This window comes from Hippopotamus amphibius, chromosome 15, assembly GCF_030028045.1.
Source record: "Hippopotamus amphibius kiboko isolate mHipAmp2 chromosome 15, mHipAmp2.hap2, whole genome shotgun sequence".
In the NCBI taxonomy this organism is placed as follows: domain Eukaryota; kingdom Metazoa; phylum Chordata; class Mammalia; order Artiodactyla; family Hippopotamidae; genus Hippopotamus; species Hippopotamus amphibius.
Genome location: NC_080200.1, coordinates 6,536,873 through 6,667,862, shown reverse-complemented (window position 1 = coordinate 6,667,862; position 130,990 = coordinate 6,536,873). Strand labels below are relative to the sequence as shown.

General features: G+C 51.0%; 2 protein-coding genes across 2 annotated transcripts; one reads left to right on the top strand and one right to left on the bottom strand.

Moving 5' to 3' along the window:
- The first annotated feature begins 48,774 nt into the window (after positions 1-48,774).
- Positions 48,775-111,965, top strand: FBN3 (fibrillin 3). Its single transcript, XM_057708789.1, is given in 64 exon segments — positions 48,775-48,920; positions 49,055-49,137; positions 49,714-49,812; positions 50,140-50,223; positions 50,462-50,557; positions 52,342-52,539; positions 52,653-52,778; positions 52,913-53,038; positions 56,174-56,326; positions 56,438-56,623; positions 57,029-57,172; positions 57,243-57,362; positions 57,490-57,615; positions 61,318-61,440; positions 61,562-61,837; positions 62,120-62,173; positions 63,712-63,837; positions 63,926-64,051; positions 65,214-65,333; positions 65,458-65,595; positions 65,710-65,760; positions 66,039-66,164; positions 67,967-68,191; positions 68,373-68,498; positions 68,841-68,969; positions 70,032-70,157; positions 70,819-70,944; positions 71,253-71,375; positions 71,543-71,668; positions 72,652-72,777; positions 74,106-74,228; positions 74,424-74,546; positions 75,037-75,162; positions 75,283-75,405; positions 76,109-76,231; positions 76,492-76,653; positions 77,603-77,671; positions 78,883-79,008; positions 83,856-83,981; positions 84,367-84,516; positions 87,565-87,636; positions 89,522-89,647; positions 89,934-90,059; positions 90,505-90,630; positions 90,988-91,104; positions 92,780-92,908; positions 93,428-93,547; positions 94,340-94,465; positions 95,135-95,287; positions 95,447-95,512; positions 95,717-95,842; positions 96,186-96,305; positions 96,428-96,550; positions 97,360-97,494; positions 97,655-97,780; positions 98,746-98,952; positions 99,793-99,918; positions 100,470-100,592; positions 100,770-100,886; positions 105,814-105,942; positions 106,033-106,152; positions 107,639-107,873; positions 108,476-108,626; positions 111,633-111,965. Coding segments are annotated over 64 exon segments (8,517 nt in total).
- A 3,615-nt stretch (positions 111,966-115,580) lies between these two features.
- On the bottom strand, positions 115,581-118,020 carry CCL25 (C-C motif chemokine ligand 25). The gene is made up of 4 exons (XM_057710164.1): positions 117,948-118,020; positions 116,268-116,385; positions 116,048-116,184; positions 115,581-115,714 (listed from the first exon to the last, which is right to left on the bottom strand). Exons 1-4 carry the CDS (start codon positions 118,018-118,020, stop codon positions 115,581-115,583), a joined length of 462 nt encoding a protein of 153 aa, XP_057566147.1.
- Positions 118,021-130,990: the final 12,970 nt, after the last annotated feature.

Below are 130,990 nucleotides of genomic sequence, written 5' to 3'. Positions count from 1 at the left end.
AGAGGTAGTCCGTGAGCACCCGAGCCCGTAAGGGAAGGGGAGTCCAGAGCCGCTGGCCAACCCCACGTCGCCTGGGCAAGAGGCTTCACCTTTGAACAATAAGTCTCTCCCTGAAGCAGACCCAGGGCGAGGCGGGGGAAGCCCGGGCTTTTTTGACCGCGGGGCCTGGGGCAGGTTGCTTCACATCTCTCAGATTTGATTTCTACACAAAGAAAGGGGGAGGGCGGCAGAGACCTCTGTTGCAAGTGTGTCCGAAGCTGTCCGTCTTGATCCAGTTTCCCAGGCTCTGCACTTGCTGTCCCCTCCGCTGGGCTATTCTTTCCAAGTGTGTGTGTCCGTCCCCCTCAGCTCTGGGTCTGGTCCTCAGAGCCCCTTCCCCTCCCCCACTGCCCCTCCGTCAGCGTTCACCCTTTTATCCTCTCTCCGGCCCTCCAAGAGCTCCTTTGCACATCGGAGGGGGAAAAAGGCAAACGATAAAGCCTCTTTTCTGAGTGTTGTGACTAGGACTGTGTTATGCGGCACCTTGCACCTGGGGGTGCTCAGAACGAGGCAGCCATTTGGATTAATGGTGACACCAGAGACATGGTGGAATGGGGTGGTCCAGGCCCCAGAGGAGAAGCAGCAGATTCCTGGAAGTCTGGAGAGGAAGCCCTCAAAAGAGGATTTGGGTGGGCCAGGTGGGGGAGAGATTTTGGGTGGGAGGTGCTGCATGGGCAGTTGTGGGGAGGCTGAAGGGCTCAGCCTGGCAGGAAGAGATGGAAGGCTGGACCTTCTGCAGATGGGCTGCCTCTTGGCTACTCCATGCCCTTCCGTCCCCACCCCCCACCCCACTCTGTCTGTGAGCATGGAGTGTTCAGGACAGGCTTCCTGGAGGAGATGACATCTGTAACCTGAGGGATGAGTGGGTGGGGGATTCAGCTGAGTTAGGGTCCAATGGTGAATGGGGAGAGGACAGTAGGGGCAGGACCGGTCACTAAAGGCCCTCCAAGGGTCCTCTGGGGAGAGGCGTAATCAGATTTAAAGTTAGACACAATAAGATTTAAGACGAGATGGGAGTAGGAGCGGCTGGGGTCTGCTCTGGGAGTTGCAGACAGGAGTGAGGGGAGGAACTCTGGATTTAGTGGTAAAATCGCCAGGGTTTGGGGGAATCAGCAGAGGCCAGGGCCTGGTTGGTGGGAGTGGGGAGATGGAACCATTTCTAAGCTGGCAAGTCCAATGTAGAGTGTCTGGGTGGTGGGAAGGGAGACCCTAGGGAGGCGGGGGAGCTCCTTGTCTCCTCCTCCCCTCCACACCCTCTGTGCTTGAGTGCAGGACAGGAAAGTAGAATCGGAGGCTGATAAACCCTGATCTAGGTAACAAACTGAGAGCGTCTTTGTGCCTTCTGCACCCCACCTTATCAGATGGCTGGTCCCAAACACGTTGGCCTTTTCCAAACCCTGGAGCCACCATGGCCAGGCCTAGAGGCTGTGTCCTGGACAGTGGGTCCTGTGCTTGGTGAAATAATGCCCACACATCCTAACCCCTGGAACCTGTGAATAGGTGACCTTACAAGGCAAAATGGACTCTGCACATGTGATTAAGGTAAGGATCTGGAGATGGAGGGATTATCCAATGTCATCACAAGAGTCCTCAGAAGCGGGAGAGAGGAGAGTCAGAGAGAGAGAGAGATTGGAAGATGCTACACTGTTTTTTTGCTTTTGTTTTTGTTTTTTAAGAACTTTTATTGAGATAAAATTGACATGCAATAAACTGCATATATTTAAGTGTACAATTTGATATTTTTTTCGTATTAGTAATGTATATATGGCAATCCCCATCTCCCAATTCATCCCCTCGACCCCGTTTTCCCCACTTGGTGTCCATATGTTTGTTCTCTACATCTGTGTCTCTATTCCTGCCTTGCAAACCGGGCTGATTTGTACCATTTTTCTATATTCTGCATATATGTGTTAATATATATTTGTTTTTTCTCTTTCTGACTCACCTCACTCTGTATGACAGTGTCCAGGTCTATCCATGTCTCTACAAATGTCCCAACTTCGTTCCTTTTCACAGCTGAGTAACGTTCCATTGTATATATGTACCACATTGAAGATGTTATACTCTTGATTTTGGACATGGAGGAAGGCGCCATGAGCAAAGGGATGCAGGCAGCCTCTAGAAGCTGGAAATGGCCAGGAGGCATATTCTCCCCGAGAGCTGCCAAAAGGAATCTAGCCCTGCTGACACCTTGATTTTAGCCCAGTGAGATCCATTTTGGGTCTGACCTCCAGAACTATCAGGTAATAAATGTGTATTGTTTTAAGCCACCCAGTTTGTGACGATTTGTTACTGTAATGATAGGGGACTCACACAGAGCCCCAACCTCCCACCCAGAGGGCTGCGTGCACTGTCAGACCCCCTCCTATCTTTTTTTTTTTTTTGGCACATGGGCTTAGCTGCTCCGTGTCATGTGGGATCTTCCTGGAGCAGGGATCGAACCTGTGTCCCCTGCCCCACTCCTATCTTGACGCAGTTTCCAAATCAGCATCCTGAGGACCTATTCAGGTCAGACCCAAAACCCATTCCTTGGGACCCTTTGCCCCCTCTGGTGGTCTCAGGGGCTGCTGCTCCCCTGTTCTGGTGGGACAGGGATTGAAGTCCCAGATGTCTGTCTTTCTGTCTGTCACTGTCTCTCTGTGCCCTGGAGTGTCCACCTCAGTGACTCTTGCTCCAGCTCCTCACACTGGGCAGGTATCTGCTGTCCCAGGCCCATGACTGACTGTCTTCCCTGGTCCAGCCTTTGCCCATCAAAGTTCCTGCCCTCAATGGAGGGCTTCTCTCCCTCAGGATAGAGGCCCTCAATTCAGGTCGATCTGAGGCCACATCTGTGCTGTGTGACCTTGGATGTATGACACAGCCTCTCTGAGCCCCGTGGCATCCTCTTCTATGGAATGGAAGTTAACCAGGCCAGCTAGGGTGGGGGGACCCTAGGGGGCCCACTCTCCCCATGTTGCCTTCCATTCAAAATGGCTTGAGTCAGGGCTGGGGGAGGGGATGAGATGGGGGAGGATGGGGAAGAGGCCTTTGCACTGGCAGTTTCCTCTCCTGAAATACTCTTCCTGCTTGTCTATGTGGCACCTGTGATTCTTTAATCAAACCCACCCTGTGCCACCTAGCACAGACCCCTGCATACAGTGGAGCTTCATAAATGTTCTTTAAAGGCAGCGAGGATAGAGAGAGACAAGGCAAGAAGTGGAGTTTACACGAGAAAGACTTAGAAAGAGCGCTTGCTGGGTGTGTCTGTCGGGGTGTGTGTGTGTGTCTTAATGTCCATCTGAGTCTCTGTGTGTTTCTCTGTGCTTCTTAGTGTGTCTGGGAGTGTGTGTGTGTGCGCGCGCATCTCTGTGTAATTGTCTGGGCGTGTCTCCAGGTGTGTGTGTGTCTGTCCGTAGGTATATCTGTTTTTGTGCATCTGAGCACGAACGGACTGAACCCTTGGCTTCTCCTGCTCGGCAGGGGCTGGATCTCACGTTCTCCCTGCCCCCGGCAGCATCCAGCTCCTCTCTAACCCTGCTGCTTCCCCCTACCCCCACCTCAGCACCCTCCTGGCTCCATGACTATCACCTGCCCAGAGTAGATACTCAGAGCACCCAGCTTCCCTCTGCCTCCAGTCTGGCCCTTCCAGCTCCCAGGAGCCCGGGCTAACACGTTTGAGTTGAATCACCAGGCTTGATGCCAGGTGCTGTGCTGAGCGGTTTAACAGATGAACCAACACAGCCCTGTCTGTGAAGCAGGGATTCCCATTTCACAGATGAGGACTCAAGCCCAGAGGAGCGCAGGAAGCTGCTGAAAGCCACACATGGGGAGAAGTCATCTCAGAAGCCAGCTCCTTCTGACCTTTTCTTCTTCTTTTTTTTAATACTTTATTTATTTATTTATTTATTGGCTGTGTTGGGGCTTTGTTGCTGTGCACAGGCTTTCTCTAGTTGTGGAGAGTGGGGGCTACTCTTCGTTGTGGTACGTGGGCTTCTCTTGTTGTGGAGCACGGGCTCTAGGCGTGTGAGCTTCAGTAGTTGTGGCACGTGGGCTCAGTAGTTGTGGTGCACAGGCTTAGTTGCTTCGAGGCATGTGGGATCTTCCCAGACCAGGGCTCGAACGCGTGTCCCCTGCATTGGCAGGTGGATTCTTAACCACTGCGCCACCAGGGAAGCCCCCAACCTCTAATTCTCTATCAGCTTTCTTTCCCTTTGCTGGGTGCGTGGGGGCACAGAGGACCCTCACCTTCCTTCACTCAGAGTCCCCATTCACTCATCCCCCAGGGCTGCTTCTCTCCTTTTCCCTTCATCTCTGTCCCCTGGGAAGTCAGGGGGCTGGGCTGGCCCACTGTGGATGAGACAAGGGAAAGAACCCCCATCCCTGTTGTGCACCCACCACTCACCACCCACCCTTACCTTGCCACTCACAGGAAGCCCTGGACACTGACCCCTGCCTGGCGCCCCATCACGCCACAAGCCTCTGAGAAGCTCGCCATTTCCCCTCATCCTCACCTTCACACCCACAAGGTCTGTGCCATTCAGCAAATAAAACCCCCTGAGCCCCGAGATACTGGGATTGCTAGGGGAAACACTGACTGAAACCGCCTGCCCTGGCAGGCAAAAACAGTAACAATTTGCACAAGTTGTTTTACTACAAGGAGACTCTGGTAAGGAACACAGAACCAACAAGCGCCACCAACCAGAAGAATATGGGAAAGGTCAAAAGAGAGAGGAGACACCAGTCCACACGTCCTACCAATCTCTCAGAATCCTCCTCGCTGGAATCCACCTGGGCTGAGTGGTTGTGCGGGCCACCAAAAAGGACCCTGAGTCAGAATGATTGGCCAGAGACAACCCGGAAACCCACCCCATCACCATAAAACCCGAGACTGTGAGCCACGTGGCAGAGCAGTCCCCCTGGGCTCCCTTATCCTCCTGCTCTCAGCCCGGGCGCCCCTTCCCAATAAAGGCTCTTGCTTTGTCAGCACCTGTGTGTCCTCAGACAATTCATTTCCGAGTGTTAGACAAGAGCCCACTCGCGGGCCCTGGAAGGGGTCCCCCTTCCTACAACAGGACCAACAACCTGTCACCTGGGCTCAAACCAGGACGGTCCTGAGCAAAACGTGATGATTGGCGCTGATTAAAGACACCGTCTCCTCTCCTAGATTTGATTAGGAGGAATTTGGGGATCCTATTTTATTGCATTTATTTCTTTATTTTGGCCACACTGTGCAGCTTGCAGGATCTTAGTTCCCCGACCGGGGATCGAAGCCGGGCCCTCGGCAGTGAAAGCGTGAGTCCTAACCACTGGACCATCAGGGGATTTCCCAGGAGCCCTATTTTAAAAGGGTCTTTCGAATAGGAGATGACAACCTCTGATTAAAATGTTTTCCCCTTGGAATAGTTAATACCTACCATTCAAAATCTGCACAAGGCTTTCCTACGGCAGTCAAATTCCTCCCATCATGTCTATCCCAGGCCCCCAGCTCTGTCCCCAGGGGCTCAATGTATGGGGTTCAGCTTCCTGAAATAGTCTTTGTGTAGAAATGAGCACCTTCTTTTCTTTTCTTTCCTTATTTTGAAACAATAACTTGCGCTGCACTCATTGTCTGCATCTTGATTTTTTTCTAATTGAGGTTAAAATAGAGATAACATAAAGTTTACCATTTTAACCACTTTGAGTGTTTAGTTCAGCGGCATTAAACACACTCACGCTGTTGTGCAACCATCCCCACCGTCTATCTCCAGAACTTTTCATCTTCCCAAACTGAAACTCTGTTCCCATGAAACATTCTCTGCAGCCCCTCCCCCAGCCCCTTGCCCCTACCATCTACTTCTGTCTCTATGGATCTAACTCCTCTGGGGACCTCCTATAAGTGGGAACATACAGTATGTGTCCTTATGTGTCTGGCTTTCTTCACTGAGCATCATGTCCTCAAGGTTCATCAGGGCTGTTCCATGGTGTGGATGGACCACATTTTGTTTATCCATTCATCTATTGATGGACACTTGGGTTGCTTACACCTTCTGGCTAAACCATGCTGCTATGAACATGGGTGTACAACTATCTCACTGAGTTTCCTGCTTTCAATTCCAGGGATGGAACCCTGCATGGTCAGGCAAAGTCTTAACCACTGCACCACCAGGGAAGTCCCTGCAGGGGCTTCTCTTTGTTGTGGTGCACGGGCTTCTCATTGAGGTGGCTTCTCTTATTGCAGAGCACGGGCTCTGGGCGCTCGGGCTTCATGGTTGTGGCATGAGGGCTCAGTAGTTGCAGCTTTTGAATGGTAGGTATTAACTATTCCAAAGGGAAGCCTGCACACTGCAACCTCAAGTAGCCCCTGCTCGCCACAACTAGAGAAAGCCTGCTCGCAGACCCAACACAGCCAAAAATAAATAAATATAAATAAATAAATAAAAAAAAAATCTTGTAGTTCTAATCTGCATTTTTATTATTTTGGGTGAGGTTGAGCATCTTCTCAGAGAGCCCTTAAAAATTATGATAAAATACACCTAGAAACTCTTTTTAATATTAAGGAAATTACTTATTCTCTGACATGAGCTATAATTTCCACACCCACCCCAGCTGCATTTTTTGAAATTTATTTTATTGAAATGTAGTTGATTTACAATGCTGTGTTAATTTCTGCTGTGCAGCAAAGCGATTCAGTTATACATACATATATATATACACATTCTTTTTTATGATTTTTTCCACTATGGTTGGTCACAGGAATTTGAATCTAGTTCCCTGTGCTCTAAAGTAGGACCTTGTTGTTTATCCATTCTCTACATATTAGTTTGCATCTGGTAATCCCAAACTCCCAATTCATCCCTCCCCCAACCTCTTGGCAACCACAAGTCTGTTCTCTAAGTCTGTGAGTCTTTCTATTTCGTAGATAAATTTATTTGTGTCATATATTAGATTCCACATATAAGTGATATATAATATTTGTCTTGTCTGTCTGACTTACTTCACTTAGTAGGATAATCTCTAGGTCCATCCATGTTGCTGCAAATGCCATTATTTCACTCATTTTTATGGCTGAGTAGTATTTCATTGTAAATATATATATATACCCCCTCAGTTGTATTTTTGCCTTGTTTATAATGTTTTCTCCCCACAAGTCTATTTGGATTTTAGGAAGCTGGACTTATCCACCATTTTCTTTTGTGGTTTTTATGTTTAATTTATTTTTCTTAGAAAGCCCTTACAAGGAATTCCCTGGTGGTCCAGTGGTTAGGACTATGCACTTTCACTGCCAAGGGCCCAGGTTCAGTTCCTGGTCAGGGAACTAAGATCCCACATGCTGCGTGGTATGTGTGTGTGTTGGTGGGGGGGGGGAAGCAAAAAAAAAAATCCTTACCTACTCTCAAATTATTATTTTTAATAAGTCCCCATGTATTTTTTTTCATAGTGCTTTTATGATCTTATTTTCCCCACGTAAAATTTTGGTCCATCAGGAATTTATGCTGAGGTGTGGTGTGAGGTAGGGATCCCAGTTTGTGTTCCCAGTTGGCCCAAGACCATCATCTTCCATCATCCATCATGATCCTGCATCATCCATCTTTTTAGATGCAGGTTTGGGGAGATCCCTAGAGCTGTCACATCTGCAAGGAGGGTAGTTTTGAAATGTGGAGACATTAGAATTGTCACAATATGAAAACTGTTTCCTACTAAACTGACAATTTAGGAATCAGTTCCCACCCAAACCTCCAGGTTTTTGCCCAGCAGTGAGCCACACCCATGGAACGTGACTTTTTTGGGGGTAGAGTGGGAATCAGTCATTCTCTGGTTGTGGGATATTATAAACATTCCACAAAAACACAGTGCTAACACAATGCAAGTTGATTGCAAAATGATATGACAAATCTTGCAGCCTGGTGAGATTCTAAGCAGTAGAAGGAAGAGGCTGTGGAAAGGGACCAAAAACACTGATACGTCATTGAAAAAGAAAGACATGGAGGTCAGTCCAAGAAATAATTTAACATGGAGAAGGGGGCCGTTGGCGAAGGCAGAGTTGGCTGCTACAGGGAGTGACTCAAACAGCAAATGAATCAGACCCAGAGTCCTGTGTGTGGTTTTCCTGGGGCTGCGGTAGCAAAGTATCACGAACTGTATGGCTTAAAGACACAAACGTATTCTCTCACAGTTCTTTTTTTTTTTATTAATAAATGTATTCATTGATTGATTGATTGGCTGCGTTGGGTCTTCGTTGCTGTGCACAGGTTCTCTCTAGTTGTGGTGAGCAGGGACTACTCTTTGTTGCAGTGCACAGACCTCTCAGTGCCATGGCTTCTCTTGTCGCAGAGCACAGGCTCTAGGCGCTCGGGGTTCACTAGTTGTGGTGCATGGGCTCAGTAGTTGTGGCACACGGCTTAGTTGCTCCATGGCAGGTGGGATCTTCCAGGAGCAGGGTTCGAACCCGTGTCCCCTGCATTGGCAGGTGGATTCTTAACCACTGCGCCACCTACGAAGTCCTCTCTCACAGTTCTGAAAGTTCAAAATCCAAAAATCAAGGGACTTCCCTGGTGGTCCAGTGGTCAGGACTCTGCGATTCCACTGCAGGAGGCAACGGTTCAATCCCTGGTTGAGGAACTAAGATCACACATGCATGCTGCAACTAAAAGTTTGCATGCCACAACTAAGGAGCCCTTGAGCTGCAACTAAGGAGCCCACCTGCTACAACTAAGACCCAGCACACTAATTAACTAACTATATATATATATACACGTATGACCATATTTCCAAATAAGGCCACATTCACAGGTACTGGAGGTTAGGATTTCAACCTATCTTTGGGGGAGGAGGAGACACAATTCTACTCACCATACCCTCCAAGTATTATTTTGTTTTGTTTTCTTTGTGTGTGTGTGTCTGTTTTCCCCCAATGTGACTCTTTCCAGAATGCTATTGGAACATTACATGTGAATTATTAAATACAAATTCATGACGGCGGGGGCGGGGGGGGGAAGGCCCCTCCCCCCCAAAAAGCACCCAATGAATTTGTTTCAAGAATTAGCTGTAGTTTCAATTATAACCCACATCTTGCTTACTATAAAGTAGAATGAATTCCTTGTCATACTTTGGACTCTGTTTTCAAAGGTTGAGGTTCCTTCCTAAATTAGCCCTTTTATTGCCTCGCTCTGGGGTTTTGGTGCCAGTGTTAATTGGAGGGGCTCTTCTTTGGGACCTGTGAGCGGAAACTAATGAGGAGGCCCCTTGGTAATTCCAGGTCCATGTGGTGGGTGTGTGTCGGGGGGTGTGGGTGAGAACAGGATGTCCAGGACGTGGGTAGGAGGTCAGGATAACCTTCCCAAGGACTGAATGTCTCTCAGCTGAAGGGGCAGGTGGGCAGGGATGCAGGGGACTGGTCAAGAGGGGGGTTCCACTGAAACAAAAGCCCAATGTGACCCAAGGGGACAGCCTGAGGGAGGCTGTCCATTCAGGCCTGGGGGCCCTGGGGCTCAGACATCCTGCAGCCACAATTGGCTTTTATAGGAGAGCATCACGCTCTGGTTAGCAATCTAGAGGGTCACGGGGCTTAGCATGGGCGGTGCATGGGGAGAACAGAGTGAAAAGGGCCTGTTTTCTGAGATGAGGGTGTCTGTCTGGAGGCTGGAGGGACCGGGAAAAGGAAGGAGAGGGGGGTGGGAGGGAGATTGCAGGGCAGGCCTTGACTGTGCATCTAGCACGATGTCCTCTCTGGCCTGGTACCCAGGTGGGTATCCCTGAGTGGGGAGCGCAGGGCACCAGCAGGTTGGGAAGGAAGGGGCTGCTTTGGACGGGAGATGTCCAGGTGTCTGTGGGAGGCACGCACTGGAGAGTCAGTGTGTCTGTCTGAGCTGTAGGTTCGGTGTCCCTGAGGTCAGCCCAGGGGACAGGCATGGGGTGGTAGGAGGACCCTTGGCTGCCAGCCTCTGTGGATGAGGGCAAGCAGAGGGGAATAAGCCCCCCGAACAGCAGGGGTCACCCTCAGCACCCAGGCAGAGGAGGCCGCTGAGCCGCTTTGCTGGACAGATGGGGCTGAAGGTCAGCAGTTGAAGGATCAATTCAGACCTTGAACTTGGCCTCCAGACCTTTCTGGGGCAGGAGCAGCAAGAGGAAAGAGAGGAGGAGTGGGGAGGGGAAGCTGGCATTTACTGACCATTTCTCAAATGCAGGGCCTGTCTTCTGTTTCTTGCCTATTAAAAATATTAACATCAGCCAGAGACTGTCACGGGCGTTTATGTGCCAGACATCGTTTTCAACGAACTCATCTGATCCCTCAACAGCCCTGTGAGGTGGGTACTCTTAGGCTTTTGCAAGTGAGGAAACTGAGGCACAGAGAGGTTAGGGCACTGGCCCAAGGTCACACAGCCTGTAAATAGCTGAGCTGGGGCTGGAATCTAGGTGGTGTTTTCTGCTCTGCTGGCAGTGAGCCAGTGGCAGTCAGTGTCTGTGCAAAGCTAGTGGCTCCTAATGGAGCCTGTCTGGTGTCTGTTCCGGTGAGGATGTGGGCTGAGGGGCAGTGGTAGCAGGAGGTAAGCTTGGTTGAGCCTCCCAGGGGTCTGCGGGGGCTCTGGGTGTGTGACCTGACGGTGGGACTGACCTAAACTCACCTCCCCGTAAACTTCCCCGCCTCACGCACTTCCCCTTTTGTTACCGCTACAGAGTGGGGGTGGGGAATCCTCCGGAAGTGGGTGATGGGAGGTGGGGGCCGACAGAGCTGGATTGGCAGAGCTGGGGAGGGGACTGAGGCTGCAGGGAAAGAAGAGGGGCAGGTTTCAAGCTCAGGACCTTTGGGGTCCCTGCTTCGCCCTCCCCCACTGGGGGAGGGGCAGTCTTTATTTGAAGCTGGGGATTTCTCAGTCCTTCCCAGCCCAGGAGTCCCCTGGGGTGTCCCAGAGGGTGGGGGCTTTCCTGTGGTGTGCGGCTAGGCTAAGCTTTTGCATAGTACTCAATGCCTTCTCTTGTATGTTACAAATTGTGTGTGTGTGCGCGCGCGCGCGCGCTTTTCTACCAGAAGAAAATCATCTCTGGGGACTTCCCTGGCGATCCTAGTGGTTAGGACTCCTGGCTTCCACTGCAGGGGGTATGGGTTTGATCCCTGGTCTGGGAAGTAGGATCTCACAACCCTCCTGGCGCGGCCAAAATACCTAAACAAACAGAAATGAAAATCATCTCTGTTCCGAAAGTCTCCCGGCCCCTAGTTATGAACAGGGAGAGGCTCTGCAGCCGGGGCATCAGAGCGGAACCTCGGAGGGCAAAAGTGTGTCAGGGCAGTCAGGCAGAGGACAGTGGGTGCAAAGACCTGGAGTTTTGAAGCAACATGTTCTGAGTTGCTGGTTAACTTAATGTTGCAAGGAGCAGAGAGGGTAGGTACATATGAGACTGCAAAGGAAGCAGGGTTGGTGCCAAGAAAGTCCTTAATGGCTTGGATCTAATCTTGGAGGCAATAGGGGGCCATGGAAGGGTTTAGAGCAGGGAAGGACATGGCCTTATAAGTGTGTCCTAGGAACTCCCCTGGCTTCTGTCTGGAGGATGGGCTGAGGAGAGGGGAGAGGTAGGGGCAATTGCCCAGTGCAAAGTTGATAAGGCCTGAATAGGGTAGAGGGGTGGAAGGAAGGGTGAGGACTTTTCACTGTTAGAACCTTTTATTCAAATATACACACATGCCAAAAAAAAAATGCACAGGTCACAAATGTACGTCGCAAAGTTTTCATGACATGAACATGCTTGTATAGCACTCCCATTGAGGACAGAACATCCCCCCTGCCCCGCCCCCCCATAACCCCTAACTTGACTTTTTTTAATAAACATCTTTTTAATATAAATTTATTTATTTATTGGGTTTATTTCTTTATTGGCTGTGTTGGGTCTTCATTGCTGCACAGGGGCTTTCTCTAGTTGCTGAGAGCGGGGGCTATTCTTCATTGTGGTGCATGGGCTCCTCATTGTGGTGGCTTCTCTTGTGGTGGAGCAGGCTCTAGGCGAGTGGCCTTCAGTAGTTGCGGCACATGGGCTCAATAGTTGTGGCGCACGGGCTCCAAAGCGCAGGCTCAATACCTGTGGCACACGGGCTTAGTTGCTCCGTTGCATGTGGGATCTTCCTGGAGCAGGGACCAAACCCGTGTCCCCTGCATTGGCAGGCAGGTTCTTAACCACTGCACCACCTAGGAAGTCCCCGCTAGCTGGACTTCAAATAGCATAGAATCCCTTTGCCTCTCACTTGGACTTCACATAAATGGAAGCAGGAGGGTTGTTCTCTCTACGTCTGGTTTCTTTCAGAGGGCACTGGGTTGGTGAGTTTTCTCCCCCTTGTTCTGGGTTATAACCCTCACTCATTGTACTGCTGTAGAGTTTCTCAACCACTACTAACATTTGAGGCTGAATACGTCTCTCAGTGTGTCCCATGCATGTAGATATTAAGCAGTATCCCTGGCTTCTATGCAGGAGATGACTGTAGCACATGCCTCTCCCCCCAAGCTCTGCCAACTAAAAATGTCTCTAGATGTGGCCTGAATGTCCCCTTGGGGGTAAAAATCACCCCTGGTTGAGAATCGCCGCGATATAGTATTCCATTCTGTGAAATCATCACAATGTATTGACACATCCTTTTATTGGGCATTTAGATGGTTTCTAGTTTGGGGTTATTACAAGCAGAGGTGTTAGGAACATTCTCATAGGTTTTTCGGTGAATGTAAGTCCACATTTCCTTTGACTTTATTCCTAGGAGCTATAGTGTAGGTGTTGATTCAGCTTTGTGGATCCTGCCAAACAGTTTTCCAAAGTGGCTGTATCATTTTACGCTCCCACCAGCAGTGTAGAAGTGTCACTTGGTATGGTCTTTCTCACATTAGCCATTCTAGTAGGTGTCATGACAGTTTGGTTTTAACTTGCATTTCCTGATGACTCATGATGTCAAACATTTTTTCATTTATTGGCCATTTGGAGAATACCTTTTATGAAAGGCCCGTTTTTCCTGTGACATTTCTACCTTTTTCTTGTTGATTTGTAAGAGATCTTTATATATGCTGGATATATAATGGCATCAGGGCCATTTTCACTGTAGTCCCACTGGTCCCTTGGCCATCTCCATCACACTGATATGCCCGGCTGCACTGACCATCAGGTTACATCCCACTCTGGATCTGCAGTGACCTGATCTTTCTGACCACTTTGGGGAGACACACTTGAAAGACACGGGTACCTAGAATAAAATCACTGCACTCCCAGCAGGGGCAACCACTTCCATAATCTGTATTTACTTCCACAAAAAGAGATATATCTGGAAACAACACACTAGTGTGTTTAATTTATATAAATAGTATCACACTGTACTATCATCACACAGCTTATTTTTTCTTTTTCACTCAGAGGTATCTTTTTGAGATCCATGTATGTAGAGAGAGATGAGGGGAGATATTTTCCACATTTCACTTGTGTATAATATTCCATCATAGGACTGTTATCCTCTATTTCTCTACTCCCCCACTGATGGACATTCCAGTGGCTTCTAACTTTTCACTCTTACGAAACTTCAACAAAGTCCTTATAGCTGGTTCCTTGGTACTTCTCAGAAAGTTATTTCCTTTTAAAACCCACTCTCCACTTTTCCTGCTGCCTCCATAAGAAATGGTTCCATTGATTGGCCATTTGAAGATGACCTTTTGTGAGGGACCCTTTTTCCCCTTGGGGTTTCTGCCTTTTTCTTGTTGATTTGTAAGAGCTCTTTATATATGCTGGACCACAGATCCTTTGTCAGCTATATTTCTGTGGCAGTTATTTTGGAAGAAGCTTTGGGAGGCATTCAGGGGGTAAGGTCAACAGATTTAGGTGACCAACTGGAGGAAGGGAAAAGAAGGAGTGGAGAAAGATGTACCAATTTCTGGCTAAGTGTCAGGGTGACCGAGGGGGCCATTGCTGAGGTAGGATCATGGAAAGAGCCACGGTTGAAAAAGGTGCTGGTGGATCTAAAGAGTCACTAGATTTTGACCTGGGGTTCTATGGACAAAGTGGGGCTCCACAAGGAAGGACCCCTGGGTGGGCTGAAAACCTCAGAAATCATTTGCAAGATATGCAGTCTTGTGCATTTTTCTGAGAATCTCTAGCTTGGAGCAGGTCCAGACATAACACCTTGATTCAGAGCCCCAAACACAACAGGGTCTTTTGGGCCAACTGAGGACAGCTGGGGATCTGGGAACAGGATTTTCTCTGCGTTAAAATTTTTTGTAATTATTGTAAAGTATAATTGACTTTTTTCCTTTGTTATGTAGCTCTGTGCATATTAACGTGTATATAACCATCCCCAAGGTCAGGATATAGAACAGTTCCATCACTCAGTAAAATTCCCTTGCACCTCCCCTTTGTAACCTCACCCTTCCTCTCTCTCCTGCTCCCCTGGTAACCTCTGACCTGTTCTCTGACACTAGAGTTTTGTCTTTCTGAGACTGTCATATAAATGGAATTGCACAGTGCGTAGCCTTACAAGACTGGCATAAGGGCAACAGGATTTTTTAAAATTTTATTTATATATATTTTATTGAAGTATAGTTTTTTAAATAAATTTATTTACTTATTTATTGGCTGCTGTTGGGTCTTCGTTGCTGCACACCGGCTTTCTCTAGTTGCAGAGATCGGGGGCTACTCTTCATGGCGGTGCACAGGCTCCTCACTGCGGTGGCTTCTCTTGTTGCAGAGTACAGGCTCAATAGTTGTGGCGCATGGGCTTAGTTGCTCCCCGGCATGTGAGATCTTCCTGCAGCAGTCCCCTGTACTGGCAGGTGGATTCTTTTTTTTTTAATTAATTAATTAATTTACTTATTGGCTGTGTTGGGTCTTCATTGCTGCACACGGGCTTTCTCTAGTTGCGGTGAGTGGGGGCTACTCTTTATTGTGGTGCATGGGCTTCTTATTGCTGTGGCCTCTCTTGTTGTGCAGCATGGGCTCCAGGCGCATGGGCTTCAGTAGTTGCGGCACATGGGCTCAATAGCTGCGGCTCACGGGCTTAGTTGCTCTGTGGCCTGTGGTATCTTCCTGGGGCAGGGCTCGAACCCGTGTCCCCGGCATTGGCAGGCGGATTCTTAACCACTGCGCCACCAGGTAAGTCCGTGAACTATAATTGATTTACAATGTCGTGTTAATTTCAGGTATACAGAAAAGTGATTCAGTTATACATATGTATATATATATATATATACACATTCTTTTTCAGATTATTTTCCCCTATAGGTTATTACAAGATATTAAGTATAGTTCCCAGGATTTTATTTTTTTAATAGACTTTATATATTAGAGCAGCCGTAGGTGCACAGCAAAATTGAGTAGAAAGTGCAGGTAGTTCCCGTATACTCCCTGCCCACCCCCACACCCAGCCTCCCCTGCTATCAACAAGGCACCCAAGCAGCGCTTTTGTTATAATCCATGAACCTACACTGACACATCAAAACCACCCCAAGTCTGTAGTTGACTTTAGGGTTCACTCTTGAGGTTGTTCATTCTATGGGTACAAATGTATAATGACATGTGTCTACCATCATAGCATCATACGGAATAGTTCCGCTGCCCTAAAAATCTCTTGCCCTAAAAATCTCTTGCTCTCTGTTTATTTATCCCTCCCTACCCTCAACCCGGTAACCACTCACCTTTTCACTGTTTCTATAGTTTTGCCTTTTCCATGTCATACAGTTGGAATCGTGCAGAATGTAGACTTTTCAGATTGGCTTCTTTTAAGGTTCTTCCATGTCTTTTCATAGCTTGGTGGTTCATTTCTTTTTCACGAGGAATAATATTTCCTTGTCTGGATATACCACGGTTTATCTTTCCACTCACCTGCTGAAGGACATCTTGGTTGCTTCTGCGTTTTGGCAATTATGAACCTGCAAACATCCGTGTGCAGGTTTTGTGTGGACAGAGCTGGCAACTCACTTGGGTAAATGTCAAGGGTGGTGACTGTCGGATCATGTGGTAAGAGTATGCTTAGTTTTATAAAAACCTGCCAAAACCATCTTCCAAAGTGGCTGGACCATTGTGCCTTCCCACCAGCACTGAGTGAGAGTTCCTGTTGCTTCACAGGCAATGGCATTTTTTTTTTTTTCCTCTTTGGCTGCACCGTGCATCACATGGGATCTTAGTTCCCCAACCAGGGATCGAATCCCTGCCCCCTGCAGTGGAAGCACGCAGTCTTAACCACTGGACTACCAGGGAAGTTCAGGCAATGGGATTTTTAATCAAAGGAAAATCTAGAAAAAAAATTGGGTTCCACCTGCATGCATTGTTTTTTCTTAGAATACTGTATGAAAACACTTTCCATGTTGTTAAAAAAATCTTTCTGTTTGATTAGAAAAATCTTTCCATATACTTAAAAGTATTAAACACATTTTTAATAACTGCCTAGCCGATTTGATCATGTGATTATACTGCAGTTTACTTAACTGTGCACTATAAGCTTTGTGTTAAGTGAATATTAAAATAATGCTACCAGGGGGTGGGGGAGAAATGGACTGGGATTTTGGGATTAGCAGAGAAACTAATACCTACAAAGTGGATAAACAAGAAGGTCCTACTGTACAGCACAGGGAACTATATTCAATATCCTGTGGTAAACCATAATGGAAAAGTATATGAAAAAGAGTGTATATATTTATATATATCTGAATCACTTTGCTGTACAGCAGAAATTAACACAACATTGTAAATCAACTTTTTTAAAATAAAATAAGTTTAAAAAAAAACACTATCATGAGTATAGTTATGTGTAAATATTTGCATACATATATTTCTTCAGGATGAATTCTGAGAAGTGGAAATACTGGCTTGAAAGAGACAAACATTTTATGATTCTTGGTTCATGTCGCCAAATGCTCTCCAGAAGGCTGTCATTTATACTGAAAGCTGCAAGCCAAAGCCATATTCTATAATTTTTTCAAAAGTCATAGTTTTTGGTTTTTTGGTTTTTTTTTTTTGGAGGGGTGGTGGTTTGGCCATGCCACATGGCTTCTGAGCTCTTAGTTCCCAGACCAGGGATTGAACTCGTACCCTCAGCAGTGAAAGGGCAGAGTCCTGACTACTGGACGGCCAGGGAATTCCCTAAAAAGTCACAGTTTAGGTAGACAAAAAGATGTCGCATTTTAATTTTTAATTAATTAACTAATTAATTAATTTAAAAAGTTTTGTCCACACCTTGTGGCATGTGGGATCCTAGCTCCCCAACCAGGGATCGAACCTGTGCCTCCTGCAGTAGAAGCGATAAGTCCCAACCACTGGACCGTCAGGGAAGTCCCAGATGTCGCATTTTAATCAACCAAGAGTATCTTTGAGAATTTACGAAGTTGACTGTCTTTTCCCTGGTGTCTCAGCACTGCTGGTTGGCTTGTTTCACCAGGATACTTGGATTTCTCTGTTCATCTTCCTCATCTTGATTGGACTGCTCATCAAAATTGATTCATAGGGCTTTCCTGGTGGTGTAGTGGTTAAGAACCTGCCTGCCAATGCAGGGGACATGGGTTCGAGCCCTGGGCCGGGAAGATCCCACACGCTGCAGAGCAACTAAACCCGTGCGCTACAACTACTGAGCCCATGTGCTGCAACTACTGAAGCCCATGCACCTAGAGCCCGTGCTCCGCAACAAGAGAAGCCACCGCAATGAGAAGCCTATGCACCACAACAAAGAGTAGCCCCCGCTCTCCACAACCAGAGAAAAAGCCCATGCGCAGCAACAAAGACCCAAAGCAGCCAATAAATAAACAAATAAATAATAAAATCGATTCATATAAGCTTGTAACGTTTTAAAGAGAGACAACCCAGTACATTCCTTTCTCATCTCTCCCACTGGCCTTATGCTTAGAAAGAGCTTTGAAACCTCAGAGATTTGAAATCCATTTCCTTTTATGCCCTTCTGTTTCCTTTTAGTCCCATGATAATGTATAGTTTGATTGGATATTTAACTCTTCAGATCACTTTGTATTCATTAGCACCTGCTGTGTAACAAATTACCCCCAAAAAACATAGTGGCTGAAAGCAGCAATAAATATTTATCTTTCCAATTTTCTGTGGATCAGGAATCTGGGAGTTACCTGATCCGATTTAGCTTGGAGGGTCTGGTCAGGAGGTTCTCAGGAGGTTGTAGTGATTTGGCTTGGAGGATCTGGCCAGGGGCTTCTCAGGAGGTTGTAGTCAGAGTTGTTGTCATCTGAAAGCTTGACTGGTTTCACGTTGAAGGTGGCTCACTCACGTGCCTGGAGGGTTGGTGCTGGCTTTTGGTGGGAGGCCTCAGCTCCTCACCACCTGGGCCTCTCTACAAGGCTGCTTGAACAGCCTCACAACATGGTGGCTGGCTTCCACCAGACCAAGCAATCCAAAAGACCAGGGGTGGTTCCTTGACAGTCTGTGGGTCAAATCTGGTCCACTACCTGTTGTTTTCTTGTTTGTTTTTGGTTTTTGGCTGCATTGGGTCTTCACTGTTGTGTGCACACTGGGGCTTTCTCTAGTTGTGGCAGCAAGGAGGGGAGGGGGACTACTTTTTGTTGCAGTGTGCAGGCTTCTTATTGCAGTGGCTTCTCTTGCTGCGGAGCATGGGCTCTAGGCCCATGGTCTTCAGTAGATGTGGTGCATGGGCTTCAGTAGTTGTGGCTCTCAGGTTCTAGAGCACAGTCAGTAGTTGTGGTGCACAGGCTTGGTTGCTCTGCAGACTGTGGGATCTTCCCAGACCAGGGATGGAACCTGTGTCCCCTGCATTGGCAGATTCTTAACCATTGCACCACGAGGGAAGTCCCTTCCCACAAGTCTTAAATCAGAGTCTGGTATTTAAGGTCAGCTTTTTATGTTTGGTGCAGGTTAGCTGTTGCTTTCTTTTCTTTTCTAAGATTTGTTTTATTATTTATTTATTTTATTTTTGGCTGCACTGGATCTTCGTTGCTGTGTGCATGCTTTCTCTAGTTGCCGTGAGCGGGGGCTAGTCTTTGTTGGGTGCACTGGCTTCTCCTTACGGTGGCTTCTCTTGTTGCAGAGCATGGGCTTTAGGTGCTTGGGCTTCAGTAGTTGTGGCACGTGGGCTCAGTCGTTGTGGCGCAAGGGCTAGTTGTGGCTCGCGGGCTCTAGAGCACAGGCTCAGTAGTTGTGGCGCACAGGCTTAGTCTCTCTGCAGTATGTGGGATCTTCCCAGACCAGAGATCAAACCCGTGACCCTTCTATTGGCAGGTGGATTCTTAACCACTGCACTACCTGGGAAGTCCCCTATCCCATCTCTTTCAAAGCCATCTCTCTAGCTGCTGGTGGCAGGTGGGCATGAGGCTGGGCTAAGTCAGGAGCACCAGGCAGGAAGCTGGTTTAAAACTAGAAACAAATATCAAGTGTCTGGAATCCTGGGGACCATGAGTTCCCTGGGGCTGAACTTTTGCAAACTGGACTTGCTGGCCTTCAGTGTGCTTCCATGGTAGTCATGAAGAAAGAAGTGTATTCTCACAGATCCCCAGAAGCAGAAAGCAGGGCACGCCACGCAGGGCCACCCGGAGAAGCAGGGTTGGTCAAGGGGCAGAGAGAGGGAGGGGAAAATGTGGGACAGAGCCTTCATTTTGGTTTCCAAGGGAAAGGCAAGACAGAGCAGGGTAAGATTTACGTTTGACTTGTTTGAAGAATTTCAGCCAACTCTGGGGAGTAGGGGCTGTTCCTAGTTGCCTGATACTTAGCTCTGAGGTGACTGGAGCAGAGGAATATTGGCTCAGAGTGGAGAGCTCATTAAAGAGGTGGTTGTGTGGGCTTCCTAGGTGGCGCAGTGGTTAAGAATCCGCCTGCCAATGCAGGGGACACAGGTTCGATCCCTGCTCCAGGAAGATCCCACGTGCCATGGAGCAACTAAGCCTGTGTGCCAAAAAAACAAACAAAAATAAATAAATAAAGAGGTGGTTGTGGGTGTGAGTTTGGCATTGGCTGCTTTGCATGTGAAAGAAAGGTGTCCTCCCCGAGGCAGCTGTTAACAGGCAGCTGTTAACGATCTCTAGGAATTAGCTAATCTTGGGAGAAGCATGTCTAAAGGATCAGCAGGGTCCCGGGGTGTCGAGCATCCGAAAGTAGAGAACATACAAGGCATGATTAATATGCTCTTCCACATTGTGACTCCACTCACCTTTACCCCTTTATCTCTACACCTGTCCCCAGTCCTGGGCCTTCTGTTTCCCTCCTGTCTCCATCAGCAGCACAGGCGTCTCAGGGAGCCTGAGACTCTTCTGCTTCCCAGACATGACCCCAGAACCCATCAAAACATTGCCCATCCACCCAGGTAAGAACCCAAACATCATCCTGGATGGCAACTTCTCCCTCATCCCCTGCTGCCGGTTGACCATCCAGCTCTACTGGAGATGCCCCCTCTTCATCCCACCAGTGTCACATGCCTTCATTCATTCCATCAACAAATGCTCATCAGCCACTCCAGGCACCAGGCCCTAGGTTCCTGGAGCCACTGAAATGGCCAGAGCAGACAGGGTCCCTGCCCCCAGGTAGCTCATGGTCCCCGGGGATCCAGACACTTGACATCTGTTTCTGGTTTTGAACCAGCTTCCTGCATGGTGCTCCTGACTCAGCCCAGCCCCATGCCCACCTGCCACCGGCAGCTAGAGAGATGGCTTTGAAAGAACCAGGAAGGCATCCCTCATCCCTGCTTAGAATCCCCCAAGCCCTGGAAAGAGCTCGTGCTTCTTAGCTGGAGACACAGAGCCCTCTGCAAGCTGAACTTGCTGGCCTTCAGGGTGATTCACTCACTTCTTCCTTGTGATCTTAGGCACTGGTCATCATACACACACACACACACACACACACACACACACACACACACCCCTCCTGCTACCCCAGGACATCAGTCTTGCCTGTTCCTGGGTCAGTGCCTCCTCCTCTGTGTGCCTCCAAGTCACGTCCCCCTTAGGCCTCTCTGGTATCAGATGATCAAAGAGCAAAGTTTGAGAAGATACAGTGTGGGCTGCGCTGTGGGGACCCAGCCCGTCAGTGATTGTAGGTGTGACCCAGCCCTGGGCACAGCCTCAGAGGTGGGCAATTAGACTCCAGCTATAAAACTGTGACACGCATGTGCCCTTTAGCTCAGCCATCCCATTTCTGGGAATGCATCCTGCAAATAAACTTGCACACGCAAGGAAGTTCACGAAGAGTTTCCCTGCTACATAATTCTTGGTAGGAAAACATGAATGTCTGTCCATTGTGGTCCAGTTAAAGAAAAACAGTGGCCCCTCCACGAAATGGGACCCTGTGTGGCTGCCGTATGGGAGCAGGCTGGGCAGGACATTCTAATAGAAGCTGCTTAGGGACTTCCCTGGTGGCGCAGTTGTTGGAATTGGTAGAGGTAGGCAGGACACAGAGGCTTATAATGCACGAAGCAATGTTTATTGTACTGGTACAAGCCCTGTGGATTCACTTCCAAAGACTGAGCCCCGAACCAAAGGAGAGCTTCTCCTTTTATAGACCAGTTCCCAAGCTTTTGGGAGCCTATAGCTATGTTTATCTATGCAGAAGCAATGTACAGAAACCAGAGTGCATACGTTAGTTTTTCCTTATCTCCTCGACCCAGATGTTTGCGCGTTGCCCCTGGCAGGGTCTTGTGAAAGAGGCCATAAATTATTTATTCCCTGGAGCTTGCATTTTCCTGTTTGCCTTGTCCTTCCCTGTTTTTGTTATTAACCTGCCTCACGGTGGTTAAGAATCCGCCTGCCAGTGCAGGGGATACAGGTTCGATCCCTGGTCTGGGAAGATCCTGCACGCCAAGGAGCAACGAAGCCCGTGTGCAAAACTACTGAGCCTGCGCTCTAGAGCCTGAGAGCCACAACTATTGAGCCCGCGTGCCACAACTACTGAAGCCCACGTGCCTAGAGCCTGTGCCAGCAAGAGAAGACACCACAACGAGAGGCCCTCACACCGCAACAAAGAGCAGCCCTCGCTCACTGCAACTAGAGAAAACCCGTGGGCAGCAACAAAGACCCAATGCAACCGAAAAAATAATCAGTTAATTTAAAAACACCGCTTAGATGCATGCAATGTGATGGGTGCTTTACCTGGGTTTATGTTTCTTTTTTGTGTGTGTTGAAACACTCACCACAGTTAGATCTGGAAAATAGGTGTTGTAATTCTCCCCCATATTATGGATCAGGAGAGAAACTGAGGTGGCATTGAAGGGTTAAGTGACAGAACCAGGTGCTGAATCTGGGCAGTCCACGATGCTAACCTCTGAGTTAGCACACCTTGGTGAATTTGTAAAGGTGTCCAACATCCATTGTTCATTTCAAAACCAAGGACCAGTTTTATAAAATGTTAGTATTTAGGAGAAGAATTAAGAGGAAAAAACATCTCCAAGAGAAATTTGTACACTCATGTTCATAGCACCATTATCCACAGTAGACAAAAAAGTGGAAGCAGCCCGAGTGTCCGTTGGCAGAAAAAAGAATCAACAAAATGTGGTCCATCCATACAATGGAATCTTATCCAGCCTTTAAAAGGAAGAACCTTCTGACACCTGCTGCAATAGGGATGAACCTTGAGGACATGATGCTCAGTGAAAGAAGCCAGACACAAAAGGTCAAATTCTGTGTAGTTCCACTTACAGGAGGTCCCTAGAGGAGTCAGATTCATAGAGACAGAAGGTAGAATGCGGGGGCCAGGGGCTGGGGGAGGGGCTGGGAGAGTTAGCGTTTCATGCGGACAGAGTTTCAGTTCTACAAGATGAAAAGAGTTTTGGAGATGGATGGTGATGGTTGCACAACAATGTGAATGTACTTAATGCTGCTGAAAGGTACACTTAAAAAATGCCCTTCTTCATGCCTTAGTGCCAGCTCTGTCCCCGGGGGCGTCTGTCAATATTTGCCAATGACAGTATGTAGCAAGGCATCAGTGGAGGCGTTGTTGCCTGAGGCTGCAGGGGCCTGGGCAGGGCTGGGGTCGATTTCCAGGATACCTGGGTTTATGCAACTGGGCAGGCACCCAGATCACAGAGGATCTCCATGTCAGAGAAACCTCAGTGTCTGGCCAGATGGGAACAAAGTAGAGGAAAGCAGAAGGCAGATCGTTTTTCCCAAAAGAGGGTGTAATATTACCCAGTCAGAGAGTAGATCCAGGGCAGCGGGCCCAGCCTGGGAAGGGAGAAGTTTTTGCCTGCAAAGGTCCCTCTTCCATCCTTACCTTCCCCTCATCTTTTCCTGGGCACAGTAAAGAATACTTAAAAAAAAATTTTTTTTTAGTTGAAGTATAGTTGACCTACGATGTTGTGTTAATTTCTGCCATACAGCAAAGTGATTCAGTTATCCATATATATACATTCTTTTTTAAATATTCTTTTCCATTATGGTTTATCATAGGATATTGAATATATTTCGCTATGCTATACGGTAGGACCTTGTTTATCCATTCTGTATATAAAAGCTTACATCTGCTAACTCCAATCTCCCACTCCATCCCTCCCCCAACCCCCTCCCCCTTGGCAACCACAAGTCTGTTCTCTATGTCTGTGGGTCTGTTTCTATTTCACAGATAGGTTCGTTTGTGGCACATTTTATTTTATTTTTTAAATACTTTATTTTTAATTTATTTATTTTGGCTGCATTAGGTCTTCGTGGCTGTGCATGGGCTTTCTCTAGTTGTGGTGAGTGGGGGCTACTCTTCGTTGTGGTGCATGAGCTTCTCACTATGGTGGCTTCTCTTTTTGCGGAGCGCCGGCTTTAGGTGAGCGGGCTTCAGTAGTTGCGGTGCATGGGCTCAGTAGTTGCGGTGCATGGGCTCAGTAGCTGTGGCACACAAGCTGTAGAGCACAGGCTTGGTAGTTGTGGCGCACGGGCTTCGTTGCTCTGCGGCATGTGGGATCTTCCCAGACCAGGGCTTGAACCCGTGTCCTCTGCATTGGCAGGCGGATTCTTAACCAATGAGTTACCAGGGAAGGCCTGCGTCATATTTTAGATTCCACATATAAGTGATACCATATGGTTATTTGTCTTCCTGTTTCTTACTTCACTTAGTATGATGATTTCTAGTTGCATCTATGTTGCTGCAAATGGCATTATTCTGTTCTTTTTTATGGCTGTGTAGTATTCCATTGTATATATTGAATACATATATCACATCCTTAAAGAGCACTTTTGTTGGGAAACCAACCTGGAACCACAAACCACAGGCACAGGTGAGAAAGTGGGCGTGGCAGGGGCTGCAGTGTGGAAAGACCTACCTCCCAGAGGTTCCCCAGAGATCAGAAAAGGCACCCGTTTTTGCACACCCACGAGCTGGACCTTCTCAGCGTCCCCTGAAGTTTAGACATAGTAGCAGTTGATGGCCATGATTATAATTAGCTAATATGTGTCTTCGCTTCCCCATGGAAGAGGCAGGAAGCCCCAGCCAGGACACAGGTCGTCTTTGTGTAGATTGCAAAAAACTGCCCTCCCGGAGCCAAGAGCACACAGGAATCAGAGCGTGGGCTGTGGGGTGGCAGCACAGAGTTCAAATTCCAGCTCTGCCAGTGAATGATTCAACTTGTTTGAAACGCCAAGTTTGCTCTTGTGCAAAATGGGCTTGACAGCAACACCAGTTTTGTGGGGCTGTCGTCGGAGCTGGATAATATGTATAAAGAAGAAAGGCAGTGCCTGGCACAGGAAAATCACGTTCTGACTCTTAACTATTACTTCGTGATTGTGATTGTTGGTGTATGGTGTGAGACACTCAAATGTAACCTCGAATCCCTACGAGGACCCCGGAAGGCAGGGATTGTTACCATTTGCAACTTCCAGATGGGAGATCAAGAGTCAGATTGAATCTGAGAGCCTAGAGCTATAGAGCGATGGGCGGGGATTTCATGCAGCCTACCCATCACCCCAGACCCAGAGGCTTTCTCCTTGACCTTGATCAAAGCCCCAGACATGGAGGAGAAGCCAGGTATTGGGTCTATGAATTGCACAAGAAGGTCAGCGTTCACGGGAGCGGATTCCCCGGCTATAGCTAAGTACAGTACTTCGCTCTTTTTCTGGGTTCCAGGAAGACGGTTTCCTGTGTCTCTGAACTCAGCATATCTGTATCTCCAGTAGGGCATGGCCACTTTTCCATCCCACCAGCCCCATCCTTCCTGTCTGGGGCTGCAGACAGGCTGTTTCAGGGCTCTGGCTGCTCTCATGGCCATTCTGGCCACCGCATGTGGATTTTCCATTGATTTACCTTCCCAGAATGGTGTTTGTTTTCCAGGAATCTGGGGGTACAAGGGTCATGCACTGGAGCCCCTACTTTGCTCATTTGGGGATGGATGTTTCTGGAAGGTGACTGACAACACGTATCCAAAAGTTGAGTAAATAGCCTTTGACCCAGAAATTCAACTTTTAGGATTCAATCCTAAGAAATTTATTAAAGACTTAATAAAAGTTTTACATATATATACACACAAACACACACATATGATATATAGTTATACATATAAATAATATATAATATACATATATAATTATATTTATATACTATATATTATATATATAATATAGATGTGTGTAACACATAGCTATATATAATTAAATATAATATATACTTATGCAATATAGTGATATATATGTATATAACATAGTTATATATGTTATAATAATAGTAAGAAATCAGAAGCCACCTAAATGTCCAATAGTAGAATATTGGTTAAGTATATAATGCTATAGCTACATAATGGAATACTATACAGTCATTTAAAAAATGAGATAAATAAAAAAGACAAGGTCTACATTTATTGACATGGAAAAATGCCTACTATCATGAAACAAAAGCAGGTGGTTAGAAAAATAACCAATTATAGATAAAGCTAGTTAATGAGAAATGGGAACCACAGAAAAAAAGTTTAAGGGACATGGATGATAAATCCAGGTATTGCAATTGAGAAGTTTCCAGAAAGAACTAGAGTCAGCAAGCTCCAGGTGGTATAAATTGTTTGATTTGCTCAGTGTTATATTGCCAGGATCCAGAATGTTCTTGTCACTTAGTAGGTGTTCAATAAATAGCTGTTATCAATAAGAGCATTATTTGAAGAAATAATGGTAGAAATTTCCTAAGGTGTAGGAAATTAATTCTCGTGTGAAATTAGTTCCCAACTGGGAGGTACCAGGCATGAGAAGGGAAGAAAAGGCACCGTGTTTAAACAAGGGATGGGGTGAAAGCTTTGTGAAAATTAATAAAGGGAAAACTCACTAAAATGGAGGTGGGAGGGCAGAAGGGGGAGCTCTCATGCATGTCCATCAGTACAAATTCCAACAGAAGGAGATACTTTCCATCTCTGGCAGGAAATGACACTACTTTACTACCCAGCAGAGAGAAGAAAGCTTTCCCCTTGCCTGGCAACAAGCTCAGCCAATGAGAGATTGTCATAACTCAGCCAATGAGAAGCCAGTATGTTCTAACTCTCAGTTTCCTCCAATGACCTTTTTCTTTACGACAGCCCCTCCCAACTTCCCCTTCTCCTCTATAAAAGAGTTTCCTTTGTTTTACTGGATTTGGATGTGGTTTATCACAGTTGCATGTCCAGAATTGCTATTCTTTGCTGTTCTTGAATAAACCTATTTTGCTTGTAAAATAACTGGCTGTTTTATTGTTTTAGGTGAACAGCTTCCATACTGGAGGAGAAGATTGCCAGCCATTTCCTTTCTGGGCCCAAGAAAGCCAAGGGTACTCCCCCGCCCCCCCCCCCCCACCTCCTACCCACACACACAGAGACTGGGAGTCTTCTCTGGAGAAAACAAATGGCTTCAGAGAAAAGACCTATAGGGACTGATGTTTGCGGGGACCTCTGGGAAAGTTTGCCTTCAATGAAAATTTTCACTGACATGAACCCTTCACCATTTCAGCTGCTGTACCTTACATTCAAATATAAGTTTTAAGGAAACCTCCGAAATGAAAGGTAGAGACCAGAATAAACACAGGAAAAATAAACAAACTCAGGAAAAGAAAGCAATTGAAGGAGAAAAGAAGCACAACGCAACCCCACAGAGTTATCTGCAGAGAAATAGCAGAAGATATACTGATTAGATCAATAACACAGTAGATTGCGCTTTTAAAAGTAAAAAAGAGGAACAGTCAAGTTCATTGCATAATTGTTTTGCTTGGTAGGGATTTGAAGGGGTCTGGGGCCCATTGCTGGGGGAGTAGATGGATGGTGAAACTGGGGATGCACAGCCAGAAGTCCTGAGGGCAGCTGGAGGTGACAGACATGCCTCTCATGAAGCAAATGGATAAACCTTCCTAACAAAGTGCCTTATAATAGCCAAAAAGTGGGAACAACCCAAATATCTATCAACTGGTGAACAGGTAATAAAATGTGGTCCATCCTTCCATACAATGGAATATTATCCAGCCGTGAAGTATTGATACACTGTATAACATGGATGAACGTGAGGACATTATAGTGAGTAAAAGAAGCCAGACAGAAATTCACTTGTGTTTCCATTTATATGAAATGTCCACGCAGGCAAATCCACAGAGACAGAAGGCAGATTTTTTTTTAAGCTCTTTATTGGAATATAATTTCTTTACACTCTTGTGCCAGTTTTTGAGCTACACCAAAGTGAATCAGCTGTATTTATACATATATCCGCATGTTCCTTCCCTCCCTCGACTCCCTCCCACCCTCCCTAACCTGGCCCTCTAAGGCATCACCCATCATCGAGTTGATCTCCCTTTGTTATACAGCAACTTCCCACTGGCTATCTATTTTAAGGTTGGTAGTGTATATATGTCTATGCTACTCTCTCACTTCGTCCCAGCTTCCCCTTCACCCCCTCCCAACCCCGTGTCCTCAAGTCCGTTCTCTACATCTGCATCTTTATTCTTGCCCTGTCACTGGGTTCATCAGTATCTTTTGTTTTAGATTCTATATATACTAGTTAGCATAGCAGTATTTGTTTTTCTCTTTCTGGCTTACTTTGCTCTGTATGACAGTCTCTAGGTCCATCCACCTCATTACAAATAACTCAATTTCATTCCTTTTTATGGCTGAGTAATACTCCATGTATATATGTGCCACATCTTCTTTATCCATTCATCTGTTGATGGGCATTTAGGTTGCCTCCACGTCCTGGCTATTGTAAATAGTGCTGCAATGAACATTATGGTACATGTTTCTTTTTGAATTATGGTGTTCTCTGGGTATATGCCCAGGAGTGGGATTGCTGGGTCATATGGTAGTTCCATTGTTAGTTTTTTAAGGAACCTCCAAACTGTTTTCCATAGTGGCTGTACCAACCAGAAGTCAGATTTGTGGTTGCCTGGGGCAATGGGAAGAGGGGATGGGGGGTGACTGCCAAGGGGTATGAGTTTTCTTTTTGGGGTGATGAAAATGTTCTGGAATTAGATTGTGGTGATGGTTGCGCAACCTCTCAAATATAATTAAAAAAACCCACTGAATGGTACACTTTAAAGGGGTGAATTTCATGGTATGTGAATTATATCTCAAGGAAAAAAATTCAGATTCTGATTCAAACAGAAAATAAAGTGCCGGGAGAGAAAGGAAAAAACGAGAAAGAGAGAGAGAGCGTGAGAGCACAGCATCATTTGGGCAAATGTAAAACAGAGGCACATAGCACAATATACATCTTGCAGAATCAGAAATAAAGAAGAAGATACACACTAACCTCTCTAGGATGGGTAACATTCTAGAATGGAAGGGATAAAGGGAATAAAAGAAAGAAGAGGGCAAAGATCCCCCATAACCTTGCACATAACCCCACCCCCATCCCATACCCTCCTGTCACCCTCCTTGCCCCAAGCAGGCCAGCAGTGACAAAGGGCAATGGCTTGAATGACAAAAGAAGCCAAAAGGGAACTGGTAAGCTATTCAGAAAACAGGGAAAAGAACATTTTATATCAAAATCCCTGAAACAGATAAAATTGATCTTGGAGAAATGCTCAGAGCCTCAATCATCCCATTGTTGAAGAAAACAAAGATGTGGGAATTCCCTGGTGGTCCAGTGGTTAGCTTTCACTGCTGTGGCCTGGGTTGGATCCCTGGTCGGGCAACTAAGATCGGCCCAAAAAAAAGAAAGAAAGAAAGAAAAAAAGAAAAGAAAAGAAAAAAGAAAAAGAAAACAAAAATGAAGGAAATGTGTTAACAAATTAGACTAAGAGCAAAAAGAAATTAGGAAGATGGAATCCATAGAAAGGAAAAACAGAAAGGAATCAAATGTGGGCAAGGTCAAACAGGGTGAGAAAGGAAGTGGATTCTTTAAAAACCAATGAAATAGATAACCTCTCACAAGTCTGATTCATTTGTAAAAGTCAGAGCGGGGTGGGAAGGGGGGAGATAAACAGGATTAGGGACCTCGAAGGAGATAAGATGTCAGCAAAGATGTAAACAGTCAAATGAGAGAATTCTATATGCCGCTCAAGCAACGTTGTGGAAAACCTAGAGGAAATCAATGATTTCTGAGAAAAATGCACATTCTGATCACTGACCCAAGTGGACTATCTGATAAGATCAACGAACATAAAAGATATTAGAAAGGCGATTAAAGAACCGTATTAAGAAATTTTCTCTAAACTAAATAATCATAATTGTAATCCAAATTATTCAAACTATTCTGTAGAAAAATACAGAAAACTAACCCAATGCATCTGTGACTGCATTTTATGAATTCATTTCACAACTTCAGTTCCAAAACTTAATAGTGACAGGAAGGAAAAATACAGATCCATCTCACCTAAGAACGTAGAGAAATTGTAAATGTTATCAAACATTGTTGTTTGTCCAAAAGAGAAGCTAGAGTCTGATATAGTCAGCTTTATCTCCAGAATTCCGGAGAGTTCCAATAAAAAGCACTTTATCAAATTAAACGAGAAAAATGACAAGATCCTATTACTATGTACTAAGAGGCATGTGATAAAATTCAGCAATCTTTTTTAGTGAAAGTGAAGTAAAATTTTTAAAAGAGAAAGAAATTGCTTAAACATAATAAAAGCAATTACCCTAAAATCAACACTATTGTACTACATTTGGTATATATGATACCGTATAAAAAATCATAAAATCTCATTAAAGGAGATGAAGCAAGACCTGAAGTGATGGAAAGACATAGTAGTTCTTTAATGGGTTAATATCGATAAAATATGACATCGAAAAATTATGAATTTAATGCAGTTGCATTCAGCACCCTAATGGGGAAAGCATACTTATCTTTTCTGAATTGTGTAAAAATTATATGGAAGACTAGCCAAGACAAATGTGAAAAAGAATAGGGGGACAATTCAATTGACATAGTTAAAGTGGAACTAGTTAAATAGATGAGTAGGAAAAAAATCCCCCAAATCCAGGAAGATATCCCAGCATATATGAATAAGGTGGTATTTTAATTCCCAGGGAATAGCATGATTTATTTTTTAAATGGTTTTGGTTCAGCCTTGAAGATCCTTAGTTGATACAATAAACAAAAACATGTTCCAGATAGATTCAATATTCAAATACAAAAGAATAAAAATCTTGCTAGGAAATCTAAGTAATTACATGTACAATCTGAGGACAAACGAGACTTCTTTAGGCAAGACTGGAAACCCTGGATAACAAAAGATATCACAAAAATTTGAAATAAATAATTCAGCTAAGAGCATGTACAAATTGAGAAAAGGACAAACCGAAAGGAAATAAAGGTTAAACAATATGAATAAGCAGTACACAGAAAAGTAAATCCAGATCATCAAAATCAGAAGAAAAGATGCTCAGATGGGCTGGGGATCAGGACATGCAAATCGAGATAATGGTGAGATGCCACTTTTTCAAACTGGCAAAAATTTTAAAAAGTGATAATACTCGCTGCTGGTGAGGCTGTGAGGAAAAGCATTCTCAGGCCTGGCTGGCAGGAATGTGCTCTCCAAAAGGGTTTGAACACTTTGTCCTGGCAACATCCATTTTGGATACAAATCCTTTTTTATTTTTTCATTTTTAATTTTTTAAATAAATTTATTTATTTATTGGCTGCATTGGGTCTTCGTTGCTGCTCACAGGCTTTCTCTAGTCGCTGCGAGTGGGGGCTACTCTTCATTGTGGTGTGTGGGCTCCTCATTGTGGTGGCTTCTCTTGTTTTGGAGCACTGGCTCTAGGCTCGTGGGCTTCAGTAGATGTGGCACATGGGCTCAATAGTTGTGACTCACAGGCTCAATGGTTGTGGCTCTCAGGCTCTAGAGCACAGGCTCAGTAGTTTTGCACACGGGCTTAGTTGCTCCTCGGCATGTGGGATCTTCCTGGAGCAGGGATCAAATTTGCGTCCCCTGCACTGGCAGGCAGATTCTTAACCACTTTGCCACCTAGGAAGTCCCACAAATCCTTTTTTAGTTATGTTTTGCAATATTTTCTTCCAGCCTATGATTTGTCTTTTCATTCTCTTAATAGCATCTTTTGCAGAGCAAAAGTTTTTAATTTTACTAAAGTTCAACATCAATTTTTTTCTTACACGGATTATGCTTTTGATGTTGTATCTAAAAACCCATTGCCAAACCCAAGGTCACCTAGATTTTTTTCCTATGTTTCCTTCTGGAGTTTTATAGTTTTGTGTTTTACGTCCAGGTCTATGATTCTACATGTGTGGGGTGGGGGGTAAAATACACATAGTACACAATGTACCATTTAAACCATTTTTAAGTGTACGATTTGGTGGCATTAACTATGTTCACGTTGTCCAATCATGCCACTATTTCAGGAACTTTTCATCATCCCAAACAGAAATGGTACCCATTAAGCGATAACTTCCTATACCACCTTCCCCCAGACTCTAGTAACCGCTATTTGACTTTCTACCTCTACGAATTTGCCTATTCAAGGTAACTCTTCATGATGCATTTTGAGTTCATTTTTGTGAAAGGTGTAAGGTCTGTGTCTAGTTTTTTTTTTTGTTTTTTGCATATGGACATCCAGTTATTCCAGCTCCAACTATTGAAAAGGCTGTCCTTTCTTCGTCAGATTGTCTGTGTTCCTTTGTCAAAGATCAATGGACTATATTTGTGTGGCTCTATTTCTGGGCTTTCTATTCTGTTTCATTGATCTATGTGTCTGTTCTTTTGCCAATTCCACACTGCCTTGATTACTCTAGCTTTATAGAAAGTCCTGACATTGGGTGGTGTCAGTCCTCTAACTTCGTTCTTCAGTATTGTGTTGGCTCTTCTAGATGTTTGCATTTCCATAGAAATTTTAAAATGAATTCATTGATATCAACAGCCTGACAAAGTCTATTAAAATTAAAAATACATAAGCCTTTCACCCAGCAATCTCGTTCCTGGAAATCTTTCCTTTAGAAATAAAATCATCAGCACATATGGATCTAGGTATAAAAATATTTATTGCAGTGTTTTTGTTTTTTGTTTTTTTTTCTTTTGGGTAGCAGAGGGAATAAAACCTGAAAACCAGTTAATGGGAATGTGGTTGGATAAATTTTGGTTCATCCACACCATGGGAGATTATCAAACAATTACAAAGAGTGAATTAAGACCTTAGTAGGGCTTCCTAGGTGGCACAGTGGTTAAGAATCCGCCTGCCAATGCAGAGGACATGGGTTTGATCCCTGCTCCAGGAAGATCCCACATGCCACGGAGCAACTAAGCCCGTGTGCCAAAAAAAAAAAAAAAAAGACCTTAGCAGATGGTCTGAGCAATTTCCATAAGATATACTGGGTTTAAAAAAAAAAAAGAAGAGTGTATCCAATATGATTCCATATTTGTAAAACAATAATCTTCACTTTCTATTTTTCATCTATTTATATTATTATTGTTATTATTATTATTAATTTTGAACCCTGTAAGCATGTTGGATCTTACTTCCCCAATAACGGGATAGAACCCCTGCCCTTGCAGTGGAAGCACAGAATCTTAACTACTGGACTGCTAGGGAAGTCCCTGTATTACATACTTTTAGTCAATGAACAAGAAAAAATAACCTGATAGAAAACACTGTAGGATGGTTACCTTGAAGGATGACCAATATGAGAGAAAAAGAGAGGGTAGCTTGCCTCTTGGCAACTGCTGAAAACAGTAACTGTTCTCTCTAAACTGGTTCTAACCAGTCCCATTCAATAGAAATATAAATGTGACCCATGCGTGCAATCCTAACCACGTTACAAAAAAAGTAAAAAATAACAGACGAAATTTAATAATTTATTCAGCCCAATGTGCCCCAAATATCATTTCAACGTCATTGATATTTTCAAAAGCATTAATGAGGGTATGTGACATTCTTTTTCTCTTATAAGAAACGCACACAGAATCCAGTGTGTATTTTACACTTAAATCTCCATTCGGACTGTGCACGTTTCAAGTACTCAATCACTCTCTGTGGCCGGTGGCCAACACCTGGACAGTACAGTGTTGAAGACAGTCTATAGGAAGACTTGAGTGCCCCCTAGTGCCAGGATCCATTAACTCCACCCTTCTGGGTAATTTGGTCCAACTCAAACATCAATCAGCTTGTGTGGCTCCCTGCCTAGAATCCTCTATGGCTCCCTGCTGCCGACAGGTCACATCCACACTCTCAGGTTTAGCTTTCTGGGCCCCTCTCAATCTGAGTCCAACTCACCTCTCTCCACAGGAGAGGAGGTTTCCACTCCTCCCCCCGCCCCCCAGCCACAGTGGATTCATGTCACTCATCCATTGGTTGATTTAGTGAATGTTCACGGAGGACCTAGGGGCTACCCTGGCTCGTGGGTGTCTTCTGAGAGTCAGTGGTGCTTGAGCTTCTGGGACCAACCGTCTGCACTTAACCAGCGCCTCTTTGTGCTTGATCTTGGATTTCACACCTTCCTGGTAGGGTTATTGGGGAACTCAAGTAATAACAAATGTAAAGATGCTGGCACACAGTGGGTGCTTAATAGATGTTGCCAAACCAATGGTATCCTTGAGGCTGGGGGCAGGGCAGGAAGCTGCAAGCAGAGACTCTGACAGCAGCTGGGTGGTGGATGGGATGATCTGGAGACAGGCTAGGTAGATACCAGGGCCCCAGAGAGGGGGGTACAGACAGCAGGGCTGGGGGTGGGTACCCGGGTCCTCTCTCTCCCAGCAGGACTAATCCACGCCTGGCGCACTGGCCCCAATCCTTGCAGAAACCCACTTGCAATCCCCCCTGGTAAAAGCCCCTGATGGGTCCCTGCTGGTTTTAAAATAGCAAGGAGGGACTTCCCTGGTGGGCCAGTGATAAGGGTCCATGCTCCCTAATGCAGGGGGCCTGGGTTCTATCCCTGGTCAGGGAACTAGATCCTGTACACCACAACTAAAATATCCCACATGCTGCAACGAAGACCTGATGCAGCCAAATTAATCAATCAATTAATTAATTAATTAAAAATATTAAAATAAAATAAAACAGCAGCTACACTGCTGCTATGAAGATTGGTGGAAGGTTGAGGCATGGTTCTAGGAATGTAGGTGGCTTACAGAAGCCGGAAAAGACCAGGAAACAGCTCTGAGGGCACCTTGATGTTAGTCCAGTGAAAGCCATTTCAGATTCTGACCTCCAGAACTGTAAGATAGAAAATCTGTGCTTTTTAAGCCTCCAAATTTAAGGTAATTTGTTTACAGCGGCCACAGGAAGCTCATACCCCTCCAACCTGGGAGGAAGTTTCCAGCAGATCAGCTGGTAGGAGGCATCTGATGGATGCCGCATGACCATCACCTCAAGTTCAAAGCCCGTGTTTTGGGACACAACCAGCCCCACTGCCCCAACTGTCTCCCAGAAAGCAGAGGGCAGGGCTGCCTTCCCAGTGACAGAGAGAGGATTGTAACTTTAGAAAAGTGATGGAGGGGCTTCCCTGGTAGCACAGTAGTTAAGAATTTACTGCTAATTGCAGAGGACAGAGGTTCGATCCCTCGTCCGGAAGATCCTTGCATGCTTCGGAGCAACTAAGCCCATACGCCACAACTACTGAGCCTGCATGCCGCAGCTACTGGAGCCTGCGTGCCTAGAGCCTGTGCTCCGAAACAAGAGAACCACTGCAATGAGAAGCCTGTGCACCACAATGAAGAGTAGCCTCTACTCGTTGCAACTAGAGAAAGCCTGCACGCAACAACGTAAGACCCAACGCAGTGAAAGAAAGAAAGAAAGAAAGAGAGAGAGAGAGAGAGAAGGAAGGAAGGAAGGAAGGAAGGACGGAAGGAAGGAAGGAAGGAAGGAAGGAAAGAAATGTGATGGAAACCTCAGAGGTACAGGAAACGCATAACTTCTGAAATGAAATGACAGCCAGCAATTATTCGTCTGCAGCTGCTTAAACAGCTAGACTTCTCTTCATCTAGAGAAGAAACAAAAACCAAGAAAAATCTGAGCCCTTAATGAAACTAACATGAGGTCATGTTTCTGGAGCTGCCTAGGGAACACTGATGGCTGAGGAATCATACTCACCCAACCTCACCCTTCAGAGACAGACACTGAAGGTAGAAAAGGAATTCTGCCAAGAGGCTGGGCTCGGATGAGCTCAGCGGGGACGCTGTGGCCTCTGATTTTCTTTTTTTACATTGTATAAAATACACATAACATAAAACTTACCATCCTTATTAGCAGATAGCGAACTATCATGTATAGAATGGATAACACAAGGTCCTATTGTATAGCACAGGGAACTAGATTCAATATCCTGTGGTATACCATAATGGAAAAGAATATTAAAAGCAATACATATATATATGTATAACTGAATCACTTTGCTGTACAGCAGAAATTAACACAACATTGTAAATCAACTATACTTCAATATTGCTTTTTAATTTTCTAAAAATGATTTAATGGTATCGTATCATGAAAGAACTAAGAATGTGATAATTTTGTCCGTTGTTTTGTGTGAAAAGCAGTTTCAGTTTTTAGCCTACCTGAAGTGTATAAAATCTACTTTGTATAAATAAAATGCAATTTTGTGGTAAAAAAAAAAAAAAATTTAAAAAAAGATTCCATCATATGGATACCACATTTAGCTTATCCTTTCATCTGTTGATGGACACCGGGGTTGCGTCCACATCTCAGCTGTTGTGAACCGTGCTGCTATGAACATAGGTGTGCAAATACCTCTTCGAATGTGGCCTCCACACTTTGATCTGGAATATTTGAGCCACCTCCCCCACTGGACTTCCTTGAGCCTATGCATTGTATCTGGACTCTGTCCTTAGGCGAGGTCCATGAGAGTGTGGTCCTGGGGTCCCCTGAGGAAGGGGTCCCCTTCTCAGCCTCCTCCAGACAAAATGAAACAGGTCCTCAGCAGGTCCAAGCTTCTTATTCACCTTGGTGACCTCAACTCTGCAAGCCCACCTGGGCTCTGCTAGTGTGCTGCCCCGGATTGGAATCTGGAGGGTTCAGGACACACTGGATGTAGAGAGATTGAAAACACTCTTGTGTCTCACTTGGTATCAGTCAACAGGCAAACAGGTTCTCTCAGGGACTCAGGTGGGTGTTAACTGATAGAATCTACTATTGCTTGAATTGCATCCTCTCCTCCAGAAAAGACATATTGAAGTCCTCCTAATCGCCAGGACCTCAGAATGGGACTCTGTTTGGAAATAGCATCTTCATAGAGGCAATTAAGTTAAAAAGAGCCTTAATCAGATATGGCTGCTATCTTTATAAGAAGAGGGAAATTAGGATGCAGAGGGTTTTTTTTTTTTATTGTAGTATAATTGCTTTACAATGTTGTGTTCATTTCTGCTGTACAATGAAGTGAATCAGCTGTATGTATGCCTATGTTCCCTCCCTCTGGACCTCCCTCCCCCCACCCCTCTAGGTCATCACAGAGCACCGAACTGAGCCCCCTGTGTTACACAGCAGGTTCCCACTAGCTATCTATTTTATACACTGTAGTGTATTTATGTCAAACCTAATCTCCCAATTTGTCCCACCCTCCCCTTTCCCCACTGTGTCCACATGTCTGTTCTCTACATCTATGTCTCTATTCCTGCCATGCAAACAGCTTCAACTGTACCATTTTTATAGATTCCACATATATGCATTTAATACACAATATTTGTTTTTCTCTTTCTGGTTTACGTCAATTAAACTTAAAAGCTTTTGCACGGCAGAGACTATTTTAAAATGCAGGTCTTCTCATTCTGCAGGTATGACAAAGCCAACAGATCAGGAGACAGCCGCCACTGAAAATGTATATTGTTACTCACAGTTCCCAAAAGGAAGGGGCACAGCACACCATGCAGGGCCACATGGGGAAGCACCAGGGTTGATCAGGAGGCTGAGGGAGCGAGGGGGAAAGATGGGAAAAAGCCTTTTATTGTGGTTTCCAGGGTAAAGGCCAGGCAATGCAGGATATGCAGACTTGAGATCGGCCAGCTTGAGCAATTTCAGTGAGCTCTGGGTACAGGGGCTGGCTCTAGTTGTCTGGCACCTGGCCCTGGGGAGATTAGGGTGGGGGAGAGCCTGATAAAGGAGGTGGTTGAGGGTGTGGGCTCTGGGCTGGTTCATTTGCATTTGAAAGGTGCACTGGCAGTGAGCCTAGGAATTAGTTAGTCCTGGGAGGGGCAGTCCCTAAGTCAGCAAAGCCTCAGGTATCAAAGCATCAAAAACACAGACAGGACTTCCTAGGCGGTGCAGTGGTTAAGAATCTGCCTGCCAATGCAGGGGACACAGGTTCGATCCCTGTTCCAGGAAGACCCCACATGCCTCAGAGCAACTAAGCCCGTGTGCCACAACTATTGAGCCTGTGTGCTGCAACTACTGAAGCCCTCATACCTAGAGCCCGTGCTCTGCAACAAGAGAAGCCACTGCAATGAGAAGCCCACACACCACAATGAAGAGTAGCCCCTGCTCACCAACACTAGGGAAAGCCCATGCACAGCAATGAAGACCCAACACAGTCAGTAAATAAATAAATAATTTTAAAAAATACAGATAACAAAGAGACATGTTTAATACAGAGACAGACATGCATGCAGGGAAGATGATGTGGAGGTACATGGGAAGAAGACAGTCAACTACAAGTCAGGGAAGGCTGGAGGTGACCAAAGTTACAGAGAGACCTGGAAGAGATTCTTCTTTCTCATCCCTCAGAAGGAACCAACCCTCCTGATGCGTTGATTTCACACTCTGGCCTCCAGAACCGGGACATGATAAACTTCCATTGTTCTAAGTCACTTAGTTTATGGTACTTTGTTACGGCAGCCCTAGGAAACTAATATAAAACCTTTCTAGAGGGTAGTTGTGTAATCATCACCTAAATGTTTCTCTGTTTTTGAATAAAAATAAGGCTGAATACTATTCCATTGTACGGATGGACCACATTTTGTGTATCCATTTATCCTTTGATGAACACTTGTGTTGTTTCCACTTTTTGGTTATTGTGAATCATGCTGCTATGAATGTGAGTGCACAGACCCTGATTTCACTTCTTTTGGGTAGATCTCTATCATATGGTAGTTCCTGGTTTAATGTTTTGTGGAAACACCATATTGTTTTCCACAGTGGTTGCACCGTTTTGCATTCCCACCAGCAATGCACAAGGGTTCCGATTTCTCCTCATCCTCACCAACACAGGTTATTGTGTGTGTTTTTAATGTTTTTTAATTATTTATTTATTTATTTATTTTTTGGCTGTGTCGGGTCTTCGATGCTGTGCACGGGCTTCCTCTAGTTGTGGCAACCAGGGGCTACTCTTCATTGTGGTGCGCAGGCTTCTCACTGTGGTGGCTTCTCTTGTTGCGGAACACAGGCTTCAGTAGTTGTGGCTCACAGGCTTAGTTGCTCCGTGGCATGTGGGATCTTCCCCGACCATGGATCGAACCCCTGTCCCCTGCATTGGCAGGCAGATTCTTAACCACTGCGCCACCAGGGAAGTCCCTAATTATATTTGGCTGAGTTGGGTCTTCATTGCTACACGTGGGCTTTCTCTAGTTGCAACACTGGGGGCTACTCTTCGTTGTGGTACACAGGCTTCTCGTTGTGGTGGCTTCTTTTGTTGCAATGTTTTTAACTTTAGTTTTTATAATAGTCCTAGTAGGTGTGAGGCAGCATCTAACTGACATCATATCTAAAAAGCCTCTCTGTTGTTTTCTGGCTTCTCGTGGTTCTAGATGAGAATGTTCTCCTTGGACTGCCTCTTGGTTTTCGAATTTATGACATTTCAGATGTGGCAAGCATGTGTCTCATCTTGGGAGTGCATGATGGGGGGAATCTGAGAGGCAGGAGCCCCTTCCTTCAGAGACACAAGCCTGTCTTCAGCTCAGGAAATGTTTGTGCTTCATGGTTTCATGGGTCTTTCCCTTCCGTCTCCCCCAGTTTCTCTTTCTAGAGTGTCAGGAAGCCCTCCTGTTTGGAAATTCTTGCCCTGGACCTCCAAGTGTCTTTCTTTTTTTTTTTTTTTTAATTGAAGTCTAGTTGATTTACCATGTTGTGTTACTTTCTGCTGTACGGCAAAGTGATTCATATTCTTTTCCATTATGGTTTATCAAGGAAGTTCCCTGTGCTATACAGTAGGGCCCTGTTGTTTATCCATCCTATATATAATAGTTTGCATGTGCTAATCCCAAACTCCCACTCCATCGCTCCCCCACACCCACCTTGGGAACTGCAAGTCTGTTCTCAATGTCTGTGAGTCTGTTTCTGTTTTGTAGATAAGTTCATTTGTGTCGTATTTTAGATTCCACATATAAGTGATATCACATGGTATTTGTCTTTCTCTTTCTGACTTACTTTGCTCAGTATGATAATCTCTAGGTCCACCCATGTGGCTGCAAATGGCATTATTTTGTTCTTTTTTATGGCTGAGTAATATTCCAGTGTGTGTGTGTGTGTGTGTGTGTGTGTGTGTGTGTGTGTGTGTGTGTGTCAATCACATCTTCTTTATCCATTCATCTGTCAATAGACATTTAGGTTGTTTCCATGTCTTGGCTATTGTGAAGAGTGCCTCTATGAACACTGGGGTACATGTATGTTTTTCTTTTTTTTTTTTTAAGAACTTTTATTGAGATACAGTTAACATACAATAAACTGCATATATTTAGAGTGTACAATTTGGTATCCCAATCTCCCAGTTCATTCCCCCCCAACCCTCCCCGCTTCCCTGGGGTACATGTATCTTTTTGAATTAGAGTTTTGTCTGGATATATGCCCAGGAGTGGGATTGCTGGGAGTGGGATCATATGGCAACTCTATTTTTAGCTTTTTGAGGAACCTCCACACTATTTTCCACAGTGGTTGCACCAACTTACATTCCCACCAACAGTGTAAGGGGTCTCCCTTTTCTCCACACCCTCTCCCGCATTTGTTTTTTGTAGACTTTTTAAGGATGGCCATTCTGACTGGTGTGAGGTGATATCCCATTGTAGTTTTGATTTGCAGTCTCTAATCATGAGCGATGTTGAGCATCTTTTCATGTGCCTGTTGGCCATCCCCAAGTGCCTCTTTGAACCAGCACTTCTTCCATCTCTCCTCCTGGCCAGTACTTTTGTTGTCAGCAATGGCCATCCTTCCCTGCCCTGGGCTGAGTGGCCACTCGACCACATGGTGGCTAAGCCACATCTGCCACCCCCAGATAATTCTTAGTGCTCCTCCCAGAGCTCCCTGCCTAGCTCTTGTGGATGTGCTGCTCCCATCCTCCCCATCACTCTGGCTTCACAGGGGTCACAGGGGACCGTGGCCCCCTGTGCATCTCGGACTCCTGCTCTCCAGTGGCTGATCCTGCTGGGAGCTGCCATCACCCACACCCCTCCACTCTGTCCCTTGTTCCTTCGTTGGACAGGCTGGTTGGGTGGGAGGGGACGAGGGTGACCACACATTGATAATTATTGAAGCTGAATCATGGCACCATGCTGGCTCATCACACTGCCTATATATTCACTCTACTTTTGTATATGCTTGACATTGTCCATAACAAAAAGATTTCTAAAAACCCTGCAGGATAGCTAGTGTGGGATGACATTTGTACCAACCTATTTCCTGAAGCACTATCTGAAATGACCAAAGGTCCAGTACCTATATGACCACCAGCAGGCAACTAGGTAAATAAATTGCAGTTCAGCCCACCAAAGAGTCCTCAGTAGACATAAAAAAGAACGAGCAAGTTATCTTGAAACTGACACAAAAATAGTACCAAAATGTCTTAAGTAGTGAAAAGAGCAAGTACATTCATAGCAGGCTATTCACAAGAGCCAAAGGTGGAAAAAACCCAAATGTGTGTCAACTGGTGAATAGATACACAAAATACTGTATCCATATAGTGGAATATTATTCAGCCATGAAAAGGAAGTTCCCAAACATGCCACAGTGTGGATATACCTTGAAATCATTATTCATAGTACAATAAGCTAGATTAAAAAGCTATGTATTGGGCTTCCCTGGTGGCGCAGTGGTTAAGAATCCCCCTGGCAATGCAGGGGACACGGGTTTGACACCCTGGGCCGGGAAGATCCCACATGCCGCAGAGCAACTAAGCCCATGCACCACAACTACTGAAGCCCATGCGCCTAGAGTCCGTGCTCTGCAACAAGAGAAGCCACTGCAATGAGAAACCCTCGCACCGCAATGAAGAGTAGCTCCTGATTGCCACAACTAGAGAAAGCCCGTGTGCAGCAACGAGGACCCAAAGCAGCCAAAAAACAAAACAAATAAATAAAATAATAAAATAAATCTTTAAAAAAAAGGCTATGTATTGTATCATTCTATGGATATGAAAAGTCCAGAACAGGCAAAGCCATAGAGACAGAACGTAGATTATCGGTTGCCAGGGGCTCGAGGAGCGGGTAATGGGTACTTCATTTTGCTTTGGGATGATGAAAATATCTTAGAACTAGATAGAGGTAATGATTGCACAACACTAACTGTAGGCTTCAAAATGGTTAATTTGATGTTATGTGAATTTTATCTTAATTTAAAAAAGCAATAGGAGAGATACATGCACCCCAATATTCATTGCAACACTATTTACAATAGCCAAGACAAGGAAGCAACCTAAATGTCCATCGACAGATGAATGGATAAAGAAGATGTGTTATACGTATATAATGGAATACTACTCAGCCATAAAAAAGAATGAAATTATGCCACTTGCAGCAAAATGGATGGACCTAGAGATGATCATACTAAGTGAAGCAAGCCAGTCAGAGAAAGACAAATATCATATGATATTGTTTATATGTGGAATCTAAAAAATGATACAAATGAACTTATTTACAAAACAGAAGTAAGCCCACAGACGTAGAAAACAGACTTATGGTTATCAAACGGGAAGGGGAGGAGAGATAAATTAGGAGTTTGGAATTAACATATACACACTACTATACAAAAATAGATAACCAACAACTACTGTATAGCACGGGGAACTATATTCAATATCTTGTAATAACCTATAATGGAAGAGAATGTAAAAAAAGAATATATATATATTTGTATTTATATATGCATGTATAACTGAATCACTGTGCTGTACATCTGGAACTAACACAATATTGTAAAGGAACTATACTTCAATTAGAAAAAATAAATTCAAGGTAAGTTAAAAAAATAAGAGAAAATAAAAGATAAAATTTATCTCAGTCCCATAAATAAATAAATATTTTAAAAAACAAAAATCAATAATCATTGAGAGGCACTTGTTTGGTTTACAAGTAAAATCTACGTTTACAAAGAGAAAAAAAGCGAGGGCTGAACAATGCACGTGGGGGCTAACATTTGTGTTCACTGTTAAAGAAAGACTATGTGTTTAATGTATCAAAGACTCACAGGATTCCGCTGTCTCCGTCTGCCCAGGAGACTGAGGTGTGGGGCTTTGTGACCTGGATTCAGATCTGCCTGCGCTCTTTACTGGCTCTGGGGACAGGGTGGGTGATTTGGGGTTTCTGTGCCTTCATTGTCCCATCTGTGTAATGGGGACAGCAAAGCCTGCCTCAGGGGTCCATTGTGAGAATGGGTGGGGGGGTGGCTGTCATTCCCAAGGAACCAGGTGGGGAAGCCCTCAGGGTCCAGCTGCTCTCTCTGTCCCTCCCGGCCTGCCCCTGACCTTCTGGGGCCTTCCCCGGGAACTCCAGGACCCGCCACCCGCCCCCACCCCCAGCCTCATTCCCAGGCATCCGGCCAAACTCCTCGGCTATGTGCTCCATCCTCCCTGAGCCCAGCTGCTTCCTGTGCTCAGACAAAGAGAGCTCTGTCCCCAGACCACCAGGCCTGGGCAGGACCAGTGCACCCCACACAGCACAGACTGCAGCACTCCCCACCCCATGTCTCTGTCTCCAGCCCTGGCTCTGTGCTCCTGGACACGCTCTGCAGGCTCTGTCTCCGTCCTTTCCTCAGGCCCGGGCTGATGGATATTTGGGAGTCTTCTGGCCCTGGACACACACACACAGCTGAGTTCTGTCTACAAGAGGCGACTCCAGGACAGCACAGAAAGTCGGGGCGGGGGGGGATGTGGAGAAAAAGAATAGAGCTGGAATGACGTAGATATTACTATGACGACTGTGTCAGGGTGCTCGGGGAGCATGAATGGTATGGCAATGTGACAGGGACAGGTGACAAGGAACAGGAACGGGGGTGATCGAGACAGTGTGACAGCAACAGGTGGCAATGAGGAGGCTGCATGACAGCAACAGGTGACAATGAGGAGATAGTATGACAGCAACAGGTGACACTGTAATAGGAAAATACCCTCGGGATTGGTGTTCACAGCTGTTGGTAGGGCAGCTGTATTATGGTGATAAGGGACAGTAAGGAGAGTACTGCAGTGAAAGATAACAGCAGTAAGACACAGCCATGGGGCTTCCCTGGTGGCGCGGTGGTTAAGAATCTACCTGCCAATGCAGGGGACATGGGTTTGAGCCTTGGTCTAGGAAGATCCCACATGCCGCGGAGCAACTAAGCCCGCGAGCCACAACTACTGAGCCCGTGTGCTGCAACTACTGAAGCCCGCTTACCTAGAGCCTGTGCTTCACAACAAGGGAAGCCACTGTACGGAGATGCTGCTGCACTGCCACGAAGAGTAGCCCCCACTCGCCATAACTAGAGAAAGCCCGCGTGCAGCAATGAAGACCCAATGCAGCCAATAAATACATTAACTAATTAAAAAAAAAAAGACAGAGCCATGGTGACGGGTGACAGTAGGGAGATGGTGGAGCAGGTACAGTGGCTACTGATAAGATGGGGACAGCACAACATATAGGACCTTTGCCATCTCCTTGGCCAACAGGTGACTCAGATGACCTTTTCCCGGGTCTGGGGTGTACCCCTTTCTCGAGGTGGATCACACAACACAACTTCAAGACTCCGGATCCCTGTTCTCCCAGTCCCCTTGCAGCAAGGTGACTCCGCCCTGAACTTTGATGGATGCCAGCTTCAGAAGTGGATCCCCTGGACTCCGTTTTGCTGACGGTGGCCCTGGTTTCCAGTGTCCAAGATCATTAAGCACCATCTGAGCCCGCGGAGCAGAGAGGGAAAAGATGATGTCTTGGTGGGACCAGATATGTGGGCTATTTGGGGGTGACTCTGCTGGCTGCAGAACCCTCAAGCTTGGGTCTCCAGCCTCTCAGGGATTCTGCACACAGCCAAGCACCCTTTCTGCCGAGACTGATTTCTGTTGCTTGCTGTTTAAGGATCCTGACACTCTGGGTGACGGTACAATTGTTCATGGGTGACAATGTCACAGCAATAGGGGAAAGCTAGGAAGGTGACAGGAGTCAACATGAATGTCCCAGCCAGTGGAGCAAACTGGAAAACAGAGAGGTGTCTCATGGATGGGTGACAATGAGAGGGTGGGTGGCACTGACAGGTGACCCTGTAATAGGAATTTGGTGATCATGTAATATGGACAGGGAGACTGCTCTACCCTTATGACAGTGTTGGGGTGTCACTAGGATGCTGGAGGGGAAGTGAGAGCCTAAATGTCCCTTCATGACAGCATGATGTAATAGAGTGATTGTATCGATAATGGACTCCAGTGTAATAGACTCAGGCAGTGGAAAACGAGATGTAGTGAGGAGGGTGTAATGACAAGACACACTCACTCCCTGTGGTCAGTAACAACTTCCACGTGTCACTGAGACTTCCAACAGCTCCACATTGCCTGTGTCTCGCCACACCTGAGGGATTCCTCCTCCCCTGGCTTCTGGAGAGCAGGTAGGGAGAATTCTAGAAAGAACCACTGCCTGATCCACCAGCCTTCCCCAGAGCTTAGTCATCAAAGTATCTGTCATGCCGTGTCCCTGGTGTGGGACTGTCCCTCTCCACATTCCACATGGATGCTGGGCTACTTTGGGGGCAGCTGGAGACTATCTCAGTGCCCGTGTAAGACACGCTTGGTGGCTGAAGAGCAGACCAGGGTGGACCTTGGCGAAGGAGCCTAAGAAGGAGTGACACAGGCATCCCTGGAAGCTGGCTCCTCCCATGCTGGAATTCCACACCTCTGTCAACTTGATCCTGAGGTTCCTTCCCTACCTCACCCTCTGCACACCTCACCACCCCTCCTGACCCTCCTCACAGGTCCCAGGAACCCCCACTCCCTCAGCCAGGATGCCTTGAATCTTGTCCCCAAAGGTTGCCTCTGCCTCATACTTCCCCAGCCCAGCCCTAGAGCCCTCATTGTTCCCCAGACCCAGTTCTAGACCCCGTAGAACAGCCTTTAGAGTGGCTCCTATTCCTGGAAGCCCACCATGGCTCCCCTCAGAGGTTGGGGGACCCTTCGGAGGGCTCCTGACCTCGGCTTACCCTTCCAGCTTCCCTCTTCCCTTTCTTCCCTTTCTCCCCTCCCCGAAAGCTCCAGCCTCACATGTTCCATACTCCCATTCCCAGGCAGAATGCTCCTTTCTTTCTCCCCTCCTGGGGTCCTTCTCTCTGGCCCAGGAATGTCATAGAGTCCAGGTCTGTCTCTTGGGACTCATACTGGGAGAGTATAAGACCTATCTCCCTTGTAGAGTTTTTGGTAATTAAATGAGGTAATGTGTATGAAACTCTTAATACCAAGCTTGGCACATAAGCACCTGATAAATAGCAGCTCAAATTGTTATCTTGCTATTTATTTATTACATTCCAGAAGTGCTATGATGGAGGCACGCTAAGCAAATCAGCTTTGGGAATTCAATAGGGTAAACTAACATTTTCAGCATGGGGAGGGGATTTTTGAACCGGGCTTTGCCAGATGCATAGGAGTTTGCTGAGGGAAGTAACACTTTCAGGTCCAACAAACAGCTTCTGACTAATCCCCATGTCACTTGTGGCGTCTGTTCTCAGAGGTGGGAAGATAGTGGGGAAAGCTAGAAATTTTTGTTTGGGATATGAACTCCAGCTAGGGAGCAGAAATTCTGAAATTCAGCCCCTGTGACAGGTGGAGAAACTGAGACTCAGAAAGTCTAGAACTTTTGAATTGTCAAACTCTTCATTTTGAGAATCAGATGGAAAATGTGGACTTCCTCCCTAGAAAACGCATCTTTGGCAGGCGTTTTGCCTATACAGTATTTTTAGGGGCTTCCGGATCTTAGTCTAGTTAAGAATCTAGGCTCCAGGCGCCAGGTAAGATTCCCGAGTCCCCCTTGGAATTCGCCTTGCGCGAAGGAGGCGGCGGCGGCGGCGGCGGCTCGGGAGGACTTAGGAGAGGCCCTCCAGGTGAGTCCCAGGACCTTTCAGGCCTGGCTCTCTTCCAGGCCACCCCAAATCGCTGCCCCATCTCAGGGCACCACCAGCTCAATTTCTATCCGAAAACGCGGTCCCCACAGCCTCCCCACGCCGCGTCTCAGCCCACGCCTGGGCTCCGTGTCCCCCATCCCATTGCTTCAGCCCCTCGGAGTTTCACCCGGAGCCCCAGGCCCTCCCCCCGCTCCAGCCCCTCCCCCCCCCCCCCCCCCCGCCCAGGATCGGAGCCCCCGGCCCCCGCCCCGGGAGCTTCAGAGGTGCAAACGCGCCCTCCCCCAACTCCTCCCGCCCCCGACCCCCCCTCCCGCCCCCCGAGTGGCAGCTCTGGGCTGGGAACTCGGCGGGGTCGGCCTCTCGGCTTCGCGTTCCCGCCCCGGGCCCCCCGTGCCGCGCCGACCCGGCCCTCCAGCGCCGAGCCCCGCGCGTCCGCTCGCGGCGCCTGCCCCCACGCGCGCCGGCTGGCAGGTAGGGGAAGCGCGGGACCGGCGGCGGGCGGGGGACCCGGAGAGCAGCCGGGGAGGGGGAGGCAGGCGCGGGAGGAGGGGGCCGGGGCGCCGGAGGGGGAGGGGATTCCTTTGTTTGCAGCCGGCAGCCCCGGGCCCGGCCCCCTCCCCTCCTGGCGCTCCGCGCGGCGCCGGCGTGGGGCGCGGGGACCCGGCGCGGGCGGCAGGGGCTCGGCCCCGGTGTGGGCGCGGGCGGCGGGCGCAGCCGGGCCCTGTCCCGCAGGTGAGGGCGGAGCCGAGCGCGGTCGCGGCTCCCGGGCCCGCGTGCCGGGCCCTGCCCTGCGGAGAACGCGGCCCACGGGCTCTGCGGGCGCGCGCCCCATCCTCGTCGGCGGAGCCCGGGATTCCTCGCTTCTCGGCCCCCGGTTCCCCCGTGCAGTGCGCGCCGTCCCGGCTCATTCATTCCACGAACTCTTGGGCGCGGTTCTCAGAGGCAAAGTGGGGGGTGAGGGGGCAGCTGGGTCAGGCCAGGCCGGAGAGATGGAGGCCCCGCGGGCCCGGAGGCTCCCCAGAGAAGGCGTCTTCGGAGCGCAGACCAGCCTGGACAGCTTGGAAGCAAGAAGGGGGTGCCCCTCCCCAGCCGGGCCGACTCTTTCTTGCTTCCCCGCCAAAGGTGACAAAGGTCTTTTCCTTCTCCAAAGACCTTGGGACCACCTGGTCAGACTCTCATATCACCCCAAGGCCCAGAGAGGGGCAGCCACTAGCCCGAGGGCACACAGCAGAATCCCCGTCCATTCTGCACCCAGGCCCAATTCTTTTCCTGCCTGGTGCGGAAAGTGGGACTTGGAAGGGGCCCCCATGAAGGCCACTGGGTCTGCCTTCTGTTCCCTGAGGGTTCGGCTTCCATCCTCCTAACCTCTGCCTGGTCATCTCCTCTGCCAAGAGTGGCTGAGTCCCTATTGCCTCCCTCCCATCCTTCCAGGTCCAGGAAAGAGCCAGCCACCTCCTGGAGGGTAGGGTACCCTTGATCTTCTTCCCCTCCCTCCCCTCTGCCTGGGCTTCAGCTCCCATCCAGCCCCTCACTAAATGTGTGATGGCCTTCATTTGCTCCTCTGTGAAGTGGGCACAAAAGCTGTCCCTTCCCTGCTGGGCAGAGGGGTGTTCTGTCCATTGGGAAGTTCCAGCCTGTGCCCCCTGCTTCTGGAATCCTTTCCTCTCATCTGGATGCCTGCCCCAGCCTTCTCAACTTAGTGCTTCCTCTGGGGCCCCTCCAAGCCCTTGCACACTCCATCAAACACCCATTTCTGCCCTTGTTCCTCCCACTTAAAGCCCTTCAAGGGCTCTCAATTGCCCTTGACCTACAAGTAGAAGCTCCATTAGACAGGTATGCACTCTTGAAACACCAGGGCTGCCCGCCCTCCTTCTCCCCTCCACTCAAGGGCTCATGATCTTCTTGTCTCTGCTCTCAGTGTGCTGTCTCTGCCCCAACACCCTTCTCTTGGCTGACTCCAACGCTGAGACATCACACCTCCTCCAAGAAGCCTCCCCTGACTGTTCACCTGCTTGTGGGTCAGGGTTGGATGCCTCCCTGGGCTCCCACAACCCCGTTTCTCCATCCCAGCAGCCGTCCCACTGTTCCTGGTTCTCCTGGGTCCCCCGTGGCCAGGGGCTTCTTGCTGAGGTTGACTCTGCTTCCTCTTCACAGCCTCCGAGGGACACGTCATGGTTCTGGAGGGTCTGTGCTTGACAAGGAGAGGGGCCGGCACCCTCACCATGGCCTGGGGCCCCCTGGCTCGGCTCCTGCTGGCCTGGACAGCCCTGTCATGCGTGGCGGGAGTCCAGGGCCGTTGGGATGGGGCCGTGCAGCCTGCAGGTCTCGGACGTGTGCGCAGGCGTGGCAGCCCAGGCTTCTTGCAGGGGTGTGTGGTACCCGGGATGCTGAGAGGCCCCTGGGATGTGGGCTGGGCTGGGCTGTCCTGCCAGGTGGGGGGACGAGGCCCAGGGGACGTCCAGCTGGGGCAGGGGCTCACCAGCCATGCCTGCTCTCCTGAAGGCCTAACGTGTGTGGTTCCCGCTTTCACGCCTACTGCTGCCCCGGCTGGAGGACGCTGCCCGGTGGGAACCGGTGTGTCGTGCGTGAGTACTGCTGACTTCCAGTGCGGGGGGCGGGGGGCGCAGGCAGGGGACACTGGGGCAGCTCTCCTACTGCCAGCAAGTCCAGCCTTGTTTAAAAGTGGACCTGGCCTGCGACATCTGCCTCAGCCACAGGAATGGCTCTTGCCTCTGTCCGCAGGCTCCCAGGCCACCCGACCGTGTTGCTTTGCCTCACGACTTCCGTGTGTCTGTCTGACTGTGGGTCAGTCTGTCTCCTTCTGTCCTGGTCTCTCTCTAAGTTTCTGTCTCTATCACTGTCTGTGTCTGTCTTTTTCTCTGTGTGTGTCTCTCAATCTGTCTCTCTCTCTCTGTCTGTCTGTTTCCCCGCCCCCACCCCACCCCATTCTAGGGTGTCTAGAATCTGACTCTGCTCCCAGGAGACCCCCCTCGTTTCCCCCACTCCTTCACAACACTACAGCCAGTGCCCCAGCCCCTCCAGCTTCTGTCCTTACCTCTCTCCCGACGGCTCCAGCAGAGCTTGGGTCCCCGGGACGTCGGTGGGGTGGGGATGCTGGTGGATTCCCTTCCTGGCCCTGACCGCTGCCCGCTGCTCTCCAGCCATCTGTAGACATGCCTGCGGCGAGGGCTTCTGCTCCCGACCCAACCTGTGCGCCTGTGCTGATGGGAAGCTGGCCCCCAGCTGCGGGGTGAGCCGAGGTGAGCAGGAAGTGACCCCCCAGGACTTTCCTGCGGGTCCAGTGGTTAAGACTCCACGCTCCCAGTGCAGGGGGCCGGGGTTCGATCCCTGGTCGGGTAAGATCCTGCATGCCGCGTGGCGCGGCCAAGAAAAAAATTAAAAAACAATTATAAGCTTAAAAAAATAAAGTGATCCCCCCAGGGGTGGGAGGAGACAGTGAGAGGCTTCCCGAAGCTTCTGGGAGCCCAGGCTGGTTTTGCTGAAGGACCAGAGCCCGTGCATCTGGTCCCAGCGCCTTGCACGTGCGTCTTGGGGCCTTCCTGTGTGTCTCTCCCCACTGCCTGCAGGGTCAGGGTGCAGCGTGAGCTGCATGAATGCGGGCAGCTGCCGAGGGGGGTAGAGGGGCTACACGGGCACCGTGTGTGGGCAACGTGAGTACCCTCCTAACTGGGCTTGGGACTCCAGAGGTCAGGTCTCTGCTGCCATCTGCCCACCGCCCATGGGGTCACTCCTCAGGGACCAGGACTGGAGGGGACACACTCACGGTCACCGTCTTATCACTCGATCTGGGCCAGATTGTGGGGGTTCCTGCACGAAGGAGGTCTCTCTCAGGCCCCAGCTCCCTCTTCTGCTGCGGGACCTCAGGCCACACACCCCCTTCCTCCACAGCCATCTGTGACCACGGCTGCCACAACGGGGGCCGCTGCATCGGGCCGAGCCGCTGCGCCTGTGTGTACGGCTTCATGGGACCTCAGTGTGAGAGAGGTAGCAAGCTGAGCATGGGGAAGGGGTGGAGGGGGTGGAGGGCTTCCTGGCAGCCCCAGAGATGTGGCCAGGCCCTGGGAGGATCCAGCTGACCTTCTTCCTGCTGTCCCTGCTGCTGTGAAGGGCAGAGAAACCATCAGTTCCAGGGAAGGGAGTCACGGAGGGCTTCCTGTAGGAAGGGATAAGTTGGAGTTCATGAGATGGACTAGCTCCCTTATGTTGCACCCCACTGTCAAAATGATCCCACGGGCTGAGATGGGCGGTGGGGGGCGGTCCACCTGTTGGGAGGCTGTTGCCCAGACAAAGACAGTGGAAGCAATGAAGTTTTGTGAGAAGTTGGATGTACGGGGCAAGGGGAGGGATGGAGGCAGGGACGAAAACTGGGGGGAAGGTGGTGCAGCTGGGGTTAGGGAGGGGGAAGATCCCGAGGCTCAGTGTTAACCAGGGAGCCTGTGGGTCACCCAGGAGGCAGCTGGACACCGAGGCCTGGGGCTGTCCCATCCACGGGGCCTGAAGCCCAGCAGATGGTTAAGGTTTGGGGGGAAGAAAAGGAAGGGAGATTTGAGGGGCTGAAATGGAGCCCACCGGCGGCTAAGAAGGAGAACGCAAACAGGAGTGGATGGTGTTGAGGATGCCCAGGCTGGCGAGCTTTCCGGCTGCAGGAGCCATCAGAGTGCCCTGTGTGGCCAAGGAGCCCGGGAAGGCGAAGATTGGCAGGGCCCTGGGACGGACCCCAGTGTCGGGGGTGCTGCTGGGAGAGGAGGCCCATCTGTGGCCAAAACCGGGTTGGAGAGGGTATAGCCACGAATCAGAAGCTGGGGGGTCTGGGGCTTACCTCGGTTCGAGGGTGGGCTTTTGGAAACTGGATTTGGCAAGAAAACAGAGCTGGAATTTGGGCTGAAAGAGGGGGAGCAATCGGGTTGGCTGCGGGAAAGTGAACGTTAGTGGGGAGGGTGAGAGAGGAGAGGCGTGGACTGGGGGGTGGGGACCCCAGAGAGAGGCAGGGCTGGCTGCTTAGGCAGGAGTGAGTGGGGTTCCAGGGCCCTGGGTGACTGAGGGGAGATTCTGGGAACTGTGTTTTGCCTTAGAAAGTCAGAACTGTCGTGGGTCTCCCCTCCTCCATGCGGGCCTGGGGGCTGGCTTTGGCGTTGCCTTCTGGGAGGGGCTTCCCTTGGTCTAGTGCCAGCCTCTTGATTGGAGCCATCTGGAGGATGGAGCCAGGAAGTCACATCTGGGCCCGTGCACGGCGGTGGGAGGACCAATGAGACCACCTTTGGCTGCGTGGGGGGCACGGTGCGGGGGGTGTCAGGGATGTAGAGTTGAGGGTTCAGAGCATTTGGGTGGATGCTGGGTCCCTCCCAAAGTCTAGGAGAGTTGGCAGAGCCAGACATGTGCTCAGGGATGAGACAGTCACTCCAGTAGGGCATCCATGGGTCCCTGCCCAGGCCTGAAAGGAGGGGTGGAGGTCTCCAGACATGCTCTGGGCTTTGTAGGCTTAGAGGTCATGGCTTCTCTTGGAGGTTGGTTGGAGAATGCTTTGGAGAGAAAGGGTTTTGAAGGGTGAATAGGAGTTCATCAGGTACAGAAGGGAAACAGTGTGAATAAGGGCTTCATGTTAGGAAAAAAACCTGGTGTGTTGGTGTAGGAAGGCTGGGAAGGTGGCCACCACAGTGGTCCGGGCAAGAGAGGTAGAGGCCTGAGCTGGGTGTGCTGGGATGGAAATGCAGGAGACTATGGGGTGGCGGCAGCCTGAGGCCAGCGGCCCACATCCATCTGCCCTGCAGACTACCGGACAGGGCCCTGCTTTGGGCGAGTGGGCCCTGAGGGATGCCAGCACCAGCTGACAGGCGTCGTCTGCACCAAGGCGCTCTGCTGTGCCACTGTGGGCCGGGCCTGGGGCCTCCCGTGTGAGCTCTGCCCTGCTCAGCCGCACCCCTGCCGCCGGGGCTTCATCCCCAATATCCACACGGGGGCCTGCCAGGGTGAGTGGGGGGGTGGGCAGTGCATGAGGACAAAGGTCCTGGGAGCCAGGGCTGAGTGGGAGCCCCTGGCAGCCTTGGTTTCTTACTCTGACGGGCCTCTCATTCCCTTGCAGACGTGGATGAGTGCCAGGCTGTCCCAGGCCTGTGCCAGGGGGGCAGCTGTGTCAACTCTGTGGGTTCCTTTGAGTGTCACTGCCCAGCTGGACACCGGCTCAGTGAGAACAGCTTCAAGTGTGAAGGTGGGCGATGGGGAGAGTTTCCAGCTGGGACCTCCTCTCCACTCTGGGCGGCTCAGGCTCCCCTGCAAGGAGGAGGAGGAGGCGGGGTAGGGCTGGAGGGGCACCTGGCTCTGACCGGGCATCTGTCTACGTAGATGTAGACGAATGTCTCAGCATACCAGGCCTCTGCTCCGGGGGCGGCTGTACCAACACAGTGGGGAGCTACGTGTGCACCTGTCCCCGTGGTTATGCCAGCAGCCTGGACGGTACCCGATGCCTGGGTGAGCCAGGGCCCAAGGGGGCTGGCGGGGCAGAGAGCAGGTAGGAGACAGACCCTTTGCTCATCTGTCTTGCACCCCTGTGGCCATCGGGCTCCTCTCGTCCTTTGATTTCTGAGTACTTCTGTCTTTTGGGACCCTGGTTTCCATCCCCTCGAAAATGCTGGCTGCCTAACCATTGGCCTTCGTGCTCTCTGGACTCCAGTCTGCAAGCCCCACTAGCCCCCATCTCTGTGCCGTTTAGCACTCTGGTCCCCTGTCTCCATCTCTTGGCTTCACTCCACTGCACTCCCTTCCCCCACCCTGTGCCCCTCTGCTCTTCGGACTGTATGCCCTTCTGGCTCACTGGTTGCCTTTCTCGCCTCTCTGGCCCTGCCTCTGTGCCCCTCAAGCCCCCATCTCCATGCCCCTCTGGTCCTCCGGCCTCCATCTTTATGCTCTTCTGCCCCCATCTCTGTATCCCTCTTTCCACTCCCGAAGACTTTTTAAGAGTACCCTATCTTCCCCCACACTGGTTTGAGATAAACTGAGACCCAGAGAGGGGAGGTTTGCTTAAGCCAAATCCACACGTCCAGAACAGATAGCTACCCACACCCAGTTCCCCAGACCAACACCGCCTCCCCAACCCCAGCCAGGATGGGATCCTCTGGGCTGTGCCTTCCCCTAGATACTCACCCCTCACCCTCCTGTAATTCCCCCTACCCACCTGGCTGGGGCAGAGGGATCGTGGGCTCTCACTCGCTGTGCTCCTGTCTTTTTTTTTTTCCTTTCTAATTAACCAATTAATTTGACTGCTTCGGGTCTTGGTTGCGGCATGCGAGATATTTCATTGTGACGCGCAGCCCCTAGAGCACGTGGGCTCAGTAGCTGCGGTGCACGAGCTTAGCTGCCGCATGGTATGTGAGATCTTAGTTCTCCGACCAGAGATCGAACCCACGTCCCCTGCATGGAAGGCGGGTTCTTAACCACTGGACCACAGGGAAACCCCCCGTCCTGCTGTCTTGATGAGCTGGTCACTGACTTTAGAGGTTGCCAGTGGCCAGCAGGACCAGACAGGAACACTTGTGGTAGAGGATGGGCAGAGTCTTGGTTTGGGGAGGCAGGGTGGGCTTGTCAGGTCTCCAGTAGCACTCGGGCCCCTCAGGCTGGGTCTTTACCAGGCAGAACCGGGAATGTTGTGTTTGGAGTTCTGCCAGTGTGCTGCGGCCAGTGCCAGACTTATGTATTCCTCCACCTCTGGAGGCCATGTTGGCTGGCATGGAGGCCCCTCTGGGCACGTCCCTGGACTGTGGGGGCCTTTCCCAGCTACTAAATAGCAGAGCCTAGATTTGAACCAAATGTCAGGTACCCACTGAACATGGGCTTGGAATCCTGTCCTGGATTCCAAAGCTACTCGAGCTGCTTGCACACTCTGTGACCTTGGGCAAGCGACTTAACCTCTCTGGGCCTCAGCTGCCTCATCTGTGAAACAGAGATAACGGCAGTACTTACCCACATGGGGAGGATTACTCACTTACCCACAATTTATGGAGCGATTTGCCCAGGGCTGGAGGTAGGGGCAATCAGTACACGTTCACAAAGACAGCAGAGCAGTGAAATTGGTGTTGTGACGGCTTAGCGGGGCCTGATCACAGTAGGCGCTTAATAAGCAAAGACAGCATCATTTTGGTTAAAATTCTTGCATTTTGTCTCATCTTCGCTCTTAAGAGGCAGCTGCTTGGTCAGATCCTCCAGGGTTCAGGGTTCTGGGTTCTGGGTTCCCATCCCCCCTCGCTCTCCAGCAGCTGTGTGACCTTGAACAAGTCTGTTGACTTCTTCTGGCCTGGACAGACCCAGTCCCATTCCAGGGCCAGGGATGGTGCTAGGAGTGCAGAGTCCTGACTCCCACACGTCCACCTGGGTGTACCTCCCTTCACCCTCCCGCCAGGTGCATGGGGTGTGCCTGGGGAGGTAGAAACGCTTGCTGTTTTCTCAGCCTAGGGCAGCTCCGGGGCATCCACAAGGTCCCTCCTGGCTGGTGGGAGAGGCTTTTCCACTGTGGGCCCCTGGCCAACATTTGTGGGTTTTCAAACCTAAAAATACGCTCTGAGTCAGAGCCCAAGAAATCTGATCACCATATAAAGCCATCAGACTCGAGGGCACGGTGGAAGTGTGTCCATGATTTTCATACCTGGGGAGCCTCTGCCTTGATCTCCACAGGAGTTGCAGCCATCAGTCCACCAGTCTGCTCCTCCAGCCCCTCCTCAAATTCACAGCCTCTTAGGTGTCCCCAGAATACCCGGGGCTGGCAGGTGCACAGCTATAGATCCCGGCATCTACCCTTGAGCGCCCAGCTTGACTTCCATCGGGGCAACCCCCTGAAGCAGGGGTCTTCCTCAGTGTGGTTGAATACCCACAGTGATGTGTGGTTGCATACCCATGGTGATGGGGAGCTTATTACCCATGCTGGGACACTGTTTTTTTTTTTTTTTTTTTTTAATATGTACAGTTTAATTAATTAATGTATTTATTTATTTTTAGGCTGTATTGGGTCTTTGTTGCTGCACACAGGCTTTCTCTAGTTGCCGCGAGCAGGGGCTACTCTTCGTTGCTGTGTGCAGGCTTCTCATTGCAGTGGCTTCTCTTGTTGTGGAGCACAGGCTCTAGGCGCACGGACTTCAGTAGTTGCAGCTCGTGGGCTCAGTAGTTGTGGCTTGTGGGCCCTAGAGGCGCAGGCTCAGTAGTTGTGGTGCATGGGCTTAGTTGCTCCGAGGCATATGGTATCTTCCAGGACCAGGGATTGACAGGGATCGAACCCGTGTCCCCTGCACTGGCAAGCGGATTCTTTACCACTGCACCACCAGGGAACTCCCTGTTGGAACACTTTTGCTTGGCATGAGCTTGTCTCCCTCCCCCCCGGGGTAATTTGGAAATCGTAGTGATAAGATCCTCACTCAGTGAGGACTGGCCATGGGCCAGATACAGTGTAGTCCGCAACACGTTTCCGAGGTGAGGGGAGTGCTCTGAGCATCTCCCGTCCATGGATGGAGCAGCTGAGGCACAGAGAAGCAAGGAGGTCTGTCCTGCAGATCGTGCTGGTATTTGAAGTCTGGTAACTGATCCTCCCGACCCCATCCTCACTCCCACCCCCCACCGCAGACCACCGTGCTGGCACCTGCTTCTCGGCGCTGATCGTGGGCCGCTGTTCCGGAGACCTGGCTGGCCACTACACCCACAGGCAGTGCTGCTGTGACAAGGGCAGGTGCTGGGCGGCTGGCCCGACCCCTGAGCTGTGTCCTCCACGGGGCTCTGGTGAGTGGCCTGGAGCCACCTCCCACCTTCCTCTGCCCCCAGAGCTTGGCCTGTGGGTTGAGATCCTGGGGTACGACTGCAGGCTTGGCCTCCAACCCCACTTCCTTGCAGATGAGTTCCAGCGATTGTGTGCCCTGGGCCTCCCGCTGCTGCCCTCCTACCCTGGCTCCTTCCCTGGCCTCCCTGGCTTCGGATCCAGTGGTGGTGTGGGTCCTGGCCTGGGGCCGGCCCGACACAGTCCCCACGGCTCCAGTGGGCGTGGGGTTCCCAGCCTGGGCCTTGGTGACGCCAACATTGGTGAGGTCTTGGGGTCCGAGACTCCTCCCTTGGAGGAAGGGGGTCCAGGCTTCAGAGATGGAGGGTCAGGGCTTTGGAGTGGGGGTTCTGGCCTGGGCAGTAGGGATGAGAGTACTGACAGTGGCCTGCGGGTTGGTCTAAATTGGGGACCCTGGCCTCCAAGGCAGGGTTTGGGCTTTGGGTGAGGGTCTAGGGTTGGAGTCTGAGTCTGGCCCCATAGTGGGGGATCTGGGGGTCTCAGCCAGGGTGGGGGTGTGAATCTAGGGAGGGACTCTGGGCTGTAGTGGGAGAGTCTGGCCGTAGGGGCTGGGGTCCCAGCCTCTGAGCGGGTGTCTGAACCCAGAGGCGAGGCCCAGACCCGGGGACCAGCCCTGGCTCAGGTGTCCCCGTCGGCCCCACTTGCAGGCACAGCCACGCTGAACCAGACCATCGACATCTGCCGACACTTCACCAACCTGTGTCTCAATGGCCGCTGCCTGCCAACCTCTTCCAGCTACCGCTGCGAGTGTAACGCGGGCTACACACAGGACGTCCGGGGGGAGTGCATCGGTGAGCGGCGGCCGGGGTAGGGGTGGGGGTGCAGCCTGCCAGGCTGGGGCTCAGGGTCCTCTGCCCGCAGATGTGGACGAATGTGCCAGCAGCCCCTGCCTCCGCGGAGACTGCGTCAACACCCCTGGCTCCTACCACTGCTGGTGCCCGGAGGGCTTTCAGGCGACGCCCACCAAGCAGGCATGCGTGGGTATGGCCGTCCAGCGGAGAGTGGGGGTGACAGGGGGCCTGGCTAGTAGACCCTGCCTCTGAATTAGAGTCTGGGGGCTGGAAGGACGCCTGCTGACTGCCCGCCTGCCTCCCCCCAACCCACCCAGATGTGGACGAGTGCGTTGCCGGCAGTGGCCTCTGCTACCAGGGCCGCTGTGTCAACACGGAAGGCAGCTTCCAGTGTGTCTGCAACGCAGGCTTCGAGCTCAGCCCTGACGGCAAGAACTGTGTGGGTGAGTTGAGCAGGGGCGGGTGGGGAGGGGGCTTCTGGGCCCCAGTAGCTTGCATCTTGCATCTTGCATCTTGCCGCTCCTGCTCCATCACCCACCTCCTTCCTTACGGTGGGTCCTCTGCTCCCCGTTCTGAGCCGAACCAGCCCATCTGAGGTCCTCCTTGTGCTCTGTCCGCCCCCTACCCACTCCTTCACCCTCTCCTTCCTCAGTTCATTCCGTGAATCCCAGGAAGCGGCCTTTGGGGCAAAGACTGTGCCGTCAGCTGTCTGCCCCTGCCGCCCCTCACCCGTCCCCCAGAGAGTCTGGCCTCCAAGAGAGGTGGGTCAGGACTGTGGAGAGCGCCCCGATCTCTGCTCCCTGTGGGGTTGAGGGGTGTCATCCATTCTCCCCACAGCTTGTGGGGGCCACTGGGGCCCCTGTGTTCTCTTCTGTCACTCTGAGGAGAACTGCCTTACAGTCTTCCCTCATCAGAAAGGATATTCTTCCTTTCTACATTCATTCTTTGTTTTTTTGCAGATTGTTTACTTTTTTTGATTTTTAGATACATTTAGAAAGTTGATTATTAAATTATTTTCTTTTTTTTTTTAAAGAACTTTATTTATTATTTTTTTGGCTGCGTTGGGTCTTTGTTGCACGTGGGCTTTCTTTAGTTGTGGCGAGTGGGGGCTACTCTTCATTGCAGTGCTCGGGCTTCTCATTGCGGTGGCTTCTCTTGTTGCAGAGCACGGGCTCTAGGCACTCGGGCTTCAATAGTTGTGGCACGCAGGCTCAGTAGTTGTGGCTCATGGGCTTTGTTGCTCTATGGCATGTGGGATCTTCCCGGACCAGGGATCAAAGTTGTGTCCCCTGCATTGGCAGGCGGATTCTTAACCACTGTGCCACCAGGGAAGTCCCTAAATTAGCTATTTTCTTAGCAGTAACTACAGGTACAGTAATTTATTTCCATGTGTAAATCATTATTTTTATTTACATAATTTTTTCTTAGTTAGCTGTTATCTACTAAAATTGATTTTGATTAATTGTGATTAATTCATTGTTTTAAATTTTACCATAAAGTCTTTAATGTTGCCTTCAGATCTCTGCATAGTGTGTAACCAATGAGTTGAAATAATCAGTTTGATCTTTTTTTTTCCCCTTGGTATATATAAATTGTATTTATTTGTTACTGTTATTATTTTTTTAATTTAAAAAAAAATTTTTGGCCGCTCCTCACGGCATGTGGAATCCTAGTTCCCTGACCAGCGAATGAACCCATGCCCCCTGCAGTGGAAGCGAGGTGTCTTAACCACTGGACAGCCAGGGAAGTCCCAGATTTTATTTTTTTAATTGAATTTTTAAAATTGAAATACAGTTGATTTATAGTGTGTTAGTTTCAGGTGTTAAGCAAAGTGATTCAGATATGCATATATATGTATATATACATATACATATATACACATATGTATTTTTTCAGATTCTTTTCCCTTATAGGTTATTACGAAATATTGAGTATTGTTCCCTGTGCATTCTTTCATTTTTAAAAACCTTTTTAGCATCTTTATTATATATCATTCCATACCATAAAAGTAGCCATTTAAAGTGTGCACCTCAGTGGTTTTTAGTACAAGCATTACTGCAATCTCAGTTTAGAACCTCTTTATCACCTCCTCTCCATTAAGAGTCATTCCAGAATCCTCTGTCTCTCTCCCCCCCAGCCCTTGGCACTAGGCTAATCCACTTTCTGTCTCCATGGATTTGCCTGTTCTGGGCATTTCGTATCAATGGAATCACACACTCTGTGGTCTTTTGTGACTGGCTTCTTTCACTCAGCATCATGTTTTCAAGGTCTATCCATGTTGTAGCAGGTGTCAGAATGTCGTTCCTTTTTATTGTCAAATGGCATTGCATTATATGAGTAGACCACATTTTGTTTATACCGTCATCAATTGATGGATATTTGGGTTGTTTCCACTTTTTGCTGTTGTGGATAATGCCGTTATGAAGGTTCAAGTTTTGGTGTGGACCTTTTATTCATTTTTTATTTTCTTTCCCTCCTTTTATCCCTCCCTCCCTCCCTCCCTCCCTTCCTTCCTTCCTTCCTTCTGGTACAGTCCTTTATTGTTCAAAACTAATACTTTGGTAAACAAATCGTTTCTGCACCTACCGCCTTCCTTTAAATTAGACTATTTTCTTCTTAGCTGATTTTTACCCTTTTCTTCTTAAATTCAAGTAAGATTCACACAGATAAATTTCATCATTTAAAAGCAAAAAATTCAGTGGCATTTATTGAGTAGTTCCCAATGTTGTACAACCACATTTACTCAAACTTTTCTTTGCAGGAAAATAAACATAGCATTTTTAAGTGAACAATTTGGTGGCACTTAGAATATTTCCAATGGTGTGCAACCACCATCTCATTTATGCAATTCTTTTTTGCATTATTAAAAATCGTGGCACAATGTACATAGTGTAAAATTTACCATTTTAACCCTTTTTTCTTTACCATTATAGTTTATTACAAGATACTGACTATATAGTTCCCTGGGCTATACAGTAGGAGGTTGTTGTTTATCTATTTTATTTTATTTTTAAATATTGGTATTTTTTTCAATTTTAGATTTTACCTTTTTTAAAAATTTTTATTTAATTAATTTATTTATTTACTTATTGGCTGCATTGGGTCTTCGTTGCTGCACTCAGGCTTTCTCTAGTTGCAGCGAGTGGGGGCTACTCTTCATTGTGGTGCACGGGCTTGTCATCGCCGTGGCTTCTCTTGTCGTGGAGCACGGGCTCCAGGCGAGTGGGTTTCAGTAGTTGCAGCACACGGGCTTAGTTGCTCTGCTGCATGTGGGATCTTCTTGGAGCAGGGACCGAACCCGTTTCCCCTGCATTGGCAGGCAGACTCCCAACCACTGCGCCACCTAGGAAGCCCTGTTTATCTATTTTATGTACAGTAGTATGTATCTGTTACATTCCTACCCTTCTGAAGGGAACAATTCAGTGGCATTTAGTACATTAATAATTGTCATGCAAACACTACCTCATTTGTTCAATTTTGGGGGCATTTTTTATTGTGGTGAAATATACATATTTACCATTTTAACCATTTTAATTTTTTAATTATTTTTTATTGGGGTATGGTTGATTTGTGTGTGTATGTGTTTTAATTAATTAATTAGGTTGCGCTGGGTCTCAGTTGAGCACGTGGTCTCCTTAGCTGCAGCTCACAGGCTCCTTACTTGTGGCATGTGATCTCTTAGTTGCAGCATGCATGTGGGATCCAGTTCCCCGACCAGGGATTAAACCCGGGCCCCTGCATTGGGAGCGTGGAGTCTTATCCACTGAGCCGCCTGGCGCGTCCCCATTTGAAACATTTTTAAAGGAACAGTTCGGTGGCATTTAGTGCAATGTCGTGCAACCACCACTTCTCTTTTTCCACTTGGAACTACTTTTATGGAGCACCTACAGGTGTGCCAGGACAGAAGATGCAGATGCCAGCTAGTGGCCCCAGTCTTGCCCCAGGGGAGTTCACACTCCGGCAGTTCACTATGTCTAAGTCGACATAGCCCCCGACAGCCACATCTTGTGCTGTCAGGTTCACACAGCCCTGGGGAGGGTCCCTGGAAAAGTGAGAGGGCAGGGCTGGTCTACCTGGCAGGACTGGCCCAAAGAGGGGTGAGTGCTGGGACCCTGCTGGGAACCAGCCTCTCCCGGTGTCCCCAGACCACAACGAGTGTGCCACCACCACCATGTGTGCCAACGGGATGTGCCTGAACGAGGACGGCAGCTTCACGTGCCTCTGCAAACCCGGCTTCCTGCTGGCGCCCGGTGGCCGCCACTGCGTGGGTGAGGCTGGAGGCTGGACCGCCTGGGCGTGATGCGGCTGGGGAGGAAGAGGAGAGGGGAGGCGGGAAGGGTGGGTGGCAGGGGTCCGGGACCCGTCGCAGCCCCCCACGGCCCCCTGCAGACATCGACGAGTGCCAGACGCCGGGCATCTGCATGAACGGCCACTGTACCAACACCGAGGGTTCCTTCCGCTGCCGCTGCCTGGGGGGGCTCGCGGTGGGTGCGGACGGCCGCGCGTGCGTGGACACCCACGTGCGCAGCACGTGCTACGGGACCCTTGACAAGGGCTCCTGCACCCGCCCCTTCCCGGGTGCCGTCACCAAATCCGAGTGCTGCTGTGCCAGCCCGGACCACGGGTTTGGGGAGCCCTGCCAGCCGTGTCCTGCCAAGAGCTCCGGTGAGCATCGGCTACCCCCCCCCCCACTCGCTTTCCGAGGCCCTGCTTTCCTTTAATCCTTGCTTCTAGTTTATCACCCTGGGGGCAGGAGGAGACAGTAGTGGGGGGCTTTCGGCGGGGCATGTCCCTCTCCAAGAAGGGACGGAAGGAAGCTGCTCTTCCCTTTGGGGGAAGCATCTTAGTGCCAGACTCATACTCAGCCCCAGGGGGCTGCGTCTTGGGGATGGCTTGGGTTCGGCAATGGCCAATGACCCCTCTTGCTCTGCTCTCCCGCCACCCCAGCCGAGTTCCAGGCCCTGTGCAGCAGCGGTCTTGGCATCACCACGGATGGCAGAGGTGAGTGGGGCGGGGCTGGGACAGAGGGGCGGGGTTGTGGTTGGGCACTGTCTCAGGTCGCTGGGGCTGCCCTAACAAAGTACCACAGGCTAGGGGGCTTCAACAACAGACGTTTGTTCTCCCACAGCTCTGGAGGCTAAAAGTCCAAGATCAAGGTGTGAGCAGGGTTGCTCCTTCCAAGGATGTGAGGGAGAGTCTGTCCCATGTCTCTCCCTCAGCTTCTGGCATTTCGCTGTTAATCCTCGGCTGGTAGAAGCATCACCCTGATCTCTGCCTTCATCTTCTTTTTTAAATTTAGTGTTGTTAGTTTCAGGGGTACAACACGGTGACTCAGTTATACATATATATCTATTCTTTTTCAGATTCTTTTCCTTTATAGCTTATTATAAAATATTGAGCATTGCTTCCTGTGCTATACAGTAGGTCTTTGTTGGTTATCTGTTTTATATATAGTATTGTGTATAGGTTAACCCCAGACTCCTAATTCATCCCTCCTCCCCCAACCTTCATCTTTTTCTTTTTCCACACCTCGAGGCTCTCGGGATCTTAGTTCCCTGACCAGGGATCAAACCCACACCCTCGGCAGTGAAAGAGCAGAGTCCTAACCACTGGACCACTGGGGAACTCCCCCTCTGCCTTCATCTTGACATGGGGTTCTCCCTGTGTATCTGTGCCCAAATATCCTCCTTTTATAAGGATACAGTTACGTTGGAATGGATTGTGGGTCCACCCTAGTGACCTCATTTTAACTGCATCACCTCTGTAAAGTCCTTATTACATCCAAATAAAGTCACATGCTGAGGTCCTGGGGGTTAGGACTGCAATCTATAACACCATCCCTTCCTGAAACAGCCTTCCTGCCTGAGCAAGAAATGAAAGGACTTGGGATAGTCAGACTTCCCATCCACTGCTAGGCCATCAGGGCAGGACAGCCCTGCCCCCACCCCCCTTCAGTTAAAGGGACAGACTCTGGAGCCAGACATGTGGGTTTGCATCTTGGCCTTACTATTTATTTATTGAATAATCTCAGGCGAGTTACTTACCATCCCTGTGCCTCCTTGTCTGTACAGTGGAGATAATAGTAAGACCCATTTCAGGGATTTTGTGAGGACCAAATGAGTTAATGTGCTTGGCACAAAATAGTAAACATCCTATAAGGGTAGTGATTATGATTGCATTGTTTTCAAAATTATGTTGCTGTGCTATAAACGTCTGCTCCATGAGTTCCAAACTGGGGACAGTTTTGCTCCCCCAGGGGCCACTTGGCAATGTCTGGGCAAATATTGGGGAAGGTGCTACCAGCATCTCATGGGTAGAGAGTAGGGATGCTGCTCAACATCCTGCAATGCCCAGGACGGTCCCCCCCCCCCCCCCGCCCCAGCAAAGAATGATCCAGCCCCAAATACCCACAGTGCTGAGAAACCCTGGTTTCCAGGGAAAGGAGGCGGGGTTTAGGCTGGAGCTCTGGCCCCGGGGGACCTGGCTTCTGGAGGCTCCAGGGAGCCAGGGCAGCTGCTGACGCCCTGCTCCTGATGCAGACATCAACGAGTGTGCTCTCGACCCTGACGTCTGTGCCAACGGCATGTGTGAGAACCTGCGGGGCAGCTACCGCTGTATCTGCAACCTGGGCTATGAGGCAGGCGCAGCCGGCAAGGAGTGCATGGGTGAGAGCGCCCAGCGAGTGGACAGGCAGGTGGGTGGGCCGCCACCACGGCACTCCGCTCACCCCGCTCTCCCACCCCCGTTCTGCAGACGTGGATGAGTGCGCTCTCAACAGCCTCCTGTGTGACAACGGGCGGTGCCGGAACAGCCCCGGCAGCTACAGCTGCTCCTGCCCCCAGGGCTTCAGCTTCCGGCAAGACACGGAGACCTGCGAAGGTACAGGGTCCCAGGGTCTCACAGACACACAGACACACACACACACACACACACACACATGCAGATACTTATGCATGCTCCATGCTGTGGGTATGCACATGCTTGAAGACGCATGTATCCCTGCGTTCACACACACAGACACGCTCAAAGGCGTACGTGTATTCACACTCGGTCTCATAGTTACACACACTCGTAGGTACACACTCACCCAATACCCACATTCACACACTTATTCTCACACTTTACGCGCATGTTCACAGCCCCAGTTACACCCTCAAAAGCACACCCTTATGCAGACACTCGGACACTCTGACATTCACACAGGTGTGCATACGATCACTCGGTTACACACCCCGGTACTCACACAAGACACACTCACACACCCATATTCACGCTCACAGACGTTCCCACGGTCACACACCCTCACATGCACACTCTCAAAGACACGTGTGTGCCCACATGCTCTCACTCACCCTTTCACACACTTAGGCTCACGGCCGCACACACTTACCCGTGCAGTCGCACACACTCTCCCATACCTGCACAGTTGTGCACTTACACGCTCATACACACTCACGCTTATACACAAGAATACGTGCCCATCCTCCCTCTCTCACACGTTCACGTGCACGGGCCGGCCACTGCCCCCACACACTTTGTCGTGGTGACCTTGCCCATCGCACAGATCCCTTGGCACTCACAGACACCTGTAGGCACAGGCGCGCGCACGCACACACACACAGTCACGCACAAGCTCTCCGTCTCGTCCACCCCTCCCGGGTCCTTTGTCTTTTTTCCCCCACCCTGGCCACACCCAGGCCTCTATCCCCTCTGGGTTTTCCTTCTGCCTCTCATTCTCCGCTCCTGCCATGACCGACCCTTTGAAGGCCACGGTTCCCCATCGTGCCTGTTCCTCTGCACGTTCACCCGTGCACGCTCCCAGGACCCTGCGTGTCAGCGTGCTCGCGCGGGCACGCGACACGATTCGGTGGAAAGTCACACGCGTCTGAGCCTGCGCAGTCGGTTCCCCTGTATCCTGACCGCGTGCGCCCCCCTGCCGCTGGACTTTGGCGGCCGTGGGGAGGAGGGGCCCCTGGCCAGGTGGGGCTCTCCTTCCCGAAGCTCAGGACCCCTCGTGGGGCGGGGGTGGCTCTCCTCGCAGACATCGACGAGTGCCTGTCCAACCCGTGTGTGAACGGCGTGTGCCGCAACCTGGCAGGCTCCTACGCCTGCGAGTGCGCCCCTGGCAGCCGCCTGGGACCCTCCGGCACCGTGTGCCTAGGTGAGAGCCCCCGGGGGGGCCCACGGAGAAGCGAGGACCCCGCCGCCCTGGGGAGGGCTGGGTCTCTGCCTGTCGGTGTGCAGGTGGGGGCCCGCCAGGTGAGACGGCCGGCCCCTCCCCACAGACAGCACCAAAGGCACCTGCTGGCTGAAGGTCCAGGATGGCCGCTGCGAGGCGAACCTGCGCGGAGCCACCCTGCGGTCCGAGTGCTGCGCCACGCTCGGGGCTGCCTGGGGGAGCCCCTGCGAACGCTGTGACATGGGTAATACCCGGCGGGGGAGGGGTCCGGGGGAGGCTCCCAGGCCATCGAGAGAACTGGGGTGGGACAGGTCCCCTGGGTCTGGGTGGAGAGAGTGACTCCTCTCCCCAACCACAGACCCAGCCTGTGCCCGAGGCTTCGCCCGCGTGAAGGGACTCAGCTGCGAAGGTAACCCCTACCCCCACTCTCTGTGCTTCACCCTGCAAGCCACACACGGGCAGTAAGTGTCGCGGGGGGTTGCTTGAGGCCCCCCCCCCGAAGTCATTTGAGATCCACACGGATTCTCCCTCTTTGGTACCCGGGTCTACCCCGTGATCCCCCAGCCCCTAAGGCTGGGACTGCCCCCTCTCCCCTCCCCGAGGACCACGTGGTGTCCTGAGCCCCCAGGGGACCAGCTCCTGGGAGCCTCCAGCCCTCGCCTCTCCTCCTTGTCTGCCGCTGCCCAGATGTGAACGAGTGTGAGGTCTTTCCCGGGGTCTGTCCCAACGGGCGCTGCCTCAACACTGCCGGCTCCTTCCGCTGCGAGTGTCCGGAGGGGCTGACGCTGGATGCCACAGGCCGGCTGTGTGTAGGTAAGTGCGAGCAGGGTCCCCACGCAGGGCCGCCTGCCCTGCTCCATTGCCTCCACTCCCAGCGGCTGGAGACCCCTCCTAGGGACAAGCGGAATCTCAGGGGTCCTCCAGGACCCTCTGTGCACTGCCCACCTCCTGCCGATCTGCCTCCAAAGGCATGCGTTTGGAGGACTCCTTCTCTTCACTTAACTGTCCTTCTAACAAAGCTCATTGCAAATGGTAGAATCTTGTGGAATAATACTTACAGCCTTTGTCTTTCTTGTTACCAAAGAAGGTTTACATGGGTTGGATTTGAGCACGAGGCACCTCTAGCATGAGTGCCAGGTCACGCCCGTAAACCTTCCTCAGTGTCCGGGGCTCAAACCCTCGCCCTGAATGGCTTGCCCTCAGGCTCAAAAGCTCTGAGATATTTTCCCCCTCAATGAGGGCTTCTTGCTTTGCCCCATCAACATCTTGAACAGGACATTTCTTGATGAAAAGCATCTGCCAGCCAGCAGGTAAGGATCTGCGTTTTATCAGTTTTTCCTCCTGTAGTCCCATTAACCCATCAGTAGCCTCCTTGGTGGCACCTTGGAGCCTGGTCAACATAAGGCAGATGGGCCCCGATGATCCTTCTCAACTTCGATTTCCTTCTAAACTGAGTTTCAGGTGTGCGGCAGGTCTTCTTGCTGACCCCAAAATGTGAGCAAGGAAAGAAATTAGCCGAGTAATGAGAGAAAAGCCATTGCTGAATTCACGACCCAGTGAAATGGCCCAGGCTGGTCAGATATGACGTCAGGCCTGGACCAAGGCACTGGGTACATGGGAACTTAAGACAGATCCCTGTGCGTCATGGCACTTCTGCTTATCTTTATTTTTTCCTAAAGATTCTGTAACAGGGTCTCATTCTCAAATGGACCCACTTAAACGCATGTTCCTTTCATAAAGAGGGAAACATTGTTTTAGAGCAGGGATTAGCCAACTGTTTCTGCAAAGGGCCAGAGAGTAAATATTTTCAGCTTTTGAGGTCTCACAGTCTGTTGCAGCCACTCAGCTCTGTTGTGTAGTGTAAGAACAGCCACAGACAGGACAGAAACAAATGGACATGGATGTGTGGCAATAAAACTTTATTTACAAAAACAGGCAGCTGGCACCCCAGGCCGTAGTTAACCAGCCCCAGTCCTAGACCCTCATGTCTGGCGTTGAGAAAGGCTTATCACTCCCAGATTATTCTAAGGGAGTTTTAAACACACACACTCTGGAGCCAGATGGCCTGATTTGAACCCTGCTCTACCTCTTACTAACTGTTTGGCCTTAGGGCAGCTACGTAACCCTTCTCTGCCTCAGTTTTCTTGCCTGTAAAATGGGCATGATGATAATATTTTCCTCTTGGTGTTATTTTGAGGACTGAATGGGTTGGTGAGCTTACAACAGTGCCCAGCATGTAGCAAGCACCTAGCAGTGCGAGTTATTATTAAAATGTAACTTTTAGATTATACCAGTATTCAAATGTAACGGTTAGATTATATCATTATTAAAATGTAACTGTTGGGAATTCCCTGGTGGTCCAGTGATTAGGACTTGGTGCTCTCACTGCCGGGGCCCAAGGTTCTATCCCTGGTCAGGGAACTGTCCCACAAGCCACACAGTGTGGCAAAAAATAAATAAAAGGAACTATTGGATGGCATCAAATCTCAGCTTGAGGAAGTCCCTCTTCCCACTGAGGAGGATGTTTCAGAAGATGCTGCCGAGGGAAGCTGTAGTGCCTGTTGTGGCAGGCACAGTGTGGCAGGGGTGGGACCGGTGACTGCCCTTCCTTGCAGACGTGCGCCTGGAGCTTTGTTTTCTGCGTTGGGATGAGGACGAGTGTGGGGCTGCCCTGCCCGGCAAGTACCGCATGGATGTCTGCTGCTGCTCCGTGGGGGCCGCTTGGGGGGCCGAGTGCGAGGCCTGCCCCGAGCCGGAGTCCCCAGCGTTCGCCAGCCTATGTCCCCGGGGGCTGGGCTTTGCCAGCCGGGACTTCCTGTCAGGCCAGCCCTTCTATAAAGGTGCGTTTGTGGGGCTCAGGGAGCCTGGAGGATGGGGAGAGGGTACAGCACGGGCAGAGGCCGGGAGGTGGGAAGTGTGTTTGGGAGAGAGCAAACATCTGTAGCCAGGGGGGTGAACGCTCAGGAGGTGGGGACCCAAGGACATCAGGGCAGCGTGACGTTTTGTGTTCCTGTGCTGCAGATGTGAATGAATGCAAAGCCTTCCCTGGGCTGTGTGCGCACGGCACCTGCCGCAACACCGTGGGCAGCTTCCGTTGCTCCTGTGCCGGGGGCTTTGCCCTAGATGCCCAGGAAAGGAACTGCACAGGTACATGCCTGCCTCTGCCTCCTGGGGAGGGGGGTTGCAGCCCCTGCAGGGTTGGGGGCCAAGAACAAGAGGGGCCTAAAACACAAGAAACAGCCTTGTCCTGCCTGCCTGCTGTGTGACCCAGGGCAGCTCGATACCCTCTCTGGGCCTCAGGGATCCCAGCTGTAAAGGGAGGGGCTGGCCTCCAGAGGCCTCCAGGCTGGAAGGAAATTCCCAGCCTTCGTCTAGGGTGCAATCACGGCACCTCTGTTTCCTTGGCTCAGTTTGGTGGCTTGGGGCCTCCCGTGCACCCCTGGGTGTTTGCAGATGTGGAGGCCCGGCCTGCACCCACTCTCTCCACAGACATTGATGAGTGCCGCATCTCCCCTGACCTCTGTGGCCAGGGCACCTGTGTCAATACCCCAGGCAGCTTCCAGTGCGAGTGTTTCCATGGCTACGAGAGTGGCTTCATGATGATGAAGAACTGCATGGGTAGGCAGCCAGGCTGGGCAGGGTGATGCTCGTGAGTCTTGGGGCCAAGCTGAGGGATGGTGCTGACGTTGCTGTGATGGTTGTGGGTGGAGGGGGCAGGAGTAGGGAGAAGCCATGATCCAACTGGGACACAGCAAGTGTGGGTGTTATCCCCGAAGGCTCCCGGACTTTGGGTCAGGCATTCAGATGAGAAGCCTGGGGACCAAGATTTGGGCAGGTTCTCCCAAGGGGCATGTAGCATGAGGAGAGGGCCCAGGAGAGAGGAGCCTCTTCCCCTTTCATTCGCTTTTTTATTCATTCAGTGAACATTTCACGTGCATCTACTCAGGGGAACCGCGGAGAGCTCGGCAGCAGAGGGCTGTTTTCTCGGAGCTCATGACCTAATAGGGAGACAGACGTTAATAAAGTAAATCCCCAGACAAATGCAAAATAAACAGCCACTGTCAGAAGCACTTGAAAGGGCCCTATGGTGCAGTGGGAAAATAGACCCCTGGGATGTTTCCCACTCTGTGGGGCTGGGAGAGTGGGAGTAATTGGAGTGAAGAGGGGCTGAAGAGTGGCTTGAAGAAAGAACAGTGTGTACAAAGGCCCTGGGGTGGACGTGAGGGATAGAAGGAGCTGTTGTGTGGAGGGCCCGGTGGGAGGGGGAAGATCGTGTGCAAAGGCCCTGGGATAGACCTGAGAGGTGGAAGGAGGCCCATGAGGCTGGAGTGGGAGGAGGGTGGGGAGGTGGGTGGTGAGGTCCCCCACTCCTCGTGCTGATGCCTGGGGGGGCTGGGCCTTGCCTTCCCTCTGTATCCTCTGTGGGGAGGGGGGCACTTCTCAGAGCCTCCTTTAGCTCCAGGAGTGTCAGCCTGTGTCCCTGATAATTCTGAGAATTCCAGCTTCCCTCCTAGTTTGACTCCCATGGGTCATCCAAGCACCAAGCCTCCAGAACCTTTTGGTTTCACCAGGGTGACAGGGCTGGGGGAGAGGGGCACAGGGAGAAGCTTCCATGAGCCACATCACACCCTCCCCAGGTCAGTGTCTTCATACCTCCTCCCTCTCTTTCCACACGCCCAGATGTGGATGAATGTGCCCGGGACCCGCTGCTGTGCCGGGGAGGCACCTGTACCAACACGGACGGGAGCTATGAGTGCCAGTGCCCTGCTGGGCACGCGCTGGTGGCCAAGGGCACTGCCTGTGAGGGTGAGTGCGGGCTTCATGAGAGAGATTGTGGGCATGTGTGTTTGTGCATCTCCCTGAGTACATACTTGTGTATGTGTGCATGTGTGTGTCAGTGTCTATGCACGTGAGTGGTCGCACGCATGAGGTCTTGGGAGAGCACACTGGTGTGAGTTTCTGTGTGTACACGAGGGTCGTTTGTGAGTCTGCCTGAGTGGATAGAGTGTGAGTGTGTATCCAGGTGTACACTGACACAAGGGCAAGTGTGTTTATGTATGGATGTGAGGTGTGTTTGTGAGTCTGTGAGTGTGCATCTGGCTGTGAAAGTGTGTGTCTGCTGAGGGTTTGTGTTTGCATGGGTGTGAAGGTGTGTTTGTGAGCACGGCATGTGCACATCAGTGTGTGGTTGTGGGTGTGCGTCTCTGAGGGTGAGTGTGTGTTCGAGGGTATGTTTTGGGTGAGTCTTGTGGGTGGGCATGTGGATCTGGGTGTGGGTGTCTGTATGAAGGCGAGGTGTAGACTCACACCCATGGGGGCGTGTAATCGCCAGCAGTGTGAGTGCATTGGTGTGCATGCGTGGCCCAGTGCCTCGGGTCATGCAGAAGGCGGCTGGGCACAGGCCCATCCTTCCCTGGGGGCCCCTCCCCCACCTGCTGTCCCCACCAGCCTAGTGTTCCCCCCGCAGATGTGGACGAGTGCTCCCTGAGTGACGGCCTGTGTTCTCACGGCCAGTGCGTCAACGTCATCGGTGCCTTCCAGTGCTCCTGCCACACCGGCTTCCAGAGCACACCTGACCACCAAGGCTGCGTGGGTGAGTCCGCGCCCGCCCCCAGCCCCAGCCCCAGCCCCAGCCCCAGCCGAAGCCCCCACCGCCACAGCAGCCTCTCCTGGCCGCGAGCCCTTGCCCCTGCCCGCCCTCCCACAGTCAGCCCCCTGCTTGACCCGCCCCCGCCACGCCCGACCTCGCCCTGCCTCCCGCCTCCCACCTCGCCCTGCCTCCCGCCACGCCCCCGCCACGCCCCCACGTCACCCCCGCCTCCTACCCGGCCACGCCTCCCACCTCGCCCTGCCTCCCGCCTCGCCCCCGCCACGCCCCCTACCTCTCTCTGCCGCCCGCAGACGTGGACGAATGCCGCTCCGGGAACGATGGGTGCCACGTGCACTGCATTAACACCGAGGGCAGCTATCGGTGTGGCTGTGGACATGGCTACTCACTGATGCCCGACGGGAGGGCATGTGCAGGTGGGTGGGTGCAGCCCCTCCTTCCGCCTGGGATGGTGAACCCACCTAGCCATGCCCAGAGGAAGCCAGCCAGACCCGGGACAGGCCTCTGACCTTGCGGGAGTGTCCCTGGGGCTCCCCCTCCGTCCCTACCCGCCTGCAGCCCTGCCCCTACCCTCCTCCCCCAGACGTGGATGAGTGTGAGGAGAACCCAGACATCTGTGACGGGGGCCAGTGCACCAATGTGCCCGGGAGTCACCGCTGCCTCTGCTATGACGGCTTTGTGGCCACGCTGGACATGAGGACGTGTGTAGGTGAGGAGCTGGGACTACGTACAGGTAGGGGAGGCAGCTTCCCAATTCACCCACCTGGCCTTCCACAAGGAGGCACTTGCGAGAGACAGACATCCGTCCCGTCCCATCACACTCGGGCAGGGGAGATGTGGCTTTGCACTTGGAGGTCTGCTTCTGGCCACCCGTGCCTAAAGCCCCTGCACCAAGACCTATGGGATCTCATTCACAGCAGCAGAGGACCCCAAACCTTGTTATTTTAAGAACATTTATTGGACACTTACTGTGTACCCAGCGTGTACAGAAGCCCGTGCCCTGTTCTGAGGGCCACGTTATAAAATCATCATAGACCAAGGGGTTTTATGCAGAGGAAGGTGAGTGAGGTGGAAAGACACTGTGTTCTCTGAGCCCTGCTTGGGGACCTGGGCTGTTTGGACTGTGATGACTGTCCTCTCCTGGCTGCAGGTTGGCATGGGAGCCCAGGGAGCAGATGTGTACTGGGTGCCCCATCAGGGCAGAGCTGGGGCCAGTGTGTGGAAATAGCAGGAAGTAAAAAATGTAACCCTCCCCGGGAGATGTGTCCAGCCCAGGGCAGCTTAATGTGTTCCCAACCACAGGTGTCTTAGGAAGCACTGAAGAAACGGGGCTTGGGACCAAGTTAAATAGGAAATGCTGCCTCCTCCATCCCTTACTTGCAGATCCACATTGGCATAAAGGCTCTGAAAAGGCCTGCAGGAGAAAAAAATCCAGTTAGCTTTGTTTAACTCAGTGTCCTCTAAATGTAGGGTATAAAATCCATTAGGGAATGCATGTTCGGTATGTTCCGCAGGATATGCACTGTAGAGTGTTGACTGAACACTTGCAGCTGTCCAGGGGTGGAATTGGGGGAGCTCTCCACCCCTAAATATGGGCAAAGAAAACCCCAGTACAGGGAACGCACGTGGCAGGGCACTCAGCAATGCTGCTGCACCCCACCCTTACCTCCTCCCTCTCCCGTCATTCCACAGACGTGGACGAGTGTGGCCTGAACCCCCACATCTGCCTCCACGGGGTCTGCGAGAACACAAGGGGTTCCTTTATCTGCCACTGCCAGCTGGGTTACGTCGTCAGGAAGGGGGCCACAGGCTGTTCTGGTGAGCCGGCGGTCAGCAGAGCAGGCGAGGGGACCCCCAAGGGGCCAGCTCAGGGTTCGTGGGGTCTGCCCCATCCCTCGGAGCCTAGCACAGCCAGACCTCATTCTTACGCATTTCCACTGGTGGGGCCTTGTGTTAAAGCAGAAATAGGATCCAATCACGTGCCTCTGGGACTCCCTTAACCGCTCTGCGTGGGAAGCTCTGGGTCCCGTAGTATCCACAGCAGTTCCCAAAGCAAGCAAGCCTGATGCTTTTAAGTGACACAGGGATGAACATTTAAACATTTCAGTTCCTGTTTGAGCTTCCTAGAACTGTCATAACCCATGACCACAAACCTGGTGCCTCAGAACCACAGAAATCTACTCTTTCTAGAATAACAGTTCTGGAGGCCAGAGTCTGAAATCATGGTGTTGGCAGGATTGGTTCCCTCTTGGGGGCCCAGAGGGAGAATCTCTCCCATCCCTCTCTCCTCGCTTCTGGTGGTGGCCATTGGTCCTTGGCGTCCTTGAACGCATCAGTCCAGTTTTCACGCTCATCATTACGGGGTGTTCACCTCTCTGTGTCCCTCTTCTTATGAGGACACCAGTCATTGGTTTAGGACCCACTGTAATCCAGGACGATCTCATCTGATTTTGGTTACATCTACAAAGACTCTATTTCCAAAAAAAGGCCACATTCAGAGGTTCTGGGGGTTAGAATTGGAACTTACTTTTTTGGGAGAACGTAATTCTAGTTGCCATAATTACGTAGTTATTTTAATACATGCTAGAAGCAAACACTGGGAAACAGAGCATCAAACCCATGATTTCTTAGAGATCGTTGTTTTAAATTTTTCTTGTAAAATATGTTCACGTAAGTAAAAACAGGAGGCGGTGTAAAGAAACTTTCAGCTAACAGTAGCTCACTTAGGTGGTACATGAACATTGCAGAGACGATAGGGCGATGCAAAATTGGCTGAGGATTAGACACACTGGTTTTGAAGGAAATCCTGCTTTAGAGAGGGAGCGTGTGCATTAGAACAGTTACTCTTAGGGTCTACCCTAAGTCTCTCATGCTGCCATGTCAGACCATTTCTGGAGGCTGCTGGAAGTCATGCCCTGTTGGGTTTGGGGGTTTTCCTCTTGGGCTCTGGGTGAAGGTGTGGGGCACGACTGGTCCAGCCCTACCCTAGGGAGGGTCCTTGCTCTTTCCTTTGCTCCTGCACTGAGTCTGTCCAACTCTGTACCTGAAGCCCTGTTTCTGCTGGGCCCAGGTCTCATGGGGGTGCTGCGTCCTCCGCCCCCTCTCCTGGCCCTGCCCCTCCTATGCCTGGGTCCCTCTCCTCTCAGATGTGGACGAATGTGAGCTTGGGGGACACAGATGTGACGGTCATGCCTCCTGCCTCAACATCCCTGGGAGTTTCAGCTGCAGGTGCCAGCCAGGCTGGGTGGGGGATGGCTTCGAATGCCACGGTGAGTGCCTGGGGGCTGGAGGTCCGGGCAGAGCTGCAGAGGTAGGTGGGGCGGGTGGGGAGGCGGGTGGCAGGGCGGGGGTGACCGGGCTCAGCCATGTCCACGGGGGCCGGTCAGGGCCGGGATTGGAGGGTCTGTCTCCCCGCAGCCCCCTAGTGCACACACCCAGGGGACTCCGGGTTCCATCTCCTGCAGACCTGGATGAATGCGCCTTCCAGGAGCACGGGTGCAGCCCGAGAGCTGACTGCCTTAACACCCCCGGCTCCTACCGCTGTGCCTGCTGCCCTGGCTTTGCCGGGGATGGCTTCTCCTGCGAAGGTGAGGTTGGGGGTTGGGATGGGAGGGCTGGAGGGGCCCGAGAGGGACAGCCATGGGGGCTGGATTCCAAGGCGGCCACAGCGGTCATTTGGCTTCCCGACTCACACTGATCCGCCCACCCACCCTGGGGGTGCCGGAGAGGACGTGCCTTCAGCCCTGGGAGCCACAGGCCAGGCCCTGAGTCCCTGGGGGCAGGCTTCTCCCCTGGACTGGGAATGCATGGAGCCCTCTGGATGTGGGGACCAGGAACACTTGCTAACTTCCTGGCGGCCTTCCACCCCAGATCCTGAGTGACCAGGTCCCCTCTCAGCTCCCTGGCCCTGACTTGATCACGGGCCCACTGAGTCGGGGTCCTGAGCTCCCTGGGCCACTTGCCAGCTCCCTAGAACCCTGGGTGACAGTGAAGGGTTCAAGCAATCGAGGCCGCTTGCTCACTTCGCGTGGGTCCTGGCCGCTTTGCCCCCAGCCCTCTGCCTCTGTGTCCCCTTAGACAGGGACGAGTGTGCGGAGAACGTGGACCTCTGCGAGAACGGGCAGTGTCTCAATGCCCCCGGTGGGTACCGCTGCGAATGCGAGATGGGCTTCAACCCCACGGAGGACCAGCGTGCCTGCCAGGGTGAGGTCCGGGGCTGCCAGGGTGCGAGCAGAGCGGGCGGGTCCCTGAAGCCGCTGGCCCTGGGGGTGGCAGGAGTGGGATGCCGGGTGGGCTGGACTGACCTGGGGTCCCTCCCCCCAGACGTGGACGAGTGCGTTTTCGGGAACCTCTGCGTGTTCGGGAGCTGTGAGAACCTGCCGGGAATGTTCCGCTGCGACTGTGATGACGGCTACGAGCTGGACCGCGGTGGCGGCAACTGCACAGGTGTGGGGTCCATGGGGCTGGGGGGATGCTCACTCCCTCACTGCCCACAGATCTCTTCTCATGTGTCCTTTCTTGGGGTGGGGAGACCCCCGTCTCCAGTAGTGCTCCCGTCCCTGTTAACCTTCATCATGTCACTTATTATCCCCTGAATAAGCGCAGTGAATCAATGAAGTTGAGCACCCTCCGCCACAACCATCAAAATGGTCTCCCACCTGTGTGTCCCAAACGGGTCAGCAGACTTTTTCAGGGACGGACCAGACAGTAAATATTTTCAGTTTTCAGCCATACAGTCTCTGCGCTGTAGCTCGGAAACAGACACCAGCGATAAGTGAATGAATGGGTGTGCCTGGGTGCCAATAAAACTTTATTTACGCAAACAGATAGGGGGCCAGATGTGGCCCACAGGTTGTAGTCTGCCAGCCCCAGGCTCAAAACGTGTCCTGAATGTTGCTTTTTGTAGGTTAGCTCGTGGAATCTGGGGCAGGGAGAACTCTCAAGGGCAAACCTCCAGGACAAGTAGGGGAGGGCGTGGGGTTGCCTGGGACAGGCTGCTGTCCTGTCAGGCTTTCTTCCCAGGGGAGGGTGTGTGGCTTTGCCCCTAAGCCTGGCCCCCAGCAGCCAGGGCTTGGACTTCCCGGGAAGAAGGCAGGGAGGAAGTAGGTTGAGGGAGGGCTCCCTGCTGACGGTGCCCCCCACTCCTCAGATGTGAATGAGTGTGCGGACCCCGTGAACTGCATCAACGGCCTGTGTGTCAACACCCCTGGCAGCTACCTCTGCAACTGCCCCCAGGATTTTGAGCTGAACCCCAGCGGGGTGGGCTGTGTGGGTGAGTATGCTCTTTGCTCCCGATGGGGTTCTGGGGTGAATGGGTTGGAATGGGGTCATGGCCCTGGGTTACCCAGATCTACCTGATCCTGACAAATGGGCCCTTGGCCAGCGTGATCGTCTCTGTTGTGTGTTGAGATACAGCCTTCTGCTCTAGACAGACAGACCACACACACACACACACACACACACACACACACACACACACACACTCACCATTTCTCCCCACCACTTGCTAACCATCCCTTTCTGCCTGTTCAGATACCCGCGTTGGGAACTGCTTCCTGGACACACAGGACCGAGGGGACGGTGGCATTTCCTGCAGTGCCGAGATCGGGGTGGGCGTCACCCGAGCGTCCTGCTGTTGCTCCCTGGGACAGGCCTGGGGCAACCCCTGTGAGCTGTGCCCGCTGGCCAACACCAGTGAGTCCCTGGGGGGGGTGGGGGAGGGCAAGGCAGAGACCTAGCCCCAGGTCTGGGTCGGGACTTAGGGGGTCACCTCTACTGAGGGAGGGACACTGGGAACCAGAGAGGGAGAAGGGCTTGCCCTGGGTCACACAGCATATTCTTAGCAGTTCATCATCTAGGCCTCTCCCCAGAGTCTCCTTCTGCCATCTCTTCCTGCAAATTCTTTGTGTGTTTATATTCACTTGCTTGCTCAGTCGATCAACAAATATTGAGAATTCCTCTATGCCCTATACTAGGAGTGGGGACCTAGAGTTGGGTGGACCACAACTGCAGCACGCTGCCCCTCACCTGTAAACCAACAGTCCCTGGACTGTTGAGGGTGGAATTGTCCTGATGGTCTGTTTGAGGCATAGTGATGACTCAGGAGGAAGCCTTCCCAGCATAGGGACTTGAATGAGGTTTTGAAAGATGAGTAGGAGTTTTCCAGGCAGAGTAGGGGGAAGGGTGTGTGGTGCAGTGGGAACAGACATGTGCAAAATCCTCAGGTGTGAAGCAGTGAGGCACCTGTCCACCTATTCAGAGGTGTGCCTGTGTGTGTGTGTACATCCAGGGTCTTCCTTTCATGGGGGAAACTTGTGGTCACGCTAGGGTCTGGTTTTGGATCACAAAGAATCCTTCCTCCCTGCTCCCAGCTACTACTGCATGATCCATCTGCTCACATGTTGAATTGTGAACACACATTTACACACACACACACACACACACATACACACCCCCCGGATTCCCAAGAATTGGACCAGTGTCTCTTGGCCCCAAGAGGCTGAGGAGGTAAGAGAGTGTAGTTTCTGTGGTAAAGGGATGCAAGGCCCCTTTTTGAGCCCTTTTTGTGGGACCTTCCCTCCCCTGCTTCCCCTGAACTTCACCCAAATGCCTTACCCCTCACAAGTACCTGTTTCCCTTGCAGCTGAGTACAGAACCCTGTGCCCAGGGGGTGAGGGCTTCCGGCCCAATCCCGTCACTGTCATTCTGGAAGGTGAGTTCCTGGTAGACCATCCATCCATGCACCCACTGATTGACCTTTCTCTCATCTCCCTTCACCAAGGAGCAGAGTTGGGCAGCTTTGGGGTGGGGGGGCAGATCCTCTCAGCCATCTCCTCTTCCACCTGTTGGTTTATTGATTCATCCTTCTGTCCAATCCCCATTCACCCATCGATCCATCTATCCTTCATCTACCCACCCATACATCCATTCCCCATTTACCCATCCTTTCTTCCTTCTTCCCTTCCATCCCTTCATCCGTCATCCATCCATCCATACACCCATATAAGTACGTTCATCCATCCTCTCATCTACAATCCATCCATTTATCCATCTGCTCACTTACCCACCCACCCACCCATCCACTCATTTATCTTTTCATCCATTGACCCATTTGCTTATTCACCCATCTGGTACTTTTCATATCCATCCATGTACCCATCTGCACATCCATCCTCCCATATCCACCCATTCATCCATCCATCCAACTGCTCATCTACCCATCCATCCTTTCATTTATCTGTTCACCTACCTACTCACTCACCCACCCATTCACCCATCCATCTTCTTCTCCATTCACACTCTTGCTTATTCACCCATTCTCTACTTTTCATATCCATCCACTCACCTACCCATCCATTCATCCATGAATCCATTCTTTTATCCATTGGCGGATTAAGATTGGAGAATTCCATCAAGAGGGGACTTTGTGATGGATGGATGGATGGATGGATGGGTGGATGGGTGGGTGGGTGGGTGGGTGGGTGGATGGATGCATGGATGGATGGGTGGGTGGGTGGGTGGGTGGATGGATGGATGGATGAATGAGTGGATGGATGGATGGATGAGAGGATGGATGGATGGGAGGATGGATGGATGGATGGATGGATGGATGGATGGATGGATGGATGGATGGATGGATGTATGAGTGGATGGATGGATGGATGGATGGATGTATGGATGGGAGGATGGACTATCCAATGAAGGGAAATAAGATGAATTCAGGGTGACATTGACCCAGGAGAGTCTGGGTGCAGCCTGCAAGAGAGGTCCTGGCCTGAATCCCCCAAATACCCAGCAGCTCTTGGGTATTCTTAAAGAAGCAGGACTGACTCTCCAGGACCCTTGGAGAGCCCAGGGAAAGGCATGGGTGTCCCCCATCTTCTTGGGTTTAGCTTCCAAGCGCTCTTCCTTACTTCCTGACAGACATTGACGAATGCCAGGAGCTGCCAGGGCTGTGCCAGGGGGGCAACTGTGTCAACACCTTCGGCAGCTTCCAGTGCGAGTGTCCACCTGGCTACCACCTCAATGAGCACACCCGCATCTGTGAGGGTGAGCTTGAGCCCACCCCATCCTCCTTGAGTTCCTGCCCAGCCTCACCTCCCCTTCAAGTCCTGGGGCCTCACGTGCCCCCTAGAGTCTGCTCACCTGCCTTGCTGCCTGGGGCCCATTGGAAGGGTTGGGAAGGCGTCCTTGGAATGCCCCGATCTACCCTCTGCTGCCCCCTCCCCGTCTCCCCATTGCCTGACCTCCAGCCTCCTTCCCACTCAGAAATAACCTGGTTTTATTGCAGCAGCCATGCCCTTCTTCCTTTGGGCAAAAGCTGACCAAGGGCCAGAGCTAAGAGTGGGAAGGGAAAGACACCAAAGGAACAGCCATACCTTTCCTTAAATCATCCCTTCACTTGTCTGCTTATGGTCCTCTTTTGAGTCTTAGTAGCAACCAACAGTTGGCATCTGTGGTTGCTTGTCACCATGGAGCTGAGTGTCCACATCTGTCATTTGTTCATTCACCAAAACAGCCTCATGAGGAAGATGTTCTTATTATGACCGCATTTTTCAGATGCAGAAACTAAGGCTCAAGGGGGTTAAGTCACTTGAGAGGTACCAGCTAGTAAGTGATCAAAACTGGCTTGGAGCCCAGCCTTTCTGATCCTGGAGTCTGAGCTCTTTTGATGCAGTTTATCAAATTCATTCCTTCCTTCATCCATCCATCCATCCACCAATCCATTCTTTTTCTTCTTTTCAACAATATTATCTAAGCACCTGCAAGCAGCCAGACACTGACATCAGCACACGAGGACAGCAGATCTTTCACTCTGATCAGCAGTCTTTAGAAACTCAAGGAAACGATGCAACAAGGGAGAGCTCTAAGATTGAAAGCCCAATTTCCTTTGTGCATGGAGGTGTGAGCTGTCAAACCAGAATCAGAACCCAAAATGCTTGAAAATATCTTATCCCTCCCTGCCTCCCCTATTCAGTAGACTATCAAGGGAAAAAGGGGAAAGTCCTATCATCACATATGGCACTGTGCTGCATTTCTTGACTGTCACAGGGCAGGGAGACTTCAACCTGAATGTTGTTGACCTTGGCTCTAGAGAGTTGCAGGGCCACTTTGTGCCCTTGAGGGCTGCAGGCTTGCAACAATTCCCAGCTTTCAGACGCCAGGGCCCTATGCTCCAAAGTGCAACACCCCCTACGCCCCCACCTCCACTTCGTTTAATGCTCTGTTGTCTCCATCTTGAAATTCTTCATATACTTTGAACAAGGATTTTCATTTTGCACTGGACAAATTCTGTAGCCAGTTTTTGTCAAACATTTTGTCTAACTCCTGGAATCACTGGGTCATATGGTAATTCTGTATTTGACCTTTTTAAAAATAATTTTATTATTTATTTATTTTTGGCTGTGTTGGGTCTTCGTTGCTGTGCACGAGCTTTCTCTAGTTGCAGCGGGCAGGGGCTACTCTTCATTGCGGTGCACTGGCTTCTCATTGTGGTGCCTTCTCTTGTTGTGGAGCACAGGCTCTAGGCTCACGGGCTTCAGTAGTTGCAGCACAAGGGCTTAGTAGTTGTGGCCCATGGGTTTAGTTGCTCCCAGATCTTCCTGGACCAGGGCTCGAACCCATGTCCCCTGCATTGGCAGGTGGATTCGTAACCACTGTGCCACTAGGAAATTCCCTGTTTGACTTTTTGAGGAACTGCCAAACTGTTTTCCACGGAGGCTGTACCATTTTGCATTTCCACCAGCAACATGCAAGGGTTCCAGCTTCTCCACATTATCATCAACAGTTGTTATTTACTGTTGTTTAAAATAATATTATCCTACTGGATGTGTAGTGGTATCTCATTGTGGTTTTGATTTGCATTTCCCTAATGACTAATGAGGTTGAGTAACTTTTCATGTGCTTATTGACCATCTATATATCTTCTTTGGAGAAATGTTCATTCAGGTCTTTTGCCCATTTTTTTTTTTTAATTTTTTAAGCTCTTTATTGGAATATAATTGCTTTACACTCTTGTACCGTTTTTTGAGGTACACCAAAGTGAATCAGCTTTGGTGTACCTCATATGGGGATATACTTATATCCCCATATCCCCTCCCTCCCACGACTCCCTCCCACCCTTCCTAACCTGGCCCACTAAGGCATCACCCATCATCGATTTGATCTCCCTTTGTTATACAGCAACTTCCCACTAGCTATCTATTTTACATTTGGTAGTGTATATATGTCTGTGCTACTCTCTCACTTTGTCCCAGCTTCCCCTTGGCCCCCCCCCAACCCCGTGTCCTCCAGTCCATTCTCTACATCTGCATCTTTATTCTTGCCCTGTCACTGGGTTCACCATTTTTTTAGATTCCATATATATGAGTTAATGTAAGGTATTTGTTTTTCTCTTTCTGACTTACTTCTCTCTGTAAAACAGGTCTCTAGGTCTATCCACCTCATTACATATAGTTCAATTTCATTCCTTTTTATGGCTGAGTAATATTCCATTGTATATATGTGCCACATCTTCTTTATCCATTCATCTGTTTAAAATAATATTATCCTACTGGATGTGTAGTGGTATCTCATTGTGGTTTTGATTTGCATTTCCCTAATGACTGATGAGGTTGAGTACCTTTTCATGTGCTTATTGACCATCTGTATCTTCTTTGGAGAAATGTTCATTCAAGTCTTTTGCCCATTTTAAAAATTGGGTTGTTGGTCTTTTTGTTGTTGAGTTGTGAGAGTTTTTTATATATGCTGGGCATAAGACCCCCATCAGCTATGTGATTTGCAAAGAGTTTCTCCCATTCTTTGGGTTGTCTTTTTACTTTCTTGACAGTGTCTGTTGATGCACAACAGGTTTAAATTTTGATGAAATCCAATTTATCTGAGTTTTTTCCTGTTGTGGTTTGTGCTTTTGGTGTCATATCTAAGACTCCATTGCTAAATACAAGGCCATTAAGATTTACCCTTATGTTTTCTTCCAAGAAAACATGAGCTCTTATGTTTAGGTCTTCTATCTTTTTTGAGTTAATTTTTGTATATGGCATGAGGTAGGGATCCCAACTTCATTCTTCTGTGTGTGGATATCTAATTGTCCCATCATCATTTGTTGAAGAGACTCTTTTTTCTCCCTTGAACAATCTTGTTGAAAATCAATTGATTGTGGATGTGTGGGTTTATTTCTGGACTCTGAATGCTATTCCACTGATTTATAGATCTATCCTTATGCCAGTACCACATTGTTTGATTACTGTAGCATTGTAAGTAGCTTTTGAAATGGGGAAGTGTGACTCCTCCAACTTTTCTTCTTTTCCCAAGATGGTTTTGGCTATTTAGGGTCCCTTACCATTCCATATGAATTTTAGGATCAGCTTTTCCATTTCTCCCAAAAAAAGAGAAGTAATTGGGCTTTTGATGGGAATTACATTGAATATGTAAATCATTTTGGGGAGTATTGCCATTTTAACAATGATGAGTCTTTTAATCCATATACACAGGATGTCTTTCCATTTACTTAGGTCTCCAATTTTTTTCAGGCATGTTTTATAGTTTTCCATGTACAAGTCTTTCACCTCTTGGGCTGAATTTATTCCTAAGTATTTAATCTTTTGGATGCTATTATAAGTAGAATTATTTTCTTAATTTCCTTTTCAATTGCTTTTCCGTAGTGTATAGAAATGCCACTGAAATTTCTGTGTCAGTATATTAACCTTGTATTCTGCAATTGTGCCGACCTCATTTATTAGCTCTAATAGCTTTCATTTTGTGGATTCTCTAGGATATCCTATATATCAGATCCCCTGGTTTTGTAAGTTTTGGCTGGATTCCAGAGTTCCTCAAAAGTTAATTTTGTCAGTTTTTGCCCAACTCAGTAGTTTTCTTTGTGGAGGAATAGAGCTCTGACCTTCCCTACTCTGCCATTTTTGGAAATGTCACTCCTAGAATACTAATATTCCATCACCTTTTTTTTTTGGTAAATATTTATTTATTTATTTGGTTGCACTAGCTCTTAGTTGCAGCAGGTGGGCTCCTTAGTTGCGGCATGTGGGATCTAGTTTCCTGACCAGGGATCAGACCCTGGCCCACTGCATTGGGAGTGCGGAGTCCTAACTACTGTGCCACCAGGGAAGTCCCCGGCCACCTATTTTTATAAAGCTCACTAACTAAGAATGCTTTTTACATTTTTGGGGGGGCCACGCAGCATGTGAGATCCTAGTTCCCTGGTCATTGAACCTGTGCCTCCTGCATTGGAAGTGTAGTCTTAACCACTGGATCACCAGGGAAGTCCCTACATTTTTTAAGTTATTGGAAAAAATCAAAAGAAAAATAATATTTTGTGCCACGTGAAAATGACATGAAATCCACGTTTCAGTGGCCATAAATCAAGTTTTATTGGAGCACAGCATGCTAATTTGTTGACCCGTTGTCTGTGGCTGGCTGCATTCACGCTACTGTGGCAGAGCGAATAGGTCATCAGAGACCATTCTTTGGCTCCCAAAACTGAGGAAAAAATTTACTACCTGCCCTTACAGAAAAAGCTTACTGCCTCTAGACTAGGGGATTGATCAGTTTGTGAATCACCTTTTTTCTTCCAAGAATATTTTATTCATAGGGCTCTTGCTTCTTATTACGTCACACTGGGAAGCACATGGTCGCCCCACTCTTGGTGATAATATCATTAATTTCTGAGCTCAGGTCATATTTTTTCTTAACAGAAATGGGATTATAGTAAACTTTTTTCCCACCTAACACCATGTCATATCTTTACATGTCACTAAGATGTCTGCATTTTAAGGTAACCTTGAAACTAAACTCAAGAGCATCGCGAAGTGGCTCTGGCAGATCTGGGGTGGGGAGTTGTCTGGACAGTTCCTGGATGCAGACAATTCCTCCCTCCCCTACAGACATCGATGAATGCTCTGCACACTTGGGCATCTGTGGCCCTGGTACCTGCTACAACACTCTGGGGAACTACACTTGTGTCTGCCCAGCAGAGTACCTGCAAGTCAACGGTGGCAACAACTGCATGGGTACGAAGAATGATGATGGGGGAGACCAGCAGTGGTGGAAAAAGCACTAGGGTGTGGGAGAGGCTTCTGGGAGTCTCCAAGCCTTGGAAGAGTGTGGAGAGGCATGTTTGTGGGAGGAGAGATGGAGGGTGAGTGTATCTGAGATGCTGATATGTAGCAGTGAACAAGGCTGCAGGGCTCAGGGGCTCAGGGACCCAGAGCTGCTATGAATGGTTGTCCAGGTTGTGCACTGCCCAAGAAAGGCAAAATGTGAATGGCACCCTCATGTGTGTTGGGGGAGAGAAGTCAACCCAGTAATTTTCAAATGGACTTGTGAATGAGTTCCTGTCTGTCTGTCTTCCTCTGGTGTCTCTTACCTACATCCTTCTCCCCAATCCAACTACAGACATGAGGAAGAGCGTCTGCTTCCGGCACTATAACGGCACATGTCGGAATGAGCTGGCCTTTAATGTGACCCAGAAGATATGCTGCTGTTCCTACAACATTGGCCAGGCCTGGAATAGACCCTGTGAGGCCTGCCCGACCCCTGCCAGTGGTGAGTGCCCCTCCACTGCCTTCATTCCATCTTGGCCCTTTTCAGTGCCTTGTATAGGAGGCACACTGCACTTAGGACTCCCAGATGAGTCTATGTTGTTTTGATGAGAGCCGAAGAATTGAAATTCTGTCCCCATCAATGTATGGAAAAATCAATACTTTTAAGGCAAACAAGGCAACTTTATTTTGCTGACTTGAGGAATTCAGGATGGATCAGTGAGGCTTGCATTGGAGCAAAGGTCCTTAAAGACTCAGACTATTTGGGGGTCCGTGAGTGCCTGGGGCCAGAGAGAAAAGCACAACTGGTTAGAGGCATCAGAGCCCCGTAAGCTGGGGAGGGAGCAAGAAGTTCTGGGGAGGATTACAGAAATGTCAGTCAGGATGAAGAAGGGTGTTCCAGGCCAGGAAGAGCAAGAGCAAAGCTTGAAAGGACTGAGCGGGAGGTTTTTATGGCAGTTGGGATGAGACCTATTAGAATGACCTAGCAGCCAGCCTAGGCATCAGAAAGAGCCTCAGGATTGGGGCAGTGACTAGAGGGGGCAACTAGGGAGTTACAAGTATATTAGTGCTGTGGACTGAATGTGTGTGTCGCCTCAAAATTCGTATGTTGAAGCCCTAACCCTCAGTGTGATGGTATTTGGAGGTGGAGCCTTTGGGAGTTAATTAGATCATGTGGATGGAGTCCTCTAAATGGGATCAGTGCCCTCATAAGAAGAGACACTGGACTTCCCTGGTGGCACAGTGATTAAGAATCCACTTGCCAATGCAGGGGACATGGGTTTGATCCCTGGTCCAGGAAGATTCCACACGCCACGGAGCAACTAAGCCCGTGTGCCACAACTACTGAGCCTGCGCTCTAGAGCCCGCAAGCCACAACTGTTGAGCTCATGCAACTACTGAAGTCTGTGCGCCCCGAGCCCATGCTCTGCAACAAGAGAAGCTACCATAAAGAGAAGCCCATGCATCGCAATGAAGAGTAGCCCCTGCTCGCCACAACTAGAGAAAGCCCGCATGCAGCAACGAAGACCCAGTGCAGGCAGATAGATAGATAAATAAATAAATAAATATAAATAAATAGAATTTATTAAAAAAAAGGACAGAGACGCAAAAGAGGCTCTCTCTTCACCATGTAAAGATTCAGCGAGGAGACAGACAGGAAGAGTTCTCACCAGACACCAGATCTGCCGGCACCTTAAACTTGGACTTCCCAGCCTGCAGAACTATGAGAAGTAAACGTTATTGAAGCCACCCAGTTCATGGTATTTCCTTATAGCAGCCTGACCTAAGACAATTCATTTCCTAGGGTTGTGGCAACGCATACCACAAAATTGGTGGCTTAAAAAAAACAGAAACATATTTTCTCACATACATGGAGACTAGAAGTCATGAATCAAGGTGTGGGCAGGGCCATGCTTCCTCCAGAAGCTCTAGGGAAGAGTTCTTCCTTGCTTCGTCCAGCTTCCGGTGGCTCCAGGCATTCTTTGGTGTTGCTTGGCTTGTACCTGTGTGACCTCCGTCTCTGCCTTCAACTCATATGGTTTCTTCCTGTGTCTCCACGTGTCTCTCTTTTTCTTATTTTATTTTATTTTATTTATTTTATTTTATTTTGTTTTGTTTTGTTTTGTTTTGTTTTTTGGCTGCATTGGGTCTTCGTTGCTGCACGCGGGCTTTCTCTAGTTGTGGCGAGTGGGGACTACTCTTCATTGAGGTGTGTGGGCTTCTCAGTGCAGTGGCTTCTCTTGTGGAGCACGGGCTCTAGTTGTGCAGGCTTCAGTAGTTGTGGTGCATGGACTTTGTTGCTCTGCGGCATGTGGGATCTTCCTGGAGCAGGAATAGGACCTGTGTCCCCTGCATTGGCAGGCATATTCTTAACCACTACACCACCAGGGAAATCCCTCTCCTTTTTTAATAAGGACACCAATCACTGCATTAGGGCTACCCTGATCCAGGATGACCTTAACTTAATTATATCTGCAAAGACCCTATTTCCAAAAACGGTCACGTTCACAGAGTCTGGGTGGGCATGAACTTTGGGGGTGGAAGGTCATTGTTCAACGCAGTGCAGTGGAATGGGGAGGGTCATTATTGAATATCTCTGGGTGCCGGGCCCTGTTCTGGGTTCTAGGAAATAAGAATAAGGTTAGACCCAAGCTGTGCAGTCCGGGAGGTAACTGCAGACAGCCAAGTCTAGCCACGAGATTGTCAAGACAGACCAGATGTCACTCACAAATTATATGTTGGGACTTAGGTACCCATCTGAATCTGAGGTGCACGTGGAATACGATGAGACAGAAGTCCACACTATAGGCGTAGGGGCCACTGAGATTGGTCTCTCCTCATCATGATGCAGGCAGAAGCGCGAATGAGGGGCGGGTCAGGGACCTGGGGAAAGGTGGCACTGCCCAAATGCCTGCCTGTGTCTGTCAAGTGGGTCCAGGGACACCTACCCACCTGGGGACGGAGGTTGGACAAGCAGCATCTTGGTGTCAGCAGTGGGATACAGTCAGAGAGTGAATTGCCCAGGGGATCCAAAGGATGGTGTGATCAGCTGTCCGGGGCCAGAGTGGTGGGCTGCCCTGAGTCCTCAAGGTTGAAGTGGACTGTGCTAGGGAACAGCAAAGGGAACGACATGTGCAACGTTCTGGTTGCATGACGGAGCAAGACACATCCAGACTTGTGATGAAATCAGTATCACGGGAGGGCAGGAGTTACTGTTGGAGGAAACGTGGGGCTGAGAGTGAAGGTCTTGAGGTCCAAGCTGAAGAGTCTGCATTTTATGGTGAGGACAGTAGGGCATGGCTGGTGACACCCATGCAGGGAAGGGATGAGAGAGGTCGTGTCTGTGTGTCAGACGATCACACTGCACAGGCGGATGGCACCTGTAACCCTCCCAGTGCGGGTCAGAGTGGGGGGAGGGAGAGGGACTAGTTATCAGAGGCCAGGTAAGCACTGAGCTACAGAGATGGACGAGGTGATCAGGACGATGAGGGGGAGTCCTCCTGGAGAGGATTCAGCCCCAGCACCCCCTCCCATGTTCTCCTGTGCTCAGTGGATTACCAGATCCTGTGTGGAAACCAGGTTCCCGGCTTCGTCATTGACATCCACACAGGGAAGCCGCTCGGTGAGTGACCACCGCCCTCCTGCCTGCAGCCCCAGGTCACTCTGTGCCCAGAGCCCTGCCCCCTCTCTTTCCCGCCCCCACCCCCTACCCTCACTTTTCCCACTCTCCAGGCCAGGAATCCTGCCCCCAAATCCTGCCCTTTTTTAAAAAAAGCAATGAGAGTATTTTGAGTAAATTGTTACTCATGAAAAAAAATTCTGTAAAAATACATGTAATATAACATTTTCCATTTTCATAATTTTTAAGTGTCCAACTCGGTGGCGTTAAGGACATTCACACCATTGTGCAACCATCCCCACCCTCCACCTCCAGAACGTTCTCCTCTTCCCAAACGGAAACTGGGTCCCCATGAAACCCTCACTCCCATCCCCCTTCTCCAGCTCCTGGGAACCCCCATTCTACTTTCTGTCTCTGTAAATTTGACCTCATAGAAGCAGAATCATACAGTATGTGTCCTTGTATATTTGGCTTATTTCACTGAGCTTGGTGTCCCCAAGGCTCATCCATGTTGCAGTGTGGCTCAGAACACTCCCTTTCTAAGTTAATAATTTGACAATTTAATAATACTGGAATTCAACATTTCGGCTGTGCGGTGTTTTAATTGATGGACCTATTTTCAGTTGTTTTCATCCCACAAAAGTATTCCCCTTATTTTCAATAGTTGAAACAGAGCAGATGAGCTACTCCTCCACTAGTCACCCCCTCACATCTAAGTCTCCTTCACACTTTCCCAGGGTTCCAAGGTCATCAGTCAGTCCCCCTCCGGATGGACACTAAGGCTGATTCCAGGTGCTTTTATATAAACAACAGCTTTATTGAGACATAATTCATGCTTTACGCCTGGAGGATTTCTCTTTAGTTCTGTTTTCATGCATTTAAACAGACACAGAGGTCCCCCATTGAAAATGTATGGCTTTGTTTTCTGGGGAGTTGGACATAAATTCTATGCTTCCCTACATTTTGTTTGCAACTTGCTTTTTTCACCCAGCAAAGAGTTGTGAAGAACCAGCCAGGTTACTACAGGCAGCACTACCTCCCTCTTTGCCCTGTTTTGTAATATGCCATGTGCAGACACATCCCAGGTCATAAGTCCGTCCCCCATGGGTAGACACGTAGGCGAATTCCAGATTCTTTTATGTAAACAACAGCTAAATTGAGATGTAATTCACATACCATACACTTCACCCATCAAAAGTGCAAAATTCAGTGGGTTTTCGTTTATCCACAGAGTTGTGCTCCATCACTTCAATGTAAATTTAGACTCTTCCATCACACAAAAAGAATCACAAAAATCACTCCCCATTCTGCCTTCCCCAGCCCCCGGCAACCACTATTCTGCTTTCCGTCTCTTTGGATTTGCCTGTTCTGGATATTTCATATAAATGGAATCATATGGTATTTGGCCTTTGGGGACAGGCTTCTCTCACGAGCATCGTGTTTTCAAGGTTCATCCAGGCTATAGCGAGTGTCAGTGCTCCACCCCCTTTTGAGGCTGAATCGTATTCTCTTGTATGAAGGGACCACATATTGTCATCCATTCCTCCGTTGACGTTTCCAGTTTCTTGCTAAATGTCATCGCAGGTCCTCCCCTGCAGCTTCCTACTCACACACAGGGTTGCTTCATTCCTGGGGACCCCAGAAAGCAGGCTTGCTGGGTCACGGCAAATGTGCATTTTTGTGGAGAAAGAGGCTCTCCCCTCCTGCCTTCCCTCCCACATCCTGACTTCTTTCCGGTGTGGGCAGGTATAGTTTGGCCACAACAGAATTTTTCAAGTGCGTGCTGGTTGGTGGACACATCCCCCAGGCGGCACGATCTCTTAGGTCAGGGTCCCCCCAGACGTTGCCGGGGGGCTGGGCTGCCCCTGACGGCGGGTGCCTTCCCCAGACATTGATGAGTGCGGGGAGATCCCTGCCATCTGCGCCAACGGTGTCTGCATCAACCAGATCGGGAGCTTCCGCTGCGAGTGCCCCACGGGCTTCAGCTACAACAGCATGCTGCTGGTCTGCGAAGGTGCCAGCCCCCTGCATCCCCAGCCCTGGCTGGGATGCCAGTCCCCGCTCCCAGCCTGTGCTCTCTGGGCCAGTCACTTAAACGCCTGCCGTGAACCTCAGTTTCCCCCTCTGCATGTGGGGCTAACGCCTTTCCAAGGGGCTCCATCCCACCTCACCCTCCTCAGTGTGGTTCTGGCTGCTTCCGGAGAAACCACCTGCTCTGAAGTGGGGGCGGGGCTGGATTTAGGGTTTGATTCTGCACGGAAGATTCTCTTTCACCCCACCCCGCTGGCTGTACTCCCCAGACGTGGACGAGTGTGCCAGCGGGGAGAGCCCCTGCCAGCAGAATGCCGACTGCATGAACATCCCTGGCAGCTACCGCTGCAAGTGTGCCCGAGGGTACAAGCTGTCGTCAGGCGGGGCTTGCGTGGGTAAGTGGGGACCCCAGTAGGGAGGTGAGGGAATGGGGTGTAGGACACTGCCAGACTCTGCCTCCTGCTGTAACTTGGGTAGGGCACGGCTCTGTCTGGGCTTTACTCCTTGCATGTACTTTTTTTTTTTTCCGCTGTGACGCGTGGCTTGCAGGATCTTAGTTCCCCAACCAGGGATCGAACCCATGCCCCTGCAGTGGAATCGCAGAGTCCTAACTGCTGGACCACTCAGGAATTCTCTCCTTGGCTGTACTTTGGGGTGGGGGTGCCGAAAGCATATGTTAATAGGGGACTCATGAGCGTGAAATGGGAGGTGAAGCATTTCCCCTGGGGCGGCAGCTAGAATGGGGGGCTTCAAGGCAGGGTCGGGCTCCCCCACTGCTGCGTGCAATGGCTGGGGACACACAGGGTCCCTGGAGACACCACACTGCCTGCCCTCCCTCAGGACAGAATGAGTGTCGGGAGATCCCCAACGTCTGTAGCCATGGCGACTGCGTGGACACAGCAGACAGCTACAAGTGTCTGTGTCACCGTGGCTTTCGGGCCTCAGCAGACAAAACCCTGTGCATGGGTGAGAGCCCCCTCCTGCTCCCTCCTGGAAGGCCAGGCTGCAAGGGCGAGGGACCATGGGTCTACACCTCCCCTGGGGCAGGGACGGTGATTCTGCCTATCCTGGTTCACAGACTCATAGGTGTGAGTCCTGGCACCTAAGACCTTGGGTAAATGACTTATTCACCTCCCTGAACCTCAGTTTTCCCAACTGTAAAATGGGAGCGATGAAGAGGGATGTTTCCCAGCCATCACTTCCCGTCCACCTGGGTAGGGTGAGGTGCAGGAGAGGGGAGCTGGGTCCAGTCTGGCTCTGACTTGCCAAGCTGCCCAATGCCCTGGGTGAGCTGGGCAGGGATCAGGGGCTTTGCTCTTGCAGACGTTGATGAGTGTGACCAGCAGCCGTGTGGAAACGGGACCTGCAAGAACATCGTTGGCTCCTACAACTGCCTCTGCTTCCCTGGCTTCCTGGCGACACACAACGGAGATTGCATGGGTGAGCTGTCTAGGCTGGTGGGCAACCCTCAGTGTGCCCCCACTGAAAAGTGGGTCCTTGGCTTGAGAGCACCCAGCTGAAATAAAGGATCTCGCCTCAGGGATGCCTTCAGTAAAACAACCTCAGGGGATTGAAAACTACTTAACCACAAAGTACTCCAAACCCCTTCAGTTGTCAGGTGCCAAGGGTCCCTCATTAGAGCTTACACTCAGGTTGGTAAGAGGAAGATGGCCAGTACAGAGAGGAAGGTGAACAGTGAAGGCAAGACCTGGTGGCCTGATGTTGGCAGTTTAGCACAGTGGTTGAAAATGTGGATTCCAAGGTCAGGTGGTGTGAGTTTAGATTCCAGCTTTGCCATCTGCCAGCTGTGTGACCCTAGGCCAGTCATTTACCACTCTGTGCTTCAGTTTCCACCTCTGTAAAAAGATTAATAGTAGTACCTACCTATCTTAATATCAGACCAAATTGACTTTTTTTAAAAGTGTATTTTGGAATTCAAACAATTTTATTTTATTTATTTATTTATTGGCTGTGTCAGGTCTTAATTGTGGCACACGGGATCTTCGTTGAGGCATGAGGGATCCTTTGTTATGGCACTCAGACTGCTCTCTAGTTGTAGTGTGTGGGTTTTCACTTCTCTAGTTGTGGCGCACAGGCTCCAGGGCACGTGGGCTCTGTAGTTTGCAGCACGCAGTCTCTCTAGTTGAGGCGCGCAAGCTCAGTGCAGCATGCAAGCTTAGTTGCCCCACGGCATGTGGGATTTTAGTTCCCTGACCAGGGATTGAACCCGCATCCCCTGCATTGCAAGGCGGATTCTTTACCACTGGACCACCAGGGAAGTCCCCCAAATTGACTTCTGAACAAGCAATATTACCAGAAATAAAGAGAGCCAATAAATATTAAGGGGTCAGTTCTCTAAGAAGACATAACAATCATAAATGCATATGTGGCTAACAATAGAGCTTCAAAAGGTATGAAGTGAAAATTGACAGAACTAAAAAAGAAATAGACAAACCCACAATTAGAGTTAGAGATTTTAACACTCCTCCCTCAATAATAGAGGGAACAAGTAGAAGACCAGTAAGGATATATTGTAGCACACCTCAACAATACTGTGAACCACCTAGACCTGAGTGATATTTATAGAACATTCCAAAACATACATTCATCTCAGATGCACATGGACATTCACCAGGAAAGACCATATTCTGGGCCATAAGACAAACAACAATTTTTTAAAAATTGAGATTACACAAGGTGGTCCTCAGAATGTAAGGAAATTAAACTAGAAATCAGTCACAGAAAGATAGCCAGAAATCCCCCCAATATTTGGAAATTAAACAATATACTTCTAGAGAATCCATAGAGAAAAGAAAAAATCATAAGGAAAATTAGAAAACATTTTGAATTAAATGAAAACGAAAACACAACATAAAATTTGTGGGATGCAGCTAAAGTAGTACCTACAGGCAAACTCATAGCATTAAAATGCTTATATTAGAAAATATTGGTGTCTGCTTCATAGGATAGTTGGAGGGTTGATATACAGCTGACATATAAGTGCTCAATAAATTGAAGTCACTGCCATCAACTCAATTTTGTGAAAAGAATTTCAGGGGAGGCTCAGAGCCCTAGGCTCTGTGGGTGACCCCTCTGGCCCATCTTCCCTCTGCAGACATGGATGAATGCACCACCATGGTGGGGCAGGTGTGCCGATTTGGCCAGTGCCTCAACACAGCTGGCTCCTTCCACTGCCTCTGCCAGGATGGTTTTGAGCTCACAAGTGATGGGAAGAACTGCATAGGTGAGTCTCACCATGGTTCTGGAAGCCATCTCAGCCAGCCCTTGCTCCAAGTTTACCTGCAGTTGGTACTTCTGAGTGAGCTCTATTTCTATTTCATAACCATGCTTTTATTTTAAGGTATAAAAAGAGATAAAAACAACACATCACATCCATGTTTTCACAGGGTTTGTAGTTTAAGGTGAGGCTGTCTTGAAAATCTAAGTTTTATGAAGTATGCAATAAGAGAGGTGCTGAATAGATGCCACAGAAACCACGAAAGGGGTCTGCAAGTTTTTGAGATTAGGAATTTTGCCCCCTCTTCCCCTGGACACCACCTGGCTCCACCTACAACCCCCACCAGGACCCAGAATATTCTTCTCCACATGTCCCCATTTTCCTGAGTATCAGCCCTTCCTCTGGATCCAGAAGGGCTTGTCTGGAGGCCTTTGGCCATCATGCAGTGACCATAGGTGCTGGTCCCAGCCCCAGGTGAACCCTGCCACTAAATAGTGCTGGGACCCCTCCTCCTCCTCTCCACAGACACCAACGAGTGTCTCAGCCTCATGGGAACCTGCTTGCCAGGCACTTGCCAGAACCTTGAGGGCTCCTTCCGCTGCATCTGTCCCCCCGGCTTCCAGGTTCAGAGTGACCACTGTGTCGGTGAGTGTCAAGCCTCACCTTCCAGCTCGGGGGCCAGGGAGGCACCTCTGGGCCTCTGTTCCCCCATCTGTAAAATGGGAATGCCAGCTGGGGTGGTGGTGACTGAAAAGATACCCTTAGCATAGCGCCCTATACAGCTTCATCTGCTATTATTGTTATTAGGATGCTCTCCTGGCTCAGGACTCTCTCTCTCTCTCTCTGGCGCCCCGGGCTTCCTCTCAAATCCTATAAGATGGGCATGGGTGTGGGTCTCACTGCACCAAACGTGAAACTTCTCACTTGATGAGTGGTGGTGAAGGACCAGTCTGGCCTGAACACCTCTGGTGTAATCCCACATCTGGGTGACTTTGTATAGTCTGTGCTAATCTACAGCAGTCTGGCCTGACCACTTCTGGTCCATTCATCCACTTGGACTAGCCTTGTACAACCTGGGCTAACGTGGGCCAATCTGACCTGAGCAGATGAGCTAGCCTAGTACCATGTGAGCTAACTTCTTCCACTGTAGGCTAATTTTATCCAGTTTTAGTTAGCTCTGTACAGATTTACTCTCTAAAGATGAACTTTTCCTGACCGTGACCCCTACCCTGGAGTCACCTTCTAGGAAAGACCCTCCTCCTCCAGTGCCCAGCTGGTGCTCTGTTCATCCTGAGCCCTGGGGACCCCATCTCGCATCAGTCCCTGGGGCCTCCCAGGCTGGGCTCCCATTCCATCTGCCCCTCCCAGCAGCCGAGGCCGCCCACCCGGGTGGAGGGCCTGCTGCACCCCACCCACCTCGTGTCCCTGCCCCTCCAGACATCGACGAGTGCTTGGAAGAGCCCAACCTCTGCCTCTTTGGTGCCTGTACCAACAGCCCCGGGAGCTTCCAGTGCCTCTGCCCGTCTGGCTTTGTGCTGTCTGACAATGGGCACCGTTGCTTTGGTGAGTCTGGAGCCTGGGAGCACACAAGGTTAGGGAAGAGTGGGAGGCGGGATGGGAGGAGCTGGGTCACCCAGAAAGGAGACTGCAGTTTCTTGCTTGAATCTCCAGAAGCCTTGTCCTGTGTGGGCTAGCCTCACCCAGGCTGAGCCAGCCTCTTCTCTCCCAGGTTAGGGCAACAAGGCAGAGAGCAGGGCCACTTAACCAGTATTTGTCGTTCTGGGGGCCAGGGTGAGCCGAACCCCAACCTGCCTGTGAGGACATCTCAGGCCGGTGGGAGTCCAGGGCTGAAGAATGGGGGTCAGTAATGAGGATTTGGGGTCTGAAGTCTGAGGTCCTCTGGATCTCTGGAGTGAACCACTTTGCCTCTCCAGGAAAGGGATTGTGATCCAAGAATAACGTGGCTAGGTTTGACCATTCTTCCAGCCTGGGAAGAGCCCCCTCCCCCCATTGAATGTAGGGTGTTGCTGGAAGGGATTCTCAGATTTTCAGCAAAAGCCCCAGGGCTGACCCTCATTGGCCCAGTGTGGGTCACATGTCCATCCCTGAACCAATCACCATGGAGTGATTCTGGAGTGTTCTGATTGGCCGCTGGTAGGGTCAGGACCGTCCCATTCACGAGGACTGGGGTGGCTGGCCCTTCTAGCGTTTCTCTGGGGAATTACCCCACAGACACACGGCAGAGTTTCTGCTTCACCCATTTCGAGGCCGGCAAGTGCTCCGTACCCAAAGCTTTCAACACCACCAAGACCCGGTGCTGTTGCAGCCAGAGGCCTGGCGAGGGCTGGAATGACCCCTGTGAGCTGTGCCCTCAGGAGGGCAGTGGTGAGCGCCTGCCCCCTTACAGTCTCCCCTGACCCTGCCTCCCCGACCCTGACATCTGCTCTCCTTCCATTCTTCCTTCAGCCTTCCCTACACACAGGGGGATCCTAGGGGCTGCCCCTGGCCCCAGACCCTCACATCCCTTCCCCTCTTGGTGTCTAGCCGCCTTTCAGGAGCTGTGCCCCTTTGGCCACGGGGCAGTCCCAGGCCCAGATGACTCTCGGGAAGGTGAGCCCCTCGCCCATGTGCTAAGAGGCCCCCTGAGCCACCACAGGCTCCTTCTTCCCCACCCAGCCCTGTCTGGGCTCTACCCCAGTTCCCAAGTCTTGGGCATGGGTGACCCTGGACCCCACCCCCCTGGAGGGAAGGAAGAGACCCTGAAGGTGGCCAAGGCATGACAGATGCCCTGCCTGCTACCTCTGCCACCTGCAGACGTGAACGAGTGTGCGGAGAACCCTGGCGTCTGCACTAATGGCCTTTGCGTCAACACCGACGGCTCTTTCCGCTGCGAGTGTCCCTTTGGCTATAGCCTGGACTTCACAGGCGTCAGCTGCGTGGGTGAGTGACCAGCCCGCCCCAGCTTGCTTCCCAGGAAAGGAAGGAGCCGGGGTGGGCAGACACCACCTAAGACAGCACTCTGCCTCTCAGCTACTGTCACTCTCCCCCACCCACTCGCTCTTCTTTCTGATGTTTACTCACTCATTCGTTCACTCTCTCATTTACTCGTTCACGTCTTCATCTGTTCATTGAACACATACTGCATGCCTGCCCTTCGTCCAGCCTAAAGGCGCCGCAGATCTGGCCCTATCCAGTGTGCAGGCAGTCAGCGGGAGGCAGGCCAGATCACGGCAAGGGTGGCAGCTCTCTGCAGGCTCTGACTACCCCCTTACCTCCACCCCAGACACAGATGAGTGCTCCATCGGGCACCCCTGTGGGGAAGGCACCTGCACCAATGTCATCGGAGGCTTCGAATGTGCCTGTGCTGATGGCTTTGAGCCTGGTCCCATGATGACCTGCGAGGGTACGACCCTGCTTGCCCAGACCTGGGCTGTGTGACAGGGACAAGGGGGGCTGGCCTGAGAGAGGGAGGGGGGGTCCCTCGGGCAGACCCCGCCCAGCCAGCACCTCCACTGGCCTCCCCAGACATCGACGAGTGCTCCCAGAACCCCCTGCTCTGCGCCTTCCGCTGCCGCAACACTGAGGGCTCCTATGTGTGCACCTGCCCAGCTGGCTACGCCCTGCGAGAGGATGGAGCCATGTGCCGAGGTAGGACCCGCACAGGCAGGCGGGCGCTGAACCGAGCCCCAGGACTCCCCACACCTCGGTCCCAATAGAAAATGAAGAAATAAGACCTGTGCCTCCCAAGGGTGGGAATGAGCAGTAGGTGATAAAGTGAGGGGAGAGCTGAGGCAAGTGAGGGTGCAGTGGGCGCTCTTTTGTGAGTGGTGGTTCTGCTTCTATTGTTATGCAAGGGGGTGCTAGCGGCTCCCTGGGTCCCCAGTCTAACAGAACAGTGAGTGTGGTTCTGGAAGCCTCCCCAGTGGTGGCTGGACATGCCCTGAGTGGGCCAGCACAGTGGGGACAGCAACTGTCGTCCCCCCCCCCCGGGGACATGTGGCAATATCTGGAGATATTTTTTTATTGTTGTAGTTGGGTGGGGGTGGGCGTTGCTACAGGCATCAAGTGGCCAGGGATGCTGCTCAGTGTCCTGCAATGCACAGAACAATCTCCCACCACTAAGAATTTTCTGGTCCCAGATGTCCACAGTGTTGAGGGTAAAAACCCTGGCCTGGGACTTTGTCCCTCAAGGGCTCTTTTAGGGTCAGTGTTCCAGGGACCACAGTGAAGCCCTGACAGATTCACAGACCCTGATGTGGGCAGGAGAGGCAGGTGTTTAGAGCGGTCATGGCACCCCCACCCCCACCCCCTGCCGGCTTCCCAGGAGGTCTGGGACGGGTGGGGGAGGGACAGGCCCCTGGCACTGCTTCAGGGGGGTGGGGTCCAGGTCCTCACAGCTTGGAGCTGGGTCGTGGTGTGTCTGGCCTTGAGCGCCATCGGTCTGCGGTCACCCGCAGATGTGGACGAGTGTGCAGACGGCGAGCAGGACTGCCACGCCAGGGGCATGATGTGCAAGAACCTCATCGGCACCTTCGCCTGCGTCTGCCCGCCGGGCACGCGGCCCCAGCTGGGCCCTGAGGAGGGCTGCGCAGGTACCGGAGGGCTGCGGGGGTGCAGGGCCTCCCGGCCCCACCACGGACGGGCGCGTTCAAAGCCGGGGGGCGGGGGCGGGCGGACATCGGCCCTGGAGGTGGAGGCCGGCTCGGGGGACTCCGGCCTCCCCGCCGGCCTGCCTCATCCCTCCCGCCTCAGATGACGATGAGTGCCGTGCCCAGCCCAGCCTCTGTGCCAGCGGCCGCTGCATCAACACCGCGGGCAGCTTCCGCTGTGACTGTGACGAGGGCTTCCAGCCGAGCCCTGGCCTCACTGAGTGCCACGGTGAGTGAGGCCGGGCCCAGGCGCAGCGGACGCGGCCACCCAGCGTGCGGCGCTGCCCCCCGGGAGCTCCCCGAGATGGGGACGGGGTCAGAGGCACCGAGGGGGTCACTGAGCCAATCCAGATGCTTGGGTCCGCTGCACGTCCCCAGCTTCCCTTTGTCCTTTCAGTCAACCCCCCACGGAAGATGACAGCATCTCCCCCCTGTCCTGTCCGTTATCACACCCGGGAACCAGTCCTCCCCAGGTTCACCGCTTCCTGGGGGCTAAACCTGGAGGGCTACCCACTGGTACCTTCTGTCCTGGCGACTTGCCTGTCCCTGTCCCTAAAGTCCTTGCCATTCTTCTCCCTCTTTACTCTCCCCGCACTCCAGCACAGTCTCCACCCCACAGCTTCAGGCCAAGTGCGTATATCCAGCTGCCTCCTGGAACCCCCGTTGCCCACATGCCCCAGATACAGCTTGTCCCAAGACAAGCTCAGCATCTTTGCTCCCCAAGCCCCATCTCAGCAATGCCCTACCTCCCACCCAGACCCCCAAACCAGCCTCCCGGAGTAACCCGATGGCCTCCTCCCGACTTCCCTGGACGTCACCCCTCTACCCCGTCCCTACTGTCTGTCCTGGACGCCACCACCTTTTGCCTCCACGCTGCCCCTTGGCCATCCATTCTCTGTGCCGCCAGAGAGATGCTTCCCTCTGACCTCAGGAAGCTGCCCGCCATCTGCAGCCCAAGGGTACCTCTCCAATCTGGGGTCTGCAGCTTCTGCCACAGCCCGGCCCCTGCCCTGAGAGGGCATTTAACAGCACTAGGCGACCACAGCTTGGAAGATGTCACCCTGTGCACATGCACAGATGTGTTGGAGGTGCTGGGAGTCTGTGTGTAGACTCTCAACACCACCAGACGCCACGGGGGAGGAGGACTCAGACGGCTCGTTTCTCCCACCCACCATCCCCACCGCTTCTTTCCAGACATCCGGCAGGGGCCCTGCTTCTCTGAGGTGCTGCAGGCCATGTGCCAGGGTCAGTCCAGTGGCGCCGAGGTGGTCACCAGGGCCGAGTGCTGCTGTGGGGGCGGCCGTGGCTGGGGCCCCCTCTGCGAGCTCTGTCCCCTGCCCGGCACTTCTGCCCACAGGAAGCTGTGCCCCCAAGGCTCGGGCTACACCGCAGACGGCCGAGGTGGGTGGAGATCTGTTCACGGTTGTGTGTCTGTGCTCCAGACGGTGTTAGAGTGTGAGCCAGTGTGCGTGCATCTCTGTGCTGGCGGATGTGTGGATCAGTGTGAACCAGATCCCGTTTGTTGCTCTGTGTGTGAACGTGGATGGATGGGTGAGCAGGTGTGTGAGGCAACGTGTGTGTGTGTGTGCGCTTTGTTCTGTGTGGGGGGGCTCGGTAGTGAGTGTGTGAGCTGGGTGCATCCCCTGTGTGTGCAAGCTGGTTGCTGAGCATGTGAGCTGGTGTGTGTTCTGTGTGTGAGCTTGCTCTCGCATGTGTGCGTGTGTGTGTGCGCGCGCGCTCGTGAGAGTGGGAGCTGGGTGAGGAGTACACCCCAGTAGGTGGGTGAGAAGGAGTGAGTTGGTTCGGGATTCCGATAAGCGTCTGTAAGGGCAGGTACGTGTGTGAGTGAGCGCGGGTGTATCTGTGCACAAGCGTGTCTCATCCAGAGGTGCGCGTGAGCGTGTGTCCTTGTGATTCTGTAGAAGCATCTGAGCGTGTGACTCGTGTGCAGTGCTAGCATGTCCATCTTTGCTTCCATGTATGTGTACCGGGTGCCCTGAGAAGGTGTCGCTGGTGAGGCTGTGGGGTGGGTGTGTCCCCACCACGGGGCGTTCTCGGCGTCCGGTGGAAAGACCTTCATTAGCCTGAGGGTGGCGTCCACAGAGGCCAGGCCCCCAGCTCTGGGGCGCAGGGAGGGGAAACAGAGGCTGCCTCCTGGGAGAGGGCTGGTGGGCCCGCGGGAGGCGGCGTGCCCTGGTGACCCGAGGTGGGCAGCCCCAGCCGAGCCCTGCTTGTCCCCAGACGTGGATGAGTGCCGCGCGCTTGCTCACCTGTGCCCCCACGGCGAGTGCATCAATAGCCTTGGCTCTTTCCGCTGCCACTGCCAGGCCGGGTACGCGCCCGACGCCACTGCCACAGCCTGCGTGGGTGAGCCCCCCCGCCCCACCCCCCGAGCCTCTCCATACAGTGCCTGGCACGCACTTCCGTGAGAAAACTGAGACCAGAAGCAAAGCATCCTTGTTTCTTCCCTCCACCCCCACCCCATTTGGGCCACTTTCCTCCTGTTATTTGGTGCATCCTAAGATTTTTCAGTCACGTTATGGAGCAGGTGTTCATCTAAGTCGGGGTGGGCAAACTCCTGCCCAAGGGCTGAGTCCGGCCCTCTGCTTGTTTTTGTTAATAAAGCTTTATTGGCGCACAGCCATGCCTGTTTGTTTCCTTACCCTCTGTGGCTGTTTTCCTGCTACAAAGGCAGAGTTGAGTAGTTGAGACTGAGGCCGCGTGGTCTGCCAAGCCAAATATATTTACTCTCTGGCTTTTTACAGGAAAAAAAAAAAAGCCAGTTCCGTGTGTAAGCCCACACAATCTGGATGGCTAGGGTGTGGGAAGTAGGCCTCAGCAGGGCCGAGGTGGAAAGCCCAGCCCCTGAGCCCCCAGGAATGTCTGACTGACCCTCCTGAGTGCTGTGTCCCCTCTAGATGTGGATGAGTGCGGCCAGGCCCCCACGCCATGCCCCTTCCTCTGCAAAAACACCGAGGGCAGCTTCCTGTGCGCCTGCCCCCGTGGCTACCTGCTGGAGGAGAACGGCAGGATCTGCAGAGGTGACGTCCCTCTTTCCCTACCCGTGCCCTGTGGGGCTCTGTCCCTGTTCCTCCCCAGGGGCATCTCACCCTCTCCTGCTGCATGGGGTCCGGTGCTGTGTCCAGAGTGTCTCCTCTGGGAAGCCCCCAGCCCCAGTGGGCCCTGCCCTGAGCCCACTGGGACCCTCTGTGCCGCAGACCTGGATGAGTGCTCCTCCAGGCAGCACAACTGCCAGTTCTTCTGCGTCAACACCGTCGGCGCCTACACCTGCCGCTGTCCCCCTGGCTTCACCCAGCGCCGCCAGGCCTGCTTCGGTGAGTCCGCTTGCCCCTCGCAGCTGGTGCATGACCCCAGCATTCACCAAATAAGTAGCAAACACACAACGTGTGCCAGACGTCGAGGACAGAGGGGTGATCAGAACAAAGTCCTTGCTCTGTCATTGGTGACGTCCTGGTGGCATCTGGGACCCCAGTCTCCTTCCTCGCCCTAGGGACCTGGGAGGCAACCCTCAGGAGTCTCTCTGACCTTGGCCCAGGACACCTACCCTTGCCCCTGACCTGCTGAGTCTCTCCCATAGGGTCTCCCCAGGGTGCTTCCAAAAGCCAAGGGGCTCACACAATCCAACCATCACTTCTTAGTGTCTTGTGACCTGGGAGAACCAGACCTCCCCCGAGGGCTGAACCCAGACACGGGTGGCTTCATTCAGGCTCCCACGAATCCACTCAGTCAGTACCCACTGAACACTTGTGTACCAGGCAGTGCTCTAGATCAGAGAGCAGCACACTCCAGCCCCCAGGTCAAGCCCGGCCCCCTGCTTGCTTTTGTCAATAAAGTTTTATTGGCACACAGCCATGCCCCTTGCTTTACATATCATCCGTGGCTGCTTTTGCTACAACAGCGCATCCAAGTAAATGCAACAGAGTAAAAAGTATTTCCTACCTGGTGCTTTATGGAAGCAGTTTGCCTCCTCCTGTTCTAGATCCTGAGGGCACAGCAGTTGAACACAAGGGTCAAGCTTGCTGCCCTCATGAACCGTCCTTCTGCCAGGGAATCAGTCTGGAAACAAACATAACAACAGATTACTACTATAGCATGTTAGAAAATGATGTGTGGCATGAAAGAAAAAGTAAAGCAGAGGAAGGCGATCAGGAAGGCCACAATTTTATTTTATTTTTAAGTTGATATATAATTGACATAAAACATTATATTAGTTTTATGTGTACAACATAATGATTCAATATTTATGTGTATTGCAAAGCTATTACCACAATAAAGCTAGTTAACGTCCATCATCACATGGTTACAAAGTTTTTTCTTGTGATGAGAATTTTTAAGATCTACTCTCTTAGCAACTTTCAAACATACCATACATATTATTTTTTTCTTTAACAGATTTTTTTAAATTTAATTTTTATGTTATATTGGGGTGTAGTTGGTTTACAATGTTGTGTTAGCTTCAGGTGTACAGCAAAGTGATTCAGTTATACATACACACATATCTATTCTTTTTCAGAGTCTTTTCCCATATAGGTTATTACAGAATATGGAGTAGAGTTCCCTGTGCTATTCAGTAGGTCCTTGTTGATTACCTATTTTTTGTGTGTGTACATGTTAATCCCAAACTTCTAATTTATCCTCTCCTGACCTTACCTCTTTGGTAACCATAAGTATGTTTGCTAAGTCTGTGAGTCTGTTTCTATTCTGTAAATAAGTTCATTTGTATCATCTTTTTAGATTCCACATATAAGTGATATCATATGGTATCTGTCTTTGTTTGACTTACTTCACTTAGTATGATCATCTCTAGGTCCATCCATGCTGCTGCAAATGGCATTATTTCCTTCAATACAGTATCATTAACCACAGTCACCATGCTGTACATTACATCACATGACTTTTTAATTTTATAACTGGAAGTTTGTACCTTTGACCCCCTTCACCCCTTTCACTCACACCTCCCCCAAACCCTTCTTGGGCAACTATGAGTCTATTCTCTGTATCTGTGAGCTTGGCTTTCTTGTTTCGTTTTTAGATTCCATATGTAAATGGGATCGTACGGCATTTCTCTGACTGATTTCATCTTATTAAAATACCAACAAGATTTTGCCCTTTTGTATGCTAACTCACATATACGGAATCTAAAAATGGTACTGATGAACTCAGTGATAAGAACAAGGACGCAGATACAGAGAATGGACTGGAGAACTCGAGGTTTGGGAGGGGGCGGGGGGTGAAGGGAAAGCTGAGAGGAAGCAAGAGAGTAGCACAGACATATATATACTACCAACTGTAAAATAGATAGTCAGTGGGAAGTTGTTGTATAACAAAGGGAGTCCAACTCGAGGATGGAAGATGCCTTAGAGGACTGGGGTGGGGAGGGTGGGGGGGACTCGAGGATGGGGGAGTCAAGGAAGGGAGGGAATACGGGGATATGTGTATAAAAACAGATGATTGAACTTGGTGTACCCCCAAAAAAATAATAAATAAATAAATTAAATTAAAAAAAAATACCAACAAGGTCCAACTGTGTTATCACAGATGGCAGGATCTCCTTTTTTATAGCTGAATATTCCATTATACGTGTGTAACACATTTTCTTTATCTGTTCATCCATCTTTGAACACTTAGGTTGTTCCCAGGTCTTGGCTATTCTGAATAATGCTGCAGTGAACATGAGGGTGCAGGTATCTTTTCGAGTTAGTATTTTCATTTTCTTTGGATAAATATACCCAGAAGTGGAATCTCTGGGAGAGCTGCAATTTTTTTTTTAATTTTTAAATAAATAAATTTATTTATTTGTTGGCTGAGTTGGGTCTTCGTTGCTGTGCATGGGCTTTCTCTAGTTGCAGTGAGCAGGGGCTACTCTTCATTGCAATGTGCAGGCTCCTCTTTGTGGTGGCTTCTCTTGTTGTGGAGCATGGGCTCTAGGTGCGTGGGCTTCAGTAGTTGTGACACATGGACCCAATAGTTGTGGCTCGCGGGCTCTAGAGCACAGGCTCAGTAGTTGTGGCACACTGGCTTAGTTGCTCCACGGCACGTGGGATCTTCCCAGACCGGGGATTGAACCTGTGTCCCCTGCATTGGCAGGTGGATTCTTAACCACTGCCACCAGGGAAGTCCCAGGGCTGCAATTTTAAAACAGGAATAATGGCAAGCCTCATTGAAAGGGGAGATCTGAGTAAAGATTTGAAAGAGGTGAAGGAGTGAGCTATGTGCATATCTGGAGAAGGAACAAGCATTCCCAGCCCATGTGAGATGACAGGCATTTGTTTCTCTTTTTCTGTACAGTCAAATTATTTCCCCTCCTTCCTAAGGTGACCACACTTAATGTGGCCTTTGCGTGTGTACAACTGTATGCGTGTGCACACAAAGGCTTAGAAGCCCCACGTCCTAATGCCTCTTGTACCCAAGAGAGAGTCCCAGTTCCCACAGGGATGTGCCTGGTGTCAAGAATCTCCATACATTTAATAAAGAAGATATGGTACATATTTACAATGGAATATGACTCAGCCATAAAAAAACAAATAATGCCATTTGCAGCAACGTGGGTGGAGCTAGGGATTATCATACTAAGCAAAGTAAGTCAGAAAGAGAAAGACAAATACCATACGGTGGCACTTATATGTGGCATCTAAAATAAAGCACAAATGACCTTATCTATGAAACAGAAACAGACTCACAGACATAGAGAACAGACTCGTGGTTGCCAAGGGGGAGGGGAGGGATGGAGTGGGAGTTTGGGACTAGCAGATGCAAACTATTGTGTATAGAATGGATAAACAACGATCTGACTGTGTAGCACAGGGAGCTATATTCAATATCATGCAATAAACCATAATGAAAAAGAATATGAAAAAAGATATATGTATGTATAACTGAATCACTTTGCTGTACACCTGAAATTAACACAACATTGTAAATCAACTATACTTCAATAAAATAAATTTTTTAAAAATCATTTTATAAATCTCCATACTAAGTAGGGAAAGTGGGGGGGGGGGGAATGAATTGGGAGACTGGGATTGCCGTATATACATTACTAATAAGAAAACAAAATCAAATTGTACACTTTAAATATATGTATACAGTTTATTGTATGTCAATTGTATCTCAATAAAAGTTCTTAAAGGAAAAAAAAATCTCCATACTCGAGGAAGCCCAAACTAGGGTTCCCCCTAGAAATGTGTGGTTCATTCTCTATGACCCCAATCCCAATGCAGTTTACCTCCATGGGCCGTGACCACCATAGCAATGTGGTCTGATAACCAGGCTGTCTCAGCTCAGGCTGCCATGACAAAATATCATAGACTGAGTGGCTTAAAACACAGACATTTATTGCTCACAGTCTGGAGGCTGGAGGTCCAAGATTAACATGCTGACATGGTCAGGTTCTGATGAGGGTCTCTTCCTGGCTTGCAGATGGCCGCCTTCCTGCTGTGTCCTCATGTGGTGGAGAGAGAACGAGAGTAAAACTCTCTGGTGTCTCCTTTTATAAGGGCACCAATTGCATCAGGAGGGCCCCACCCTCATGACCTCATCTAATCCTAATCTCCCCCCAAAGGTCTGTCCTCCTAAATACCATCACTCTGGGGATTAGGGTTTCAACATGGGAATTTGGCAGTGGTGGCAGGGGTTGGGGCACACACACATTCAATCTGTAACTCTGGCTGACATCCCACAGTCGTCAGGTCTCCATGAGGACAGAGTGCAACAGTTACCCCAGGTCATTTTCCTACAGAGAAGGAAAAGGGGTTTTGTTAATCTTTTACTGTTATGTTTAGCACTGTCCCAGTGCTTCACGTGATTAGGTTCATTTAATTCTCACAAAACCCAGTGAGGCAGATGTTATCATCTCCACCCTACAGCTGATGAAACTGAGGTACAGTTGCCCTAAGTCACACAGCATTGATGTGGTAGATTTGAGAGATCAAAGTCTATGTGCATGATCTCAAATGTTCGTGACAGTTCTGTGGGGTAGGAACTGTTACGGATCTCTTTTCACAGAGGGAGAAACTGGGGTCCAGAGAGGTTAAGATTTGCCTGGGGGACTTCCCCAGTGGTCCAGTAGTTGAGATCTGTGCTCCCAAAGCAGGGGGCACGGGTTTGATCCCTGGCCAGGGAACTAAGATCCCGCATGCCACATTATGTGGCCCCCCAAAAAGTAAATATTAAAAAGATTTGGGTGCCCGATACGAGCCCCTTAACCACCAGGTGGCCCTGCCCATTCTCTGTCCTCTGCAGACAATGATGAGTGCTTGGCCCAGCCTGGCCCATGTGGCACCCGTGGACGCTGCCACAACGCCCCAGGCAGCTTCAGCTGTGAGTGCTATCAAGGCTTCACCCTGGACAGCTCAGGCCATGGCTGCAAAGGTAGAGCCGGGCTTTGGATGGAGTCTAGGCCCCGGGGGTGGTCCTGAGGGCTGCTGGGCAAGCTTTCTCTCCTCTCTCTCTCCATCTCAGACGTGGATGAATGTGACGGGCCTCATCGCTGCCAGCACGGCTGCCAGAACGAGCTGGGGGGTTACCGCTGTGGCTGCCCCCAGGGCTTCACCCCACACTCCCAGTGGAGCCAATGTGTGGGTGAGTGGTGGGGGCTGGGAGGAAGCCGAGTCCCCACCAGAATCTGTCCGAAGTGGGCAACTGGGAGCCCACCCCCATGGCAGGATGTTGTGATGCGCACAACTGCCTAAAGGTCCGATGGGCCGGTCTGGAAGGTAGTGAATTCCCTGCTACTGGGGAGGCTGGGAGTCAGGGGTCTGCAGAGCCAGCATGGCAAAGTGGTGGCCGTTTCTTCAGGAGTGTTGGTCTGGAGGGCTCAGCGGAGAAGGATTTTGAGATGGTACCTGTGATTGCTGGGAAAGCTGCTGGGATTGATTAGTGATGTCTGCTGTGGATGTGGCAAGTGGGGACGGGTGCAAGCATGCTACATCTTTTGTCATAGCTGGTGCAGATGCCCTCAGTTTGGGGGGCTAGCCTTCTGTCTACTTTCCAAGCTTCCCTACTGCAAGAGAACTTTGCTGCTCCAGGGCCTCCTGGCGACAGCCTTGTCCTCACCACCTCTCTTTGTTCCTCCTCTGCAGTCTGGCCTTCACTCTGTACCCATGTAGGGACCACTCACCTCTGACCTCTCCACCACCTCTCCTCAGCCTTCGCCTTCCACCTCCTCTGCTCTGGGCATCGCTGCCTGCCCCTCCTGGACTCTCCACCCATGGCCTCTGTGACTTAGCTCTCCCTGCCCTCCCATTGCCTCCAGCACTGCCTTCTCTCTGGCTCCTCCTCCTGCCCCTCCTGATGGGTCCTCAGCTAAGTTCTCCACCTTTTCCCCTGTCCCATGGCGTTTGTCCCCTGGGGACCCCACAGACCATCGCCTCTGCTGCCAATCACACTTTCTTAGCCTGTCTTCTGCTTTGCATACTTACTCATTCATTCCTTTGGCGATGATTTGCCCAGGACCTGCCTTATCCAGGCCCTACAGATACAGAAGTGAGCTGAGATTGGACTCCATCACTGCCCTCTCGTTGTCCACTCTCGGCTGGGGAGACAGGGATTAATTAGGCCAGTGGTTCTCAACGGGGCACTGTTTTGAAGTGTCTTGGAGACATTTTTGATGGTCACAACTGGACTCTGGGTGCTCCTGGCATCTAGCGGGTGGACGCCGGGAATACTGCTCAACACCCTGCAGTGCACAGGACAGCCTTCTGTCCCAGAGAAAGAAAGGACCCCTAATGAGAATAGTGCCGAGAGGCGGGAAACCTTGTTCTAAGAACATCCCACCATTGACAGTTCCTGGGAAGTTTTGAGAAATGCTTCAAAGGAGAATTACAGGATGGTGCCAGGGGTGAGGGGTGGGGGAGGGAGAAGGAGTATAGGAGGCGGCAGACCTAGTCCAAAGGCTCACTGGGACCTTGAGGGAGGTTTTGACATTGGCCTTGGGCTCTGAAGGAGGAGCTGGAGTTGCCACGTGGGCACGGGAGGAATGCAGGTGGAGGGCTCTGGAGATGCAAAGGTGGCCCCCCGGACACACACCCCCATCCCCCCCATCCTCTCTCCCCCTCCCCATGTGCAGATGAGAACGAGTGTGTCCTGTCGCCTGCGGCCTGCGGCAGCGCCTCCTGCCACAACACACTGGGCGGCTTCCGCTGTGTCTGCCCCTCCGGCTTCGACTTCGACCAGGCCCTCGGGGGCTGCCAGGACGTGGATGAGTGTGCGGCACGGGGCGGCCCCTGTAGCTACAGCTGTGCCAACACCCCTGGTGGCTTCCTGTGTGGCTGCCCCCGAGGCTACTTCCGGGCTGGGCAAGGGTGAGGGGCTTGAGTGGGGTGGACACAGACCCCCGAACCCTAGGAGTGCACACACACGCACGAGCCCATGCACACACGCATGTACACACGCGGAGAAGAAGTGGGGCAGAGTAAGTGTTTGCACACCCGTGTGGGTATACACGCACGCTCACACCCCACTGTGGTGTAACTGTCCTGAGCACCTTCACATGCTCTGGGCAGCACACACACCTCCCTGTGATACACGTGAGTATGGACGCGGCTCACAACTGTGCCAACGTGCCCAGGAACCCTCGTGCCTTCATATATCTCGGTGTGCACATATGTGCAAGCCCACGTTGGCATCCAGGGTGCGTGCAGGCTCACACATGCATACGCCCCTGGGTACACTCAGGTACATCCTATACCCCTGCGTGCATGCAGGTTTACACCTACACCCAAGTAAGCCAAGGGATGCACACACATACGTGTAGGTGCCTGCAGAGCCACACCAGCACCTGGGCACACTCATAGTCGCCCCCACGGGCAGCGTGGCTCCAAATGGAGTGTATGGGGCGGGAGGGTGGCTGGGGAGGTCCCATCAGCCTGCCCCTGAGGACTTGCCCTCCCTTGTCCTGACCCAGGCACTGTGTCTCTGGCCTGGGCTTCAGCCCCGGACCCCAGGATGCCCCAGATGAGGAGGGGCTGCTGTCGCCCGAAGCCTGCTATGAATGCAAGATCAACGGCCAGCTCCCTCGTGACCGGCCACGGCGCAGCCCCCACAGGAACTATCAGGTGCCACGGGGATGCAGTGGGCGTGGGGCACAGATAGTGGCAGGAGCAGCCAGGGAACTGGCCAAGGGTAGGAGTGTCAGACTCTGTCAGAGCATGTCCTCATGTCATGGTGCCTGCCCAGGTCTCCCTGTACTTCCTCAGCCTGAGGATCCCCCTCGGGAGCTCTCTGGGGGACACAGGCCCCCAAGCACCTCACCTTGCTCCTGATGACAGGCCAGGCACCTCCCAGACAGACCCTGGGTGTGATACCTCCTGTGGATCCCTTCCATGGAGCTTGGATGCAGGAGAAATGCCTTGGGCCCCCCAACCCTACCTGCACCCTGAAACTTGTCACCTGTCACCTCCTGGTTGGCACAGCCCTCCCTCAGAGCCCCTCTGGGTTTAGCGCTGATAGCACTCAGAGCAGCCAGCTTAGCCTCTTCCTTTTGCCCCCTTCTTCAGACCCTCTGCCTCTGCACCTCTTTCCTGCAACCACGATGCTCCAGGAGCTGTGCTCAGGCCTCCTGAACCCTCCTTGTCTCTCCCCCACCCCTCACCCTGTGCTCTCCAGAACAGCAGAGCAGTCCTGTGGTTTAGTCCCGCTGTCCCCTGGGGCCACTCCAGCCATGATCCTGACCCCACCAGGCTGTGCAGGGAGGGCAGTTTTGTCACAAGTGCAGCCTGCTTGTCCTTCAGCTGAAAAGTCCTTGAGGCCACTGCTTGCTGGCTGGTCTTGCCACCATCCCCCAAGGAATCTGTAAGCTAAACATTTATTAAGCACCTGCTGGATACACATGCTGCTCCAAGCACTCTGCAGTCATTCACAACCTCTTAATGCTTATGACAGCCCTGGGAGGTGTAGGTACCACTATCATCCTCATTTTATAGATGGGGAAACTGAGGCCCGGAGAGGTTAGGTCACATGCCAAAGTTACAGAACTAAAAAGTAGCAGAACAGGATGGTAGGCATCCCGGGCCCCTCTGCAGCCACCACCTTCCAAGGTCATTACTTTCTGTTATTTCTTTTTTTTTTCCTTTTCTTTATTTACCATAAGAGTTATTAACATTTCAGTGAACACCAACATTTCAGGGAGTTCATTTTGGAAAATGCTGCATTCGATTATTTTGCCTCTAGATATAATGAAACACAACATGAAAATTCTAGAGAGAGTATTTTGAAGATCACCAAGCCCCCCAATATCACCAAAGAGGGGGGAGGCAGGAAACACGTACAGTTCCAGCTGTTTCTTTACCAACTCTGAAAAATAGCCCTTCACTCACCACACTCCTCCTTCAAATCTGAAACCTGAGGCTGAGGTAGCAAGACTTGGTAAATATCTATGAATGGATTTAATAAGATGGAATGTTTATTCTCACCTTGCAGCTGGCAGGTATATGGGAATAATCACAGGCAGGACCGTGAATAACATGAGGCACATTTGCAAAATATCCCCTTCTTTCCTAAAAATCCGAAAATCTCAGGCATCCATACCACTAATCATTTCAAAAAAAAAAAAAAAATCACTGAGCACAGAAGCCATTACTCACATCTGGGACCAAACTGCTTCACTCCACAAATTTTACTGAACACCTACTGTGTGCTGGACTCAGAGCAAACAGCTGAGAAAATGGAGCAACGGTGAACAACACAAAAAATACACAATGAAAAAAAGTCCCTGTCCCCATAGGATTGATATTCTAATAGAGAGACAGACTAGAAATAAGTAAAACACATCCTATTTTATGACACATGATAAATATGATACATGATAAATTCTATGGGGAAAAACAAAGGCAGAAGTGGGGCAGGAATGCTGGGTCTGAGGGCCTTTCAATGTTAGATTACCTGAATCTGAATGTTCCTTTGCTTTCCTTTTCCTTCTAGTTGTTGTTTCTCCTTTCTGGGAAAAATAGTGTGTGTATATATCATTCCCATTGTTATCATTATTTTTGTAAGCTTCACAGGAATAGGGCACAGTGTCTGTCAGGTTTGCCATTGTATCACCAGCCCTTCATACTCAGGAAGAGTGGTCGTCAGGGCTCCTGGTCTGGACAGAGCAGATCTGGGCAGAGGCAGTGCTGGTTCCTGTGGTTTTGCCTGCAATACCCATGGATTGCCAGCAGGTGTCAGTAAGAGTGCACATCTGAGCACACTTGGTAAAGGGCTGAAATCTCTTGGTAAAGGACTGACGGGCCAGGGAAACAAGAATAGCTTTCACTTTCATGCAACAGCAAAACACCCCATCAGCATGTAAATTAGGCAGAACAAACAGCTTTGCCCAGAGCACAGGAAAAGAAAGCACAGCTAACCTCCTGTGGGTTTGGATACATCACTCAGCCCTGGTCAGCCTGCCTTTGAGGTTTGCTGGCTTATTCAGGGCCCTGTCCAGCTGCCAGGACCAGGAAGCATTCAGAGGGGCTCAGATAAAGAGGGGTTTGTCATCTGCACACAGGGGGTCTCTCAGAGAGCCCAGATGCAGGAAGTGCTGCAGGCCTCCGGGAACCGGATAGCTACTGGGTGACTCCTCTGTCTGGCCCAGCCAGGTCTTGTGTTTCTCTCACCGCGTCTGGGACTGACTGCTGCTGCCAGGCCCTTGGTCACAATTCCAGCCACCCCAGACCACCTTTGAGTGACCTTAGGGATTTGGGGCCTGGTGCCATCTGACTGCCTTCCAGTCTGAGTGTCAGAAGGAAAATCCCCCATTCCCTCCATCCAGGCTGGCAGGGATCTAACTAAAGCCTCTCAGTCGAAATCAGGGGTCTGGAGTCGGCCTGTGAAAAAGTGGCTGCCTACCTGCCCCTCTTTGCTTTCCATCTGGGAACAAGCCTCCACCTTCATCCTTTGACTACAGCCCAAGCTGACTACTGGCCTTGGATGCAGGGCTAGATAGAGGAGTCAAAGGCAGGGAGTGGTCCGTATTTTCCTCCACTTTAGAGATTGGCTAAAATTCTCCTCTTGGCCCCCAAACCCACCGCATTCTGATTTCTCCCAGCCCCTGCCATCATCCACCTGGTCTTTCTCCCCAGGTGAACCTGGCCAGCCTTGACTTGGAGTCTCCGTTGACCTTGGGCCTGAACCTCTCCCGCCTGCGCCGGGCCGAGCACATCCTGGAGCTGCGGCCGGCGCTGGAGAGTCTGGGGGGCCGCGTCCGCTACATCATTGCCCATGGCAACGAGCAAGGTTTCTTCCGCATGCATCACCTCCTTGGCCTCAGCGCCCTGCAGCTGGGGCGTCGGAGGCCAGGGCCTGGAACCTACCGGCTGGAGGTGGTGAGCGTGGCCGGGCCCTGGGGCAGCCAGCCAGAGGGGTGGCTGGCAGGCCGGGCCTTGAGGCTGAAGGTACAGCTGCAGCTGCTGTAGTCCAGAGGCACCCACGCCTCCCACCTAGACCTAGGCCTCTCCTGCAGACTCCACCTGGGTACCGCCCCACCCCTGCCTTCTTCCACGGGGTTTTGGGGAAACTCTGATGTCACTCTGTTTGCTACCTGCCCCCTCCTAGGAGACCCTGGTGACAAGCCCTGGCCCTGGTGGGCCCCAGGGTCCCCATGCTGTCCTCCTCTCCAAAGGTGGGAGGTTTTGGAACTGAGAGGGATTGCTCCCTGATGGCAGTGGCTGACCTGGTGGAACCCCAAAACTCAGGAAGAATGAAATGCGATCCTATGACCTCAGCGAGCCCAGCCTCTATGCGAGGGACCCCAACACTCGGCGTTTCCTAGAGGCAGCTGGCAGCTGCTGCAGTGTGCCCCCTTCAACAGCCAGGGTCAAGGAGGGCCCTGGGTTTCACTGTAATGGTCAATCTCAGGCTTACACTTCTGCACGGCACGGGGGCTCAGCCCCGGAGGTCAGCAGGACATGGGAACGGGTGGCTAGGGTGGGCCTGGGGCTCGTCCCTCCCAGCAGAAGGGCCCGTGGGGCCCCAGCCAGAGTTGCTAACATGCAACCATGTTCTTCCCCACGGGGAGCTGGGCTAGGGTTCTGAGAATGCTTTTCTATCAGAAGCAGAGACAACAATAAAGTTATTTTGGGTTAAGTCCGTCCCTTGGCAAGTAACGGCAGTAAGTAGATGCTGCCTTTGGCAGGGACAGGCCAGGCTCACGTGGTGGGGGATCTGGAGGCCCCGGGAGGGCAGCAGCTTTGGGAAGGATGCGCTTCCGTCCGGGGTTCCGAGGACAAAGTGTGTAGGTGAGAGGTGGTGAAGACCATCTTGCACCTGGGGGTAGGCGACACCATCCTAGGGTGCAGGTAGGTTCTGCCAACTTCATCCCTGGGATGGGTTTTGGCACAAAGCTAGGCTGCAAGTGGCAACCCCTGGATCCTTCGTGGGTGCACCATTACTGATAATAAGGGCTCGTGATCCCTGACCACATACTGTGTACTTGGCACCATTCCAAGTATTTTACAATTACCGACCCGTTTGGTCCTTGTTGTTGAGTTTAAGCTTGTACTGCTTGCCATGCGACAGGCCGATAAATTGAGAGACAAGTTGCTGGAACAAGGAATAGTGACTTTATTCGGAAGGCCAGCACACCGAGAAGGTGGTGGACTCGTGCCCCAAAGAACTCTCTTGCCTGAGTTAGAATTCAGGCCTTTACTTTAAAAAAAAAATAGTAGTTGTAGTAGGTCATTTTTTTAAATTATTTTTTTTAATTATTTTTTTTTTTTGGCTGCATTGGGTCTTTGTTGCTGTGCGCAGGCTTTCCCTAGTTGTGGCAAGCAGGGGCTACTCTTCGTTGTGGTGCACGGGCTTCTCATTGTGGTGGCTTCTCTTGTTGCAGAGCATAGGCTCTAGGAACACAGGCTTCAGTAGTTAGGGCACGGGCTCAGTAGTTGTGGCTCATGGGCTTAGTTGCTCCATGGCATGTGGGATCTTCCTGGACCAGGGATCAAACCCGTGTCCCCTGCATTGGCAGGCAGATTCTTAATCACTGCACCACCCAATTCAGGCTTTGTTTATACTAAAAGGGCAGTGACTAAAGTCAAACCAATTTCCTGGTTCTGGTCAGCCTCCGGAGGGGATGTGTTCATTTCTTCCTTCCTGCAGTCATTCACAGGTTGGACTAGTCAGGAGGTTTCCTGTGAGCTAAACAAAGGTATTTTAGCTTAATGGTCATTACCTGGGAGGCAGGGTTTCCAGAGATGGGCCATTATGTATAATTTAAGCTTACAGGTAACATCCCTTTAGGGATTAATTTGTAATAAAATACAAGTTCTTCCTTATTACATCACTCCTATAACCCCATGGAATAGATACTGTTATTCGCATCCCCATTTTACAGATAGGAAAACTGAGGCTCAGCGAGGTTAAGCAACTTGGCCAAGGTGACACCAGATATACAGATAGAAGAACCAGATTCAAAGTTGGGCAGCCATGCCAGTGTCCGTTCTGCCTGGCTCCAGGTTGGGCTGGATCTACTGAATTTGATGGCCAAGCTCAGTGGACAGGATACTCATTGTTAACCTGTAGCTTGTGCATGTACAGTGCGTGTCACCAGCAGTAGTATATTGAGTCCTCACAAACTTCTTTGAGGCAAGCCATGTTATCACCTCTGTTTAACAGCGGGGAAACCAAGGCTTAGAGAGTTTGTGGAATCTGCTCTGGGCACCCACAGAGTGTTTCTTTGAGTCTGAACCCTGGCCCCAGACCACTTCTTGTCCTCTAGCGATGGTGCCTTTGGTTTTCACCTGGAACATTCTCTTTTGTGATGGAGATGGAGGCTGCCTGAGGACAGCACAGTTGGGTGGCTTGAGTCGGGGTAAGTGACCAGATGTGTAGCCCCGCCTCCTCCTGCAGAGCAGTCACCAGTGCCTGGCCACAGGACTCTGTCCTTAGTCCGGTCCTCACCCACCTGACTTATCAGAAGCCTCTGGGCCCCCATCAGAGCTTGCAGAGAGCTTCTCTGTCCATCGGCCAGTCTCACACAGCCTAGGGATGTGGGCAAGCATGGTGACATGTTTCATAGATGAGAAAAAAGGAAAGAATGGGACTCCCCTGGCAGTCTAGTGGTTAAGACTCTGAGCTTCCACTGCAGGGGACACTTCAGTCCCTGGTGGGAATGAAGATCCCACATGCTGCGTGGTGTGGCGCAAACAAAAAAGGAAGAGTGAACAGTTTGCTCAAGGCTGCCACTGGGAAGCACGAGACTGGACTCATACCAAGCCTGCAGCCAGCATGCCTGGTGCTTGGCCCCCCAGGCTGAGAGCACAGGTCCTAGGGTGGGAGGGAATCACGTGGGTTTCAACACAGGCTGGGGACTCGCACCGGGTAATGAAACGTGACAGAGAAGCACATCCTGGGAGAGATGTTTATTTAAAAGTTACAGAGAAGCACATCCTGGGGGAGAACGGAAGCTTTGCAAGGACCCAGAGGGACACAGGCAGGTGTGTCCTTGCAGGTAGACAACGATCACAATGGTTCTTTCTGAGAATCGTTGCCCAAGCAGGTGTGACTGGTGCCCGGAGCAGGCACGGGGCTTGAAATAATGGGGCTCCCTCATTCCAGCCACCTGAGGAGCAGGAGGTGGCAGGGGTAACAGGGAGGGAACCAGTGCAGCCTCAGGTGTGGGGATTGCGATTTGCCCTGAAGGACAGAGGAGCTGAAGCAGCCGAGGCTACAGAGTGACGACTGTGGCGGAGGGAGGTCCAGCCCATCTCGTGCTGGCAGGTCGTGGAGGAGTGTGGGCTCACCGTCCTGAAGGATGGATTGGAGGAGTCGACTGGTGAGGGGGAGTGGAGTGGAGTCAGGGGCCCTACAGTTTTGGGTCCACATGCTTCGCGTTTCATTTCAGCACTTGCTGAAGCCCCCTGGGCAGGGGCAGGATAATGAACAGCCCCCTAGGACCCTCCTGTGTGAATCTGTGGGGCTGACCACAGAGCCAGCCCTCCACAGTCCTGGAGGTGAGTCCCCTGACCCAGTCTGGGCTGGTCAGGAGCTCTCATTCCTCAGAAGCAGTGATGGGTGGAGGGGTGGTCACACGATCAAGAGTCCTGACCTGGATTAGGTGTTGTCAGGAGGAAGGTTTTCCTCTTGCTGCTTCTGATGGGAGTGCTAAACTTCGACAGTGGGAGCATGGAGGTTCCAGAGTTCAAATTCCTCACCCCAGAGTGAGGGACTGTCAGAGAGAAGGCAAGAGAAATAGATAAGAGCTCCAGCAACACCTTTTGAGCACCTGGATCCAGCGCAGCCTGAAGCTGCCCGTTGGCTGGTTATTTGAGCCACTGAGTTTCCCATTTGCTCGAATTTTCCATCTCTAGCAACTGAAAGTGTCTTGACTTAAAGAGCTGCGCATTCACCCAGCCTCCCACTCACCAGCCACTGGCTCTCCTTGGGGTGGAGGCCGCTGTCAGATGCTGGGGTGCCATCCCCTCTTTTGGGGTTTGAGAAGCTCAGGGGCCCAAAGCAGAGAGGGTGGGCCCCTTAGATGCTGGGCTACGGTCTCACCCACCTTGGAATTTTTTCCGGGTGCCATGCTCGTGCTTTGACTGGGTCTTGTTCCGATTATCCAGAATCTTCATCCCCATCTTCACCCACTTGGCCCCTGGCCTCCCACACACCATCTTGTTTTTCTTGGGGAAGAAGAATCTGTGGGGGGTGGGGATGCCCCGGTGAGGATGTAAGTGGGGAGCAAAGTTGTGTAAGAGGCCCCCACCGCGGCCCCCACTCACATCACTGCAGGCAGGTTGCAGCTCCCGCTCACGTCCTGGATGTGGTAACTATGGGCGAACCGGAGAAAGGACCTCTTTGCTGAGCGGTGATAGGCCAGGCAACAGTCCTCAAAGGCACCTGCGACCACACAGGCTCAAGTCTCTACACGGGCATGTGCAGCCACCCATGTGCTCTACAGGAACGCCCACAGATGAGGGCACGCGCGCGCACGCACACCACAACCCTCCCATGCCCTGTCGAGGCCTGGAGACCGCCCAGATGGTAAGGAAGCCTCTCGGCTAACCTTTGGTCCTTGATAAGGGCACAGCTGGCAGAAGTTGGGGAGGGCTCCAGGACCACGAAATAAATGGGGCACCAAGGCCATTTCCACATCTGCTCTGGGGCAGAGGGCAAGGAGAGGGTGTAGCGCCCTGAGAAGGGGGGTGGGGCGTGGTTGGAGGAGGAGGTGCTGGTGCCAGAAGTTTCTGACAGGATGAGTGGGTGGAATGTGCCGAAGATGAATTACTGTGGAGACGGTGCTGGGCCTTCAGAGTCCTCTGGGGTCCATCCCTCTGCCAACCCCTGCCTCCAGGGGCCACATCTGAGTTCTGGGAGGGGCACGGGGAGGGCTTGAAGGCTCCCTCCATCCCCCAGCCTTGACCCCAAGAGCCAGGGGCAGTGGAGTCAGATAGACCCTGTGCTGCAGTGCCAGGCAGGCAGTTCCCCGGAGCTAGGGGCCACCCTGTACCCAGGATCAAAGGGCCCAGGCTGCGCCTGGCTCCTGAAATGGGCCTCTAATAGCAGGACGGTGGAAAGGAAGCCCAGCCCCATCTGGGCAAAGGCTAAGGTCTGCTGGGGGCAGGGCTGGGGCCTTTCAGACCTAATGAGGGGCAGGTGGGGCAGGTGGGTGAGGCCACGGAGCTTCCACCTGGTCAGGGGCCCTGCTTGGCCAGCTGCTGGGCTCAGCTGCCCCCCTCCAGCCCATGGGGATGCAGAACACAGTGGCAGAGGGACACTGTGGGCATCCAGAATGACCTTGGGTCACCAATATCCTCCAACACTTAATCTAGGGAGAGGAGAGGCATTCCCCACTGATAGCAGTAATGGTTATCGATGTTGCTGCCAGGCACTGGGCCAAGAGTTTCACAGGCATCAGCCCGTTGGATCTTCACATCCCATCTCTGCAGCAGGAATTTGGAGCCCCCCTTTGCAGATGAGAAAACTGGGGCTCATAAAGGCTGCGTAGCAACTCTCAGCCAGACCCCACAGGTGGCCTGGGTGAGGGAAGTCGAGATGAAAACCTATGCCTGTTGGTCTCCCAGTCTCTGACCTCAACCCCTACCCCTGGCTCTGCAGGCTCAGGTCACTGCAGTGTGTCCCTGGTGGTAAGCGGCCATGCCACCCTCTGCTCCCCGTAGCCCCTGGGCTGTCTGGAGTCTGGGGGGAGGCCTTGGGTCATGGACTGTGGAGGAGGCACCCAGGGGCTCTGGAAGGAGGGGCTGAGGACCATGCACCCCCAAGGAGCTGCACAAATGCCAGGAGTTTTTGAATGCCTGGTGGGGAGAGCTGTCCACCAGAGAATGAATTGAACGGTGATGGGATTGGGGGAGGAGGGGACAGGCATATTGGCGGCGGGGGCACAGGAATGATGGAAAGAGGAGGACTCCAGGGGGGAGGGTAGGTATGGTCCGAGACAGTACCTTGAGCATGGACAGCGGGAGCCCAGGCACCCACGAAGCAGGCCACCAGGCAGACCAGGAGCCACAGATTCATTGTGCAGGGTGGTCCTCCTCCTCCGGTGCCTTGAGGATTAACTAGGACGGGGGCGGGGCGGGGGGGTGATGAGGGGATGGTGAGGACCCAACGTGGACAGCGGCAGGCACCTGGAGCACCCCCATCTCAAGCCAGGGCCCTGCACAAGGGAGGCAGGTGACACAGGATGGGGACAAGTGTGTTGGAAGGATGTGCTGCTGGTCTCGGAGGGAGGACTCACCAAAGCCAGCGGGGTCCCTGGAGCTGGTGTCTGCTGGCGTGGACCCGAGCTCTCCCGCCCACCAGGCCAGCGGGCTGCACCCTTTATAGGTGGAGCCCCCGCCCTGCCACCGCTGCCCTCCCTCCTCCTCCCCGCCTCCTCTCCCACTCCGCCTCCCAGCTTCTCCCTCTGGCCCTGCCCTTCTCTGTTCTCCCCATTTCTTTCTAGCTTCTCTCTCCAATGCCAGGATGCACCTGGTGGAAGTTGGGGGCGAGGGGCAAAAGCACCCAAATCAAAGAGCTGGGCAGGAAACAATGACAGCTTCAACTAAGTATTCGGACAGGGGACAGACAGCGATTTGGCTCCTTCAGTGATGAGAGGTGGAAGGATGCAGGTGGACAGACCCAGCCTTGACCTCAACTAGCCCCCTTGAAGGCTCAGCTGACCCCCATCCCAGGCCCCTCAGCCAGCACCCCGGCTTTCCCCCGAAGGGCCCTTTCTCCTCCTTCTCTTGGCCCCTCTCTTGCTGCACTTCCAGATGGACCCTGGCTTCCCACGGGCAGGACCCAGGCTGCCTGGAGGGAAGCCTCTAGTGGGGAAAGCCTCCACCTCTGCTCCCCACTCCCGAGTCACCTGTTCCTGTGGGGCCCTGACTTCATCCCATTTTCCTCTTCTTCCGCATGTTGGGGTGACCTCATGTCACAGAAGAGCCCTGTTTCTGAGAACAGGTAAACCAATAGAAACAGAAAGTAAAATCAGTTGTTGCCATGAGCTGGGAGGAGGAGAAAATGAGGGGTGAGGGCGAAAGAGAAGGTATGGGTTTCTTTTTGCTCTGGAATTAGATGGTGGCGATGGGGGAGGGATTCTGCGAATAAACACCGTGGAATGATACACTTTCAATGTGTGATGTCAGCGAAAGTAATCAATAAACAATATTAAGAATAGAGAGGAGTTCTAGTTGATCCACACTGAGGACTAGCCCGGAAGCCCGCTGCCCAGAATGCTCTGAGAAAATGCTCCAGAGAAGCAAGGGTTTTCAGCACAGTTTTATATCTTGTCCGAACAAAGAACGTTAAACAAGTCAGGGAGACATTTCAAGGTTTCAAAAAAAGCAGATCGGCACATACACAGCAAGTCAGTATGACCTTGGCACCTGGGAAGGGAGTCTTATCATCAAAGGAGAACCACCACTGGCATCCCAGGAAGAGGGGCTTTAATCTTGACTTTCAACGTGGACATTCTTTACTTCTGGTCAACGTGCCCTTTTCTTTAATAATTAGAGCAGATTGCCGTGTGTGTCTGATAGGCCACAAACAGGCTATTTTAGTTAGCATCCAATTCAAGTTAACGCATGTATGAGCCAGAATAGCTTCCTTATATCTCAATATGTAAAAATTTCTTTTATCAGTGCAATGAATGGAACATGAACTTTCCCTAATATTATATTGAGAATAATCTCAATACAACTGTTATTAACGACCACAACAATAAAGCAATGCTCTGGTTTTGGAAGAAAAGCGGGAGCCCCGGGTAACCACGCTGGCAGGAAGCAAAAAGCAAAACCCATCTAGGGGGAGTTTCTTTTTCTCCTGGGTTAGCGCGGCTCACCCGGAACAGAGGTGTGGGGATGGGGGTGTGAGGATGGGGGCGGTGGGGTTGGGGAGCGGCAGGTAGGATGTAGGGGGCTCTGCAAAGACCTCACAGCTGATTGCTTTTAACGTTTTATTGCCCTCATCCTTAGCTATGGACCACCCTGAATATTTACGACACTCTGCATCCCTTTCTCATCTCGCGGACTCCACCAGGAGGGTCTGGGGGTGAGGGGGAGCGCCACCCACTCCCTGGGCTGGGTCGGGTGGCTGGGTGGGTGGGGCTTAGCGCAGGGGGCGGGGTTTGGTGAAAGGCACTGGGCGCTGGGGCGGGGCTTTCTCAGTGGGGCTTAGGCGAGGGCGGGGCTTACGGGCCCCGCCCCGCTCCGGCAGAGCCGCTGAGACTCGGCGGCCCAGGCGCCCGATGGTCCTGAGTCGGTGGCCGTGGCGGCTCCCCGGGGTGGCTGAGGCTGGGCCAGGACGCGGCTCCGCGTGGCTGCGGGCGTGGGGACGCGGCGTGGCAGGTCGGGGCCAGCCTCCCCGCCGCGGCCCACTGCCCCTGACCGCCCTGCGAGCGGGCAGCAGCCAAGACGTAGCGTTACCAAGACTTGGCGGAGGTCCCCCGCGAGCGAGCCCACCTCCCCGCCCCTGACAGTTTGTCCCACCGGCAGCCTTAACGGGGAAGAAGGAGTCTGAGGAAGCAGCACGCGGGGCAGGCAGGGATTTGTGCACTCTTGACTCAGAACTCAGGTGTCCGGGTGGCAGGCGGGATGCTTAGGGACTACAGGCACTGGATGGAAACCCGGAGTTTCACCGCAGTTGCTAAGTGTGTGGGCCAGAACTTCACGGTCAGGGCTAAACTGGTAAAGGGGAGGGAGGGCTCCGTTCCTACAGCTGCTGGAGGCATTAAGGGTAAACTGCTTCCAGCAAGGCAACCCTCTTCTCTGCATGCGTGAACAGGGCACAGAGGACAGAAGCCTCCTCCTGCCTCCTGGTCACCAGCTCGGTGCATGGGGCCATTGTGGGTAGCCTCCAGCCTGCAGCTGAGCCAAACGCAGGGACTGACCACATCCCAGGGCCTGCAGGGCAGGCTGCAGTGCCCCATAGGGTTGGGGGGGTGGGCAGGGGCACAGCTCAGCTCAGGGCACCTCTAGTGGGTGCACACAGTTGGCTGTACTGCAGAATGGGGCAGCCAGTGGGCTCCGTGAGGGGAAATACCAACCACTGCCTTTGGCGTGAGCTCCTTTGGTGGGGGACTGAGTACTGGCTTACTCCCATTTCTCTGCTGGAGGACCCTCCCAGGTGCTCAGCCATTCGCCCAACTTTACAGAGAAGGAGACCAAGGGTCAGAAAGGCCATGTCATTCGCCCTTTTTATTTTTTATTCTTTGGCCAGGAAATCTGATTTTATGTCTTAAATATTGTAAAGGAAAGGGGGACAGTCCCCTAATGGGGGAAGGCCATTGAATAGAGGCCTAAGGCTCATCAGGAAGGATGCTGGGGAAGCATCACCAGCTGAAGCGAGGGTCCTCCTGCAGTTGCTTTTGCATCAGACCCCCGCCCTCCGCCTCCAGTTCTGCCTACCACCCTCCTGAACCTCTGATGTCTCCAGGTTCCGGCTCAGGTGGCCTCTGAGAAAAGCAGCTGGAATTCCCCACCACCACCACTTCACATTTTTGTGCATCTCATGGGGCACATATCAGATCCCGGGTACCCTGTCTGCCAGGACTGGACTCCTGTTGTACCCAGCTGCTTCTCACGCTGGTCCAGATGCACAGTGGTTGCCAGGCAACTGGAGGAAGGAGGGAAAAGTGGTAAGGGGTTGTTTGTTTGTTTAAGGATGCCTTGCAAGCTTCTAGCCTGACTTTCAGGGACTTTGTTTCTCGACTGGCCCTGTGTGATCCATTTCACTGTGTTTCCTATGTGGTTGGCCCTGCTGCCTCTTGCAAGGCCAACCTTGAGGGGCTTCCCTCCCCACACTGACCAGCTGCCTCTTTATTCCAGGGGAGCTGGGTAGGTGGGGAACTCAGGCTACCAGCACTGGTCGTGGCCTTGGCCTCAGTCCTTGTGCTTCTCCTGCTTCTACTGGACATGTGGGGGCCGGGCCAGCTGGGGCTGGGAGAGGGGTGACATGAGGCGGGAGGGTGGTGGGTCCTGAGGAGAGGGTCCCATCGGGTTGTAAGTCCTTCTTTGAAGCTGCTGAGCGCCACTCACACCTTCCACACAGGTTTTCTGGGCACCTCTGATATACCAGCCACGTGCTAAGCCCTGGGGTGACCGCAGTGAGCAAACGGATGTGTCCCAGGCATGGAAGTTGATGGTGATGTCACTGATCCTCATCAAACACCTGTTTGGAGCCATTTGTTAGTCATTCAACAAACATGTAGTGAGCGCCTACTTGTATGCCAGGCACTGGGCTGGGTACCAGGGTAAGCGCTGCAGAGCAGACAGGTAGCAAATAGCAAAGCAAGATTCTTTGAGATTAGGGTCATTGCTTCAAATTCAGGGTCTATAGGGAGATTCTGGGAATGGGCTGGGCTCCTCTAAGGAAAGTGGCTTGAGGTGACAGCAAACCCTATGGGATTAATATTTATCCCCAGTGACAGGGGAAAAAAAAACACCAATCAACTGAGGCCCAGAGAGGTTAAGTTACCTGACCAAGTAAGCAGAGTTCAGATTCCAAGTCCAGGTCTGACTCCTTCATTCTACATATATTGATTGGGTGCTGTATTAAGGGTATCTTTTTTTTTTTTCAATGATGTATTTTATTTAACCCTATCTATCCAGGATAATATCATTTCAACATGTAATCAATAAAAATGACTTATGAGATATTTTTCCTTTTTTTTGCATAGTAAATCTTCAAAACATCGCTTATTGTACATTTCTAGTACATTTCAAGGGCTAAATAGCCACATGTGGCTGGTGTCTATCTTACTGGACAATGTAGTTCCAGCCTCAGATAAGAATCAGTTCATAATTTTACATCGTTTCTTTTTTGTTTTTATTTTTATTGCCTTTTTTTAAGAGCGGTTTAATTTTCCCAGCCAAATTGAAGGCACAGTACAGAGATTTACCATATACTCCCTGCCCCCATACATGCATTGCCTTCCCCGTTATCAACGTGCCACATCTCAGAGGAATGTTTGTTACCATTAATGAACCTACATTGACATATCGTTATCATCCAAAGTCCATAGTTTGCATTCAGGTTCACTCCTGCGGTTGTATATTCTGTGGGTTTGGACAAATGCATGATGACATGTATCCACCATTATGGTGTCATACAGAGTATTTCACTGCTTTAAAAACCCTCTGTGCTCCCAGCATGTCTTTTTTTTTTTAAAGTCTCTTGTCTTCATATGATTTGATGAATTTCCTGTTATCATTTTTTTTTTTTTTATTGGCTGCATTGGGTCTTTGTTGCTGCGCACGGGCTTTCTCTAGTTGCGGCAAGCGGGGGCTACTCTTCATTGCAGTGCATGGGCTTCTCATTGCGGTAGCCTCTCTTGTTGCCAAGCATGGGCTCTAGGTGTGTGGGCTTCAGTAGTTGTGGTGCACAGGGTTAGTTGCTCCACAGCACATGGGATCTTCCCAGACCAGGGCTTGAAGCCATGTCCCCTGCATTGGCAGGCAGACTCTTAACCACTATGCCACTAGGGAAGTACCCCAGTATGTCTTTTATTTCTGATGTTTTGACAGCTGGGGCCTTGCTGATCTCTGGGAGCTAGCAGATTCCAAGAGATGGTAAATGACTTCCTTTCAAGGGCACCTTTCATATCCAAACCAGCCAGTCCAGAGCCCATACCCTAACCCTCTCCTCTATCAGGCTCTCAAACTCAGGGCCACTATCCTCCCGCCCTGATCACCCAGGGTCAGGTGCCAGACAACTAGGGCCAGCCTCTATACCCCAGAGCCTGCTGAAATTACTCAAACTAGCCAGTCCTAAGCCTGCTTACCCTGCTTCACTCAATCCTTCCCACAGAAATCACAGTAAAGGCTCTTGCCCACATTTTCCCCTCACTCCCTCTGCCTCCTGACTGGCCCTGGTGCTTCTCCATGTGGCCCTGTGTGGCATGGTGTGTGCCCCTTCCTCCTGGGCTCTGTGAGTAATAAAGTGCCTTTTCAGTGGGAATCGTCTCCCAATCTGTTGGCCTCACCATACCCGGATAATTATAGAACCTACAGTTTAAAACAGGTGTCAAGTAGGACTTCCCAGGCAGTCCAGTGGTTAAGACTCCACACTTCCAATCTGGGGGGCATGAGTTCAATCCCTGGTTGGGGAACTAAGATCCCACATGCTGCACAGTGTGGCCAAAGAATAAAATAAATAAAACAGGTGTCAATTGATATGCAGAGAGTTGGAGACAGAGGGCAGGTAACAGATGCACGACTCCCCAGGTGGGGCTCACAGCTAGTGGTGGGGGTGGGGATGTTCATGGGATGCTGCAAGGCTATGTGGTCAGCATTCTAGAAAAACATTCACACGCAGGCTGTGGGGGTGCAGAGCGTGCCCCACCAGGTCTCCAGAGGGAATAACTGTTGAATGGAGATCTGAAGACAAGCAGGATAAGAGGCCAGATGGAGCAGGGCACCAGAGAGACTGGCCAAGTGCAGGATGTCTGGGGATGGGGGTGGGGTGGGGAGGATAGTGGAAGATGAGGTGGGAGGGGACAGGCTATTCAGGGCCTCATGTGCTGAGCCAAGAGGGCCCACCTTCATCCAGAGGGCACTGGGGAGCTGCTGAGGGATTTAGCCAGGGGGAGGGTTGTGGTCAGGCCTGTATCAGAGCTCTGCTGAGGTCACGTGGAAGATGCACTGGGGGGGGCGTCGGTTCAGGCACAAGAAGACTCAACAGTCAACAGCCTGTCTTCCCATGAGGGCTGTGGGGCTGCCTCTTTCCCAGTGCTCTTCATGCCCTACCTCAGCAAGAAGTAACTCAGGAAGTATTTACCGAGGTCTGCTATGAGCCAGGTTGGGTAATTACAGCAGTGACAAGACAGACTGGTCCCTACAGTCATGAAAATTTTTTATCTTTGTTTTTCATTTATTTATTTATTTATTTATTTATTTATTTATTTATTTATTTATTTAATTGGCTGTGTTGGGTCTTTTTTGCTGCTGCTCGGGCTTTCTCTAGTTGTGGCGAGCAGGGGCTACTCCTCGTTGTGATGCACGGGTTTCTCATTGCCATGGCTTCTCTTGTTGAAGAGCACGGGCTCTAGGCACAGAGGCTTCAATAGCTGTGGCATGTGGACTCAATACTTGTGGCTCACGGGCTCTAAGCACAGGCTCAGTAGTTGTGGCGCATGGGCTTCGTTGCTCCACGGCATGTGGGATCTTCCCGGACCAGGGATCAAACCCACGTCCCCTGCATTGGCAGGCGGATTCTTAGCCACTGTGCCACCAGGGAAGCCCCTATTTTTGTTTTTCTAACAAAGGGGTTGCAATAGTATATGATGAAGGCTGACATGATGCAAAATTGGGACCCAGAAGAGAGGGAAAAAGCCAAATAAGTCAGAAACAAAAGTGGGGACAAAACCTTTAGAGATAAATAAAAAAGGATTATGAGAGAATACCGTGAACAACTGTACACCAGCAAATTAGATCCCCTTGGCGAAACTGGCAAACTGCTAAAGACAAACTACCAAAACTGACTCAAGAAGAAATAGAAAAACTGAAAAGACCCATAACAAGGAAGGAGATTGAGTCACTAATCAAAAACTTCCCAACAGGGGCTTCCCTGGTGGCCCAGTGGTTAAGACTCTGCCTGCCAATGCAGGGGCCTCAGGTTCGAGCCCTGGACCAGGAAGATCCCACATGCCATGGAGCAACTAAGCCCATGAGGCTGCGCTCTAGAGCCTGCAAGCCACAACTATTGAGCCCATGTGCCACAACTACTGAAGCCCATGCACCTAGAGCCCGTGCTCTGCAACAAGAGAAGCCACTGTGATCAGAAGCCCACACACTGCAACGAGGAGTGGCCCCTGCTCGCCACAACTAGAGAAAGCCTGAGCAGCAGCAACGAAGACCCAATACAGCCAATAAATAAATAAATTTATTAAAAACAAACAAACAAACCTCCCAACAAAGAAAAGTCCACGACCAAATGGCTTCACTGGTGCATTCTACCAAACATTTAAAGAAGAATTAACACAAATCCTTCTCAAACTCTTCCCAGGAAAAAGAAGAGGAGGGAACATTTCCTAACTCATTCATTCTCTGAAATCAGCATTACCCTAATACGAAAGCCAGACAAGGTCATCACAAGGAAACTACAGACCAATAACCCTAATGAACACAGATGCAAAGATCTTCAACAAAATACTAGCAGACCAAATCCAGGAGCATATTAAAAGGATTATACACTTGACTAAGAAGATTTATCACAGGAATGCAAGGGTGGTTCAATATGTGAAAATCAATTAATATACCGCATTAATAAAATGAAGGAAAAATGATCCTCTCGATTGTTGTAGAAAAAGTATTTGACAAAAATCTAACACCCTTTTATGATTAAAGAAAAATTCAACAAACTACAAATAGAAGGAGATTCAATGCAATCCCTATCAGAATATCAATGACCACTTTTGGTTTTTGCAAAAGTGGAAAAGCAGATTCTAAAATTCATATGGGGGCTTCCCTGGTGGTGCAGTGGTTAATACTCTGCCAATGCAGGGGACACAGGTTCGATCCCTTGGCCAGGGAGATCCCACATGCTGAGGAGCAACGAAGCCTGTGTGCCACAACTACTGAGCCTGCACTCTAGAGCCTGTGAGCCACAACTACTGAAGCCCACACACCTAGAGCCTGTGCTCCGCAACAAGAGAAGCCACACAATGAGAGGCCCGCACACTGCAATGAAGAGTAGCCCCTGCTCGCTGCAGCAACGAAGACCCAATGCAGCCGTAAATAAATAAATAAATAAATGCCAACACAGCAAAAAATAAATAAAATAATAGAAATCTTCAAAAAAATTTTAAAAATAAAATTAATATGGAATTGCGGGGACCCTCAACAGCCAAGAAAATGGGAGCCCAGGACCACCAGTGCTACTGACATGTGGGTCTGGTTACTTTTGTGTTGTCAAGGGCCATCCTGTGCATTGTAGGATACTGAACAGCATCCCTGGCCACCACCCACCAGACGCCACTAAGCATTGTTTCCTGGTTGTGACAACCCAAAATGCCCCTAGACAAAAGTCCCTGTCTCCCCTGCCCCCTGCTGAGAACCATTGCTTTAGTGAGAAATTGGGGGACCCAAGTTTCACTTCTGTCTCACGTGCTGTGTTACTATGTGTGTATTTTTTTAAATAAATTTATTTGTTTATTTATTTATTTATTGGCTGTATTGGGTCTTTGTTGCTGTGCACGGGCTTTCCCTAGTTGCAGCAAACAGGGGCTACTCTTTGTTGCAGTGCGTGGGCTTCTCATTATGGTGGCTTCTCTTGTTGCGGGGCGTGGGCTCTAGGCTCTAAGGCTTCAGCAGTTGTGACACACAGGCTCAGTAGTTGTGGTTTTGGGGCTCTAGAGTACAGGGCCTGTAGTTGTAGTGCATGGGCTTAGCTGTTCCTCGGCATGTGGGATCTTCCTGGACCAGGGATAGAACCCGTGTCTCCTGCATTGGCAGGTGGATTCTTAACCACTGTGCCATAAGAGAAGTCCCTGTATGTGTGTTTTAAGTACCACCCACACTGTTTGGCCCTGGTCCCTCAGCTGTAATAGTGAATACCGCAACCACCTCTGTAATCTGCCTGCTACATGCCAAGTCCTGTACTGATGAATTCTATATCCACTGCCAAGTCCTGTACTGATGAGTTTTATATACAACCCATTTTGTGCCCATCAGTTCTGTGACAAGAGCCTTTTCCCAAGGTTCTGTCCCTGGTCCTTTTTTGGGAGGGCTGAGGCTGCACAAACCCTGCTTTAGTATTTTAGCCGCTGATGAAAGAGTTTGAGATGCCTCATAGCCTACATGTTCGTTTGGCTGTGAACTTCTGCAACTCAAGACTCAGAATAGTCTTTTCCCTTTGATGCTGGCTATAAAAATTAGAGATATCTTCTCCTAGGGAGGAGGGGAAAAGAACTGGCCCGGGATGTGTTGGAGAATGTGGGAAGCCTTCCAAAGTCAGCTATGTGAAGCAAGGATTAAGGTGTTTTGGGTTTTATGTACATAACTTTTTTTTTTTTAATTTTGGGGGAAAATGATCACTTTTGTCGGTTTCTCCATCTCAGTGTTCTAAGCCTGAGAAGGTCTGGTCCACCCAAGCCCTGATGCCTGGTATTCTCTTACAGTCATGGAGGACAGAAGTCCTAAAATTGAGGTCGGCAGGACTGGTTCCTTCTGGAGGCTCTAGGGGGAAACAGGCTTCCTTGCCTTTTGCAGTTTCCAGCAGCTGCCTGCATCCCTTGGCTTGTGGCCCCTTCCTCTATCTTCAAGCCAGAAGTGTAGCATCTTCAGATCTCTCTCTGACCTCTGCTTCTGTCATCACATCTCCTTCTCAGACCCAGACCCTCCTGCCTCCCTGTCATAAGGACCACCGTGATTGATGTTAGGACCACTGGATAACCCAGGATCATCTCCTGTCTCCATGTGTGATTAACTGAATCACACCTGCAAAGTCCCTTTTGCTGTGTATGGTCACATATTCCCAGGTTCTGGGGGTCAGGACACAGACATCTTGTAGGAGGGCATTATTTTGCCTACCACAGCACCCGTGGCGGTCAAACTCCTAAGGGGGCAGGTGGGGAACACTCCTAGAGGCAAGTGATGTGTAGACTCAGTTCTGAAAGATGGCAGGTAGTGAGGGGGATGGGGGAACAGAGAATTCCAGGTAGAGGGAGCAGGGCACATAAAATGGCAGGCTCCCTGAATATCTGACCTGGCTGTGGCCTGAGGGCACTTAACATCAGCACAGGAACCCAGTCAAGGGGACACCTGCCCAAGTCTGGAGAGATATTTAGTTATCACAGTTGGGGTCGGGGTGGGGGGGCAGAGATGCTTCTACACATCCTTCTCTACCAGGAAGACTCCTCTGGTCCCAACGTCAGTGGGAAGTCCTGCTGTGGCCACTTTCTGGCCCTTCTCTCCAGACCTAGAGAGGCTTCTCCCCTTCTCTCCCCACGGAGGGTTTCTGGTCAACAACCTTTGTCCTGTCTACCCCTCCCTACCATTCTGGGGAAAAGCTGTTTCTAGCTTCTCCTGACTCTTGGCCCGCCCCAGAACGGAAGCCTGTGTGTGGGTTGAACGCTCCTACCTCTGGAATGTGAGGCCCTGGAAGGGAGACCGAGCTGGGGAGCAGTGCGTTCTCCCTGTCCCCACGCCCCACCCCCCATCCCAGGCCTGACCCGCTCTGACCTCTGGGTCCCTGCAGCACTGGGAAGGGAAGGGAGTCAGACGGTGTGCTAAGGACCCTGGATCAGTCATTGGATGGGAAATAAGCCAGTTCACCCATGGGACACCAGACAGCAGATAACAAGGCTTGTGACAGGAGGAGGGGTGAGTTGGGGATGGGGTCCACCCTCCAGCTCCTTGCTGCTGCCTCCCTGCAGTGCTCAGGTGGGCGATGTCTTTCAACTACAGGCCCCTGGAGTCCGACAGGTCTTCCTTGCGCCAAGGCAGGCGTGGGTGTCCATCTCACCCATGGAAGAGGGGACCCCAGCTTGGGCGGCCTGATGGGGTGGGGGGTGGGGGACAGGGATGGGGAGGGCTCTACTGCAACGTGGTGAAACCGGGCTGGTGTCTTACTGTCGTTGGCCCTTGAGAGAAAGGTTGGCTGCTGGTTCATTAGGTCAGCAGACCTTTGACACCTACTGGGTGCCAGGCCCCGTGCTGGGCGCTGGGGGTGATAAGGCCAGCTGTTCCCTCAAGGAGCTCCCAGAGACTGGGGAGGGCAAGGCTCTCACATCTGCTGACCGCTTAATGGAGAGCCAGACCCTGTGCCGGTGCCCCATCTCCTGAGGTGGGGTGGCAGCAGAGTGACTGCATTTCTGGGAAAAGGGATAAGGGGGTGTGGGTGTTGGGGGAAGGAGGGCTGCGGTGATCTGGGTAGAGAAAGCCCCGGTGCAATGGCGCAACAGCTCAGGGAAGAGGGGGATGTGAGCATGTGGTCAGTGGGACTTCCCTGGGGGTGAGCCCAGGAAAACCCCAGCTCCTGGAGGGGGCGGTTGGTCTTGGGAGATGGCACGTCCCTCCCACCACCAGCTTCTGCCCCTGCTGTGGCTGTAGCTGCTATGGCCAGCTTCTGTGCCTTTCTATGTGGCCCGCGGCTGTGTCTGAGCCCCTGGGGCACGGCTCCCCATCCTCCCACTGGAGCCCCAGGTCTGCTCCATCCACCAGAGAATGGGGTACCCAAATCCCTGAATTCCTTTGACCTGTGGAAGACTGGGCAGTGCCTGGGTGTGACGAGAGCCACCTGAGCTCCCGTGCTCACACCCAGTGGCAGAATCACAGGCTCCCCCAGTGTTAGGGGCAGAATTAGGTCCCCTCCCCCAAATTCATATGCTGAAGGCTTAACCCCCAGGACCTCAGAAGAATGACTGTCTTTGGACTTAGGGCCTTTAAAGAGGTTTTGGAATTAAAAATGAGTTCATTAGGGTGGACCTTAATCCAGTATGACTGGTGTCCTTATAAAATGGGAAAATTAGGACATAGAGGCAAGACTGCATGAGGGACACAGGGAGAAGACGGCTGTCTGCAGACCAAGGATAGAGGCCTCAGAATGAAACTTTGACCTTCGACTAATCGCCTCCAGAACTGTGAGGAAATGGGTTTCTGTTGTTTAATTCCCTGGCCTGTGCTGTTTTGGCAGCCCTAGTGAACTCACACACCCAGGATGCACCTGAGTAAGACGGCAGCCCATCAGGTTCCTAGGGATGTGGAGGGGGCGGGGTGCAGAACAAAGAGGAAGATGGACCCTTTCTCCATGGCCTTGGTTTCCTCCCTCTCCCATGCGAACCTGAAGCCATCACTTTAATTGCACCACTGAGGAGGCCCGCTTCCATCCACGCTCAAGCATCTTAAGCCACTGGACCCTGGCTGGCTGGAGGAGTGGAAATAACACCCCATAGATGCCATGATAAACCCACACCCCCCCACCCCAGCTGGGTTCTCCTTCCCCAGAGTGGTCCATGCAAACCATCTCCCCAGCCCCTCTCCTCTCCCCAGCCCCTCTCCTCTCCCCA

Bases quoted from the DNA above. Each gene is read 5' to 3' on its own strand.
- CCL25 (XM_057710164.1), bottom strand. From the start codon at position 118,020: ATGAATCTGTGGCTCCTGGTCTGCCTGGTGGCCTGCTTCGTGGGTGCC. The intron at 116,185-116,267 runs GTGAGTGGGGGC...CACCCCCCACAG, and splicing joins TGCAACCTGCCTGCAGTGAT to ATTCTTCTTCCCCAAGAAAA. The intron at 115,715-116,047 runs GTGGGTGAGACC...TCTCTCTGACAG, and splicing joins CACCCGGAAAAAATTCCAAG to TCCCTCACTCTGGGGTGAGG.